Here is a 144,179-nt window from a genome sequence, read left to right on the forward strand (position 1 = left end):
ACCCAGCATCAACCTGTCCTCACTTTCACAGCTTTGCCCAACTTCCTCCTTTGGCCTGAGGGGCACGCCAGGTGGGGTGCTGCTTCACCTTTCCCACTTTGAGGCACTGCAACACCCTGTTCAGGGGGGTTGCTTTTAACAGCTTCTCAAAAGTCCCTGTTCCAAAATGCAACAGAAGCATGGGCACAGCTGCCCACCCTCGTAATCTGGTGAACTGGGTTTGCTTCCCCGCTCCTCCACATGCAGCTGCTGGGTGACCTTGGGCTAGTCACACTTCTCTGAAGTCTCTCAGCCCCACTCGCCTCACAGAGTGTTTGTTGTGGGGAAGGAAGGGAAAGGAGAATGTTAGCCGCTTTGAGACTCCTGAAGGGGAGTGATAAAGCGGGATATCAAATCCAAATCCAAACTCCTAAATCAATAAAAATACATAGCTAACAGGTTCTGCCCTCCCCAACAGAAGGCCTGCTGCCACTAACAAAAGTCCTGGCTGCTGTTTTTGTCTTCCAATATGCTTTGGGCCTGACAGGGTGCTTTGAGGCGGCTCCTACCAACTCCCAAAGAGAGAAAGTAGCCCTCACGGAGACCTTTTGTTTGAAAAGAACATGGAGGCCATGCATCGCTCGCTGATTGACTTGCAGGTAGGGATGGAAGTTTCTCATTTTTCTAATCCTAAGTTTTCCACATTTTCACACCAGTTCATTGTTGTTTTTCAGAAGGGGGAGGGGAGTCTTCATGGAAATTTATCAGCATTTGAGTACAAATTTCTCCTAAGACACCTTTTTAAGAGCAATTTCCCCAATGCAATTCATTTTTTTATTATGCTCCCACTAACATATATATTTTAATGCACACTTTACCTCAGAATATGCATTTGTATTAGACATCTCAGCTTGAGAGCTGCATTGCAAAATCCAGAGAACTGCACATTTTCAAAGATGACCATGTTTTTGTTTTGTTAGGGTGGTTCACTTTTAAATGAGAAATGAATATACAATACAAATCAGCACACATCTCACCTACCCCAAAGCCAGCAACATAAAATCAATATAAAGCTATCATAAGAATTTGCAAATGGAAAAGATATTTGGTGCAAGTCTTTTCAGAACAGCAAGAATGCATACCTGTCATAAGTTGAAAGGTTTGGGGAAGTGAAAGATGCCTTCACTGGCACCTAAAAATTCATAACATAAGTACCAGTCAAGTCTATGAGGAAGCTATTCCAGAAATTACTCCAGTCATAATATGGTTCGATGCCAAACAAATTGTCGAAGAAACAAACCTGTATTATTTAATTAGTACAAGCAATATATTGTACAAATCAAATATATAGAAGCTATAATTAGGGAAACAGTTCCATAAATAAAAGTAAAAGAATGTAGACAAAATATTAGGAAGAACTTGATGAAGTTTGAGCCATCAGTTGATAGAACAGAAGGAAATGGACACTTTTTCACTGAAGCAGAGGCTGGCGGGAAGGTTGCATTCAGCTGTTTTACTCAGAGTAGATCCACAGAAATTAATGAACATGACCAAGCTAGGTCAATTAATTTTTATAAGTCTACTCTGGATAAAATTTAGCTCCTGGATGGCAAACTTGAATGGGCGCTGTGTAGTAATGGGCTTCCTGCATTGGGAGAGGGATGGGCTCAGGACCGTTGAGGTCCTTTTCAACTCTATAATTGTAAAGGTGGTGTCTCCCCTTCGCAGTAACTCTGGCACAGTCAGCTTGGTATTTACAGTATTTATTACATATGTACAAGAAACAGCTACAGTTCAGAATTATGCATCCGAACCCATTGAGTCAGATTCAGGGAGTGGCTTCCTTCAATTCCCACGCCAATAAAGTAGGCATTGGAATCGCGCGAGACGTCTTTGATCCGTTTCATTTCCCTCCTTGTCTGTGCTGATGTGAAAGCAACCTCCCTTCCAGAGCCTCTGGGTGGTTGAAGAGCTCCACAGCATCCCCGAGCCCCTGCTCCGCCTCTTCTGTCACTTGCTCCTCCAGATTCTCCCTGACAATAATTCTCCGTAAGGGCATTGTTAGAGAGGGGCCCATGCCCCTGGTCTTTTGGACTGGGCCCCATATCTCATGTCCCATCATATATATAAATAATCTACAGACCTACACACTTGCAGAGCCAATGCATTTGTTATGCAGATTTGTTTCATAATCATGTGCCCTCTTTTAAATACATAGGAATGTCCCTGATTATATGACTGGGCTGGTCCAGCAGTGGCCCTGGCAGTCAACAATCTACTAGATTAATGGTCTTCAACAGGTGAGCCAGGACTCACTACTGAGTTGCAACATGACTTAAGGTGGGTCACAACAGCCCTAAAGTCATGGTAAAAAAGAGAAGTGGGTGTCCCAATGCACATTTGGGTTAAAGGTGGTCCTGGGTCTGCAAAGGTTGAAGACAACTTTAAACTACAACAGCAACCCAATAGGTGTGCAGGTTACATTGCAGGACTTCTGCAGATCATATACAGGTCCATTGTACAACAGTTCCTGTCAAATTCACAACCGCAAAACTACACAAAGTAATAAAGTTAAGTTAACATAAATAGTAAAGGAGGTACTTGGTGTCTTAATTCATGATAAATCACCCAGGTGGTTTCATGTTAGCTTTTCTGGATCTATGCCTACGGAGAATGATGATGTGTGCGAAGTGTGATGTCACTACTTTCCATATATGTGTATGGTGATTAATCTTCATCAGGCATGCTTTTACAGAGCTCCCAGTGAAGCAATGCTCTCAACATTACATCAGTAATTTTTAATCCTGATTGTTTCAGTTGCCCTGGAGAACTCACAAAATTAAGCCGTTACAATGCTAGCCCAATCATGTACAGAATTTGTTAATTGCCATATACATACTGTTATTGCATGCATGCATGCATACATACATATATAACATGTATGGCATGGAAATCAAGTAGCTGCATATTCACATTTATAATGTGCCCATGCATCTGACATTCACAAAAACACCCCAAATGAGCCTGCAATATACATGTGTGTGTATATTAGCAATCTGTTTGGGAGGAAAGCACTCTGATGCATGCACAGAGCTCCCCAGCCAGAGTGCTGTTCTTTCGAGAGACCACTCTGCATGCGTCCCCGTTCATTTCAGTCTAGGAACATCAGCAGACACAAACCAACGGGGATGTTATAGAGCAGTAAGAGGTGCACACTTAGATACACGCGCATCAAACTCTAGATTGTGGTGCATGTGTTCAATTTGACATCAATATTTACAAGTTTCAAGGAACAAAGATGTTGCCTTTATTATTGCTTTCTGGTTACAGGCTCTTCTTGATATCTCTGGGTACAAAAACACTTGATATGTGTTTGTTGCAACTCACCCTACTCTACAGAGCCAGGATTTATCCAGCTCTCCTAGCTTCTATCTCTGTATTGAAGCTTTGTATCAGCCTATGAGCTAATACAGAAATACGGAATAGTATTTAGGTGAGGAAAAGTGGAGTGCTGCATCTCTCCCAACATTGAAATGCAGGAATCCGCTGAAGGAAGGCAAAGGTTTCTCTCTCACACACACCTTCTCTCTTCTGCTAGCTTCCAGCAGTCTAGGATTTTTCTTTGCTGCCGGCTATAAACTTGTGTGGACTTTTATTTTATTAACAAGGCTGCAATTTTGTATTGTGGGCCCCACTGTCATCCAGGGTTTTGGTGTTTCATCATACACAAACAGCCACAGTGTCTTTTGACCTCTTGCCTTCCCTCAACTTACCAGTTGTCTTGAAGCTGGGTGCTGAAAATGTCCCATTTGTGAAAATTGCCTAATTGTGCAGTGTATTCTTCATCATGGCTTTTGAAGAAAAATGTAATGGCAGCTCCTTTAATGAACGTAAATGCTTCTACAGTCTGATTCTTATTGTACGCTGTGCATGTCATCACCAGATACACCTGTTTTTTCCTGTCAGCTTTTGATGGCTGGCACTGCACCAAAACAGCATTCTCTGAATGTGTCTGGGATCTTCTCATAAACAGCGCTGAGAAATGAATGACCCCAAAACACCTGTGCCCTACATTTTTGACTCAGGCACTTCAACTTTTTAAAAATATACATACTTACAACAGTATGCTGGTACTCTTACTACTAAAGTGCCACTTTTGAGATTTGCAGTTCATAAAGAGGAAAGGGATCAATTTCCTCCAGGAAAGGGACCTGTTCTGTTTGAGAACCACATCTGAAATGGCAAACCTGAGTAGCAGGTACAGATGGGCAAATCGGTCGGTTCTGGTTTCTCATTTTTTCCCAATCTTCAGGTCCATTCACTACATCCACATCAGTTTGAGAAAATATTTTTAATGTCCTCATGAAAATTCACTAGCATTTTAGTGTGACTTTCTCCCAATGTACACATTTTTGTGAAACATTTCCACTAATATAATATATGTTTGTGGTATATGCCTTTTTGTATACATTAGGTGGCTGGAGAACTGCATTGCAAAATTCGGAGAAGTGTGAATTTTGAACAGTGGCTGTGTTTTCGTTCATGTATTGTTTTGGACAGTGAATTAGGTAAGTAAGCTCACCTTTGAATGTAAGATGCATCAAATTTCTCTTCTATCCCCAGTTACATTTTAACATGTACAAAGATGGTAGTAATTGATGCTTAGTTGTGCAAAATGCACAGAAACATCAAATTAACCTGTAATCAATTTCCATTGGAATTACAAGAATATTTAAGTTTGTTAGGAAGAGAACATGGCTTGGCACACACATTGGCCTTTTCAGCCCTCCAAATTGGACTTTCAGGAGCATCACTAGGCATAACACATGAAGTTCCGTGTCCCGTTGTAACAGGCACAGCAATCCTATACTGGGGGAGCTACCACCGCTTTCAAAATGCTTCCAGCTTCTTTGAAGTCAGTGTGTGTGAGGTAGCTTTCCCCCACCCTGCATTTTTTTGAAACCATGTTTTCCTTTCCACTTTCATGAATGAGAGGAAATTAACTACATCAGTCCCAACTGGCATAATTGAAGGCTCTTTTGGGGGTTGTGTGTGTATGTGTTGGCATGACTGCCATCATCCAGGCCCAGTTCAAGGTGTTGATGCTGGTGCCCTAAATGACTCATGCCCCAAATATCTGAAGGACTCCCTCCTTCCCTACAAAACCTCTCAGGTGCAGAGATCAGCAGGGGGTGCCTGTTGGTAGTTCTTGTCCCTCAGAGGCTCAGGGGGTACTGGCCTGAAGGAGGGCATTATCTGTGGCAGCCCCTAATGCAGAACTCCCTGCCCATAGAGGTGTGTCTGGCACCTTCATTGTACAGCTTTCAAAGAATGCTTAAGACACACCTCAGTCTTTATCCTGGCTTTTGAAACATTGAAGTAGTTTATATTGTGTTTTAACGCTTTAACCTGCCCTGGGACCTTAGCGTGAAGTGTGGGTAATAAACAAACATATTGCCAGTGGAGCAACACCTAAGCCACCTCTCCTCAGCCTGGTTTCCAACAGCTTTTGGATTATGCCCTAAGCCTTAGGATGTATACCTGAAACAAGTGTGTATTCTCCCCCCCCCCTTTGTCCCATCTCCATTTCCATCTCTTTCCCCTTCTTGTTTTCTATCTCTGTGTCACATTTTAGAATTTTATATTGTAAGGTCTTCTGGACAGGGGCTTGCCCTCCTATACTTTGTAAAGCACTAGGTGCATTGATATATAAACAAATGGAACAACACCAAGAACTAGAACAAAAGCCCTGCTTCTCTCCCCCAACTCAGCGTGAAACCATTTTCAAGTCTTTACCACTAGAAGTGGCACTGAATCCATGTTTTTAATGGAAGGTTCAGCTCTTAGAAAGAAACAACACATTATAAGGCGGGGTTTCACATTTTATGTTATAATTGTGGGGAGTGATTCCTAGGGCTGCAAACACATGGCAGCAAACTGTCAGAGATGGACAACCACAGAACTTGCACACCAGCAATCAATCTGTTGAATCAGAGCTATTCAGGAATCCGGCTCCTGTTAACAGAATTGTACAAATGATGAGGTGTGCAAATGAAGGAAAACCTGTTCACATATATACGTACATTCTTGGGAGCCAGAAATGGTTCAAAGTCTATTCCTGGACCAGATTGTGTCTTGTAGTCCTATCTACTATTCTTGGCCCTCCAAAGTCAGTCAGAACTAATATAGAGATTCAGTCAAGCTACAACCCCGCCCCCCGCAACACACACACAAATCCTTGTTTGTGGGTCAGAGTTGGTTTTCTCTGCCTAATAACAGCAGCGAGCAGTCTTGATGTGGTCCATTTCTGAGAGATATAATGATACCACCAAACCAGCAGGACTGGATGCACATAATGAAATGTGACAATGTGCTCATTTGTGAAGAGTATAAGAGAGCCCGGGTAGTTAGAGCAACATTTGCATAATCACATTAACTTTCAGGACCCAACAATGGCTTCCATTGTCGAAAGCCACAGCTGTCCATGCTGATCCGACACGAAATTGAGTTGTGCTGTCACAGAGCAAGCATCTTCACAGCCATTCAGAATCCAAATGTGAAAATCAGAGGGCGGGAGAAAGTATGACAGCTCAAGGGAGCTTTGCTCTCCAGGAACACCTATTTCCTGCTTTGATTACTCTTATCTAATTGCCATCACTTTTAAGACTACAGCGTGCGTGAGTGGGAACACACACACTAATCATAAAATTGCTTGTTAAAATGCTTCAATGAATTAAGTATCAACTATATTAATATTGCTTGAGGTGCATTTACTTTTGGCTCTGAAGTGGTACCGAGAGGAACATTCCAAACAAATATTCTGTACATAACATATCCTGCTGACATAATTGCTACTTTAAAAAATACTTAAAGGAAGAAGGTTAGGTCACATGCATCTTAATTGTCTTTCCCCTCTTTCCACTTTGAAAGAGATAACTTATAAGTTATTTGGCAGGTAGCAGTTGAAAGGAAGAAATATTTACTTATAGGAAAATGGAAAGCCATCAAAACTGGGGTAAAATTTACACATAGACTCATTGTGGCTATGAAGAAAGAAACCAACTAATCCCTAAAGAATACAATCTGGCAGAAGCAATCTTATATATATCACACACAAAAATATTTTTCAGATCTTTGCTTAGTCCCAGAAAGTGTTTAAGGCTTAGCTCTCTGCACCAGAGACTCTTAGTTGCAGTTCTTGTTGCAATAATATGACTTCTATTTTGCATAAAGAAATACAGCCTATAATTATATTTCTTCTTTTGAAGAAATACATGTAAGCAACCAGGTAAAATAGCAATTTTTTGTTAGACCAATTCAAGTTATTGAAATGCGCAAGTTTGAAAGTTACCCAAAATTGTTCATGTAGGTGTGTGCAAGCTGTTGTATTACAATCTGTTTCATCAACAGACGTTTGCCCAGTAGAATGCAATTTCTTGCCAAAAGTATTCTACTCTTTAGTGCTAATACACCAACTGATTTCTTAAACCAGCTTTGAAAGCATGCGTAGCACTTTATTAAAGAATAAACTCACAACAAACTAAAGCCTCATTGAGATTCAGATGTAATTTTGAAGTTTCGCTAGCTGTACTCACAGAAGTATTATGATGTAGCACGTAGACTGGAAAACAAAGTGCTAGCCATATCTCCCTGGAAAGAGCATTCCACAGATGGGGGCCACCAGTGAAAAGGCCTGTACTCATGCAACCACCCTCCACACATCTCACCTTGTGTGGGACACATGGAGAAGGGTCTCTGAGGAAGACCACCAGTGTCTGGCCTGCTCCAACATAGATGTGTGCACTCTTCAGCCCATTATCTTAATGTAGGGTTAGAGATTTTACTCAGGTAGAGTTGTATTAATTGTATTGACCCTCAGTTGCATCATTTATTTTTCCTGTAACCAACTAGCCAAAATATACGGCTCTAGTGGCAGCTTCCAGTTTCAGATATGAAATCTAACAATGCAATGAAAATTATAAAATCCATTACATGCACCAAAAGAAACCAAAATAGTAGATCAAACAGCTAAAGTCTCATATGAGGCATACGTGCAAAATTCTGTGGAACCTGAGAAGGAATCCCAGTGCTTTAATATTCTGTTTTCTTCCAGTAGTGGGTAAATCATGCAAGAGTATTTATTTAAGAAACTTTGTGTTTATCCTGCTTCCTAATGATGGTTCCAACCCAATCTGTCTTTCCTGTCATTTTTTGCAAAGTGCTGAGTTGGCTGCCCTACACGGAAAAGTTTTTGCTTCTCTTTGGAGAATGGACAGGGAGATGCCATCTGCTGGCAGCCCCTCAAAAAATGTTTGTTTTGATTATTCAAAAATGTATGGCTAATTGAAAAAGGCTGTTGGAGGGAGCAGGAATGATTCTTGAAATGTGTTTTTCCAGTTCAATATGGTAATTCCCCTGCAGTGCAGGGAAGGACTTAGCCAGGCTGTGTTTTCAGTGTTTGTGCATACTGTACATTCACTGCATACACTGTCCATTCAATGTATGTGATGCCTTTGTGGGACACACCTGCAAATCCAAGTTGAAAGACACAGTGCAATATCTCCAGACCGGCTGATTTTAGTTGATTTTAATTATTTTTGAATTATTTATTGTTTATAACTTTCTTTTTTACTGATAATTTTATTGCTTTATTGTTTTTGTAAACTGATATGATATTTTATTACAACCAAGAAGTATATAAATCTTGAGAAATAAAATACAATCCCTGCAATACAATAGTAGGTGTACTTGAAATTGGGGAGGGAAGTAGCAGTGCCTCATATGACATACTTACTGGGGGGGGGAGAGGTTACAGGATTTTTTTGAAAAATATATATAGAAAATCAAGAAATCATTACCGGACAAGGAGGAATATTTTAAAATTGCTGTACAATTAAGGCTATGCCTAGTTTGACCCTAAAAGACATTCATAAAAAGGGTGCATTTATGGCTTGCTTAATTGCATTTAAATCCCACCTTTTCCTCCAAGGAATTCAAGGTGGTGTGCATGGGTCTCTCCCTCCTCATTTAAACCTCACAACAACCTTGTGAGGTAGGTTAGGCTGAGAGGCAATGACTGGCCTAGGGTCACTCAGTGAGCTTTGTGACTGAAGTGGTGTCCCAGGTCTTAATCCAACACCACACTAGGGAGGAGAGATCATTTCCTCATGCTTGTATTCCTGACCACATGCCATTCCTTATAAGGTGACTAAAAGCAAATGTACTTAACATACAATACTGTACTTTTAAAAAAAATATATCAAGAGCAGCTCTTTGGACCTTAGCCCTTCTCCATCACAACGGAACATGGTGTGATTCCCCTAATTCAAAAGACAAGGACCACAGAAACTGACTGCAGCTCTATTGCCCTTTTATAAAGCTTTACCCAGAGCCTTCCCCCGCTTGCACTCTGCCAGTGATCATGACTTCAAGTAGCAGGTGGGCCCTTTTATTTCCACATTAACAAGCAAAGAGCAAGGCATAAATTCTCAGGTTCTTTGTGAGAGCTGCTCCGCCAGCCACACTATGTTGGGCATCCCTGGTCCTGTGGAGCGATCCATCTCTTCACATTAGCATACATGAGCAAAAACAATAGCTCCCTGGTAGAACGGGTGCACCACACTCCTCCTGGGTGGAAATTAATTTATTTGAATTGGATGCCTGGCCCCTCTGTGCACTGTTGCCCCATCTAGAGAAGCTGGCTGCCTCCCCTCTCCTTGCCTTCCTTTCACCCCCAAAGATGCAAAATTCACACTGTGTACTTTCTGCCACAGAGAGGCCTCCATCTTAGAGCTAGGCACAGTGGCTCCTGCCCACCTGCCCTGTGCTGCTTTGCTGTGCTGTCTGGCATAGCAACACACGCCTAACCTTGATCCCTTGAGAGGTGAAGCGGAAGTTGGTCTTCACTATTAAACATTTTTATAGATAGCAAAGTCCACCCTTCCACCTGCATCCAAAGCACCAAGGCAGCTGGCAGAACAAAGCGGCTGAGCAAAAGGGCTGACCAGAATGTGTCTGTCTGCAAATTGCCGGCATCCAGGTGCAGCCTTGTTTTTATCATCTCACTTGAGGGAGCCCCTCCTGGTTGTCAATGTTTTACTGAGCCTCATTAACCCTTCCTTATCCAAGAGAGGTTGCTAAGGATGTGTTTTCATTTCTATAGTCACACAAAGAATAAACATAATGCTCCAATCTTCCTTGGCTAAAGTACAGCTAATAGGAGCAACATTCGTTTTCAAGACCCTCTGCTTGTTTAAGCAAAACTTTGGCAGTTGGTTGGTTTTTAGTGATTTTTTGTCAGTTATTTACACAGTACCTGTTACAGTAAGTGCCACACTTCTTCTTTTTTTAAACTCAGTAAGTGCCACACTTTTAACGGGGGGGGGGGGGAGGTGCCAGTACGACGTACCTTTGAATATCCCCAGAAAAAAAGCCCTAGTTATTTACATGTTGTTGATATTTTAACAAATCTATAGTTGTTGTTTTTTTAAAAAATGAATTTGTATGTGCAATTGTTTTAATAGTTTTTTATATATGCAACAATTTTATTGTACATGTCTTTATTATGTTGTAAATTGCTTTGGGATGCCTCATGGGAAGTGAACTAACAAAGGAACTGGAGGAGGAGGAGGAGGAGGAAGCTATAAACAGTCCAACAGTGGGTGGGAGGAACAGGAAGAGGAGGAGAGGGTATAATAGTACTAGTTGTTGCTGTTCACGCCATACTTCTACCATTCACCTCCAACTCAATGATTCTTTCACTTCATAGCCTTTTTGTGAGCTTCTGGAGACTTTGGCTTGACCATAGCTGCAAACAGGCTGATGAACTGGATGGACCTCAGAGTGATCCAGCAAGGCAATTCTTTTTACAATCTCTCAAAAATCTATTGCTTTGTTCCCCATTCTTAGACGTCATTGCTCTCCCTCTTCTTTACATTTTCAGAGTGTTGTCCTTTCTCTAAACCTTTCCTTCTCCTCCCTCCAGTCTTCACATGGCAGGCTTCCTAAATTTTTTATTTGTTCCTCATAGCTTTCCTTGGAATCTTTTCTAGACGGTGATTATCTTCCTAGAAATCTCGCATGTCATCAAATGTGTCAAATGCTATTACTCATTTGAAACAGTAATATTCCATTTGTGCTCCATTTCATTATATGGCCATCGTTAACACCAACTAGGGTGCAGCCTCACAACCTGAATCAACTGAATTCGTAGGAAGTGGTGTATAAGTGCAGTGGAAAAGAAGCCGCACTGCTAAAGTGACACACCTACTGGATCTGCCCACAGAAAGCTCCACAGGCACAAATATCCTGCTGATGGAAGTGTCCCACCAAAGGTGAGGGTATGCCGGTGGCAGCTGAGGATTTCAAACCCTCTCATTCCCTGGCACTCCCCCAAAAGAAGCTTCAACTATGCCAGCCCCTGAGTTGGCATATTTAATTATGGGAAGGGGTGACAGCATGAGGGGGAGGTAAGGAAAAGCCACCTCTTCCCCTAGCCTCAGCAAGCCAGCAGGGCTTAGGAAAGGGCAGTAGATTTGTGTGCGTACACAACACACACATCCATATTATTGGTCTTCCCGTCACTTTTATAAAAATAAAACACCAGTCAAAATGACAGTCAGCAATTTAATAGATGTAGTTTGGCACACACACTGAGAATTAAACAAAAGATGTCAATCAGATACTGCCAATTGTTGGTGCTGTGGAGTGGATAAAGTGCAAATTGTGATTTTTCCAGGAATCATAGAATTGTAGAGTTGGAAGGAAACCAACAGGTTACTTCGTGCAACCCCCTGCAATGCAAAAACGACAGCTAGAGGAGCTCTGACAAATGGCCATCCAACATCTGTTTTAAAACCTCAAATGAAGGAGAGTCCACCGTATTCCAAAGCGGTCCATTCCACTATTACATTAACATTTTGAAAACTGGTAACATCCATCAAGATGTTGAAAGTGTTAGTGATTCCTGGAATAAGAGTACATGTGGAGACATTAGAGATTCTGCTGCACCATTTAAAATACATTAGAAATAAAAATAAGCACATTTTAATTTCTGATTTTTTTTTACTTTTTAAGAGCAGTAGGAATAGAGAAAATCTGGAGATGTAAACACTTAAAACTATATTAATGAATTAACAAATCTTGGCCTTTTAAGGAACAATTGGAGTTAATCTACTGGCCTATTTCAAATTATTCTTAATTGGTATCAGATTTACCAGTTTAGTTGGGCAGAAACTATTAAAATATAATGCCTCTTTTATTTGAACTAAATTATGACTTCAAATATGCAGGCGAGTATTCCTATATATTGATAATTAATACAATAAAATGAAAAAGCAGTCAGGAAAAGGCTCATGCCAGTATGTTGCTGCCAAATGATTACCTCATGGCCTGGCCTAGTTTTCCAAGATCACTAATTCAGCCTTAGCAGCCTTGGTCAGCTTCTTCTTCCGAAAGCCAGTTGCTCAACTTGATGGTGTTTCTGCTTGACAGAAATAAGGAAGGACAGCATTGTTACAGTGGGAGGCAGGAGCCTAACTCCAGCCTTAAAAGACTTGATCTGCCTCCTATGAGCCATATTCTATATGCTGAATTATTTGAATGGAATTAATTGAGTGGTAATCCCTGTAGATGCCAGCAATGGAAACATCCCTGCTGGGATGCACAAACTCTCCTTGCCTGTGAGTTGGAGTGAGACATGCACAGCGCCATCCTTTCCCCAAAATTGTTGTACTCCACATATGTATTGGCCTACAACTTGTGTCATGACTGGAGCTGATGGGAGTTGTAGTCCAAAAGATCGGCTGGGTGTACCAGGTTGGTGAGGGCTGTGTTCTGCCACATGGTGCCTCTGCTCCTTACATTCCCATCTCCAGTCCTCTACATCCCACCCACCCCCATATGTTGTTTTCTTCCTGCTTATCCTGAGACACATTGGTATTTTAATTCTTTTCTTAAAGAGTGGAATCAAATTGTGACAATGGGATGTTTTTAAAACATAAGGGTGTGTCAGACTAACTGTGACATGATTGCCAGTCATAGTAGTACACAAACTTTGATGATCTTGGGCCACATATCATACCCTCCAACACCTCGACAGCAAAATCCAGACACAATCTCCCACAATGCCATTGTGCTGTTTTTTCTCATGAGAGAATGGCAGCCATTTTGGATGCTGTGATCTCACACGATTTCATGGCAGAATTTTCCCTCCCCCAAAAGCACTTTTTCGGACTCACATTTTGGAGCACCATGCAAGATCACGGCACTGGAAAAAGCATGTTGTGAACTGGTTGGACATGAGGGAGGAGGAAGAGGATCCCAGTGAATGGTCTAGCCAGAACTGGGACACACCAGGGCAAGCTGGGGATAGGGAAGGAGAGGTTGGTGTAGGAAGTACTCATGGGATGATGGAGGATGGCAAGGGATGGGGGTCAGTGCACAGGAAACAGAGCAGCAGGACCCATCTCCAGAGCCAGAGGAGCCCATCTCCACAAACATGGTGGGCTCTGAGATGTAGGGATCAGTGGGATGGCTGGTCTAGGAGGCTGAGGCAGGCAAGGGCCCACAGTCCAGCTCACTAGCTGGCCAGGTGGGGCTCATTAGCTTTGAGAGGGGCTGTGTGATTCCTCAGCTGGAGTAGGCTCAGAACAAATGAGGGTCACATGCCTCATCAAGCCCAGATGCTACAGTATAAATGGGCTACAACAAAGGAAATCCGCTGTGTTGCAAAACAGACAACTCTGACCAATCACAGGCAACACACGGCTAACAATGTTCTAACAAAATATTTGTAACATGTATTATTTCACAATTCTAAGTATTGTGAAATAATACATGTTACAAATATTTTGTTAGAACATTATTAGCTGCGTGTTGCATGTGATTGTTCACATTATAAAAGGGCAGCAGAGCTGAGGTGCTGTGTCTGCTCAGCTGCCCATGTTGATGGACCTCGCCTTGGGTGCTCCAGGATTTCTGCAGCACTGTCCTTCAGTTTGGACTTTGGACATGTGGATTGATCCTCAACTGGGGACTTGACATACTGACGACACTAGGTAGGCCAGGGATTCAGGACAAAGTACCTGTACTTTTGGGGGAGGGAGGGAGAAAGAGGGGGAGGAAAGATTGCACTGTGAAATTGCGTGAGCATGATGAGAAAAGTGGGGTGACCCAGTTTTTCCAGGACACTTGTGGGGTAAGACATATGCAATGGTCAATTAGTCACTCCCTGGTTATGCTGCTATTCAGCTTTATGCTGATGGCCTTAATGCCTCAGATAAGCAGTATGATGGTGGGGCGGTGGAGGCATTATTGCAACTTCTGGCCCTGCTCTGAGCCTATTGTGCTAGGATTGTGCTTGCTAGTTTTCCACAGGCCTGGGAGGGCAGGACCCTGACTGACTCCAGCTACAAAAGCTGAGGCTGCTGAACAGACTCTAGGGCTGGGATGTCGTTAGGGTTTTTTTGTTGTTGTTGCGGCAGGGAGGTTGCTATCGTTGCTGTTGGTTTTCTGCATCTTTATTTTAGATCTTGTGATTTGTATGGCAGTTGCTCAGTTTGTTCACATATTTTCAACATTCTATTGTTTATGACTATGATTTTTCCCATGCAGTAAGCCACATTGAGCACGGTTTGAACTGTGGAAAGGTGGCTTACAAATAAAATTATGTATGTGTGGTTGGCCTCTGTGAAAATTGGATGCTGGACTAGATAGGTCATTTGCTCTTATGTTCTTAACATCCACAGAATGGTGTCTTCTATAGAAACTGTGTTTCTTTGTGTAAGCTGCGTATTTGGGATGGGGAACCAAATGCAGCTCCCCACTGACCGCTCTGTCTGGCCCATTCCTAATGTATATAGTAAGTCACCTCCAAGGAATCTGGAATACTCAAGATTTTTAAGGTACAGATGACCATGCATGCAGCTTTAATGTGTACAGGGGGTCTATGTGTTGCACCTAGGTGCAGAGCTGAAAGGCCAAACTTGCTTCCTGTTGTATGTTGACTTCCCCTGGCACTCAGGCTCTTTGCACAGGTCTACCATGACTCACAGCTGATTGCTAAAAGCCATTGCTTTTCAGATGGCTGCACTGCTTGTGTCTGGGAGATTATTTAAGGCAGGCCTCTGCAATTTAAGGTAAGGATAACAAATATGGTTAGACTACAACTCTCATAAATTCTGACCACTGGCCTTGCTGGCTTTGGCTGATGGGAGTTGTAGGCCAACATCTGAAAGGTACCACATTTGTAGTAGTTCTAAATATATATTTTGTCACTGTGTGTCTGCGACTCTATCAGGCTCCTGCCCAAGTGCCAACTCTTCATGGGCAACTTCAAGGCCTCTGCTGCTCTCCCTTCTTATGGGTCTTCATCTTTAAACTGGACCTTAGGACATCTTCAAAGGCAGCTCTTAAAAGAAAGCTACCCTACTTGGTTATTTCATACTGCTGTTAACTAGTTATGACTGTGCATATGTGAAGTTCCTAGATTCTTCAGTCCAAAGATACATAATTTCCACTTATTTATGGATGAACATCAGGATTGTTGTGGCTGTTTTGTTTACTGTTGCAGGGGGTTAAAAAACATCCCTTTAATTTCTGACACTAGAGTCCTCAACAGAATCAGTTAGCAGTGTTTCCCTATTATTTCAGTAAGGTTTACTGGCAAGTAAATAGTTTTTTTCAGGATTGATTCACACTTTTTTGCCTGTAACCTATGCTGATATTTTTGCTGCACAGAGTATGTAAGTAATTTATAGTGCAATCCTATACATGTCTACTCAGAGGTATATCTTACTGTTTTCAGTGGAGCTTAGTCTCCCAGCTCAGTATGTATAGGATTGCAGGCAGTGTAATCTGGTACTGAAACAGTCCCACTCATCACAGAATTGTGATATATACTAGGGAGATCACAGGTCTTTTAAGGTGTTAAAATACTTTGAGGATACAGTATATCTCACCACAGATGTACAGAAAACATTATGACTGAGAATGGCACAGCAATCCATGATGTAATGAGTTGTCACGTTATACTCCAGAGGTCTCAGAACATGCATGGCAAGGCCTTTTAAAAAGCACAATCTGACAGACTTGTCACTTTTGGAGCATTTGGTGTTGGTGTGGGTCAGTGGAACTGCCAAATTAGATACATTGTGTGGGAGCTGTCCTCAGACGTGTGGTGATATGAAGGCTAACATATTTTTAGCCTTTTGTGGGAGCCTGTATATGTGTGTGGGGGTGAGGGAAAGGACCAGATTATAAATGTTTAGTATACCAGGGTTGGCTAACATGGAGTCCTCCACGTATTCCAACTACAATTCCCAACATCCTTGGCTATTGCCTACAAGAGGCTGGGAGTGATGAAAGTTGTAGTGCACATGAATTAATCTGTAGCCTTTTAATACTCCCTCTAGGAACCATAAACTGAGCAGGCATTTCAGAAAATAATGACAATCTCATACAGTCAGGAAAGAATATATTCACCCTGATGATGTATGTGAAGGACAGAGTATAAATCTTAGTAGCAACTGCACAGATAAAGAACAACAACAGTCTTGCTGTTACTATCCAAAGCACCCTTTTATTTGAACTATCTGGTTTTACATTTCACATTACCATAATTTCTCAGTATCTTTTCTATCTGAACAAATTGTTTTCATTACTTACATGACATTGACTATTATACAGGAAAACAGGAACTTAACATGCCATTCCCTCTTGTGATTATAAGTCAGGGTCATTTTGCATATACAGGTGTGGCCAAGCTTACATTCAGGTTAAAAAAATGCTTTGCTCCTTCATTCACAGAGATTAGATGAGAGAGACAGATAAAAGCTTCACGATGCCTTGAAGCTCCTAGATTGTGCAGGAACTGAAGCTTTAGCACCATGGTGATAATCTAATGATGCAAAGAACTTGGACACCCTTCAATTGTATCAGAACAATAGGTGCTGTCAGCCCAACATAGGTAGTTCCTAACAAATGACAAACTGGGGCTGCACATAACTCTCGTTCCTTCCCGTGTTCTCTCTTGCTGTTGAGCATTACGTCTCATTATTCAGTCAATGTTTTATATATGGGGAAGTTAACAAATAAGGACCTGTGCAACAGGAAAGCTCTGTTTTGCCCTGCATTGGCAAAACTATTGCCTGTGATTAGATCTTAAGCACCTGCTTGCTCAATATGACTTTCACTGTTAAGAAATGAACAAAAAATGTTAAGGATGCAAACTGTCAGAAGTAATCTCCCAGGGCAGCGACCACCTTTTGTTCTGTGAAGTGTCACAAGGATTGGTGGTGTCGCAACATATGGACACACTAGAGTGGTTGGATGCAAAAGTGAGCAAGGCTCCTGTGCCTTTGAAAGTTGGGGGTGGAAGGACAAGCATGACAAACTACATTTGCTGCAATGAACTCTTCCATACAGATCTTAAGGAAGCAGGAGCCCTGCCCCTCCAGATTTTGCTGACTTGCAACTCCCAGCATCCCTGGCCATCAGCTACACTTGCTGGGGATGCTGGTAGTTATGGGCCAGCAACATCTGGAGGGTCAAAGGTTCCCCACTCCTGGTGTACGGGTTTGCAGTCTGAGGAAGCTGCCTCATATTTCGTCAATGTGCTTGTCCATACGCTGAAAGACTGCAACTTGCTGACACCAACTCACACTGCAGAGCTGCAACGTTTGGTAAGGTCTTGGACCAGCATGTCTTGCTCTGTTTCATAAGTTGCCATCATGGTGCCCACAGGTGCACATGGCTCAGCCCAAGCCTTCCCTGATGCCCATAGGATCCACTTCCCCAGCTGAAATTAAGTTTGAGAGAAGCATAGCCAATAAAACAGATTGGGGTGGGTGGGTGGGTGTCCACAACAGTTTCTCTGCTTTGTTATAAACTGTTGCACTTACTATAACAACTTCATGGTGAGTACCAGCATCTATTTTTCTAGGAGAAGAAGAAAAAAGCACTGCCCAAGGTTGGTGACCCCTTCCCCAGTTCCTTGCTAGAGAGAAACCGGAGGACGGAGGAACAAACAAAACCGGGGAAATGTTTATTACTGCTTTAATGATTCATGCAAGGGAGTGGGTTATACAACTTGTGAGGCAAGTGTTTTTCCTGACTTAACTCCATCCCATCCCATAGACAAACACTCTCATTTCGTGATGACTGCGGAGGTGGGGCTGCCTTTCTTTCTTCATTCCAGTACCTCCAACATGTACCTCTTATCTCTGGATCATAATTATATCTTCATTTAAGAGTACTATAAAGCCTAGGGGGGAAGAGAGCCTTTCCCCTTTCCAAGAGAACAAAGACTCCAAGGCTTTCAGCTGTTCTGGCCATGCTCCACCTCAGCGTTAGAGCAAAGAGGGCCCAGCTATTAAAGGGAAAGACAATAGTTGCCGTGAGAAAGAGAGAGAAACAGATCCAAACAAAAAACAAAAAAAACCCTAAAAGGCAAAAGTTTCTTGACTTAAGCTAACCTGAGCGTAATTAGAGGCTGGTGTTTCCAGGGTCACCTAATGTTACCATCGAAATCCTGACTTGCAACATTTCTCTCCCTTTCTGGAATCTGTTTCAAACTAGTCACTGTGCCCAGTTAGGTACCTGGGGCAGAGTCTCCCACAAGTTATCTGTGAATGTTTACATGTGCGTAGATCCATCTGAACAGCAATTGCTGGGAATTACAAGTGGAGAGTTGTGCCCAAGTCCTGCTTCTGAGCTTCCCATGAACTTCTGGTTAGTTGTGAGAACAGTGTACAGTACTGGCCTAGGTGGGCAGGCCTCCTATGCTCTTGAGGATAAGGTCCCCAGCCTGCCATGTCAAGCCGCATCTGAGCATACCATTGCTTAGTAATTCATGGCCTGTTCTTTTGAAAACATACAGCCAAGTAAAGAAGTGTGGAAATGCTGGCGCAGAGGCAGTTGATGCTTAGCCGAGGTTGGTTGCCTGATGTTGGAAGATAAAGTCCAGCACTGCAGAACATGCTTCTTAGTATTTATTTATTTTTTAAATTTTAGGCTGCTGATGAAACAAGAATCTCTTCTACACATAGGAACCAGATTCCATCCTTTTATGAACTTCCTCAGTTTCTTTAGCACTTCCTTTCCTGAAAGTGCATGTCCTCCAAAGTTTCCAGCATAAGGTCATGATTATAGAATGCTCTTCTGCTCTTATTCACAGCCCTGCACCTATGTTGCTGCCCATAGCTCTGGAGAGAGTGTCAGAGAAAAAGGGCTAGATTTACTAGCATTGCCACCAGTGGCTACTACTAGCTCAACAGCAGCTGCAGTGTTTGCTCTGACTGAGATAGCTTAGTCCATCTTTGTAAAACTAGGATTTTTTTCCCCAGTTATGGCAGGAATTGCTTCACAGAATAGCCATGGTGGGATTTTTTTGGTTTTTTGTTTTGGTTTATCATCATTTTATTAATTTTATATGGTACTACGTAGTAGAATCAAAGCATGGCACTTTACATAGCAATATAGTTTAAATAGCAACCAGAGGAAGCGCTTTTTCAGTGTCGGCACCCTGCCTGGCCCACAGTGGCTTGCCTGCTGCCTTTTTGATCTACTCTTTTTGTGGGTGTCAAAAAGGAAGGGGCGGGGGTTTCTGATGAATATTTTCCAAATAGCAGAAGCATGAAAACAAAAATCCCCAATTACCTTCTGAAAAATCTCAGCTGAAAGGACCTAGATTGTTTGAACATACTGGTGAATGGAACAAGCAATGGGTAAAGAGAGGGAGAAGGAGGAGGAGCCAACCCCCTTGACCTCTTCAAAAATATCACATTGGATTGGAGCCATATGTGCACCCAAAATTATCTACCCCTTTGTGAAATAGCAGGGTGGAAAGTCTGCTGGATATTATCCACCCTCCTCCCCTCCAACAATTTTGAAACAGACTGAAGAAGACAATTCTCACATTTCAGCTCAGGTGTAATACAATTGGGACTACACAGAGCAACCTCAGAATAAGGGCTTAGCTAGCCATACTTAGCTTTAAAGCCTGCTCTTTGCAGGGAGAGGGCCACGCTCTAATGTTCAGTGTCAAGAGTATGGGGGGGAGGGTGTTTTTTGCCCCAATATTTCCCAGTGGAAACCCACACTTTAAAGTTAAATTGGTGCAAACACTAACTCAGGTTGTCCGCAGATTGATGTGTGCTCCGATTGAGCTTTAAAGTCTGGGTTTTCATGGGGAAAGCTCTGGAGCAAACTAAATAATAATAATAATAATAAAAGCTGCTTGAACATGGCTCTTTATTTTTTTTAAAAAAGATATTTATTGAGATTTTACAAAGACATAAGTTTACAAAATAGAAAAAAGTCACATAAAAAGAAAAAAAATACCTAAAAGAAGTCATAGAAAAATACATAAAAAAGAAAAAGGAAGAATAAAAATACAAAATATAAAAAACAAATAAGTAAAAAAGAATTAAAAACAAATCCGTTTTTAGTAACTTTAAACTCATTAGCTTGTTTCCTTGACCTCCTCACACCTCCCCTTTTTGTATTCCCATTTAAATAATCAAATCAGCAGATCCTTACCCTCTTTCGTTTATCTTAACTCTATATCTCAACATATTATAACTCTATATTTTCATCCATTATCAATTCATTTTTGCATATTCTTATTAACTTTGTTGCTAATGCCACTTATTTTCAATCCAACATCATTTTAACATTCATTAATTTTACAGTGTTTCTGCAGATAGTCTTTAAATTTCTTCCAGTCTTCTTCCACCAACTCTTCTCCCAGGTCTCGGATTCTGCCAGTCATTTCCGCCAATTCCATATAGTCCATCACCTTCATCTGCCACTGTTCCAGGGTGGGTAACTCTTGTGTCTTCCAATACTTTGCAATAAGTATTCTTGCTGCTGTTGTAGCATACATAAAGAAAGTTCTATCCTTCTTTAACACCAATTGGCCGACTATGCCCAGGAGAAAGGCCTCTGGTTTCTTCAGGAAGGTATATTTAAATACCTTTTTCATTTCATTATATATCATCTCCCAGAAAGCCTTAGTCTTTGGGCACGTCCACCAAAGGTGAAAGAATGTACCTTCATTTTCTTTACATTTCCAACATTTATTATCGGGCAAATGATATATTTTTGCAAGCTTGAGTGGTGTCATGTACCACCTGTAAATCATTTTCATGATATTCTCTCTTAAGGCATTACATGCCGTAAATTTCATACCGGTGGTCCACAACTGTTCCCAGTCAGCAAACATGATGTTATGACCAATATCTTGTGCCCATTTGATCATAGCAGATTTAACCGTTTCATCCTGCGTATTCCATTTTAACAGCAAGTTATACATTCTTGAAAGTATCTTAGTTTTGGGATCTAACAGTTCTGTTTCCAATTTTGATTTTTCCACCTGGAAGCCAATTTTTTAATCCAAGTTATAGGCCTCTCTTATTTGATAATAATGAAGCCAGTCTCGCACTTTATCTTTTAGTTTCTCAAAACTCTGCAATTTCAATTTGTCTCCTTCTTGTTCCAATATTTCCCAATATTTCGGCCATTTGGCCTCCATATTGAGCTTTTTCTGAGCCTTCGCTTCCATTGGTAACAACCACCTTGGGGTTTTATTTTCCAGTAAATCTTTGTATCTTATCCAGACATTGAACAATGCTTTCCTGACAATATGCTTTTTAAATGCTTTATGTGCTTTAACCTTGTCGTACCACAAATATGCATGCCATCCAAAAACGTTGTTAAAACCTTCTAGGTCCAAAATGTCTGTGTTCTCAAGAAGCAGCCAGTCTTTCAACCAGCAGAATGCTGCTGATTCATAGTAAAGTTTAAGGTCTGGCAGGGCAAATCCACCTCTTTCCTTTGCGTCAGTTAAAATTTTAAATTTTATTCTAGGCTTCTTGCCCTGCCAGACAAATCTAGAAATGTCTCTCTGCCACTTCTTGAAACAGTCCATCTTGTCCAAAATTTGCAATGATTGAAACAGAAATAACATTTTTGGCAATACATTCATCTTTATAGCTGCAATTCGACCCAACAGGGAAAGCTTCAAATTTGACCATATTTCCAAATCTTTTTTCACTTCTATCCAACATTTCTCATAGTTATCTTTAAAAAAATTTAAATTCTTAGCAGTCATATTAACCCCCAAATATTTTACTTTCTTAACTAATGTTAAACCTGTCTCCTTCTGAAACCTCTCTTTCTCAATTGGTGTAAAATTTTTCTCAAGCACTTTGGTTTTTAACTTGTTCAGCTTAAATCCTGCCACATGACCAAATTCTTGAATCAATTCTAATACTCTTTTCGTACTAGATTCTGGCTCCTGTAACGTCAAAACTAGGTCATCTGCAAAAGCTTTCAATTTATATTGTTTGGCTCCGACCTGAATACCTTTAATCAGACGGTCCCTTCTAATCATATTCAGCAAAACCTCCACAACCGAAATAAAAAGCAATGGGGAAATTGGGCAGCCTTGTCGTGTCCCTTTCTCTATCTTAAATTCCTCTGTCATCACATTATTAACTATTAACTTAGCCTTTTGTTCTGAGTAAATTGCACTTATACCATTTTCAAACCCTGGCCCACCCCCATTCCCTGAAGATTTTTCTTCATAAAATTCCAAGAAATATTATCAAAAGCTTTTTCCACATCTATGAAAATTAAAACTGCTTTGGTATTGATGTTCACTTGCAGCTTCTCCAAAATGTTAATTATATTCCTCATATTGTCAGACAGATGTCTACCTGGGAGAAAGCCGGCTTGATCTTTATGTATCTCTTCAACTAATACCTTTTTAAATCTATTAGCCAAGATATCAGCAAAAATTTTGTAATCCACATTAAGCAGGGATATGGGGCGGTATGAACATGGCTCTTTAAATTGCATACCGTGCCTGGAAAGAGCGGAGCAAAGGTTAAGTGTGGATAAGCCCTGAGTCAGATTCTACACAAGTACAAGCTGCAGGAAATCAGAAGACCACTGTGATGATTGGTATGCCTTTGGGCTATAGGAGCCTAAACCCTGATGCACGCTGAGGTTTCGTCATGCACCCATGTGCACAGGAGGGACTGAACAGAGAGGAACCAGCAGCTTGTGTATAGACTGGCCCAGAAACTGAGCCGCCACCAGTTAAATCCTGCAGATGACGAGGGATGCCTTCAGCATGTACTTGCTAACGAGAGAGAATTGGGAGTGACTCTTCTAGTGCCCATGGCACACTCTTGATCCATTTGTTCTTCATTGTGTGTACTTTTCAAATGTCACTTTCTCATTATGTCATATTACTAAACCATAATGAGGATTAACCCCCTGTTTCCCTTCCCCGTCTTTCATAAGCCTATTAAAGGCTTATGCACATTGCTATAACTCAGCTATAGAAAGCATTTTTAGAGGCTGATGTCATTCACAATCATCATAGGCACAATTGTGTGTTGTGACAAGACAGGTTAGAGTAACTCCTTACACACATACAAAAATAAGACCCAATACAAAATTAAAGTTTCTTTCTTTGTTGCTATTAAAATTCTCTAGACGGCACGCAGAGCAGTTTGTATGAATGGCTGAAAGTCTTCCGGTTAAATAAATGCATGACAACCAATATAATGCCCTTGTACTTATGGGATCTAATGAACCTTGCCACCTCTATGAAGATAAATATTTAAACATGGGTAGTAAGTGTTTATTGTTATTATTATTGCACCTTTCTTTTCTGCTACCGTTTCATTGGTTGTGACTCATGCTACCTCTGCAAATCCCTAAGCAGATAGATACAAATGGGGAGCATTGAGAAATCAAAACAAAATGTTTGGACATTTACAAAACTTACTCGCCCTACCTCCATGCCTTGTTTTGCTCCTCCTGTTCTATATTTATGGCATATTTTAAAGAGATTTGATCATCAAAGCCTGAACTATGCTACTTCATGGGCTGCTCTGTTTTTAGGAATGGCTTTAGAATGGTATATTCTGCCTCTAGAGGTGAAGAACTACAAGGTAAGCTATGATGTATTTCAGCTCTAGTTTCCCATTGGCGAATCCAAAACACTGCAAACAAATATAGGGAAAACATTTCTTAAATTGTATACATAACCCACCCCCCTGCTGACATTGCAGAGTAATTCTGTGTATGTATCTGAATACACCACGTGGCTCATTTTTGAGTGACAGAGGATTTTGAACACAATAGGCTTCCTATGTCAGCTGTGACATAAGCACAGCCATTTTGTTTAATGTTTTTCATAATGTTGCCAAATTACTTCTTTTGTTTTGTGTTCAAACCCTCAAAAAATGCAGTTTCATTTTCCTCATCCTGCTGAGCTGAAGGAATATTATTTGTCTGCATTTCTGGATGTTCAGATAAATAATGGAAACTCTTCATCTTCTTTACATAACATGATGTGGTATAATAACATAACTTGAAGTTGAGGGTGACAAACACTGGGGCATTGTGCAATCCATACTTAAATGCACCTTGATAGAAGAATGCACTCTTCATCAGATAGGCTTTCTTTTTTTCTAGGGTCAGAAGGACAGAGGAGGCCCTGTCGATTCTGCAGGGCCAAGGGACTTCCTTTAGGCAACACCGTGAGGGAGGGATAGATGAAGGCAGGGATAGGAAAAGTGTTGGCCCAAGTTGGGGGGCAGGTACCATTTGGGCACTGCTTCAGGCAGCAGAAAAGTGTCTTGGTAGCAGCCATCTTGGAGAAGCAACTTGTTCAGTTAATTTTACAGTCTTGCCCTTGCCACTGACTGCCACATTTGGTCAGACGTACCTGCCCTTTATGTGATTATTACAGAGTTTGAAATATCTATATCGTCGCAAGTCTGTCGCAAGTGAATTGGGTGTTTCAGTTTGCCAGACCTGTCATAATAAATTAATTACAGGATGTTGCAGAAATGGCTGGCTTCCAGCAGCTTCTCTTGCACAGTTTAATATAGCCCCATTTCCCCATTTCATTGTATTTGTGGTTAGATAAATTCTCAGAAAATTTACAGCTGCTGCAGCTAGCTTTCTGCGCTTCCAACCTGTGTAACTATAGAAGTGTAACTAAAAATTGGTCTGCTTTTTTCATGCATTCATGTATTTCTTTACTGTTAAGATACATTGTTCCATTAAAAGAAGCATTTGCAAGCTAAAGAAAAGTATTGGCATCAAGGAAATGAAAAGGGAATTGGTCAGCCCCCGAGACAATGACAGTGAAAATGCTGCTTCAGTTGAATACACTGCCGTTGTTGGTATTTTAACTTTCCTCACTCAAGAGGGGTATTCACAGCACATAAATACAGCTAGACTAGGGAAGAAGGAAAATGACTCCTTTGAGGTACAAAGCTGCAACCAACTGAGTGCCACAGGCTATCACAATGAAGGCCTGGGTAAAGTGAGCACTGGTGCTCACTGTCCTCTGTTGGTGAGACCAGGGGGCCTGACCTGGCAGTCATGTTGGGAAGCAGTAGTGCCCTGAGGAGTACTGGGTGGCTGGGTGCCACCGTTAAATTCCCCACAGTACCCTACACTCTTGTTCCTTCGGGTGCATTTGGGAAGTTACGTTGGGCAGTCATGTTGGGAAGCAGTAGTGCCCTGAGGAGTACTGGGTGGCTGGGTGCCACCGTTAAATTCCCCACAGTACCCTACACTCTTGTTCCTTCGGGTGCATTTGGGAAGTTAAAATGACAGTGAGGCTCTGCAATGAGGCTCTGCCCATAAAAAGATGAGAGTCTTTCTGGGTCAGACCAAAGGCCTATTGAGACTAGCATCTTGTTTTGCACATTCGCACCAGAAAGCAGAACAAGCAGGACACAAAGGCAATAGCCCTTTCCTGCTCTCGTTTCTCAGCAATTGCTATTTGGTGACATGCTGCCCCATGTCCTGGATGAAGCCTCATGACTAGTTGGCATTGATAGGCCAGAGTACCAGGCCAGATTTTGCTTTAGAGGAGGGTCTAGTGAACGGTGAGCCTTGCCAGTTGGCTCTGAACACTAAAAACCTGCTCAGGCACTAGGCTAAATGAGTTTGCCTCCATTCCCATTTACCCTAAGGCTGGAGCCTTTTAGCCAGGAGCAGTCATTTAGGGAAGGCAGTTCTACCCCCACCTTATATTTTAAGACCACCTGCATCATCTGTTACCGGCTAACCCTTATATCCCTGGTCAGGTTACTGGTGTTATGCAAAGAGCAACTATCAACATGCTAAACCAACACATTTTTATTTAAAGAATAAAATGAATATAAAAAGTAGCAACCTGCATTGATAGCACCAACAGGTTGTTAGCAGGTATAAAATTAGAAAAGAACCTTAAGAAATAATCTGTTCTTTTTTTGTAGTTTGAGCTTGAAAATCTCCAAAAGCTGACTGGTCTTTCAGCTAGGCCAGTATATCCAACCAAGATTTCCCAAAGCTATCTAGAGCCGCAGATATTGCTCCCTTCACCTCCACAATGGCTCTGCTTTTAACTCCTAACCACAACCTTGGCCTACAAAAGGGATAGGGAACATGTGGTAGGAGTGAACTTTGGTAAACTCTTGTAATATGGTGCCCTGTGTTAGGCCAAAATCCCCTACCCCACTGGATCTTTTAGGTTATGGGTCTTCTCAATTTTGCATCCCCTTAGCTTAATACCCTGGGTGGGTGGTGGTGGGGGACTGCCTGTACCACTCTAAATCTGACGTTGCTGTGTCCCTCCAAATGTTGCTGGACTTAAACTCCCATCAGCCCCAATCAGTACAGGGTGAGTTGTAGTCTTGGATAGGACAATTATCTCAGAATAATATGGAGGTCTGTATTGCCTCAAATGCGACCCCCAGAGAGCAGTTAATAGGAATGTTGGCTTTAGTAGATAATTAATTTATTTTATTCATATATCAAATTTCTTCCATTGGACTCAAGGCAGTGTAGTGTCCTAAACTTGTATTCCATCTCCGTTCTGACCAGACCTGTGAAATGTACCACAAATGCAATAAAATGAGTTATTAAAAATTTGAACAAATGGTGATGACATTATTTGCTCAGGTGATCAAGTCCCTGCTTAGTGTGTTTTCTTCATACACTGGAAAAGTGTTCTTAGTAAGTTTTCTCCACTTAACTGCAGGTCCTTGAAATAACAACAGTAGCAGCTGAATGGCAGTCACAAAACTTGAGTATTCCTGATCAATCTTTAGCAAAAGGAGGAATGCCCAGTCCTATTAGCGTCTGACATTATCTTGTAATAACAATGCCAAAAGAGTGCCAAAAGAAGAACCCAGATACACAATATGTATGTTAAGAAATGCAGCATATTTACCTCAGAATAAGGGAAAGAGTTGAAAAGTAAATGGGTTACCTCAAGCAGAGGACAAGGTTAAAATTTCCCTTCCTTGTGAAAGAAAGTTATACCACAAACTACCATGCTCTGGTTCCTTGTCACTTTTCTGCTTATCCCTCAAAACAGAGTGAGCTCTCTTTCTTATATAGATGTTTCTCAGTCATACTTTCTGCATGTTACATAGTTCATTTCTAAATGTATACTTTAATAGCTGAAACCCAAAGCAACTTTGAATTGATGTGGAACTTTTATAATTATCATTTTCAAATCATTGTAGATTAAATAATGAACTAGAAATGAAAGTTATTTAACCACCAGCTATTGTTTCACTTCAGAGCTACCAAAAGATATATTGTTTGACCAAAATACTTTAAGACACAGCACCCATCCATGTTTTGCCAATCTTTGTTCTAACACACAAATTCTACTTTTTTGCCTGTACAATGTTGATTCGTTCATTTATTTTTTTAAATGATGAAAGTGTATTTATTATTAGAGGTGAGCTATTCTTTTAAAGAAACAGTTCCATAGAATACACATTAGGTTTTCAGAATTATATCTGCTTACTTAAAACCATCACCTACTGAACAGTTCCCCTTCTACAAAAAGAATTTGGTTACTTACTGCACTGCAAGTGTTTCATAAATGGCACCTGCTAATGTATGCTGCAGTTACTGCAGAGCTGTGGCTACTATTTCACATATAGTAGAAAAGGTTTCTTTAAATAATATTCTCCTATTTGTGTTTACAAAACAAGTGTTCTGTCCCCCTTCTTTATCCTCTTCCCGTCTTCGATTAAGTATTTCCTATTCACCTTAGTAATTAGAGCAGAAGGATGCAGTGAATGCACTGCCTCATTATCAAGTTTGTATCCCTGGTCTCTACAGAATGGCTACCATGCCGGCTATTTTTCATAGCTGTCTGCTTTTTCTTGTGTTGGACCATTGTTAACCCTAAATGATCCTGACATTCAATTCTTTGGTAGACAATTGGGTCCAGCCGGCAGACTTAGTTCGCTAGTCAACGGAGACTCTCAATTGTCATGTTCCTCTGTGTTCTCATTAGCCCTTGTTTGATTGTGATCCCCCTTTGCCTTTTGAATTAAGTGATGCTACAAGTACACTGCTCTGATTCGTGATGTCTGTTTCTTAAAAGACTTTAAGGCAAAACCCAAATGCAACATGATGGTTGTGGGAGCTGGCAAGGGCAACTTGTGTCATCTTCTTCTTTTCCTTTTAATGGTTTGTCAGTATGCTGTTCACTGTGCCTTTGCTGAACTATTTATACATGTCAAACTAGGAGCAAACCGACTTTAAAAGCTATTTTGATTTTCCAAAAAAGATGGGCTTAATAAAAGTAAAGGAAAACAGAAAACGACAGATCATGCCCAGCCTCTAAACATCCTAAATGCACAAAAGCTTGTAGCAGGTTCTTCTAGAGCTCCACTGTTTCAATAGAACTCATGTTTTAAACTTCCTGGTGTTGTGCCCATATAGCTTAGCCTTCTTCGCTTCAAAATTAATTCTTGTAATTAACAAGTTATATGGAGACTTTTTAGGAAACCCTCTCCAGCCATGAAAATTTTGCCCAATAAATCATGCAATGCCAAATTAATATTTTTTTTTCAATTAACTTTGCAACTGCACTAAAACAACAACACAAATGCATTTGCTTTGGAATACAACATTTTTCTTTAAACAGAACCATTTTATAAAAGTATCCAAGTGAGTTTCTAATAAATAGAGCAATTTTCTTATATGTGATCCGGATGGGATATGAGGTGGCAGCCAGAAATGTGTCTTCCACATATGTAGATGTTCCTATTAAGGGTGGAGAGAGGAGAATTTTGAGTGGCAGCTAAGAAATTGTGCAGAACTGAAGTGGTACCTATTAAGATGAAGCCGAGTTTGAGAAAATACAATGACCCAGTTCTTACGAATTTAGCATGTACTTGTGCATGTGTGCGGTTGCACAGCATGTTACAGGGTGCAGATCAAGACTACATTCAGACAGGCATTTGTACTTCAAGCTTCAACAGGTGAGGGGAGAAGCAAAGTTGGAACCAAAAAGATTCTCAGATTCAGTTCCAATATCAGTCTGATCAATTGATTCCACCCTCACCACATACACACTCAAACTGATCGTTTGAGAAACCCATTCCACCAATGAACACTTTTTCAAACCCATAAATGAACATTTCTCCATATCCCTGAACAAAAGACACCTCTACTACATATAATTTTTACTGGGGAAAATCCTCTCTGAAAAGGTAACAGAAGATTTTGTATGGTTTGTTGGTTACAATTCTGCAAAGAAAAGAATGATGCAAAATAGTTTTGTGATGTGCTGATACTTATTCGTATTAAGGGAGACGAGATATTAATGCTAGGTGTTGGAAAATCACTTGTGCACCATTTTGTTGAATACATATCTGTGTACTTTGTGTAACAAAGAAAGGCGGATAGCTATTAATTCTGCACCTAAGAATGCAAAGCAGTAGAAAACTTTAACTCCCATGTGTGGAAAGGAAGGTGAATGCAAATAAAACCTATGCTTTTGTTTGTAATGACAAAAGCAACAACACTGTTTTAAAGAGAATGTTTTCAGCTCCATAAATCTTCATGTTGGGCCTTTTATCTGATTTCTCTCCTTAATTGTTATTTGGAACAGTGCCTTAGAAGAGACTGCTGCTGCATCTCCACTCTCAATTTGGAAAGTGTGGCAAAGCAGCTCTATTCAGCTTCAGAGCAGTGAACATAATTGGAGTCCCAGTTTGCTAGCATGAAAGGAGGCGCTGTGCCTTTGATTACAGCCACATCAGTGTGGTGTTTATGTGAAGTGTTATTTCTGTCTTCAGTGTCCACAATGTCAAATTAATAGTTAACAATGCCTTCCAAACGAGCATCCAGATCTTGGCTACTGCTCAGCTCTCTCCGATACATAGCATGATGTCACGCTAGACTACTTACTTTCAAAACCTGAAGATGACGAGAGATTTTGTGTAAAGGAAAAAAAGAAAGAAACGAAATGAGAACCTCACCACCAGCAGCTCTAGAATATTAAAAGAGCAGAGAGCTAGAATATTAAGCATGCAGAGGAGTCTGAAATGCAATGTTATGGTATCACAAGGGAACAAGCTATTGTGACTTCAGTTCTCTAAACTTGACTTGAACAAATGATAGCCCTCAGTCCTTTACAAACATCTGGTATTCTAGGAAATACATTTTATATGCATTCAGTGGCATCTCAATTTCATGTATTAAACTACAGATTAACAGGATGGAACCAGTTAACTAGATGCATTCCACTCTATATTCCAACCTGATTCTAAAACTGGAAAAAAAACCTGCTCACCCTAGTAGATGATCTATACCGGGGAGATAGACAGGTGGAGTGTGTGATCCCATTGTGGACCCCTAAACAGCATTCAGTACCATCAAAACCTTCCAAAGGTGGGGCTGGGAGGTATTGTTTTATGGTGGCATTGGTTCCCCAATATGGCAGAAGGTTGTTCCTTGTAGGTGGAGGACATGGCATGGCATTTGGCTTACAGGGTGTCAGAGGGTTTCACCTTGTCCCACATGCACTTCAATACCTATAACGAAACAGCTGGGAGAATTCATACAGAAGTTTATGCTGAAGTGTCACTGGTATTCCGATCACACACAGCTCTTGTTTCCATACTCTGATTCTATGGAAGCTGTGGAAACCCTGAATCAGTGTCTGGTGGCACTTATGGTGTAGATGAGGACAAATAAACTGAAAAGATGCAGATGCTGTTGGCTGATGAATCTGCTGATGTGGATAGAGATGTTCTGACCCTTTGGCTGACTCCTAAACTAAAATCCTAATTGGAGGGAGTATAGTGTATCTGGCCTTACTTATTTATAACCAACATGGAATAGCTAACATGGCACCCTCCAGATGTTGCTGGACTCAAACTCCCACAGCCAATTGTCAAGGATGATGGGAATTGTACTCCAATATTGTCTGGAAGGCACCACATTGGTACCCCTGACCTAGTTACATCCAGCCTGGGTTACTGCAATGTTCTCCTGTACAAACTACATTTTTACAAGAGTTGTTTGAAGGAGGAAACTGAGTTTTATGCAGATAAACATGTTTATGTGTTTCTGTGTCTGCTAAACATATGCAGGGATACTATATGTATATAGTATTTAATCCTTTGCATCTGGATGTTATTTTACACATCAGTGGTCAACATGGTTATTCTCACTTCTTTCTTTTTAATGGAATCAAATGCCATGACTACTAAAAAAGGGTTTTCTAATTTTATGTTATTTATTGCCTCAGAAAGGAAGGGGGCAGAATTTCCTAACATGGTATAAATAACCTGGACATCCGCAGTCAACATACACAAGAGGACCATAAATAAAGTCACCGGAAATCATCATGAATAATTCCTTCACAACTTAATGCCTTTTAATTTAAAAACAGTTACACCTGAGCATAAACATAATATGACACAAAAATATATCCCACCCACATATTGATGCAAAACAGGTTTTCAGAACAAAGTAGAAAACGAATTTGGCAATGCTTTGAGTGTAACAAAAACAGAATTCTGCAAAACCTATTGTATTACTATTGCATTGTTTTAATACTATTAACATCAATGTGCATTAATAATATACATTAAAACTTTTATTTTAAATATCAATATACAAAAAGCTATCTGTTGCATTCCGTAGTGATGGTAGCTGGCATTTACTCATATGATTATTCACTCTCATTTGCAGATGCACATCAGTATGTGAGACGGTTGCAAAGGCTATTCTTCAGTAAACAGTTCTTTTGACTTTACCCATGAAAGTGCTTTTTTAAATTTTAAACAAACTATTCTTGGACCACTTTATCTTGACATGAATAGGCCCAACAAAAACTGATTATTTCAATAGTATTGAAGATATTTCAATTGAGAAATATTGAGATATTTCAAAGTGTTTTCTATTCGCAAAAATGAAATACTGAAGTCATACTTGCTGCTTGAACTCATATGCGTTTCAGTGAACATTCAATACATGCTCTTTTCCTTGGGCTCACCACACCATGATAAACATGATATCATCATTCCACGATAAACAGTGGAATGTTTTTCCATACAATTTTTTATCCATGAAATCAGCATCCAAAAACAAAATAGAGACTATGCTTTGGGAGAGTCCAGCTGGAAAGCATCATTTGAAGTTCCACTTGAACTTGCAGTTTTGACAGCTCTTTTCTTTCTCTTCTTCACCATGCTTTTCTTAGGTTCATCCTCAACATCATTAGATGGAAAGTTGTCAGTTGCATTAGCCTTGCATTCTGTGGCTTCCGCCTGCTCCATTTGTATGCCTTTCTTCTTTGTCTTCCTCTTTCCACTCCTATGGGGAAAGTAGAATAAAAGACTGTGTTAGAAATTTGTCAGACTAAAACTATTTAGACTGTGCTTCTTCCCAATCACTAGCCTTTAGATTCCATTTCTGAGGCTACTGCGGGCTGATCTCATGGTGCTGGGACACACTAAAACTGTGTCTAAAGGAAACATGATCCTCAAGACAAGTATGCTGAAAGTGGGTGAACACTTTAAACTAACCCTTTGACAATTTGTTGATTGATCTTTCAGAAGAAATCCAGGTAGGGAGATGCTAAGAGAATAATGTTCATATTTTCAGAGGAAAAGATCAAGAATTCACAGATGCAACTCTGATTGGTAAAACCCCATAGTAGCCTAGTCAGTTATAGACAGTGCAATTTAACCTTGTTAGTATAACTACAAAGATCTGCATATCTTAGTTTGCCCAGCATTACTAACTAGCAGTGGACTAGGGGAAAATGTGGAGGGCAAGAAATCAGTGAGTATTTCAGGAAAGAAACTACCAGTGTAAGTGGATGCTGGATTGTGACTGAGTGCTCAATGATTCCTTGTCCTCAAGTTTTCCTCTTTTCCCATCTCCTTATCCTCCTGTGTAGTTTTCTTCAGCCTTCTACAACCTGAATATTGGCTCTGTTCTGCCTAGTATTCTTTTAACCTAAACTTATGAACTTTTGTTGTAATGCATATTGCGCTGATTCCTGCAGTAGCCTCCCATATTCTGGTTTCTGCATAGTGCATCTAACAAAACAGCTGAATGTGTGGATCAAATCTTTTATGAGTAGTTCATCCAAAGAAAGGAAAAGTAACATCATGGATTAATGACACAATAAATTTCTTAGGACATTTGGAATATGACTGTCAATTGTGATACAAACCACTGTTTACATTTTCTTTAACTTCTCTGAACCATTTAGTTTCTAGAGTTACATTAAAATCACCGCTTATTTTTTTTTTGCTTTTTTTTTTACTACTTCTAAGCAATGGAACAAACAAAGCAGGCTGCTTTCCACAAATGGTTGCTTACTGTGTAGCCAGGTAGTCTGTGTCATTCTCTGAAATAAATCTTTGGTCTCCTGACTTATTGAAGTATGCTGACATCTGCAAAATAGGAAAACTTTAATCAGTAAAGGAGAAAGGAGGGGGGAGAAGAAAACGGGGTCAACACGTGTACGACAAAAAACCCACGGGCTTCCTGAATGAGGGTAGAATATACCTCGCTTCAGAAAGAAGATCCCTCATGCATGAAATTCTCACCCTTTGTGGTTAAAAAGGAGGAAACAGTTCCACAGCTTTTAAACCCCCTTGAAATGTTCAGGTGTGTTTAGCAAAAACATATACATTCTCACACACAAGTTATGAATCTATGCTTGAATGAGTCTTCAACGGGGACTGCATTTGTTTTTAAATGTTATTGACAATGTAATGACTATTAACATCAGTTTTCACTCTGAGGGGAGATTTGTAAAAATCCCAAAATTACACCTGTGTGCACTGATTATTTTAAAATATCAGCTAAATGCAATGTCAGAATATTTTAAAGATATGGTAGTTAAAGCCAGAAATTAATAAGCATACAAACTGCCACATACCAATTCCAAATGCTACTGCTGTACAGTAATATTGTTTTTTTTAAAAAAACAACAGGGTATGTTCAATGTAATGCAGCACCTACCGGTACATATTCTACCTTAGTACTATGATGGAGATCAATTACAGATCACTATTGTCTAGATCCAAAATTAGATCTAGTAACATCAGAATATAGTTTGGGACTAGAATTTTTAAAGGATTGACTCCTCCATTTGAGCCTGCCCAACCATCAGAAATATGGAGGTTCAGTAGCAAGACAAAGCCTTTCTAGCTGTAGCACCCAATATCTGGTGAGTCTCTCAAGGGAGGCCCTGGTCCCCAGTGCCCCTTGGTTTCAAATAGGTAGAGCAGACAGATTTATACTCCCCCCCCCCGTGCACAGAGTACAACCTTTAAGCTGTTAAAAAAATAATCCTGCTACTTTCTTTAGCTTAAGTCCTTTTATATATTTTTGTTTGTCTTGATTGTAAATTGTCTATAATAGTTAGTTAGAAACAGAAATGCTAACAGTGCTATTATTATGATAATTTTGCTCTGTGGTAATAGGTAAGGAAGTAAATGACCCCTGGACAGTTAAGTCCAGTCAAAGGTGACTTTGGGGTGCAGCACCAAGGGAGCCAGCGTTTGTCCTCTATGACAGGCAGACAACTTGCATGGTTTCTAACTATCTCATTTCATAGAAATATAGTGGAAAATGAAGAAGTGTGGCTCACTGAATCTGATGCTGGACTTAAGAGTTTTAGGCTCAAACAAAAGTATTAATGGGATATGTATGCAGTGAATACTTTTTACTTTTACTTTGCATTTTATGAGATGTGATGGTGTGGATATTCTGAAATGGTACAACTGCAAAATTGTAATCCTCGTGCGTTCATTAGAATTCATATATATCTGTCTTTATCTGTATCTATTTATATGGAAATTTCAGAAAATAACGGCAAAACCGCTGTCCATGCTGTATCAAAATTGCCATTATGAAACACCCTTATGAAACTCTCCACAATCCAGAAAGCTCCTTTAGGTGCGGCCATGGGACTTTTGAATTTGTGTGATTTTTAATCAGCAGCTTCTCATGTGCTTCACAAACTCCTCCAGGTTTCAAGAACTCCTCCAGGTTTCAAATCACGCCCAAGTTGCCATCTGGTGTGGAGGTGGGGTTGTGGGCATGTGCAGCTCACTGTGGGATTCTATGGGCTTTGAATTATGGCTGCACACAAACTTATATATTCATTTTTAGCCATGTTAATGATTCTGCCTGATCAGTGTAAAATACAATGCTAAATATTTGATTGAACTTACTCTCAGAATTCAGGTTAGGGTAACATTTGAGACAACCTGCCAGGTGAATTCTTGAGTATAATTTTTCTTATTTTTGCTGATGTAGGATAGTTAATTAATACAAAATATTTAAGTGCATATGCACACACAAATTTAACTAGAAAAAATATGAACTCCTTTTAAGTGTGTTGACTCTAAAATAAAGTAAATGAATGAGCAACTGATGAGCACAATTATATTGTTCCATCTTTCTGAGCAGCTGATGTTTATTGAAGTTGTCCCAGTTACACCTAACTTAAATCAGTTTTCCCAGTGGAAAATGTTTATGCCCACAAAAGATTCCGGTGCACAGTCCTTGCAATAGGCACTCACTGCACAGGACTCTGGATCCCGAATGTAACATACTCTTGATTGACATAACAACCATCTATCATGACGCTGCAATTAGAAAGGAATACAAACCATTTGGAATCTTCACTTTATTAGCATTTCTGGATATGTTTACTGCTAAATCAAGCTAAACAATTTGTAGCAACAATTTAACTTAGTTAAATTTCATCTCTCCCTTTCTGCCAAATGAAATGTTTCCCAACATGTACGGATTGTATTTTGTAGGTATAAAAACCTCCAGGCTCCCACTGTTTTGAGAAATGCTGAATTCATGCAAGCCCATGCATTAAAATTAACACATGCTGGAAGCACTTGGCAATTAACCTGTTATCACAAGAAATGGTAAATGCAATCCCATCTTGCATAATTGTGCCATATGCCCTTTCCCGCAAACAGTTACCCCAGGCATAGCTGGCGATGCTGATTCTCCCAGTTCACTGAAAAGAAGAGGAGTAGAATCTTCGGCCAAACCTGAAGATAGTTGTTCTTCATATTGTGCTGAAAATGAATCATAAGTAATTAATTATGACTAACATGGCACTAAAGAGATAATCTAACTTGATCCATAGCATTTTGGGGTCAGCTTCTCCATCGTTATTCAATATACCCATTTCAGTAACTCAAGGTTATTGATTTTTATAGTAGTTCCCTGGCTGTTGCATATGATACAGAAAGAAGTGCCTGCTGTCTCTCTCCATACATCTGTACTCTCCATCTCTATACATAATCAATACTGCAACATTTGGAAGGGAGACTACAAAACACGGAGAAAATGAATAGCCAACTGCCTTTGCTCACTGCTATACGTTTACCATATGCCTCGGTTCCATCCGTTCATGAGTTCATCATATAGATACCAAACATTTAGAGGTATATGGATAGCAGTTATTGGAAATAATTAAAAATGGGGATTTAATAGATGGACTTTTGCATAGGGTGCCCTCTGGTGTGGAGACTAATTCTAACATCAGTGGGTACAGTTCTCAGTAATAAGTAATATGGACACTTTTGTAAGGAAAGAGACACTTATAGACATGTACGGATTATGCTGAGACTGTTAAGTCTGTGAATGCACTTGTGGTTATCTTCTTTGAGAACATTTGCTTAATTAAAAAAAAATCTTAATCATATGATTTTAGTTTTGAAAGTCCTGGCAGAAGGCTTCCACTGACAGGGCTCCATAGGTGACTCTCACCCATTGTATCAGACATCTCCTCCCATGTGAAAAGCCATTCCTTCCTTCACAATGCCTTTTAAAATAGTGCTTGTTATCCCTGATTTTTTTAAAAAATAAAAAGGGCATATATTCTGACCTTAATTTTTACGACAAAACCAAATGTTCAGCAGAGTGCATGCTTTAAACATTTAAGATAGCAGCTTCAACATCTTCCGTTATTATAAGGTGATGGCAGTCAGCAAGACAGGGCAACTCTCTGCCTTGAAACCTTGTTCACTCTAACAACATTCTACAACGAGGTTAGAGTGAACAATATAAGGTAGTTAGGGTAGTCTCAGTGTGTGGTAGCTCTTCACTTTCTTGTTTGTTGGTCAGACTAGTGCATGCTTGTTCAAATTTCACATTTAATCCTACTTTAATTATTTTAATATATCAGATGTATGCTGAATACATCAGCGCATCAGCACACCGGCACAGAATGACAAATCTTTGATAATCAGTTAAGGCCTCACAAGCAGAAAAATACTAGGGAGAAGCATTATACGTACTTTCACCAACCACATAATTGGCTGGAAAATAGCCTTGCTGTCCATTCGCCAGGCTGCCAAACCACCAGTTATCATTATCTTTGTATAACACTTGGATAATGTCACTGCAATGGATGGTTAGCTCATCTGATCGATGCGCTGTGTAGTCATAAAGAGCCACTACCTACGAAAGAGATAAGACCACCACAGCTTTATCACGAATGCACCACAGAGACGAAACACCAACATTCACTTCCTCTAATAGAAAAATTGCTGTAACCAAAGCTACACTTGGGTGAGAGCTGAGGCTGTCTCAGGTTTTGGGGCTGGTGGGAACACAGCAGGAGAAGGAAGATAAAGGAGTTGTGGGATTCAAGAAAGAGTTAAGAACATTCAAAGGCACCAAGATTAGCTTCAAAAAAACAACAGCTGCTGCTGGTTCTATAAGCAAATAAAGTTTGATACATTTACTTTCTCAGAATTGTTATACCACTCTCAGAGCCCACTTTATTTGTGAACTCTTCTGCCTGGAGGTACAAAATAACATATTGGAATGAACACTTGAGATATGGGGTAGTTTTGCTAGAAGGAAACTCTGTCAGAACATTTTGGGAAATGCTGCATTGATGATTTTTCTACTGCACTTTAGATGACTTTTAAAAAATCATAATTAAATGTTAAAAGTTTGATATTGCTCAGTACAACACTTCATATTATTTACTTACACAGTATACTGATCTTGCTGTAAAGATGGTTATGTTTACATAAAGCAATTACAAAAATTAGGTAAAAGACTTATTTTGGCAAAGTCGCCTATATGGTGGTGCATTCTGATGAGTTTAGCAGAGCGATCCATTTGATCTGCATTTTTAAAGGCTGCTGCACATGACAAGCTACTTTGTGCAGCTATCATGTGATGGTTCTTCATGAGTGGCTGTGGGAAGACAGAATTGTTTTTGCTCACTGATAACCCTTTGCCACTACTGAGAACATCTGTATTGTAAGAGGAAACTAGATAGCAAAAAAAGATGAAGATGGAATTTATGACATAGTACTTATGAGGATTCCCCCCCCCCAAATCTTTCCAAAAGGCAGGATGTCATTCCATTAAATAATTGCAAAATATATGATGTTACCTAATCTCTTTTGCAAATATTAATAAATCTTCAGCAATAATTAGAAAACCTTACAGGGCACCTAAGGTAAAAATAAAAATTTGATGAAAGGCTCAATGGAATGCATAATAATAAAGGAATGCTATACATGCTCTCTCTGTCACTGGAGTTATTAGAATATAATTCCTAACATCAGTTCATTATTTTGAAGGAGAGAATCCTGGAGCTTAGTGACAAGAAAAGTTTGCTCGTTTGCTTACTTGATGAATAGCTGAGCGTTAAGAATTTGTTATATCCGATGGGTGACATCCAACAATTTTGTTCCATTTGCAGGAGAATGGGATTTTTGGAAGGGGAGTTGTAGTAGAGCCTTCTACTTTTGTACACAATGGCCCCTATCCATCCAATGTAACTGATTTTAAAGAAATACTTAAAAGTGTACACCACTGTTTTCATAATTCCATTTTATATACAGTTGCTCTGAGTAATCTTGTTTTAAATAGAGGCAATGTATTCATAAAACAAGTGTTGAAGAACACTTCATTTTAGAAGCACTTGTAACAAGTGCTTCTAAGATGTACCAATTGCTAAGATGAAAAATTAACACACAATAGAGAAAATAGATTTTAAAAGTTGCCTGGCACTTACTGTTTCTTGGACAGAGACTGAACCGGAACCAGTGTCTCCTCTCATATAGGGTGCTGCTGGAAACTCAGCATTCTGGAAGAAATTACAGTGGTACCTCAGGTTACAGACGCTTCAGGTTACAGAATCTGCTAACCCAGAAATAGTACCTCAGGTTAAGAACTTTGCTTCAGGATGAGAACAGAAATCGCACGGCGGCAGCGGGAGGCCCCATTAGCTAAAGTGGTACCTCAGGTTAAGAACAGTTTCAGGTTAAGAACGGACCTCCAGAATGAATTACGTTCTTAATCCGAGGTATCACTGTATTTAACAGGAATAGATTGCATTAATGCAGGTGGGGAGTGGTGTAAAGTTGTGGCTTGTCCACCCCTTCCAAACCCTGCTGGCTTCTGCTGCCCAGGGTGAGAGGTGTGGACTAGCCACAGTTATGGCCTGCTCTGATTGTTTCCAAAGGAGGGAGGAGGAATTAGTTAGCAAGCTTCAGGCCAGCATGGAGGGGTTAGGGCAATAGTGGGGTCTCCAAGGTATTTGATGACTGGAAAATCTCAGCAACCTTGAATCTATTACCTGTGAGGGTATGTGACTGTTTTACATTTTTAAAAATCTTATTTTTAAATGTTTTAAATGGGGCTTTAATTTATTTTTAATTCCTTTGTGTTACTGCTTTGGTGTTTGCCACTCTGGGGTTCTCAGGGAGGAAGGGTAGGATATTAAAAAAATAAAAATAAATATAATTTGGGAATACTAGATCTCAGTTAGGTGAAATAGATGTGATGGTGACAAATCTGTGCTTTGACCTGCACCCATAGAAAATGCAGTGGGGATGGTTTGATCAGCAAAAGATCAGGGAGACGAGGGCTGCTGAACCCTCCCCTTGCTCATGTCTTGCCACCCTGCACCCATAAAAGCATATTACCCTCAGCTGGGCTTTAATACTAGAAAGCTAGCCTTTTTGGGAGGGGGGGAGGGAGGGAGGGAGAACACTTGTTGAAAGAAGCTGAAGGACGGTAAGCTACATTCTGCAAGGAAGAGGAAGTTTTGTGCTCCTCACCCATGCACCCCTTTTTGCTGTTCAAACCAAGCCTTTCAGTCTTTCTAATGAACTGCAGCTGATCCAGGTTTAAACACACAAATCAGGCCTGGTTTGGCTCTTATAGCAGAGAACCAGTGGATTTACCTAATTGTCATTTCTCAGTGCAGCCATCCAGAAAGGGCAAGTTTGAGCCTATTCTTGGCTCTTCATTCCTTGATATGAGCATTTGTAGAGTAGCAACACTGTCAAGGCAGTGAGTTTTACCTGAAGGGAAGGAGTGGCTCTTGTTACTCAGTGATGAGTCATGGTGATGATGATGATTACTATTCTCATTATAATTCTTTTCAAAAAGATATTTATGAGCTCTCCAAAGGCCCCATCAAACTTCCTTGAGCTGAGGTAAGCTTTAGGAAATAATAGATTAAAAACTTCAGCATGCCCAGGGATATTTTGAATGCTTCCAGATGTTGTATTAAAGCTTTATTAATATGTGGATACAAAGTGCTTCCACCTAAAGAAATAAGTGTTTTACTTTTCAATTGTTGGAATTGGGATGATACATAGCCTCCATTTAAGGACTTAACGGTGATTAGTGTATCATTTCTACTTCTTAATTTCAGAAAACCTGTCCATGGAAGGCATCTAGAGACAATTTGGTAAACTGAAATATCAGCAAATAAGGAACAATGATGACTGGATAGTAAGCATGTCATTAAATTTAGCTCAGGCTTTCCTAAGGTCTGTGGACTTAAGGCTTACAAACTTAAGGAATACTCAAATGCACAAAGGGCCATTTTAAACCCTTCTTCATAGCCGCTGTCTCCATATGGAAGGTTTACTTGCACCAGTTTGCCACACAGAGAAATGGATTCAGGGTTACCACCTTTTCATTGGCTCCTATGCCATAAAACACAGGCCAGCATGTAGAGATGGCATCAAGACTGTGCAACACAGCACCCATTATGATAGGCATATATACCCCTGTTTACAAGGTAATATAGATGTCTCCATGTCATAGGCAGTTTAGACAGAAGTTTGAGCAGATGTCATATAAAAGCTGTCTGAAAACCTGGAGAACCACTTCATCACTGTAGACCAAGAACTGGGAACCGATGGCCCTCTGGATGTTGCTAGACTGCACCTCCCATCCACCCTGATCATTGAGCAGATTGGCTGTGGCTCATGTGAGTTGGAGTTCAGCAACATTTACAACTATTATTTGTGTTGCTGAAGCCATTACAAAAAAACAGAATACATAAAACAGAATAGATTACATAGTTAAAATGATAATTTAAACCAGACATTCTGTCAGATAAATTCTTTAGGGGAGCAAACTCTTAACTTATCCCCACAAACTTTTCTCCTTTAAATTGTTGCTCTAAAAGCAAGACAGAAGTGTAGGGGGACTTGCTCCCTAATAAAAATTAATCAGCTACCCAATCAATCTCTGAACTGGGAGGTTTAAATCTTTGAACAAGGCTGCTCTTAAGTCCTCGTAGATCAGACAAATCAGTAAGTAGTGGGGTAAATCTTCAGGCACATTACTTCCACATGGGCAAGCTCTCTCTTCATAAGGAATCTGGTAGTAACACCCTTCGACTATGACAGTGCATAGACTGCAACTGCTCCATTTGACATTTGTGATGCTGGTTACATAGTGAGGGCAAGGAGTCTGAATGGGTAGTTTGGCATACCAAGGGGCACATTTGGACAGACAGGCAGAAGTGAGATTACAGTGGTGCCTCGCAAGACGAAAAGAATACGTTTCGCGATTCTCTTCGTCTAGCGGTTTTTTCGTCTTGCGAAGCAACCGTATTAGCGGATTAGAGGATTAGCGCTATTAGCGGTTTAGTGGTTTAGCGGCTATTAAAGGCTTAGCGGCTTAGCTGCTAAAAGGCTATTAGCGGCTTAGCGGCTTAGAAAAGGGGGGAAGCGGGGGAAAAATCGCAAGACTAGCAAGACGTTTCGTCTTGCGAAGCAAGCCCATAGGGAAAATCGTCTTGTGAAGCAACTAAAAAACGGAAAACCCTTTCGTCTAGCGGGTTTTCTGTCTTGCGAGGCATTCGTCTTGCGGGGCACCACTGTAGCACAAAAATCATGCTTTAAAATATGAGATTTAATGTGGCAAGATGCAATCTCAAAGTCTAATGAGCTCAGAATGCCAAAAGAGAGGTCATGCACGTCAACATCTCATTGAAAGCAGAAAGTACTAAAATGGGCCTGATCCCACTTTTTAAATTTTAGCCAATACCTAATGGCAAAGATAGGCACTCTGGTCCTTCACTGAACAGAGACCTGCCTCCAGATGGAGAATGGAAGACTCAGTTGCCTTGAGGAGCTCAAAATTTGAACAAATATATTTATTCTGGGATATTTCCAGATTCTTTTGTTGAAGAGATTCTCTGTTGTGCTATATTTTACTTATTTCACTCTTTTATAATGTCTCTGCTTTGAAGCTTGTTCTAGCTCCCTTTAGTATTACTTTTAGTCATGAAGTGCAGGTAAGAAATTGTAAACAAACAAACAAACAAACAAACATGTTGATGGTGAAGCTGCACACGGAATTTTACTTTATTGCAAATGTGTAATAGGTTATTTAATTTCCAGGACTTTATATTAAAATAATTGTCACAGCAAATTATGAATGTTGTGCAACTTTAAATCTCAAAGATAAACTTCATTAAGGATACAAGTTATTTTTTTACTGCTCTAATCCCTACCTACCGCAGGGCTTGTTTGTTTCCCATATTAGTTTAAAATATACAGAAGAGTCCGCAGACATTTTGAACTATTTGGATAGGGTCAGATTTAAATTTCAGAGCAGGCATGCCTCTGGCAGATGGCATGTTTTCCAGCTATGGAACAAGTTGAGAACTACTGAACTCTACATCTCCATCCCAATTCAGCACTTTCCTTTGGATGTGGAGCAAAAGTTTCCCATACATCCTGAGAAGCAGGGAATGGCTGTGAACATATCCTTTTGTATATTTCAAGCTTCCCCCAAAATTAAGCTGAATGAGGAAGACTGAATAGCACTGGACAAGCTGGTATACCTTTGGTTACATGCACAGGGTTCTTGAACAGCATGGTGAAAATGTAACTATGCTGTAATGTTTAGGTTCTCTCTGCTTCTTGTAGAAACTGATCAAAGACAAGAATTAAGGTACTTATAAATGGGGATGGAATGAATATACTGAATCACATATTGCCCCTACAGTGCAGACTTTCAAATGAGCCATAGCTACTCATTTGTTGCAAGTGGTTCCTTTACATTGTTTCATACTCTCTTGGAATTGGTTTTAAAAGGTTTGTTTATTTTTTAAAAATGTAATTTTTAAGTGTATTTAATGCAAGTCACTTTGTGAGGATGACGCCCTATAAAAGCAGTCCAAAGAGTATTCCTTACTTTATTAAACAGATAAGTAAGTAAAAGGAGCACAAGCAATTCAAAGCGGCTGAAGGATGGAGAACCAAAGGCAGTGTACAAACCATAATATATAAGCTCCAGCTTTTCTTGTTCCCTCTTTTCATGGGGGGAAAGTTCCCAAAATAGGGTTGATTCCAGTGGTAGGTAAATAAACTATAGCAGCCCAAACTCTGCTCTGGTGGCTTTTGGGGGAACAGGAGGGCTTTGGATCCATAGCCTAACCCAACCAACCTCCCTTTAGCCCCCTGAAATATCAGAGGAACGCCTGCTGTGGTCCTTTTCACAGCCTTACTAAGGAAGCTTACAAGGTCAGATCTCCCTCTCCAAGGACCAACCTCTCTGTCTATGCTTGGAGATCTGAAAAACCCAATGGCCCCTAAAACGCCCTTCAAGGAAAAGAAGGCTGCAGCCTTAGGAGGCAATTATTGGGTGAGATATGTCATCATATGTAATGAGAATTCACTTTTGCCCCTTATGTTCTTGCACCCTGCCAATCCACTCCAGGGAGGTCTCTTAATTCTCAGTGGAAGGTATTAGGGATGCATAGGGTCTGCAAGAAATGGGGAGGAAGGATAAGCCCTGTTTGAGGAAGCAGAGGTATGTGGCACAACTGGACACCTAATTTCACTATTAACAAATATCCTGCTTAAGATACTCAAACTGGAAACTGGTAGCTTGACATAAGTATAAAACCTACGATATGACCAGTAAAAAAAAAACACAAAGAATTTATATAGAAATAGAAAGTGCTTTTTACAATATTTTATTCATTTACCCTCACAACAGCTCTGTGAAACCAAACAGTAATATTCCTATTGTCCAGATAAATTACAGAAATAGAGTTCTGAGATGTCTAAAGCAACTAAGCTCACAGTGACAGAACTTTCATGTAACGTCAGGTTTTAGGGTGGGAAGAAAAATTCAGATTATAAACAATTGATAAGAAAAAGGAGCAACTGTGTTAAAATCTTACAGAATAAGTAACTCCTGTAAAAAGTAACTAAACTATTGTCATGTGTTGGTCTTTCTACGGCATAGATCATTAAATTACTGCTGGTGCTACTACTGTTGCTTTCCTGGGTTTTCAGAAGACTATGATCCTGATTTGATTATAGTCCTTTAAGTATTTAATGAGCATGGGAATCTATAATCTGCCTAGAGGAAAAGCTGTGCCAGGATGCACTTTACTGAGTCCTGCAATGTACAAACACAAAAAAGAAACGCAAACACAGCTGCTTCGACAAAGCCTACAGGGATTTTAAAAAAGGGATGAATTGTAAAGTAGGTGACATAATTCAACTGCTAAGATTATTCAAACACACTCCAAAACTATTTTGATCCATTTCTCTTTAATCAGAAACACTTCACTTTCAACTTTAAAGGATGTCAATTTACATACTGTTAGAAGTTTTCTACCAGCACCATAAAAAAGTTAACGAATACCATAATGAATTTCCCATCTTTACTTTTCCCTCTTTGGTTTCAGCTATTCTGGGCTGGTATATCTGAAAGTAATTCTCACTCAGGAATTTGTGAGCCAATGTAGCCAGAAAATTAGTTTCTGCACTAATTGAGAAAAAAAACAGCTTATAGATATAAATCATGCTTTTATCCAGGGGCACAAGAAGCTTGGAAAACCAGTAAACAAAAGCTTAAAAAATAAATAAATCAACATCTCCAATCCAGAGCCTCTGTTGAGCATGATGAGAGGTCCCTAGTGCACTCTGGGTGAGATGTTTGCCCACATTAGAGGAAAATATGTGCTTTAAGATGGGAATGAGCAAAGCTGTTCCCCGGGTCTGAAATGAATTGGTGGGGAGGGCACTCCGGTTATGTGATTGCTGTAATTAAGTGCTGCATTATTTATGCTACTGCATTTTGTGAAGGAGGGAACAGAAGAAGGTGAGGGACAAAGTATGATGGCTATTTTGAAAGACTCACAGCTGGAAAGGAAGCACCTTAATCTTAGTCATGATCTTTGGATACGGGTAACAAAGGAGTTAATAACCCAACACAATTTAACTCAAATCTCATACCAAAAAAATGGTCATAATGTGTGTGTGTGTGTGTGTGTGTGTGTGTGTGTGTATAAAAATAATAAATAATAATAAATTTTATTTATATCCCGCCCTCCCCAGCTGAAGCCGGGCTCAGGGCGGCTAACAACAATAAAACAGTACAAAAGTACAACACAAACAACACTCTAAAATCATTCATTATAAAATTAATTCAATGATAATAATGTGTGTGTGTGTGTGTGTGTGTGTGTGTATGTGTATGTGTATGTAGAGGTAAGTATGGGAAACTTTTGAGAGACCAACTGGTTAAAATGAGGTGATCTTGTTTAACAATAACCTTCCTGTTCACAACTCTGGTTCTTTATTATTTTAAAGTAAATAAAACCCAAAGTACAACTAAGATTTCAGTCGACACATTACACAAGTGGCAACCATGCTGCTTAATATAAGACAATCAATGAGCAAAAGTTCAATTAGAGTCAATCTCTCTCTGTCTCAATTGAAAGTACAAAGAATTAGCATACAAGTTCAGGTGCTGTTGTGTCCACTTTTCCTTATTCTCCACAACTATGTATCTAAAGACATCCTAAGGATAGAAAGTTGCGATCTAGGCATACCTAATTGCAATGAGTTTTACAAGCATAGTACACAAAGCTGATCGTGGATCTTTTGTTCAGAGAGCAACTGCGGGAGCCAGAAAGCCTACATGGACAATGATTCTGTGGAAGGCAGGTCTTTTATGACTGAACGGAAGGATAAGAAAGCTCCTGTACAATGATAACTTTTGAAGAAGGATTTTTAAAAGTTTTTTTAAAAAATGTTATATGCAAAAAGAAAAAGGAATACTGAGCTGCTTACCGTGTGTAGTCCAGCTGACGGGCTTCGGCAAAAAGGATTTCCTACTGGGATGAAGCTCCCTGTGAAAAGACAAAGCTGTGAAATTTTTGCTTGTTATCCCCTTTCAGTCTAATAAATCATTTTATTTTATATTTTTTTAAAAACATGATGATGGTAAGGCAGTTCACAAAAACTTGAATAAAAAAGCAGCAGCTGCTTTCAGTCCCAGCTATGCATCTTTCAGTCAGGAACAGTTGGAGAGTTTATCTAACTAACAGACCTGACACAAGGTTAGCTAATCCAATATTTCCATTCAAATGATTTGGAAAGATACTGCAAGCAATGACCACATACCACCTCGCACGCAGAACTGACACTATTATTTAAAACCAGCACTGTCTTTCCCAGCCATTGAATCTTTGAGTCATGCATACAAAGTTTCCCCCCCCACCAGAAGTGATCACAACACCTCTGCATTGAACTACTCATTTTATCTGAAAGAATAGATATAAGCTATTCAGTGTATTCTCTTTGATCATATGACTTCCTGGCAACACACATCTTGCTGTTTATTTTATTCCAGCTCACTACAGTATATTTTTAAAAGGGTTTATTTGTCATTTTGGGTCTTTTTGCATGTATTATTAGACTGACTACCAAGCTCACACTAATCTTTTCAATATGTATGGCTTCATCTTTTTTCTTTTCTTTTTGTAGATGGCATGTGCATAGCTCTAAGGAAGGAAACATCTTTAAAAAAACATTTTTATTTTTTTAAAAAGGAAGATAATCCCTATACCACCTCCCTTCTGCAAATTCTAGTGCAGTTTGGTGAAGAAGTTAAGAGTGCTGGCCTAGAACAGGGATGGGAAATGGGATCCAGCTGGTGGGTTGGATCCTGACATCCCCAACTTCCCTGTCAGTCATCTGACACTCACCTGTCAATCATTTGAGATCAGGTAAAGTGCTTTCATTTTTCCATGTGGTTTGAAATAAAACTGTGTGGGCAAAGGCTTTAGGGTTTGTAGGTACCAATGAGCCCTGCCCCCCATCTGATACAAGGTGGGCATGGCTTGGGGGAAGCATTTGGACTAATTCTATACGAAACCACTGGGAAGTGTCATCCAGAGATTTGGGGCATAGTGGCACCAGTCTTCTGATAAGCAGAAACAGGTGTTTCAGGACTCGCAGTGAGATGGGAGTATGTAGCCCTTCAGATATCTACAGCCCAAAGTATTTAAGGGATTTTCCCCAGTCTCATCCCTGTGTCCACAAACTGGCACATGAGGCAAATCTGCTCTTTAACTTATTCAAGGACTACTCACGGATGTTGGCACCTATCACTTCATACCCTTCTTTCATCATGTTATGGCTTTTTTCATGATGGTCATTTAATCAGAAAAGATTACCAACTTCAGCAGGAGGAAAGTTTGCATATGGTCGAACTGTTATCACATATAGGGCTTACATTAAGTTGTCATTACAGAAGGGAAAAAAATCAGATTGGATCCAAGAAGAGGTGACCAAAACTAACCCTTCTGTTAGCAACACGCGCCAGAATGACATGCTGCTCCTCATTCACCCAAATGTGTGTTATGGTGATAACCAGAAATTCAGTAACTGTCAACTTGTACACACCCACCCACACCATTTAAGTGCTCTGGGTGATACCTGCTCATCATTTCCCTGGATTCTCAACTAATGGTTGAAATTATTCAGGTGCACTGGCACATATCCATGGGAAAGCTTGCACAACCTCCACCTGCACTTTGCCAGCCCTTAAGCCAGTGGTATTAGTCACACTCATAATAAATTTCCTCACAAATATTTGAACACTGGAAGATATTTATATATGTAATTAGATGGCACCACCTCAAAGAGCTAGCTTGCCCACAATCTTGCAAACACTTCTCCTGTGAGAGAAAAAAAAACTTCATTCTTAACAGGTTTATGTGTGCTCCAGTTACCCAGTTTTCTCCCCTGTCACATCTTTGCCCTGTATAAGCCTAAATAATAAACATAAATGATGCAGAAAGGGCACAATTCTATTTTAAAGACTACTGTTGAATACTCATATTATTTGTGTCAAAGAGGTAAACTACATAAGAATATAGGAACATAAGAAGAGGCCTGCTCTTCTAATGAGGCCTATTTAGAAGAGGCCCATTTAGTCCAGCATGCTAATCTCACAGTGGCTATAGGAATCCTGCAAGCAATGCAACAATACTCTCCTGCTTTGTGATACCCAGGAACTGGTATGCAGAGACATACTGCTCTGATACTGGGGGTAGAACACAGCCATTCTGGCTAGTAGTCATTGATAACCTCCTCCTATTTGTTCTATCCTTTAAAAAATTGTCAACTTCTTTTAAAGCCATCCAGTCTCGTGGCCATCACTACATCTTGTGGGAATGAATTAGATTAACTATGCATTATGCAAAGAAGTGCTCCCTTTTGTCTGTCCTCAGTCTTCCAACATTCAGCTTTGGATGGTCTCAAGTCCTATTATCATGAGAACAGAAAACTTCCCTCTTTTCATTTTCTCCACACCATGCATAATCGTATATGCCTCCATCAAGCCCCCTTACTAGCCTTTTTTCTAAACTAAAAAGCTGTAACCTTTCTGACTCACCCTGACTGACCCTGCTTATAATGCTTACCCCCAGAGCAAGAGGCATCTGTGTAAGGAAGCACAGTGTGATGGTTACAGTGACAACAAAATAGTTATGCAGTCACTGTTTCCAAAATATGGCAGGTGGTGTATTTGCAAAAGTCTTGCTTTGACTCTTAACTTTGCCACCGAAGTTCTATGATAAAAGCTGGAGGCACAGGGCAGAATTTTTATAGCAAGGGGTCATGCACACTTTCAAATGTAGGCACAAGGGAGATAGATAGATAGATAGATAGATAGATAGATAGATAGATAGATAGATAGATTTCATAAAAGTTATATACCTCTTGGTTGTAAAAGAAACCCCAAACCCTCAAATATACAGAGGTACCTACTCTTCCTCAGTTGCTCTGTGCTAGATCAGCTAAGTAAGGGGCTTAGTGCACCATCTCTGCTCATCAATTGATTAACTTGATGATTGGGGTAGGGGACAAATTGCATTCCCATGAGGCTGCTGGGCTCCATATAACTCAGCACTGTTTCTATTTTATTTAGTTATTTGCTGCTGTTTTGTTTATTTGGTGGCGTCTTGTAGAAGGTGGAAAAATTGGCTTGAGGGTTGGGGTTGCTTATCTGGAGGTGTCACCCCTGAATTAAAATACCTGCACAGGGGTGAGGCCAGGTGAAAATAGTGAAGTTCAGATTTTAGGCACCAGAAGTTCCCCAGAGTGGAGTATGAACACTCACCCACTCATAATTAGTTTGGCGCCATTAGATTGTGTAGTAGAGTCCTGTGAAAAATAGCAAGGACCTAAGAAAGCTACTATTGCCAAAAATCCTGGCATTCAAGAGCATGCTTAGCAGAAATTTAACTGAGACCGTTCTGAATCAAGCCTGTGAAAATTCACCTGCGGTGGGCAACCTTTTTCAGCCCAATGGCCACCTCCCCATCTGGGCAGCCTTTTGAGGGCCACGTGTCAGTGGTGGGCAGGGCCGGAGGCAGAAGTGAATAGAGAAATGAATGCAAATTTTGTCTTGTACAGTAGGCTTGTTTCTAAACCCACTCAGACCTCTTTCTGAGGAGAGTGTGTGGCCTGGGGAGAATTCCAAGGGCCAGATAGAGAGGCCTGGGAGGCTAGTCTATTTAGAGTAAATGAGGCAGTGCGGGGCGCCACCTGCAACGAGCGTCCCAGGTGGGCAGGGTGGAGATGTCACCCCTATCAGGAATGACACCTGGGGTGGACCGCACCTACCGCACCCCCCTTCCACCACCAGCAGCCACCACTGGATTTGCCAACCCTGATCTGCAATGCAAGGAGCAACTGGTCAAGGAAAAACTGAAGCACACTGTTTCCTTAGCCCAAAGAACCCTTTGCCTCTAGTATCATAAGAGATCTGGCCTTGGTTCTGAAGCCCCTGGAAGAAATACTGGAACAAATAAACCACTAGCTACCCCAATTTTCCAACATCACACACATAATATAAAATACACACACCTACAATTTCAATCACAGAGGCTGGATCTTTTGGTTGCTGAATTCAGAGGTGTTTAAAAAAACAGAATACAGAGCTCCCAGCTATAATGAAGAAAGACCTGTTACATCAAATCTAAGAGCAATAAAAGCCAACATTTTAATTAGAGATTAGAATCAAATATATTTAGCATCTGACACACCCATTAAATGATTCCTTAGTAATCTCATGGAAAGGTCCTTGTATTTTCCCCTTACAGATATGAAGATCTATGTAGAATTGTAGGTGCAGAGAAGACCAGGGAATGACTTTTCAGTCCTTTCCCCACAAAGTCAGGCGGGTCGCACTGTCCCATAAGCTGGACTGCTACAGAGTCCAGTAGAATTCTCCATGCACTCCCATAGAAGAATCTCCAAGTAAATTTATTGGAAGCATATGACAAAATGCTCTCTTAGAGGAGGCCTTGCATTAGGAAAGGATGTGAGATAATGAAATTGAGCTAAGGAACATAGCAATTATTTTATGTTTTATTAAATAACAATAAAGAGGGTAATACTCTAATTTTGGGTCTAGCAGCCTCACATTTAAGCTAGACAATTTACAACGCATAATGGTGGAGGGAATTCAGGCTGTTAACAGTCACCATATTTACCAACACTAATCTGGACGTAAGGATGAATATATGATGCAAAAATTGGCAGCTGCTGTAAGAAGGATCTTGCCTCAGGGCACTGATTGGATCTGATCTCTGTTGCTCAATCTATGGCTCACATGAGGCCAGCCAAGATTTTCTTATCCACCTATCAAAGCTGTCTTTTTCCACACTAGAGGCACTGTCTTGTGCCCAAGACTGAGGGGGTCTGGTGTGTGTGGCGTGTGTGTGACATCATGTGCCTGGCACACATTTGTGACATCACACACACACACACACACACACACACACACACACACACACAATGTCACATTATCAGGAGGAGACCAAGCATGGGGCCCAGTACAATGTGGTTTCAATGGCTGGCGGCTTCTCTCTCACGCTCAAGAGGAGCCCATGCCATGCTTGGCTCCATGCTCAGCCTCCTCGGCCCCCTGCCAACAGATATTGAGGGGGCCGAAGACACCTTGGCCCTAGAGAGCTGGCACGCCTGGTCTCCACAAATTTCTCTACTGCCCTTGTTAGCTACTGCTGCTATTCCCATTTTGTGGAATGACAATTAACATACTCAGTATCAATCGAAAACAAGGTGATAAGGCTGGGATGCTGATGGCAACAGGGGCTAGGAGGTACAACACAGAATTTGAGGCAGGGTAGACAGCCCAGAGGGTATAGCTCATCTCCCTGCAATTTGAGTAAAACTACCCTAAATTATCCTTTGTTCCTTTCCCACCCTATAATTTTACTAAAGGGGATATAAGTTACACCTAAATTTTGGCACCTTGGCTGAACTTCATGATAAAAATCAAAGCCCTTCATGAAAAATTTGTAGTACAAAATATTCTCAGATACTGTCATGGAAGGCTTAGAGGACACACGTTAGGAAGATAAATGAGAACTTTATCTTCTCTCTTTCTCAAGCATGAATATAAGAAACTCCTGACTCCACCCAGATATACAGTACCTACGTCAAGAGCAATATTGTGACAAAACAATCTAATGACACTATCCACACAGATACAAGGGCCAGCCAATAGAGAAAGCAAAAAATTACCCATTTCTGCATTACTCACTTTGCTCTGTAAATTGCAAGTTGACTAAAAAGCAAGTGCAACCAAGAGAAATAGTCTAAGTGTTCATATTACATTATTCAGAGAAAAAGACTTCCAAGCAACTACTCGGGCAACATTCTGGAAAACGTAAATCAGTTTTGCTTCTGAGGTAATTACTCTGACCACAATAGTCAACACTTGCATTTCCCTCCTGATGTAGCACTTTCAGAAAGAAAAGGATATTCATTTCCAGACAAGCATTCTGAAAACCCAGATGGCCTTGCAGATTGCCTAAATATTCAGGCCGCAATTTATTCCACTTAATTATATATTTTTAGCAAACAACATTTTATTTTATGGATATAAAATATTCAGAAAAATATTCTGACATGAGAAAATCCATGTATATAATGATTTAGTATATGTTATTTGTAGTTTGACAGATTTTTAAAATGATTTTGTAGGTTATATTGGCTTAACACCAAATTAGTTATTGTGTATGTTACTATTATGGGTATTCCACATTTGGTATTTTACAGCTCCTATTTTGGAACTGTGATGTTTGTTGTTCTTACTGTTAATAAAAATCATATTAAAAAAGAAAAGAAAATGAAAGCAATAAAATATCACACACAAAAAAGCACAGCTATGAAGTGTCAGGAGGTCTTGCACACGAGTAGGGGTCTGACAGAGACACATGCCCGACTGGCATGTTCTCACCCTCCTGGTCGTTCATCCAGGAGGTTCAAAAGCTTTCTCCAGCCCGAACATCACAGCAACTGATACCAAGGGGCATCAGCACACTTCAGGATCGGCAGAGTATAGGCAGTCAGCGTACAGACTCAGTAGCACAGCTTTTGGCTATACTACGTTTATTTACATATACACACTCGGAGCATCTTGACTCAGCTCCTTCCTCTTCAGCATCAGACAGCAAAGAGAGAGAACAAAGGACAAAAATCCTACATCATGGAAACATAGTAACAGAAACATCCTGTCTCCGTCACTTCCCACAAAGTGGAATGAAAACATACACCATCATGTGATAAAAACAATCCCATCACTGCAACACAAGGAATGAATCCTAACATGAATGCATAAAAGCAAGCTAAATAGAATGCATAAAAGCAAGCTAAATAGAGAAATCCAGACCTTTATAACTAGCCCTCAGAACTCTCCACACCCTTCTCAAATGCCTTTGCCTGTCCTAAGCATGTCCTTAGAATGTGATAGTGCTGCTTATTGCCATGGCAAAGCAATATGAGGCCTCCTAGAGGGTACCTGTACATTGTACTTCATTTTCCTAAGAGGGCTAGAGATTTGCTTTTTAAAAAAAATTAAAGTTCAAAGCCTGTATGTAGTTAGTTACAAACCTGTATGTTTTAATATAGCAATCAGTTTTAATATGAATTTGAACTAGAGAACGTGATTTAAAATCAGTAATTCATAATAGATCCCTTTTCTTAATTCATGGTTTAAACCCACCCCAGTTGTAGTTCTATTTTTCTTATTTCTATTTGCTTATGGTAACTCATCATAATAAAGCTAAGTTGAATTCTACTCAATCCTTTGCTTATAGCTGCCTCCCCCCCCACCCCCGCAACCACTTTACCATATAATTAAAGAAATGGCAGGAACACATTTTGGCAAGTAATTTGCACAATACTACGTCATATCTTGATTTTGCAACCCACAATGATCAATGCCAAGTAGAGAGTAATGGTTGATTTAATCCACACCCTTGTATAATTTGGCTGACAATACTTCCTTTATCCCAAAGGCGCAGCAGTAATTATCCTAACATATACCAATTTCACATAAATATGAGTTATGTTCACTTGATAAAGCTTTGGAATCTTCAAAGTTTTGCAGCTATTGTGCTCAGTATTCTACATTTCCCCAGTTAAATATTTTAATTAACATGCCTAGAAAAAAACATGAAAAAACATGAAAAAAGAACACATAATGGAGGAATCTGTGCGGTCTTGATTTCAACGTAAACAGATTAAGTAAGCCAAAAATTTAAAAGGCATGTTATTTGACATTTGCACTATTACCTGTACTTTTAGAAAATTATCAGTCAACTAGAGGAATCTGGAAAGTCATATTTATAAAAAACAAACAAAAAAAACCCAACCAAATTGGGGGGGGGGGATAGCCAAATTGCTGTCATTACAGAAATAGCCATATAATGTTAAATAAACATTATCTTTAGCACATGCTAAAACATCTTTGTGATTAGAAGATCCCATTTAGAATTTTGTGTTTAAAAACCCAATCAGTTTTGTTAATCTTTTCATAAGGACAAACATGCCCTTTTATAACTTTCCAGTTGGTTCAGATCTCACTTTTTGCTGTACTTCTTTTCTGGAAAGCAAAATTCAGTAGTTTTCCTGGGCATTAGCTGAGTTGCCTTTAGGCAGCTCTAAATTATGCTTAGCTGAACTGAGTCTCCCCAGTCCTAAGAAAGAGGAAACATTTCTAGAGGTTAGTTGTTCTGACTGAGGAAATGATCCCATGTGGTTAACTCCTGAAGCATGTCCAGATATGGCATAGGACCTGTCCAAAAGTAATAACTTATTAAGGTTTCAATGTGCTTATTAGACCAGTTCCATTGATCAACAGCACTATTCTAGAATAAATAGTTTTAGAACTTCAAATGGGAATTCTCTAACTGTATTCAAACCTAGTAGGCAATGATGCTGCCATAGAATCCAAGTATTTTAAATGCAATTTATTTCAGGAATTATCTTTCCTATCCCTCCATTCCTTTCCCTTATCTTCCTTTCATAATATCAAAGTGGAAAGTTTGATGAAGATGTTAACCCAGCATGTGACCGCTATGAAAAAGATGAGTTTAAGTATACTTTTATCCCACCCTTATTTGTACAATCCCAGGGTAGATTGGGAAGCACAGTGAGGAATTCAATGTTGCACTCATCTGATCATACCATCAGCAACAGCATGCAGGGTGGAAGCCCCGCTGTGGAAGCGGAAGTCCTTATGCAGGGCTTCATTTCCACCAGAAACTGCCTTACAGTGAAGCAAGATCATTGGTCCATCTAGCTCAGTACTACCTACACTGACTGGCAGCGGCAGTCCAACCTGGAGAAGTTTGGCCCATTTGCCTTCAAAGCCAGGTGCTCTCCCACTGAGCTATGGCCCTTCCCTTATGTTTGAACTATGATGAAAGCACAGAGCAACCCAACAATAATGAGCAGGCAAAAAATGAATGCAGCCGAGCAATGCTCTTCATTGCAGCCACAGACTGCCGCATCTCCCTCTTCCAAAACCAGTCAGTGGGAAAGGAGGAGAAAAATATAAAACTACACAGATACAAAGGCGCCAACTCTATAGGGCTGTCTGTTGGGACGGGGCTGAGTTCCCCCACCCCCCAATCTTGAGAAGTGGAGGAGGCTGAGCTGATTCCTATGGTGAAATAATCAAATAATCAGGCAATAATAAAAAAAGTCTCAGACCCAAGTCTGCTTAACACAGATTCCTTTCTTCACAGTATATAGGTGAAAGCTATGAAAAATGAATAATTCCCCCCAACCCATCTCTATAAAAATAATGCATTGTAACAATGCAGCCCGGTGTTACAATGTCGCCGAAACTGAAGAGATTTTCTCATGGGAAAATCTAAGAACATATGCATTATTTTTTATAGTATATTTTCCTGGAATCCGGATTTTCAGGTCATGTATTTGAAAAGATCCATTAAAATAAGTTTGAGATATTGTTTATATTTCTGGAGTGTCATTCCTCTGACTTAAAGAATGCATTTTGCTTTTTAAAAGTGCTGTTAGATAGTCTTGCCAATAATGGATTATAGACACATGAATGCACAGCTGTGACACGCCAAGGGGTTATGGCTTGAAATTGAGCTGTTGTTGAGATTGCTATCTTTGGCCGCATCTGAAGGGTGTAGAGCAATATCTCATTCTAGCATGGGAAGCTATACATTATTAACATACTGCACTCTGGGCACCACAGTTTAAGAAGACTATGGACAGGTTGGAACGTGTGCAGAGGAGGAGGATGAAGATGATCAAGGGTCTGGAAACCAAGCCTTATGAGGAAGCTGGGTATGTTTAGCCTGGTAAAGAGGAGATCAAGAGGAGAAGGGCTGTCACATGAAAGATGGAGCAAGCTTGTTTTCTGCTGTTCCAGAGGGTAGGACTCGAACCAATGAATTCAAATGATAAATGAGATTATGATTAGACATCAGGAATAACTTTCTGATGGCAAGAGCTGTGTGACAGTGGAATGAAATATCTTGAAAGGTGGACTGCTTCATTGGAGTTTTAAACAGGTTGGATAGCCATCTGTCAGGGATTCCTGAATTTCTGGGAGTTGGACTAGATGACCCTTGGTGTCCCACCCACCACTACAATTCTATGAGGTTTATAGGACATAAGTGCATGTCTTAAGGGAACTTAAATGTAATGATCAGAAAGCAGTGGTAATTAGGAATTCAAGGAGAGGCAAACATTTCTCTTCAAATGTTCATGAGTAGGAGCAGTGGGCAAATATATACCATATTTTTCGCTCTATAACACGCACCCGACCATAACACGCACATAGTTTTTAGAGGAGGAAAATCCGTAGGCATGCCACCCGTAGGCATTCCCTCCATAACACGCACAGACATTTCCCCTTACTTTTTAGGAGGAAAAAAGTGAGTGTTATGGTGCAAAAAATACGGTACTTGCTTGCAGCCTGCTACTACTGCCCTGAGTCTATGAACTGCCACCACATCCACCTCTCTCTTCCCATCCTAAGACAAAGAAGATTATTCTGGAGCAGGCAGAGGCAGAGGTGATTATGAGTGCTCCCAGCCTTCAACAGTTTTTTCCCTGTCAGTGAATGGAGTGGGACTCCATTCACTTTATGTGGATGTTAATGATCTGTATAGCAGTTTAAAACCAGCAGCTTTTCCTATCTTTTATTTTTCTGACTGCTTTATAATAATAATAATCATTTATTATTTATACCCCACCCATCTGGCTGAGTTTCCCCAGCCACTCTGGGCGGCTCCCAATCAAGTGTTAAAAACAATACAGCGTTGAGCAATTGCTGCTAAACACGGACTCCAGATCTTCTAATCCATTTCTGTTGAGTCTGCATAACATATATTATTTTTTATTTAGGCTCCAGCAGCATTATATATTTAAAGCAGTATCATGCTGCTTTAAACAGCCAGAGCTTCTCCCAGAAAATTCTGGGAACTGTAGTTTGTTAAGCGTGTTGAGTATTGTCAGACCTTTCTCCTCTCATAACTACAACTCCCAGAATTCCCAGGAAGATGGCTTGATTATTAAACCACTCTGAGAATTGTAGCTCTGTGAGGGGAGTAGGGATCTCCTAGCAATCCTCAGTACCCTTAACAAACTTCAGTTCCCAGGATTCTTTGGGGGAAGCCCTGACTGTTTAAAGTGGTGTGATATAGTGCAGTATACAGTATAATCAATCAAACAAACAAACACCATAACAATAAAACCAGTTCAATACACATTTTTTGAAAGTAGATAAAAATGTGGCATTCTTAAAAGCACTTGGGGATTAGTTCAAAGTGTGCATGTTAAACATGTTAAAAATGTACACAAAAGCAAGAATTGAATATGCTCATTGAATATAATCACAGAAACCAAAATAAGAATATGATACAAAAACAGAATAAATCACCTTACCGCTTTGAGTAGGAAGAGGATACAGAGGAATTGGTGGTCTGCCCAGTGTACTTGCCAAACTTAATTTGGAGTGTGGTGAAAGGAGAGATGGACTAGGAAGCAACGGACTGGAGCTGGTCTACAAAAGGATAGGAAAGTTGTAATTTCCTCATTGGGACACAAAATTTACAGCAAAATTATTGTTAGATCAGTGCAAGAACAGAAAATTTCAATGGCTTGCTTTTCAAAAAGATGATACAGTAGATTTTAAAATAAACTTTTGCAAAGGCAATTATAAAAGATTATTGATTCCATCCTGTCTTCTAGAAAACACACACCAATATTTCCTTTGGGCACCCCGTTTTGTTTTAATTGTTATATCAACACTGTTGCCTCCATGCTGCAAAGTAATAAATATGTCCACCTATTGTGCACTGATAGTCCTATATTATGCTTGTAATATAATTCTGCTGACATATTCTCAATTAGATTTAAGATATACCTACAAGAGTTTAGTTAACATTCCTCTCAGAGTTATTAGTTTTCTAGTAAAGGCTTAGGTTTTCATTCATAAGCCACACAAGTGGGATTGAATGGCTGGATAACTGACTCAGGAAAAAAATGGACCTAACTTAAATATTTGTTTACTTCCCCAATAGCAAATTGCACTCCACTTTTTCAGAGGAAACATGGCTAATCTAGTTCTTTTCACTTTATAAACACTCAAAACCTGTGACATTGAAATATGGGGTTACTGAAAAGTTCAAGATATCAAAATTGTTCAAGCTCTCGAGATCTTTGCTTAACCTCTCATTTAATAGACATGGTCTCAGTCCTTATGGGTTGATGAATGTGCCACACTGAGGGCACTTTGGCTCAAGGGCCAAATTGACTCTCTCCAAGTCACATCCCATCCCTGTCCTTGCTTCACATACTCCTTGAAAGTTTTGTTTAGCTGGAATATGTCCATGAACTTCCATGACAACAGTTTAAGAATGCCACGTATTAAGCAATATAAAAATATAATTAATAAACCAACAAACTCTTATAATGACTCTTGCCTAGATGGAGTCTAGAAAGGGATGATTAGCCAACTGTACCAAGGTAATATTTGCACCCATTACTCTGCCCTTTTTTGCCTCTGGCCCCAGCCAACACTGGCATGTGGCCAGCAAAAGTTTGCCTAGAAGGGAAAAGGTTCTGCAGTCACCTTGTCTTATAATTTCACCTCTACTAGATTATTTACTTATTGTGACTAGATTAATTACTTGGTTCTGCAGTCAGTCTGAAGACACATGCAGGTAACACCTTGCTAAAGATTAGCAGGCCTAGCTCTGGTCAATGCCTTGATCACCTGCGAAACACATTGCACTGCCTTGGGGTCCACAGCAGAAAAAAGGTGGGATATAAATGTAATGCAGTAATGGAAATTTGTTGATTTTCTAAGCTATGCATATTAGAACAATCTTTTCAAAAACTAAGCTGTGGTTCAACCGAGTCCTTTGTCTGCCAAAGCTCAGATTAGATTTAGGGCCAGTTCATGCTGCCAAATGCCTTCACATAATAGTATACAGAGGTAAACTATAGCACGGTGTACCATGATCCTGGCTGTGCATGTGGGAAATTACCACTGTGAACAATACTTCTGGAAAGTCATCATGGTGATGACTTCAAAAGGGCTCTATCAACACTCAGTGGAAGGAGCAAGTTCACAGTTTGCAGGTGCTCCTGGATTCAACACTGTTGCTGGAGGCTCAGGTGGCCTCGGTGGCTAGGAGTCTTTTTTTCAGTTCCAGATTGTTTGCCAGCTACAAATCATTTTGGATAGAGATGACTTGGCCACTGTACTCTATGTTCTGATAACTTCCAGACTGGATTATTGCAACATACTCTACGTGTGGCTGACCTTAAAGACGACTCAGAAACTTGTTGCTCCAAAATGCAGCAGCCAGATTCTGGCTGGGGTTCCATTTAGATCTCAAATAACTCGTTTTTTAAAAGCTGCACTTGTTGCCAGTTGGTTTCTGGGCCAAATTCAAGGTTAGGATTTAAAGCCCCAAATGACTCAGGTCCCAAGTATCCAAAAGACTGCCTCCTTCCCTACAGAACCTCTCAGGTGCTGAGATTGGCATACGGCCCTATTAATAATTCCACCACCCTCAGAGGGGGTGGCAGCCTGGGAGAGGGCATTCTCTGTGGCAGCCTCTAAACTGTGGAACTCCCTACCCACAGAGGTGGGTCTGGCACCTTCATTATGCACATTCTTACCTTGGCTTTTGAATCTTGCTGTGTATGCTTTTAAAGGTAAAGTTAAAGGGACCCCTGGCCATTAGGTCCAGTCGTGACCGACTCTGGGGTTGCGGTGCTCATCTCGCTTTATTAGCCGAGGGAGCTGGCGTACAGCTTCCGGGTCATGTGGCCAGCATGACTAAGCCGCTTCTGGTGAACCAGAGCAGCGCATGGAAACACCGTTTACTTTCCCGCCGAAGCGGTACCTATTTATCTACTTGCACTTTGACGTGCTTTCAAACTGCTAAGTTGGCAGGAGCAGGGACTGAGCAACGGGAGCTCACCCCATCACAGGGATTCGAACTGCTGACCTTCTGGTGGGCAAGTCCTAGGCTCTGTGGTTTAACCCACAGCGTCACCCGCATCCCCTACCGCCACCCGCGTCCCCTATGCTTTTAGGGCCCACCTTATTTTTTATAGTTGTAAGCTACTCTGAATTGTTTTTAATAATGTGTTTTATTGCTGTAACCCACCTTGGGGTGAAGGACAGGTAATAAATTAACATGGATAATGATGATTAGTTATTATTCAGAAAACTAATGTTTACAAGAAACAAATATACCAGTAATTCCTTACCCTCTTATATGTCTCTGCCTATGATTATCTGGTAGCAGCAGCAGCAGTAATGTAAAATATGCCATAACAGTGGTGCAATTTGGACTCCATAGAGAACAGAGGACTACAGATAAAATTAAATAAGAAGCTCCCTTGTGCACACCCACATGAAATGAATTAGTTCCATGAGAATTCTTTAGAGCCAATCATATTCCCAACATAAATTTTAAACATTGACTTCGCCAAACATTCCACTGCCTAAAGGGAAGAATCTTCTGTTCTCATGAATGGGGTATGCATGTTCCTGATTCTCTCTGCTCCTGAGTCAATGCTCAGGCTCTTCTCTCCTGAAAATGCACTCAAACTACTTTTCTATGGGAACAAGCAGGTTGCAGAAAAAGGAGGCGGAGATACATCTGTTCACAACACCCGTCTCCCCAAAGTGAACAGCAAAAATACCTGACACTTACCAAATACAACCTGAGGAGCCAAGCACTTATTAGAGCTGCTACTGAGCTAGTATCAGTTTGTGAGGCACATGAGCCAAATGGAAATATTTTACAGTATATTTTACGGTAAACAGGTTAAGTAGACACGTGCTGCCTGGCTTTTACTTTCCCCCTCTCCTTCCTTTTAATCGGCCAGCATGTAAAAACATCTATGGGACAATCACAGTGAAGCAATCCACATTTCTGAAATGCAGGCTGTGGGAAGGGATTGCTAAACACCTTTTCAACAACAAGAAAAGGTTGGCTAAGATAGTTAACACCAATCAACTCATTTTTTCACAATGCACTGGGCTTGCTTCACCTATAAACCACAGTTTTATCACAGACAGTTTACTACAAAGTCTGAGTTGAGTAAAACTGCAAGTACAAAAATGTCAGGGATGGGTTTGTGTGTGTGTGCTTTTAAAGAGAAGGCCACATACTTTCTGCCAAGTTTAAACAAAGCTGCTTTGCATTCTCTCTTTGTATTATGGCAGTTCTATGTAAATTATGCAAATATTCATTTTCCATGGGTCTAATTTTCATGTAAAAAAAGTGAATTGTACACAGAAATAAAGAGAATTGAAGCAAGTTCAAGACCGGACAAGTGAATAACTATTTCTCTGGCATTTCTTTGATAATTCAGTGCTGTGACCTTTTCAACTAATAGAATCAAAATTTTCATATATGCTTGCAAGTCAAATTAGGCTGGCAAAGTCAGTACTATGCCTTGTCTTTTTGTTTTTAAGATTCCTTTTTGAAGTTTTGTGCCTTTGGGACATGCTGTTCTTGAACAAACAGTAGTTCTTAAATCATGATTTCCTCAGACTAGGAAGCTGACAATAGTCAGCTACTAGAAAAACTGCACTCTTTTGTTCAATACTGGAGCAGCCCCACATGCAAAACCACTCTAATACAAAAAATACAGTTTTGCAATATAATCTATGCAAACCTGAACTTTGATCCTACATATAAATATATTACTTGCTGCTATTTATATGTCACTTATTGCTCACAGAATAACGACAAGGAAGGCAAAGCCAATTAGTATTAGAAAAGAATTTACTGGAAAATATATTTTCCTATATTGAAATTTTCCTAATGCAATTTGAGTATTTACAGTTCTCCTATGGGCAAATCATACATCATTTCTAGAAAAGTAAGCCATCATAGAAAAAGCTGCTATCTAGCTATTGCCAAAGCAAGTGAGGATTTACTTGCATGTGGAAGATATCCACCGGACTCTAAAATTAGAGTCTCGTTTCTCTGTGCAGTTTGCAGGCAGACGGCACCTCCCATACCCCTATCTAGTCTTACTTTTGTGCACAATGCAAGTTGCTTGTACTCTGAAACATCCTGCACAACTGGCTTTGAGCAAACTTCTCGAAAGCTGTAGCAAAGAATCAACTACACTGCAGCACCATACTGGTGCCATCAGAGTTGGAGCCAAATTTGCCCTCAGCAAACAGAAGGGTTCCTCCCATTAATAGATGAGGCTGCGATCTCATAAACCTCAGAAACCTCATCAGGAGGGCTTTAAACTGACTAATGTGGGGGAGGGAGACAGTGCTCCTGAAGGTAAGAGTCTATCAATTGATGAAGATGATCATCCAAATGTCATAGACCGAATGGAGCAAACAGCACACAGACCTAGTGGTGGGAGGAAAAAATCCTTAAATAAGAGACACGGGGGAATGATTAATGGACTTCAATGTCTGTACACTAATGCGCAAAGTATGGGAAATAAACAAGATGAGCTTGAGCTCTTGGTACAGCAAACTAAATATGACATAATAGGCATCACTGAAACCTGGTGGGATAAGTCCCACGATTGGAATGTAATAATGGAGGGATACAATCTATTTCAGAGAAACAGACCAGACAAGAAAGGAGGAGGAGTGGCGTTATATGTCAGGGATGTGTATACCTGTGAAGAGATCCAAGATTTAGAACCTCAAAGCCAAAGTGAGAGCATTTGGGTCAAAATTAAGGGAGAGAAGAATAACAGTGACCTCATTGTGGGAGTTTACTATAGATCCCCAAGCCAAACGGAGGACATAGATGATGCCTTCCTGGAACAGATGGCCAAGCATGCAAAAGGAAGGGAGATAGTAGTAATGGGGGACTTCAATTACCCGGATATTTGTTGGATGTCAAACTCAGCCAAGAGCATAAGGTCAAACAGATTCCTCACTGGCCTTGCAGACAACTTCATTGTCCAGAAAGTGGGAGAAGCTACAAGAGGAACAGCCATTTTAGATCTGGTCCTAACCAATGTTGATGACCTGGTTAGTGGGGTAGAAGTGGAAGGATCATTAGGCGCGAGTGATCATGCTCTTCTGAAGTTTACTATACAGCGGAAAGGAGCAGCCAAGCATACTAGGACTCAATTTCTCGACTTTAAGAAAGCCGACTTCATAAAACTTAGGGAAGTGCTGGGTGAGATCCCATGGACAGTAATACTAAAAGGAAAGGGAGTTCATGATGGCTGGGAGTTTGTTAAGAGGGAGATAGTAAAAGCACAACTTCAGGCAATACCAATGAGACGGAAACATGGAAGGTGCCTAAAGAAGCCAGGGTGGCTATCTAAAGAACTTTTAACTGAGTTAAGATTAAAAAAGGATGTGTACAAAAAATGGAAAAGGGGGGAAACCACCAAAGAGGAATTCAAACAAATAGCCAGCACGTGTAGACACAAAGTCAGAAAAGCTAAAGCACAGAATGAACTCAGGCTTGCTAGAGAGGTTAAAAGCAACAAAAAAGGCTTTTATGGGTATGTTCGTAGCAAAAGGAAGAACAAAGAAACAGTGGGGTCACTCAGAGGAGAAGATGGTGAAATGCAAACAGGGGACACAGAAAGGGCTGAACTCCTCAATGCCTTCTTTGCCTCAGTCTTCTCCGATAAAAAAAACAATGCCCGACCTGAAGAATTTGGAGCAAATGATTCAGCAGAGGAAACACAGCCCAGAATAACTAAGGAGATAGTACAAGAATACTTGGCTAGTCTAGATGTATTCAAGTCTCCAGGGCCAGATGAACTGCATCCAAGAGTATTAAAAGAACTGGCAGATGTGATTTCAGAACCACTGGCAGTCATCTTTGAGAATTCCTGGAGAACAGGCGAAGTCCCGGCAGACTGGAGGAGGGCAAATGTTGTCCCTATTTTCAAAAAGGGGAAAAGAGAGGACCCAAATAATTACCGCCCAGTCAGTCTGACATCAATACCAGGGAAGATTCTGGAGCAGATCATTAAGCAAACAGTCTGTGAGCACCTGGAAAGGAATGCTGTGATCACCAATAGTCAGCATGGATTTCTGAAAAATAAGTCATGTCAGACTAACCTGATCTCGTTTTTTGACAGAATTACAAGCCTGGTAGATGAAGGGAACGCAGTGGATGTAGCCTACCTTGATTTCAGCAAGGCATTTGACAAGGTGCCCCATGATATTCTTGTAAAGAAGCTGGTAAAATGCGGTCTTGACTATGCTACCACTCAGTGGATTTGTAACTGGCTGACTGACCGAACCCAAAGGGTGCTCATCAATGGTTCCTCTTCATCCTGGAGAAGAGTGACTAGTGGGGTGCCACAGGGTTCTGTCTTGGGCCCGGTCTTATTCAACATCTTTATCAACGACTTGGATGATGGACTCAAGGGCATCCTGATCAAATTTGCAGATGACACCAAACTGGGAGGGGTGGCTAACACCCCAGAGGACAGGAACACACTTCAAAACGACCTTGACAGATTAGAGAACTGGGCCAAAACAAACAAGATGAATTTTAACAGGGAGAAATGTAAAGTATTGCACTTGGGCAAAAAAAATGAGAGGCACAAATACAAGATGGGTGACACCTGGCTTGAGAGCACTACATGTGAAAAGGATCTAGGAGTCTTGGTTGACCACAAACTTGACATGAGCCAACAGTGTGACGCGGCAGCTAAAAAAGCCAATGCAATTCTGGGCTGCATCAATAGGAGTATAGCATCTAGATCAAGGGAAGTAATAGTGCCACTGTATTCTGCTCTGGTCAGACCTCACCTGGAGTACTGTGTCCAGTTCTGGGCACCACAGTTCAAGAAGGACATTGACAAACTGGAACGTGTCCAGAGGAGGGCAACCAAAATGGTCAAAGGCCTGGAAACGATGCCTTATGAGGAACGGCTAAGGGAGCTGGGCATGTTTAGCCTGGAGAAGAGGAGGTTAAGGGGTGATATGATAGCCATGTTCAAATATATAAAAGGATGTCACATAGAGGAGGGAGAAAGGTTGTTTTCTGCTGCTCCAGAGAAGCGGACACGGAGCAATGGATCCAAACTACAAGAAAGAAGATTCCACCTAAACATTAGGAAGAACTTCCTGACAGTAAGAGCTGTTCGACAGTGGAATTTGCTGCCAAGGAGTGTGGTGGAGTCTCCTTCTTTGGAGGTCTTTAAGCAGAGGCTTGACAACCATATGTCAGGAGTGCTCTGATGGTGTTTCCTGCTTGGCAGGGGGTTGGACTCGATGGCCCTTGTGGTCTCTTCCAACTCTATGATTCTATGATTCTATGATTCTATGATTCATAGATGTTCCTTCTGGATTGAGGGGGAAGGTCTTTTCACTGATTCCCCTTCCCTCTGTAGGCACCACCTTCCATGCTGTTCAGAAGGGTCCCTCAACTACCATGAACTTAGTAGCACTTAAATGAACTCTGGATCCAACCCAAAACTAGTTGCAAATGAGACATGCACTGGGCCTGGTTCATTCCAGTCCTCTCCCTTCCTCTCCCTTCTGGTTTCCTTTCTGTCCACCCCCATTACTTGGTCAGCATTCTGTGGATGCTGAGCATGCAAAGTCTCTACTGGGCTGGTTTGAAGAGATGCTGAGGCTTCCATAAGTCTGCTGATACCTTTCCTCTTGCGTGAGGATAGTGTTGTTTTGCCTATCCAAGGACCCAAGTGCTTCAGATAAGTGGGACTGCTCTGGCTATACACAAGTGAGACTGCTACAAAGCATTGCAATATGGCGTATTCCTCTTTGGGCTCGCTCTCCAGGATACTCAGTTGCATTGCTACCCCCCCCCCATTTTCTGCTTCTCCTCCAAGTCAGGCAGAGGGCCTTCTCGGTAGTGGCACCCTCCCTGTGGAACACCCTCCCTTCAGATGTCAATAAAGAACTATACAACTTTTAGGAGACATCTGAAAGCAGCCCTGTATCGGGAAGCTTTTAATTTTTGATGCTTTATTATGTTTTATATATTCTGTAAGCTGCCTAGAGTGGCTGGGGAAACCCAACCAGATGGACAGGGTATTAAATGATGATAATAATAATAATAATAATAATAATAATAATAATAATAATAATACTGAGCATGCTCAGTTCTCACCGCCGATTTTGGGTCCCAGCCTGAACTTAGGCTCCCCACCACCACTGAAAGTGTTGTATTTTGGCAAAACGTGCCCTCCCCCAAATATTGATACTTCCAACCAGAGGCTCCAGATTGAGGGGGTCCAGCATGCGCCTGCAATATTAAGTGAGCTAGGTAGCAGTTCAGCAGAGATGCTGGGGAATCAAACTAGCAAGTATTTGATCATTCCAAAATGGGCTGCTAGTATTTGAACAGTGTTTGTTTGTGTGTGTGTGTGTCACATTTCCAAGCCTCCATGACGTGCAAGTGCTTGCCTCATCCTTGTCAGTGAGTGACTACATAAAGCCTATACATCAAAGCCCTGGCTTTGCTTTTTCTTGAATTTCAATAATGGAATCCATACTAGAAAACCTGGGAAAAATTAAGAAGAATCAAATAAATTGAATGAAAGCTTTAAAACTGAATTTTATCACTGCTAAGGGAAAGACAAAGAGAGAGAGAAATTCTTAAAAGGTAGTTTGTATTTTGAAATTAGTAAAAATTATTAATGCCAAAAAAGAATGGGTACAAATGGAAGAGAGGAGGGAAAGCAAAAGTGGAGGTCATTTATTAAACTTATTGAGATGAATATAAAAAAACCTGCAACTATGTCAAATGAAGGCAAATGTAAAATACTATGACTATTTTATAAATACAATGATACAACTACATTTGAATAAGCCACACCTTTTCTCAGATAACACATAATTATACATACTTTTGGGAGGTACAATATAAACATTTGTCACTTATAAGACATGCCAAAAATTGTAATTATGTTCGCTTCAATCAAGATTCAGAGAGGTCTTTCATTTAGTTCTGAAGCATTTACGGCATTTGCTTCTGGCAGCTATAAAAGTGTACAATGTGTGTGTGCCTATTTTGCCTTAAGTAATAACAATATATTTACAGCTTTTTCATACTTAATTATATTGATCTCAGACAATAAATCCCTGAATTGTTGTGTCATGCATGTAAATCTTTTGACCACCTTGTAGCAACTTTTCTTGCACCTACTGGGATGCATAAGGCTATTGTGACCCACCACTTGGAAATGGGACAGAAATAGGAAGCGTTGGAGGTAAACTACTGAGAGACAGCAAAGTGCATGCTATCTAGGAAATACCACACTTATCCCTACAGAGCAAGGTTATTGCTGCAAACCTGTCTGAAATGCAGCTAGAGAAGAGATAGTGTTACTGAACCCTGGCTGGTGCACCTTGTAACAACATGCTTTCAAGTTGCTATACATCTATTTGTGGGCTGTTGTTTTTATTATTATAAAATATTGTGCTTTTTTAAACAAGAACAATAATTTTAATCTGGAGAAACTGTCTTTCTTTTTGACTGGGTGGGTGTTTTATTATTGCTGGTTCATTAAGTGCTGAGAGCGTATTTTGGCCATTATATTTTTGATTTTCTATTGTGGGGTAGAACAATCCAAACTCGCTCTTCCACAGTGAGGTGAGTGTTTTGCACCAAATGGAGGTGCTGGTCCACTCAGCTCCCCCAGCTAAGCTGGCCTTCTGTTAGCTAGCTGTGGCCCACTGGTGTTATCCCTGCTGACAAGGGCCAGCAGAAAGCCATGAAATGAGGCATTTCTTAGGGCAGGAGGGGCAAAGTTTGCTGGATCCTGACCAATCTCGCTGCTGTCATATAACAGCATCGGGCCCAGTTGTCTTCCCCCTACTTTCTGCTGCAAGTGGCCAGGCTATGGATATGGTGGTGGTTCCTTCTGGCAAAGTTGCCTGCAGAGAATTCTGCTCAGAAAGGCAGCCTATAAATATTTTAAAGATGATAAAATGAATAATAAATAGTATGATGAGATGTGTGCTGAAAAGCAGTAAACCTTAGTTAAGCTTCATTTCCCAATACTTAATGTTATAACAGTATTGGATAGTGGTTAATTCGGTCCATTTAAAAGTCACATTAAAGCAGAAGAGCATGGTGCTGGGGGTATATCTGAGGTTACTCTTTCCATTTTTAAAGGTACCTGTAGAAAGATAAGAAGACAGTGACTCAAGATGCTAGGGCCTGTATCATTAGAATGGCCGTGCTTCTTTGGCATATGCAAACTAGTGGACCAGCACTAGTGGACCAGTAATAGCTGAGCCTAGCTGATATTTATATGTATATTTTGAATAAGCACAACAGAAATGAAGACAGAGAGGAGACATTATTTTTGTCAGATACACTCAAGCTGGATCTAATACAACAGAGCAGATGAAGTAGGACATCCTCAAATAGCAGAAAGATTCCTTGCAAGGAGAAGCCCTCCCCAAGATGCAAAGAGATTGAGGTACTGAAGCAGCCAACCTAAATCCCTCCCCTCTCACCTTACCCACTACAGATGAACAGTTAGTGGGAAATAATAAAGAAATGTAACCATACCATAACAGAATCCAGTTTTTGTTTCACTTTCTGCATCCTCAGAGACATTCTTGCAGCACTGGCAAACTGGTCAGCAGGAGACATTGAGTCCTTTTGTCCAGAAATATCAGCAGAATTACTAAAAATCTGTGGACCTCTAGATGATGTGGATAGATTCAATCCTCTAAAATCTTTTACTAATTCAGCTTCTTGCTGGGCAACTGCAGATGAAAAACATTGGAACGGCACTAAGTTCATCTTTTCATAAAAGATTGTTTAACTTCATACAGTGGTACCTCGGGTTAAGAACTTAATTCGTTCTGGAGGTCCATTCTTAACATGAAACTGTTCTTAACCTGAAGCACCACTTTAGCTAATGGGGCCTCCTGCTGCCGCCACACGATTTCTGTTCTCATCCTGAAGCAAAATTCTTAACCCAAGGTACTATTTCTGGGTTAGCGGAGTCTGTAACCTGAAGCGTCTGTAACCTGAAGTACCACTGTATACTATTGGATCAGAGAAGCCACAAAAAACTGACTAGTCTAAAAATCTGTACAGTGACACCTCGGGTTACAGATGCTTCAGGTTACAGACTCCGCTAACCCAGAAACAGTACCTTGGGTTAAGAACTTTGCTTCAGGATGAGAACAGAAATTGTGTGGCGGCACAGCAGCGGGAGGCCCAATTAGCTAAAGTGGTACCTCAGGTTAAGAACAGTTTCAGGTTAAAAACAGATGTCCAGAACGAATTAAGTTCTTAACCTGAGGTACCACTGTAGTCATAATTAATTCCCTATGCCTGGATAGTATGTATACCACAGATCAAGAAAGATACTATCAGGTTTGAAAGGATACTAACTGGCTGGTCCCTGGAAGCTTTTTATCTTTTGGGTAGGCACTCTGGCAATTCAGAGAAACACGCCAAAGCGGGCCTCATGGAGGGGAAATAGTTGACCTCAGCCTCACAGAAGTGGCGGCAAATAAAGGTAAGGTGGCAGGCGGGCAGAGGATGGCAGGCTGAGTTGGTGTGATGGCCTGGGAATCCGATTCAGAGACTGAACCGGAGGAATCCCAGCCTGCACAGGATTCCCGCCTCCAGGGCCGGCTGAACTGGGGCAGGGCCTTGATTCTGAAGCGCCTGCACCTGTGCCAGATCCTCAGGAGCAGGCACCAGGTGATTCCACTCTGGCTCCGGAGGTGGTTGAGGACTCAGTGCCTACAGGTGCGCCTCTCCCAGCCCTGTTAGGGGAAGGTGAGTCTCGCCCTGGGTCCAGTAACCCTCCAGCCTCTCCTGAGCTGCAGAGGCTCAGGGCAGAGAGGCGAAGGGAACTGGTTTCTCCCAGGAGGAGTGCTCGCCTTGAGGCCAGGGGAGGCAGGTCTCCTGGGGGCCGGGACCGCCCCTGGCCTCAGAGAAGATAAAGGCCAGTCAGCCCGGTCCCAGGTTGCAGGAGCAACGTCGTTGAAGAGCTGTTTCAGCCAGCACCCAGTCCTGTTCCTCCAGAGTTCCTGTCCTTGCCTGGCTCCTCGCTCTGGACCCCGCTTCGCCCATGGAGGACTGTCTGCTGACCCTCAACTCAGGTCCTGGACCTCGCCCCACGGTAACCTCCCCCCAGGACCAGCACAGTTGGCCTGGCTGGGCTGTGGGGTCACACACACTCAACGCGCCCCCCCCCCAATGTTGGGCACAACTTGGCACCTCTGTCTAGAACACTTGGACGTCAGCAAGTTGGGAAGGCCAACATAGACTGGATACTTTATATGACTTCACTGAACTGCCTCAAAGCTGAAAGCAGAAAGATAGCATATGAATACTTGAAACAAACTTGCTCTACTATATGTGATTTGAGAGGGGGAGACAACTGAAAATCTTGCCTGTAAAGAGTAAAGAGTTTAGAAGCACTACAGAGAAAACCATTTATCTCTGAATAACGAAAGGCCCAAAGCCATTTGTTCTCCTGTTCACTGCCTTTATAATTTTTTTAAAAAATGAAAATCATTGTGAAAAAGGTCTTATAAAATAGCTAAGGTAGAGGGCTTCTTTCCTGCATTGCAAAAGATGCTCCATAAGAGCATGTCCACATCAGAAATTCCTCCCCCTTCCACTGCAAACAATTGAGCTGTAGCAGGAGCATAAAAAACACAAACGAAAAAGCTTTTCTCTTCATGCAGGGATGTAGCTCAGGGGACACTGAGACTGCTACCCCATCCTGGCACCCTGAAATGCCTATGTCTGTAATATACCTAAGAGTGAGATTATCTTGTAGTACAGGTTTCGATAGAGAAGCTCGGCATTCTTGGCGATGAAGACATGCCCTTGCCTAGCAATCTGGGCTGGTAAACTCCTGTCCTCAAAGTACGTTTTTGGCGTTTTCATTGCAATAATCTTTCTTTACCGCTAGGGGATGCTGGGGCAGGTCTAACAATAACCTCCTTTATCCTTTCTCTGGCTTTCATCATCGCTAAAAGCTAGCTTTGATATTTTACTGGCATTACATTTATTTGGGCTATCCTCAAGATTTTTGAAAACCTGTTTCTGAAACAACTGGCAAGGCAATGCACTCCAAAAGCATAGATGCAGCCATAGTCTTGGCAAATAACATTTAAGCACAACAAGAGTAAATTTCTTTGGCAAGAGCTTTGTGCCAGTATATTAGGCTTTAACTATGTCCAAGCTATACATTATGCTAAATGTGTAGTGTGCAGCTATGCCCATGTTTTTTATTTAATTAGAAGCACAGGAATGGGGATTAGGGGGGATTAAGGGGACTCAGGGGTGCAGCAGAGAACGTCTAGCTCTAACACAGCTGCTCTCTGGGTGAAAAATCTCCCTCTCACATGCAGCTAAGAAGCTTGGCAAGAGGGAATTTCCATATGCATTGCAGTCCTGATCACAATCTCTTTCCCCACACCCAGATATTACAGGAAGAAATATCCCCACTTTGGAACTGAGGAGGGGAGCAGAGATCCCTGCAAGGCTGGTAGAATGATAGCTGCCCACCACTTTGGCTTCAAAGTCGGGAGAATGGCCTGTCACAGTCGCTGCAGATTAGGAAATGCTAGATAGACCTATACAGTCACACACAAATTACCTTTGTAATCATAAATGTACACGAGTATAGGCTGGTTTTGACCAAAGGCACAAAATGATACCATATGCTCATGTGGATGGAAGGCAACATCACGAACTGGAGATGTGAAGGAAAGATCAGAGTACATGGCTACCTGATCACCTACAAAAAGAAAGTTAAAATTAAAAAGAAACGGTTAGACAGAGCTTTATTCAAATGGCTATGCATTTCTTCATTAGTAGAGTTAGTTTGACTTTAATGAGTCCAATGACCAAAGAATGATCTCATACTTGCCATCTGAGAATTATAGGCAAATATCCTGCTCATAACATGTTTAGCTTCTCATCTTTTCCTTTTGTACAGGTACAAAATACTTATCTGCTGCTCTATTTTGTTGCTATGGTGTTTTTTATGCTGTGTCTACATTAATGAAAAACTTTATTTGTTGGTGTGTGTGTCAACTATATCAGTAAAAGTATTGAGGAAAGCCCATATAAACGACCACCAGTTAGAAAAATAATCGAAGTGGGAAAGATAAGAAAACCTGAAACTAGCACTGTGCACCAACTACAAAATTCAGTTTGGAACCCAATTCATTCTTTCAGAAAATAGCACACCTCATTCTGAGGTGCTTCATGTTGTGCCAGATGTGGCTTAGAGTCTGTCTGAATCAGCACTATTTCTACCCCAAGACCATTTACTATTGAACATCTGGAGGGTTGAGTGACCCCCCACCTCCCAAACACATTTGAGGGGCACATGAGTGGAGAAGTTTCATGCACAAACAGAAGTCCTTGCCCAAACAGGATGAAATTGTTGGATACAAGCTACAGTGATTATTCACACCCAATGAAACCCTGGATTTGAGGGCTATGTATGGTTTGAGTTAATCACAGTTTGCCCAGTTCAGACAAAGCAGTAAACTATAGATCACCAAGAACCAGAATGTAGGTGAAGAAACTGTGGCGCACAGTGGGTAGGGAAAGAGAGCAGCGATTGCTAAAGCCTTTTGTATGTGATTTAACTCAGATACTCCCTCTCACACACAAACAAACACCTCTACCAAATTAAGTAGAAAGGGGCAAAAAGATCAGTCACTTAAATCAGCATACAGGAAGCAATGGATAGAAGGCAAACAGATCTGCATTTTTGATTCTATGCCAAAGTTACATGAAAAGCCTCATTTAAAATATGTTAACCTGGAAATGAAAAAAATATATAGTTCTTTTCTAACAGCTTAAAATAATGAATGTCCATACCTGTTTCTGGATTCCAGACATAGGCTATACCATCTTCACTTCCAGAAAAAAGGAATGTTCCACATGGTGTTAAAGTACTGCGGATTTTTTCTCGATAGTTTGTTGCACCAATATATTTCTTTGTGGCAAGGCTAGAAAAAAATTCAAAAAGATGTTATAAAAGCTGAATTTCACTTTACTGTGAGTTTTCGCTCCAGGATGTGGTAGACAAACATCCTCAGACCACAGAATGACCCTCCCTCAGAGTCATTTGATAGAGACAGAGTCAATCTAGATGCATCATCCAAAGGAATAGGAGGCTCTCAGTACCAAGACTTTTGATCATCATAATTCCAATTAAGCCCTTGAAATTTAACTGATATACAGTCAAACAGAAATAAGGTATAGCTCTCAGTTAGTAGAAATAGCAACAGGTCAGAATTCAAACTGTCTCATTTGAAGCCAAAACTGAAGGTGAAAAAAATGCCACATCCTGAAATGAATCTTCATCCTAAATTGAATTCTGCTTCCAAAGAAAGTGGCACAAGGGCTTTCTTGTGCATCCATGAGGTCCAAGAGTAGTACCTCTACTGGTAGGGTCACTCCTACCCACCATCATCCCCCATAGCTGAGTTTAGGTCTTTATTTTGAGGTAAGGGTTTCTCAATCCTTGCACTGCTATAGGGACAGAATGATGAATGAGATAGGCATTATGTCTGATAAGGCAGGAATCTTATGCTGGTTGTAATTCTGCATCTCTCTTCCTCTAACATGAATACCAAATCCCTCTGTGTATCTACAATAACTCTCAGGTACTGGATTATCTGTGAGGGTACAACAGAACATTTTCAAGGCATTCATAAGGCCTTGTGCAAGCATGCAGAACTTCTTGAGGAATCAGTGAAGGTATCTTACTTTTAGAAGGTTCTAGGGGATTTTCTGAGGATTTTCTTTTAGTGATACTTTCCTACTTCCAATCTCCCACCTACTAACTAAAATGCACAAAGGAAAGACTGCTAATGATTGAAAATTAAAAATACGGGCTCAGGCCCCACATATGAGTAGGATCCAGGGGAAACCCTACCTACCCCACTCACAATGCAGAATTAATTCAGGAGCCCTTTTCTCCCTTTTAGATTCATACTGCTTTGTGGCCCCCGGAAGGAATAACTTTTTGGAGGTCTAAGGTCCTCCTACTATCCCTGGAAATAATAGGTCAATTTAGGTTATTTTTAAGTGTGTGGAAAGAAAAGAGAACCCAAATATCATTTTAACGCTTTAAAACAAAGTAAGTCACTTTTAGATACTTACATTCGGAGATCCATAATTCTCACAGTACTGTCTTTAGTATGGATCAATAAACGCCTTCCATTTGGATGTACCTCTAAATGATTGATTGCAGTCCCTTTAAAATCATCATCATTTATCTCCTACAAAAAACACCGACAGAGCTAAAAAACATGGATGCAATACAGTATACTCATAAGCAGAAGCCCCCTCCCAGGTCAAAGCAAAGGCCTATCTAGTCTAGCAACCCATTGTGGAGATCAGATACCTCTGCAAAGTCCATTTCCCATGGTTGATTCTGAGCAAAGGCTATTCAGAGGCATAGTGTCTATGCTCCTATAGTAACTACAAAGTTATCATTGCTAGCAACCTTATCATCCATGAGTTTGTCTAATCCCCCCTGAAAGTCATTTACATTGGCAGCCAACACTACTTCTTATGGAGAAGAATCTCAACACAAAAGAGCCTTGTTGGACTAGGACTCATATAGTCCAGAATTATGTTCTTAAAGTACCCAACCAGATGACAATAGGAAGCACACAAGCAGTACCTGAGCTCAACATACTGTCTCTACTTTTGATTCCCAGCAACTGGTATTTAGAGGCATACCTCTGAATGTGGAGGTGGAGCATAGCCAACATGGCTAGTAGCCACTAATAGTCCTATCCCCCATAAACTGGTCTAATTCTCCTTTAAAGTCATCCAAGTTGATTACCATAACTGCATTCTGTGCCAGCAAATTCCATAGTTTAACTATGTGCTGAGTGGAGAAGTACGCTCTTTCATCTGTCCTGAATCTTTCAAAATGCAGTTTCGGTGGATGGCCCCGGGTTCTAGAATTATACCAGAGGGAGAAAAACTCCATCCACTTTCTCTGCACCATACATAATCTTACACACCTCCATCGTATTTCTCCTTAATTGCCTTTCCTCTGAGCTAAAAGGCTCCAAATGATGTAACATTTTCTCATAGGGAAGTTGCTCTATTCTAAGTGACTGCACCACTTTTATTTTCAAAATTTCAGTCCCTTTCTCAAGGGGGTTCAAGGAGGGGGCAAGGGCAGGGAATCCCACTTGCAGGACTGGTTTGGTGAATCCTGTCTACGTACCACTTACCTACTGCTAACAGGAACAAAACTCTAAGCTTTCCTGTATATGGCTACAAACCTACTTGTTTCCAGCATCTTTCCATAAAATTACATGTCTTAAATGCTTCAACCTGCACAGAAGTTATTTTATTACTTTAAAATATCTATATACCTTATCAATACCCCAGTTTTGGATTGGTGATTGAGAATTGCCTTTTACCAAAGTATTCCAGATGATGATCAGCCCTGTGCTGTCTCCAGAAAACATATGAAATCCTAGAAAATAGTAATTTGTTTACTTAATGTCATACAGTATTCAGATAACACAAGTCAGAAAATATTTTCTAGTCAAATCTCTTTTCCCTTTGGCATCTCTTTCTTTTGCTCCAAATGCCTGTTTCCTGTTTCTTTTGTGACTCTTGTTTCCCCCGGTCCCCCAGTTGTCTCCAGAGCTGAGTCTTTAGCACCCAGTTTTTCTCACCTTACATAGGTGTGAGAAAAGCTGTGGGAGAGCTGCAAGCAGTACGCAAGTACAAAGTTTACAAGTTTGCCATGGGGAAATACCAGTATGTTCGGGGAAACTTTCATGGCGCACACAATGGTCACATAAATTGTAGAACGACTGCTAGTCTCGTGGTTTTAGGGCCCAATTACATTTTTAAAAAAATTTAAAAATTGATATCCCACTTTTCACCACGTAGGCCTCAAAGTGGCTCACTGTAATAAATATACAGCATTTAAAATGTTAATGAAAGCTCAAAATTTTAAACCACACCAATTTAAAGTTACATGTGACATGGGAGATCACTGGCCAGATGCCACATATGATATGCAACCCTGAATGTGATCAAATTTTTTCCCATCCTAGTCATCTCACATTCTGTCTAATCACATGAATTTTCACAATCATTTATTTATTTATTTCTATTTAATGAGCACTTCGCTCCCATTTGCATCGAACAATGCACATAATATGCTTTTCTCGTGCTGTGCTTTGATTAAAGGGACCTTGTCTTTTTTTTTAAAAAAGGGCATGAATGGGAAGAAGATTCTGCAGGTGGCACAGGCCCTTCTGATCAGCCACACCCCTTTCCCCTCTGTGCTTAGCCATGTTCTATTATCAACAAGGCTGTCACAATCTCTCAGCTGCCGTCTACAAAATGATAACAGTCACGCCACACCTGGGAAGAGTTATTATAAAGATGAATGAGCTAAATTGTTGCATACAGCATTATCAGAGTGAAATGATTCAAAACTTGCCTTCTGCATCAAAGCACAATGTATTGATAAAACTTTTGTGACCATCAAACTCTTGTAGAAGCTGCCCATAAATGTCCTTCACTTTTGCATTCCATACTCTAATCACAGAGTCGTAACATCCTGTCACTATGATATATTCAGCTACTGGATGGTACTTAGCAGTGTAGACAAAGGAAGGATGAGGGAAAACTCTCACGGCTGATGTAGCCTGGGCTTCAATTTTCCACATTCTAGAAGGAAACAATATTTAGGAAACTATTAACTTAATGTCTTTTAGAAAATGCAGTATGTGATTTAATTACCGAGTCATATGCTAGCCAGATATCTAGAATGGATATCATTTCTTCACTGAATTATTACAAAGAATCCAAATTACATTCATTTGCTTTTTGTGCTGTCCTCTATCTTAAGAAGTAATTTGTGCTTTGTTTTGTTTTAACTTTAAATGCCTTAAGTATTTCCCCCCATGCAAATGCCATTTTGAAGTGCCAGTTTATCCAGTATAACCTAGCAGAGTGTCACTGCTGTAACTGGAGGTTTGCATTAAACAGAAATAAAATCCTCATCTCTTCTTTAGTGCAAGAGTGAAAGGGCAACAATAAAAAGTAAAAATTTATATGAAGTGAGGGTAAAGAGAACAGGATACAGTCAAAAAGATGTCTGTAGAATATGGTTGAGTGGAGGGTTTTGTTTTATTTTCTCCTCAAGAGATTGCCTTTGCCAAAAAGTGATCCTATGAGGATGATATTTATTAAATAACCAGAACACCCTTACACATACTAAGGCCCTAAAGGTAGGGAGCAGTTGCAAAAAAACCCACAAAAACAACTTCCACTCTCCTTGCAGTGGAACTGTAGTGGTTCTGTCATGGAATTCTCCCACACCCTGTCTGTGAAAAAGAAGGGAAAGAGGCAGACATATAATATGTTAATTCACTTTATGTTACCATTGAAATAAGATGAACTCACTTATACTAACCTTGCCGTACCATCTGAGGATGCGGTAAGGAGATGCTGGTTATCTTTTGACCAGCAAAGATCATATACAATGTTCAGGTGTCCATAAAATTCCACCAGGTTTTGCCCAGAAGGAATCTCATATACTGATGAAAACACAAAAAAGCTTTTTAAGGGGTTAGGAATAGGTAAAATTAAGAAATCATGAACATCAAGGAAGCATCCAAACGGAAACTATTTGGTTTCAAAAAGTACTTCACACAAACACAAGCACACTGTCCTAGGATGTTGTAATAGTCACCAGATTAGATGGCTTTAAGAGGAAATTAAACGAATGCAGAGAGAATAAGCTACCAGCAGCTACTGGACATGATAGTTATATCCGGCCTCCACCAACATCTGATTTTCAGAAGTGGCTGCCAGATGTATGTTAAGAGTCTAAATTTAAAATAAGCATGCAAGTATCTATTTCCATCTAGTGGCTGAATGAGAATTATGTATGTGTGGTAAACTTTTAAATAAAGTGTTTTCGCAAAATAGCATTATAAAGCACTCCAATTCAAGAACAATAATACTATTTCAGTGTCCTTTTCTCCTGCTACGTAACTGCTCATCGATAGGGAAGCTTGGTGAGAAACCACAAATACTGCAAAAGTCATTACTGGCTACACTATCATTTGCTGTAAGCCACATTCATTTTCTACACATATTTTTATCTGCAAACTTTCTTCTATGTCACTTCTTTTGCTTGTAGCAGTTTGCTGCTTTTTTCGAGCCATGCTCCCTCACGTTCATCGTTCAAATACCTCAACACTTACTTCTTTCTAAAACCCTTCTGGAACCATCTCAGAGTACCTAATATCTATATGTTTCTCTCTCCCCCCTCCATATTTATATCTCATCTTTTCTTTGTTGCCCAGAGCTCCTTTGGCAGTATGGGCTAGATATAATCATAATCATCATTTCTTCAATCATGGAGCCTAAGGAGGCTTGACAAGTGGTTCAAACTTAACTGCTTGTTATATCAGTTGTTACTGTTGTTGTTGCATTTTTTATTATCATTATTATTTATTTGATTTCTTACCCCACCCTTCACCATAAGGTCCAGGGCAGGTTATTTATTTTTATTTATTTATAAAATGTTTAAATGTTGTATTTTAAAATGACTAAATAAATAAACAATACAATATTAAAGATTTTTTTTAACAAATTAAATACAGTTTTAAATAAATTACAGCCACAAGAACAGGATGGATTGTAAAATATATTTCTCATGTGTCAAAGGCCAGGGTAAAGAGGTGTGTCTTCAGCATCTGACACAGCTACATAACGAAGGTGCCAAATGAATCAATGTGGGGAAGGAATTCCATAAGTTAGGGGCTGTCACAAAGGATGCCCTCTCCTAGGCTACCTCAGGACTGTGGAATTACCAAGAGAGCCCCCTCTGCCAGTCTTAAACTGAAAACCGCCTTCCTCAGCTGTCCCACTGACCAATTTCTTCTGCCTGAGAGAGGATGCAGCAAAAGTACTGTAACACTTGTGTCTTAGGGTAATCTTTTCAAAAACATGAAACTAGGAGACAAAAACACTTATTATTTTGAGGCTCTGTATTAAAAGTGAAACACGCCGTAAGGCTGTGACTTACAAATAATAGGATAAGCATCTCTTCCTGCACAACCTGCTGCTAAGGTTCGTCCGTCTTCGGAAAAGCGAATACAGAAACATCCCATATCTCCCGCTCGTAGGGAAAACAGATGTTTATTTGGTATACGGCAAACCTGCATTTCCAAAGCAAGCCGTTATTTCCACAGTGGTATTTTCATCATCAACTAATTGTAACTATTTCCAGGAAGGTATCAGTGATAGACTGTTACAGCAAACTTTTGATAAAAAAACGCGCTGTTAACATAGGAAAAATGGAACGGTGGCAGATGTGTGTTCACCGGCATGGGAGAATGGGGTGCTGATCTGGGCCCTGAGCCAGTTACTTGCTTAACCCTAGTGGGGTAGAGATGGAGTAATCAATGAGAAACTGGTGCAAGACCCCTGTTCTGGTATACAGAACATTCTGTATTAGAGCCTCAGGTCTGCTTTTCCGTCAAAATAAAAGTGGTCAATTTAAGTATGATTCTTTTAAAAGCATGAATAAGGTAACAGACCGTTTTGCCATAAGAGAACCTATGCTTAAATGTAGGATCTCCATGACTCTGTAAGGTAGATCTTGCAATCAGCATGGCAAATTCTGAAAGCACGCATCACTTTCTCTCTAAAGTGAGGGAAGCAGGGAGAGAAATGCATGAGCTTGAGGAACAAGCTTTTTCTCCCATTCAACCAGCTAAGTAGAATTATGGTATGTAATTGTTGGCTTGCTTGTTTTGCTTTTTAAAGATATATACCCATTCAATTAAAAATAATTAAAAGAAAAAGAATCCTGTGGACAAAAGTACTGCCTGAACAGGTCCAAAGAAATCTGGGGGACACTGATAATAGTGCTAACACACTAATTTTCATGCTTTTTATTAAGCTGTTTTCTTAATTTGACTATCTACACTTCACTGCTAAATTCTAACGCATGCCTCTACTGCAACACTGCAAAACCTTCACAGTTGACATGGAAATTATTAGTGGTTGGGACTTTTCACATACACTGGGGCGGGGGGGGGGCGGGGGGGGAATTAAACCATTTGTTTTGTGCTTACACCTGAAAACAAGAAAGTGCTGCTATACAATTATAGATTGCACCCTAGAAAAACAATCCTTATGTACAAAGGTATGAAAACTCTTGCCTGTCCAGGAAATCGTGACCACTTATGTAGTTCTTCTTTTTTCACATGTGGTCCAGAACTATTTGCTTTTTTAGATACTTCACTTTGCAGGTCCAAGAATGATGGAGAATGATATTCCTGCTGAACAGCCATCATAGACCGTAAAGAAGGATCTACCTACAAATAGATTAAAAGTGTAATAGGACAAATTTCTTTTGGCAGATGTAAACTATCAGGGTGATATCCAAGAAAGCCATACCCCAATTACGTAGACCCATTGAAAGGGACTTCTGTTACTTAAGTCAATTGCTTACAGTGGGTCTGCTCTAAATATGACTAATGCTACATATCAATCCAAAAGAACTGCATAATTTAACATGGAAATGAACTTGTATTTCAGAAGAACTGGAACGAAGTCTGACCAATATTTCTGAAATCTTGAAAGAGTCATCTTAAAAATTGTACATTTAAAAATAAAATAAATGTAACACAGATATATTTTAGGTTCCTTGACAGATCTCTATTATTGCAAGTCTATTCATTTCAGCAGATTTTCACCAGACTGAATGAAAGAAGCGGCTGAAAATGCTTCATGGATCTCTCTCCCTTCCCTTTAAATACAAAATTCAGCACCTGGCCGGCAGAAAAGTAGCCAAAGTTCCAGCGATGACTGTACAGGAAGAACCAGATGTGAAATGTTCAAGTATTTAATGGAACATGCCAATTGTTTCCGTTCTATAGCTTGTTATAAAAGGCCAACAAAAAAACAACTTTTCTCAGATTCACGCCCACAGATATATCTCTGCTGAAGTTTAGTTGGTAGACATAACTGAACTCTGCTGAAGTTAAGTTGGTAGCAACTTAAACTTACATGTTCTGGAAGTTTAATGCCCTTTATAGTTACATACAGTGTTGAGGGGTAATGGTTTCTGGGACATTTTGCCCACCAATCATAAATTTCCACAATATTTAGTTGCGATCTGGACCTTGGAGGAGGGCAATATAGTTGGAGACGTAATTTTCCACCAACATTCAGAACTCCATTTGCACCCACAAGCTGAAAAGACAAAATTCTTGAAGTGAAAAAATGTGTGATTACTAGTTGTGGGTGACGATGATGTAGTTTTTACAAGCTAAATGCTAGTAGAACTTTGGAGAAGTCGATTTTTGATGTTCTGTTGCTGTAAGAGGTACATCATGCTATGATATAGGGCCTTCTTATTCCTGTTCATGGAATGATCTTCCCTCTGAAGCAGAGTTGACACCAGCTTATTTACTTGGGATTTTGTGAAATATTAATCTAGTCAGCCTTAGATTAAGAAGGAGGGAAGTGCTTTGCAGTTTGACAATTATTGTTGTATTTAGTATTTTTTTCTGTTTCTTCTGGGTTCTTTTAATTGATAAACAATTAGCATTATTGTTTTATTTGTAAATATATAAACTTCCCCAGGATTGGTTATGATGCAGGCTGTAAATACAGAATAAACAAATTTTAAATAAAGAAAGACGAAACCCTGTTTGTGATGTCACAATTTAAAACCACAACATTATAGTTTGGCAACCGCAGATAGTGGGCACAGGTTTCCTATGGGAGGATGTAGTACACACAGTTAGGTATCAGCAGATCATCTGATTATAACTTCATCTGTATGGATGAATTGACACTGAGAACCCACTCAGAACAGAATTAGGGCTCATCTTTGGCGCAGGAGTACAGGCCTTTGTGCACTTGCTGGTGAACCTTGGTAACTGGATTCTTTGTTTTCAGTCACCCTATGCTGTGACCATCTCTACCATAAGATGCAGCAGAGATGCACACAGAGATTCTCAAATTCAGTTCCGAAAGGATACCACAATACACACAGGGGAAACATGGGGCTTTATGAAACGCAATAGCACTAAACTCCACCTTCATACAAAACACCTTCATGGGATTTTTTTTTTGGTACCTCATCTAAATTTTGTACATTTATTGGACAAATGTGCTTGCAGTTCATCTATTACCACAACCAAGATTGAAATATAGTTTCACCACTGAACATAGAAGGTTATGTTCACTTCTGCTTAGATTTAATTTGGATACTTTAGGGGGAAAGTTCCCATTTTAAAAAATAAATAAAATACCTTTAGAAATGCCCAAGAGATTTTCCGAAAGCCACTTTCCTTAGCTTGTACATCAAAGTTGGTCCTTACATCATTCATGCTCAGAAAATCAAGTATCTGACCAAATTGGGGAAAAAGTTTTATTTAGTTAAAATCAATCAACAATTATGATAAGGAATATTTTTAGTCTAAGTTATTTTCTTTTGGCTCTGAATGCTATTTGCAGGGACAGAGTGGGGCCTATGAAAGAACCTCCATGCCACCCCCACACTGAGCTCTGCTTTTGTGTGTGTGTATGCGCAGAATGGGAGAATTCCAGAGTTCTCCTGCATTTGGCACATCTCAGCTCTCAAAACGTGGGAGCTCACTTAGAATAAACAAGTAGAAACCCCTCAAATATGGTGGATACGGGTTTTCTTAGCAGGAAAACATGTAGAGCTGGCATGTTCAGGAAGATGATGATGATGATGATGATGATGATGATTTTGCATTTGTTAGATTTAAATACCCCCCCTTCATCTGTAGATAGCAAAGTAGTTCACAGCATAAAAATATAAGCTAAAAAAGCACAAAATACATAATAAAAACAAGAACAAAAACAAAATGATTTAGGATATTCATTAAGGATCAATGAAAAATCTCAAATAATGCATTTGGCAGCTTCTTTGTTGCATACTTTGTCTCCTTCCCCAGCTCCCAGGCATCCCCTACAAAGCTGTTAGGAGGCCTAAGAAGAAATTTTGAGAGAACCTTGCACCTGCTATTGTCAGCTGGCTTGTCTACAGGAGCAATGACTTCTGCTTAGGAACACAGAAACTGCCTTAGCAGTTCAGTATTGTCTACACTGACTGGCAGCAGTTCTTCAGAGTTGGAGGCAGGGAGTCTTTCCCAACTGTATCTGGAGACACCAGGGATTGAATTGGGACCTGCTGCATGCAAAGCTGATGCTCTAGTACCGAGTCATGTCCCTGCACTCCTCCTCCCTGGCCAAAACAACAGAAATTGGCTCTACAGTATTGGAGGAACCCCCAAGAGAGATTTTGGGATGCATGGTGAAAGAGAAATTCTGTTGTGCGAGTGGGAGTCCTTACGTGAATGGGCACAATCCATAATTCCTAGGCCACCTACCTTTCAAATAATCTATTAATTAAAATATTAAAAGATACTTGCCAAAATTAAAGGTAGCATGATGAAATGGAAATTCATTTTGTACCTCAAAAAACAGGATTATTCTTGGACTTTCTTCAGTATCTTGAAGGAAATAGTTAAAGCGTTCATTGAAAATGATTAGCTCCTCCCATTCTGGAAGTGTTGACTTAAACTGCTTAAAATCATACGGCTGAGTCATAATGGGAAGAATATGTCCCACTTTTTCTTGTTCATAAAAAGATGAAACAGATCGGCTGCTGTATAAAAACAATAAACTCTGTTCAGTCCAACTGTGCTAGACTTTTGCTTAAAAGGGAAGTATGGGGAATGTACAGTCTAGCATTAATGCCACCAGGGTGTGTATGTGAAATGTTCAACAGCCACGTGTCAGATGGCTTTAAACTTATTCCAACTCAGACTATTCTAGGCACAATATCCACAGCCCTGTGAAGTGCAAGGACAGCTTCAATAACTTTGGCTCAAAGCAAATGTAGTCTAACATTAATGAAAGGCACAGTTAAAAGAAATAATCCAAACGGTTGTAAATTCATGTCTATATTCTTACAAAAAAATGTACTTTTTGTGCTTTGTGCTTAACCATTTTAACCCAGTCTTTTTGCTGGTTAAAACTTGATGTTTACTTGACATGCTATGCTTGGAGTGTGCTCCCTATGACACTTAAGAGATTTCGCATATGAGAGGCATAGCTTAATCCTATGCATATTTATTTGAAAGTTAAGTTCCACTTAGTTTAAGGGGACTGCCAAGGAAATCTTGCATAGGACTGCAGTTTTAAATCTTATTCGAGTACAGAGTTGAGTAATGTTTTCTTTGCTGTCATCTTTCTGGCCTTTACATGTATTAGAAGCTACTCTGGGGTTTGATGCAACCCTTATTCCATGTTGGCCTCTCATTCAGTCCACCTTCTGGCATTATCTGATGAACACTCTGCCCTGCCCTCTATAGATGGGCAACATTACATAAGCAGAAAAGTCTCTTGAGGATGAACTTTGAAAAGTAACTGAATTTCAGTTTTTTTGGTAGTCTTTCATTTCTCCTGCAATTGACTACATATATTTCCAGAGTGCTCAACTGCAACTCAAGAGAATAAGCGCACATATCTATGAAAACAAACTAAAATCCTGAACATGCAAGTTAAGCAGGAAAGAGATTCCAGGGACACCAATACTCAACTGAGAAGTCTTTACAGTAAATCACATTTGATGTGGGAATATTGGAGAGATAAGAGAAAGGAAACTTTAAAAGTGAATGACATCACCTATTTTCTTTCTTGGCGTATAGACCAGTTTTCTGATCAATCACATGAACCTTAACCATAGGATGCGATACCATGAGATCAGTTTTAAGTCGATCTGTTCTATGGATGTAAACCCCTAAAACCAGGCTATCATCATAAACAGGTTTTGATTCCGGTGACACACTTCCATCAGTCACATGTGATGTATTTTCATCAGCATTCGGGGTATTTTCTTCTAGTACTAGGAGCAGAAGGAAGATTGTCTCAAGTGAAAATTAAATATTATCAAAATTAAATTGAAAACACCTATTGTAGTTACCAAGCCCCGCTAGTTCTACAATGCATTATGAAAAACCAGTTAGTATATTCAACAGCATGTTTGCTTATATCTAGGCATGTGTCATTGGACAAAAACTGGTTAGGTGAATAGAAATTCTGGCTATTAGTATGTGCAACTTTACTCTTTATGTGTGATCTATTAACATGAACAGCAGTTTAACACACACACACACACACACACACACACACACACACACACACACATAGCAGATACAGCTGAAACTTTCCAATTACATGTTCCAACGTGTTCCAAGTGGTCAAACGAATAGACCACTTCCAAAAATTGTTATTCATACATAGCAGGACTGTTCTTGAACAAATAAATGAGTCCTTATTTCAATATTTATTTGAAATAAATGTGAGGTAAGGGCAACTCATTCATCTTCTATGCTCACAGTACAATTTTCACTCTAATTGGACTGCACAAGGCTTATAGTCAGCAGATAATCAGCCATCATGAGCACAAACTAGTATTTTACATGCTACCACTCAACCTAGGTTTGGAAAGTTCACTTGTGCAAAATCACAGTGGGTCACATGTGACAAACTTCAGACAACTTTTTTGCCATAAGGATGGTGCAGTCTAGGTCGCTAACAGCACACAATAAAAAGGTAAAGATACCCCTGCCCCTACGGGCCAGTCGTGTCCGACTCTAGGGTTGTGCGCCCATCTCACTTAAGAGGCTGGGGGCCAGCGCTGTCCGGAGACACTTCCGGGTCACGTGGCCAGCGTGACAAAGCTGCTCTGGCAAGCCGGCACCAGTGCAGCACATGGAAACGCCGTTTACCTTCCCGCTATAAAGCGGTACCTATTTATCTACTTGCACTTAAGAGTGCTTTCGAACTGCTAGGTGGGCAGGAGCTGGGACCAAACGACGGGAGCTCACCCCGCCGCGGGGATTCGAACCGCCGACCATGCGATCGGCAAGCCCTAGGCGCTGAGGTTTTACCCACAGCGCCACCCGCGTCCCAGAACAGCACACAATGCAGCCACATAAATGAGCTCTGTAGTCATGTGCACATTTGTGGAGGTTCAAATTGTAGCCACACAAACCTTTTTTGGGTTTTCTTTTCGGTTTCTTTCCTTTAGATTTTTGTTTTTCAATATCCTCCTCCAGTTCCTGTTCCTTTGTTAGCACATCATCCTCTTTAGATTCTGACATGAACGGTTTTCCCAATGATCTCTTTTTGCGGGTATTTTCTTCCTCTGGGTCATTCTGTAGTTCAGAGAGGGACATTGCACTGCAATGAAGTAAGTCTCGCTGTTAAACAAGGGAATGTATACATACACCCAGCCCTGCCCAAACCTGCCAAAATAATGATTGCTGTCTGCCAGAGGGATGCAAGTAAGGAACACTCCAACCATCAGCCAAAGTGGTTAGTTGAGGTCAGCCATGCCAGGGGGGTGGGGTCCACTGGCTCATGAGCCTTAATTATGCCTGACATGGGTCCCACAAAGCCATTAAACCAAAGTCATGGCCATCTGCCTCGCACCAGATGTCAGATCAAGTGTGAAGCAGGCAGAATGTGCTCCTGATTTTTCATTGGCAAAGAAGGCTTGCTTTCACCAATGATCAGATGACTGGTAGTGAGAACAAACCAGCTGGTATTGGCTGCACTACTGATTTCCCCATGGTGAGCTCTATAGCACAGTTGACACCATAGAAAGTCAGCACCTATCCCTTTCTGCTGGGATTAGCTGTGGCACAGTGATTGCCACAGGGAACTCAAACAGTGACTTGAAGCTCCACTTTCCCCATTGGGAATTTGATACTTCCAGCAGAAGGCAGCTTGATGTTGGCGCACCTATGAGCTCAAGGGGAAGGGAGTGGGGCAGCAACTTCAGGCTCACTGGCATCACCGCCAACCAGCAGAAAGCAGACCCATCAGCTGACCAGCAGTAACTTAAAACTTGCTGGGATCAGCTTGGATTTTCCTTTGTAGCACGGCCCACTGACTGGATCCAGTTCCCTTCCCCTGGCTTTGATGGAGGAAAAGGAGGCCATGTAAACTTAAGGCAGGGTCAATGTATTGCAAATGCATTCCTACCATCCCTAGACTTAGCTGCCCCCCGAAGTGAGATCTAGAGATGAGCAAGGAAAGTGATACCAATGAATCATCTCTTCCCACCAAGCTGGGTTCGTGCAAAGAGTAGTTCCAGAACAGAGGCTGTCAACAAGCTGAGAAGAGATGATGTGGTGGGAACCATTCACCCAGTCACCAAGGCAACAGACAACAGGGGCACAGCCCCACTCAACCCAGATGATAATATTTCTTTTGCCAAGCGACACAAAGGGGAAAGGGGATGGCCCTAGCTCAGAGGGAGAGCATCTTCTGTGCATGCAGAAGGATCCCAGTTCAGCCTCCAGCATCTCCAGGTTTGGTTGGGAGATACTTTTGTCAAAAAGCCAAGAGAGCCATTACCAGTCAGCAGGGACAATAGTGAAATCCATGGATCAACAGCCTGACTTGGTATAAGGCAGTTTCCTAGGATTCTGTTCTCTCCTCTCTAAAGATAGGAAACAGATAGTGTGTTTCTAGGAGGAAGACCTTAAGAGAGAAAGGCAATGAAACCAATAAAGATTCTCCCCAAGTTTGGTCTGATGCCTGGAAGCTGAGCTGGGAAATAGAAATAAAGCCAAATGCGATTTTGCCCACCTTTCTCTACCTTGCACTCCTTCCTGAGTCCCGCCTTCACCTCCCACAGGAGCAACAACTCATGGCTTCCCAGCAACTCAGAAAGTAACTTTGCGAGGAGGGAGAACAACTGGTATACCATACATGCTTTTTCAGATAAGTTAACACCATGACTGTAAAATGGTATGTCCAGGTTGGGGAGGGGGGAAGAGCCATACAACTCTTTCCATTTCAACAACAGCAATGAAAATCAAACAGTTGTTAAAGATTTAAATCCACACCAATTTGCTTTTTGCCACTATACCTTGTTTGAGCTTCAGATACAACAGATACTTCTTTTTTCTTTTTCTTCTTTTTGCTCACTTCATTATTCAGTGCCATTTCCTGGCTTTGAACATTGGGGGTGAATTCAGACATCTGTTCTTTAAGTTTCTTTTTTATTTTCTTCTTAATTGCATTTGCTTCTTCCTCAGCCACTTGCTGCTCATAGGCTTGAATTAGCTGCTCTTCCTCATCTAATTCAGATCTCCCTCTCATTCCATTCAAGGCACTTTTTATGTGGCCGTCCCCCTTTTGATGAAATGCATCTGCCTCTAACACACTTTTTGTTTTTTTCTTTGAAAAAACATGAATCTGTTTTTCAAAACTGTCCAACTTAGTTTCACATAGGTTTTCTTCCTCATTAAGTTGTTCGTGTAACACTGTCTTTTTCTTCTTCTTATTAGACGTTGTTTGCACGCTTTCCTCTCCACTAACAACATTATTATTTATTTTTTCTGCAACTGAGGCTTTGTGTCTGAGCTTGCTTTTTGTAATCCGTGGACTCCTTTCCTCTGGGTTATAAGTATCATTTATAATTACCTCATCATTTTCACTTTCTTGGGTAATGCCAAGATGATTTTTAAATGTTTCAAGCTACAATCAAGACAAAAACACTGAAAAGTCAGTCACCTCTTATATAATTATAAGCATTTGTATTATAATATTAATATTAATATTTTGGTACATTATTAGTTTTACTGCATGCACTGAAGTTTTAAATGAGTCTTAATTGTTTTATGTTGCAACCAACAGATGGAATTCATATGAAACATGAAAAGATTCTAGATTTGACCAAGCTTTTAATATATTCTTCAAAGCTTATTTTAAGAAAAAATCCCTCAAATGTATTCAAGAGTATTTGGAAAATTGACCTACCAGTATGGCGTTATACGTTGTTAAAATAAACGTTACTGAGAGGAGGAGGGTGTACAGATCTAGTGTAACTGAAATAATATTTAACAAAATGTCCTCATGATAAAAATGATTGTAACTAAGATCTTTTAAAAATTCTGCCTAACAAACCATTTAAAGAGATATTTCCAAATTGTAATTTGGCCATTAAATTAGTATAATTGTATGTGTAGTAACTTACTGCTGTTTCTTGAACCAAATTTACAGAGTGTGGATGAGACACACAGAACTTAGATACCTGCATAAAGTACTAGTGCCCTTTTTTTCTCAATATAAGCATCAATAAAACAACATATATTAAAATGATAATTAAAGTGCTTTTCTTTTCACATTCACAGAACCTCCTTCATGTATGGAAAAGGACAAATTAGTATAGTGAGCCACTTCCACTACCAACAGCGTAATAGTAAAAGAAACAGCCGTCATTAATCTGAAGGCCGTGCTTTTCTAAATCATGAGATTGAAGTGCTGGTATTTGTAACCCCAAGGCTACAATAATTTCTGCTTTCCGAAAGAAATTAACTGCAAAGAACAGTCCACTTTTCTTCATACTTCTTAAGGAATTGAGCATGAGACACTAAGTTTTGCTCTTTTTAAACCTTTTTGCCAAGACAGGCAAACAAAGTTTCAAAGAGTAGCCAACTCACCACAATGTTCTCTGGTGTGCCTAATGCTTTCTTCTTCAATTTCTTTTTATCTGCTAGGTCAGCATGGCTCTTGAATATTTCTTCAAAACGAACCTTGGTTTTTGCCTTGGCTTCACTCTCCACTGAAAAGGTCAAACGGCAGTTTCATCACTTTCATTAGCTTATTAGCTCAAAATGGCTGTCACAGCCCAGTTATCATCTTCCATTCATGCTAAAGGTGAGCCCAAGGTCTCTGCAGATGTTCTTCCTTCCCCTGCTGAAATTAGGTCTGAAAAAGGCTTTCTTAGAACCACAGAGGTTTCATCACAATCCACAATCCATTTATTTATTAATAAATATATAATTCTATCGTCATCAATAGAAAAGCTTGCAGTGTGTGCTTGGTCGCTGTGTGTGGTGCTGACAATATTGTTTCCTGTTGGAAACAGGCCCCAAAAAGTTGGTGATCCCAGATAATATGAGGCCATGACTCCTGCTAGCCATAGAAAACAAGAACAAATACCCTGTTTCCACTCTGCCAAACCTCATTGTAAAAAGCCTAAGTGCTGATTGGCAGGGTGGATCTGCAATTCCATTTCTGCTAAGAGTTAAAGAAGCAGACACTGTGGTGATAATACTGCCGATTCTTTCCTTGCGAACTAGCTACTGCATCACAATGCAGACATGAACGCATATCAACATGCACTACTATTTGTTGTCAGGGTCTTTGGGCATACAGTTATCATCTCTGGAACAGGACCCAGGTCTGCAATGCTGTAAATGCTAATCAGTAATAAGAACCCTTCTTTACACAGATAAAATTTAACAGTAAATGGTTCATACAACGCAAAAGGTAAAAATACTATAGCACGTATACTACATACCTGCTGGCATTTTCATGACCCTCAAAGGCAACTCAACACATTTCACTTTTCTTCATTCTGCAAAGAAAACCAGAATATGTTATAGGACAGTAACACTGAGAAAGACAACTATCAGTGAACAATCTAACACAAACTATCAGACACAACATGAAAAGGTGTTGCAGGCTTATTAACTTTGGGTAATATGCAATGGTGACTATCATCTTATGGGAAAAGGGGAGACTTAATCGCCCTCCCGACATCATTTTACTACACCTTCTAAATCTACTCCAAAGAGCCATTTCTGGAAGAGATTTAAGGGGAGCACAGGGTGCTGAAGGGTGGGGAGACAGGAGAACGGCTGAAAACTGCCTGCCTCCCTGTTCAGCTAACAAATTCTCTTCCATCAGTGGACACTCATACTTGAACATCACCCTTTGTTCATAATGTTTGAACTATCAGCCATCCAATATTTTTATTGTATTTTATCACTTTACATTAAGGATGAAGCAAGTACTTAATTTTATCAACTGTTTAATGAATTCTTCAACAGACTCAAGTTTGAAAGGGACATGAGTCTCTTCAACTACAGACCCCCATGCTACTTGCCAAAGACTTCTAAAACATGAGAATTGCAAAAGCTCCATCAGGAGGAAGAGTGGGAGATAAAATTTAAAAATAAAATAGAAGAAGTTTGGTATTACAGCATGGGTTGACAGGAATATCTTGTTGAAAATCCTAATCTCCCTCAATGGACAATAGCCCTAGCTCACCTAAGTTAGCTCTCTGGATCCTAAATTGTGTAAAATTTTCTTCTTTTAATTAAACAACTCACTGTTTAGAGCTTGATTTACAAGACAGTCCTATAGTCTAAAGCATAGTTCATTGTGCTTTACTCTCAGGAAATGGGTATAGAGTTGTAGACTTATTCTATGTAAACTAAATATCTAAAAGCAGAACCCATGGAAGCAAAAATGTGTTTTAAGGTTTATTCTCTGTGAATTGGTCCATAAGAAGGCCCACAGAAATCACCATCAAGAAAAAATATATAGGGCTGGAGGGAAGCCAGTAAGACAGATATAAATCAAAAGAAAAAACCAGTAAGCAAAATTCTCAGACCTAATGCAGCAGCAACTGGTTAAACCTAATCAACCAGGCCCCCTTAATGACTTCTAAAATAATGCCTTAACTAATCAGCCAGCAACATTTTGATGCACTAACAGATACATCAGTGCAGTGCACCACACTAAGTCTGAATTAAAGTGCAGAATAATATAATGAATAGTGTTACAAAACTTCAGTGATGCCATATACACACTACTGCAAACGTTTAAAATTGTAGTGGCAGGTAGAGCGCCTATGCTAGTTTCAGTGCCTTCGGTGATTGCCCAAAATTCTTATTTGCTTCAAATACATTTCTAGGTCATTGTGCCTGGGGTTATGCACACTTTGCCTCAGATTAATTAACTGGCATAATAAGTACAAGAAGACAGGGAGAGGACAGCTAGACATGAATTCTCTGAATTCGATTTCATGTTTGGTTTTCCAATGGTTCTAGCCCCACCTGCTGAAGATTTGGTGCAATAATTTATAGTTTATATAAATGAGTTCACTGCATCTGACAAATGTTGAACATGGCACCCCACTATAACCAGCTGATCTTCAAGCACCAAAAAACCCAGCCTGCATACAAATTCTACATGCTCACATGTAGGATGGGAGAGCTCTCAACAGAAAGAAAACACTACACCTGTAGCTTAGCCACCAGGAATGCTCCCTTGCTGTAGCTTAACCATTTGCTCTACAGAAGTGCTTGCTGTGATGTAATCCTATACTATGCCCATCCTAAAATCCTGCCTAGCATGTGCAACCAAATAATTATGACTTAGCACCATTTATCATGTAATTTGATTAATGCATTGGCCAAAAAGGGCTTCAGAAACATGCGCAGTCGTTTACACTTCTGCTTGCTTCACTCCTCCTGGCTACCCTCGCTGCGCATTTATGTGCTATGTAGTGTTTGTAGTCAGTATACATGTCATGGCCACTGCACAGAAGCTGCTTTGTGCAAGTCCTCATGGTAGCTGTTACCAGTGGTAGGTTGTTCAGATGAAGCAGTCTATCATGTGATTACAGTTGTTACTTTCACAACAGTGAAAATGATTGTTCCTGTGTGCTATTTGGGTGTGGGGAGTCTGCATAGGTGTGAAAACCCAACTCAGATGTCTCCTGAGCTCATTCACTTCAAACAGCTATGCCTTAGAACAGTGAACCACTCCACATGAATAGCTTTTCGTGTAAAAAGTTGTTAAAGAATGAAAGAATAACTCTAGTGCACTAGCAACATTCACAAGGGACAGATGGGACTTAACTGTTGACCGGCACAGGCCAGCCTGTGACACTACACCTGCCGTATGGAAGCTGCATTTAATTCTGTGGAGACAGGCCAGTGCAACTGTCAGAGTTGACTACGACACCAGTGCAGTGCCACAAACTAACACAGGCTACATTAAAACCCAGCTTAATAAAATAGCCCACCACTTGCAAGGTTAACCATTGCCCTTCCCGGCTTAGTGAATCCAGCAGGGAGGACCGACAAACTCGGTCCAAAGTTTTAAACGCCTCTTTGGCACGCAGGGGTAGTCTCGGCCACCTTAAATGAAACAACTGTTAGGATCATTCCTGAAGAATGCTTCCTTCAACTCTGTGAAGAAATCTTGCTTATTTGAATTCAGTTTTAATGTGGATTGGATTCTGTCATTTGTATGGTAATGTGCACTGTAATGTTTAATGCGGGGAGTCCTGTCTGGTCAGGTGGAAGTTGGTTCAACTGTCACTGGGGGACTTCAACTGACAGCTCAGGAGTGGTTAGAGAGAGAATTCTCAATATGCAAAAGAAGCAGTGTTCTGGTTGGTGGCTGCAGGGTTAGAATTTTCCATTAGACCATGTGATTGGCTGGGGCTGGACTGGAGGGCCAGAAGAAGTGTATATATGGCTGGGTGCTAGTCAGCTAGAAGTCAGTCTGTGCTGGTCAGTGAAGGAGTTCATGGCGTTTGTGGTGCACTGCCCAAAGAGAGCAGAGGAAGAGGCTTGAGAAAGAATACCTACAAGAAAGGCAAAGTGTCTTGGTGCCAAAAGACTTGTTGGGTCAGGCATAAGAGATGAGGAGAGAACAGCGTGGAGCAATAAGTAGTGAGAGGCAGTTGCACTGCCAGGCTCTGAGATCTGGTAAGGTAAAGGTAAAGGGACCCCTGACAGTTAGGTCCAGTCATGGCCGACTCTGGGGTTGCGACGCTCATCTCGCTTTATTGGCCGAGGGAGCGGCATACAGCTTCTGGGTCATATGGCCAGCATGACTAAGCTGCTTCTGACGAACCAGAGCTGTGCACAGAAACACCGTTTACCTTCCCGCCGGAGCGGTACCTATTTATCTACTTGCACTTTGATGTGCTTTCGAACTGCTAGGTTGGCAGCAGGAGGGACCAAGCAATGGGAGCTCACCCTGTCGTGGGGATTCGAACCACCGACCTCCTGCTCGGCAAGTCCTAGGCTCTGTGGTTTAACCCATAGCGCCACCCGCATCCCTCTGAGATCTGGTAGGCTTCAGCAAAAGTCCTCACTTATAGTGTTGGTAAGGCTTAACTGTGGTGGAGTAAATACAAAGGCAATTGGGCAAAAAGTTTTAATAAGGTTCTCCAAGCTGTCTTGCTTTAGTAACAGAGTATATAACAAGCTACAGTTAATTAACAAGGAAAGTGTATGTCAATTTAAAGAGACAGTACTATGTTAAAGTAACCACATAAGCTTGTACGCTACATAATGTTGTAATAAACAAACAATATATTTCCTAAATATAGTACATATATCTGTCTGGCTTTATATCACAGTTAGCAGGTTATTGGCAAGTTAAGGGTGAAAAGGGTCCAAGTTATATTAAATGGTGGGAGCGGAACAGATTTAGGAAAACCATTGAAGTTGGATTTTGTTAATAAAATAAGGAAATATCCTGTTCTCTTGCCACAGATTCAAAGGATCCTCACTGGACCCAACCAGCCAGTTGCAAAGATCCTTTTCTTTGGCAAGTTGTTCAGAGGTCACCTGCATATATGGAGTTGGGTGTCATTGATCTGATGATGACAGCCAGGTCTAGTCAGAAAAAGTGTGAACCAGTGTTTGGGAACAGCAGTGGACCAGAACAGGGTCCATAAACTTGTCTAACAAGTGTGATGGTGTTCGGCAACTATGAAAGGGAATGTATACTCCTTAAAAGGATTAGATGTGCATTCTGGGAGTGCTACTAGATTCACCTTTACCTCTTAAGGGTCAGAAAGCCTTAGTAGCACAAAGAGGCTTCTGTGGGCAGAGGCTGATATACCAACTATAACTCTCCTAGAAAGAGATGGCCTGGCCACAGTTATCTATGTTCTGTTAACCTCACCACTGGACTATTACAAGATGTTTTACCTGGGGCTGCTTCAGGTTGGAAATCGCAGCTATTCTAGAAAACTTTTAGGTTTGAAACTGTAGCCTTTCTAGAAGACTTTTAGCCCAACCACTGCCAACTCTGCCTTGGCCCACTGCCAATATAAGGCACCCAAAAGATTATTTCAGAGGAATGTGGCCCTCAGTATAAGGTTCCACCCCCTGCCATAAAGGAAGGAGGGGAATCCATATAAAGCTGCCCTTGGATATCAAGATTTAGAACTTATGTCTTGCATCTTGATGTAAAACTGCCAACGTTTCCTAACAAAAACTAATTAGTATATATGTCATCAGGATCAACACAATATATAAGCAATGATCTAAACACTGCATATCTACATTGTTTGTATTCAAAACCAATGATGTGCAAGGAAAAATTGTTGTGGAAAATTTTCCATTTGAAACAAAACATTTTTATTTAACAATTTTTTATTTAACAAATCAGTGACATAAAGAATGTGTATACAAAGAATGGAAGCTCAATTAGCTTCAAAGTTGATCTTAACTTTTTTTCAGGCATCTTTGGGCATGATAAAATCATGTTCTTAACAGTTTGCAATATCTTCACTTTGTTCTTCAAATTAAAACAATATAATGAAAATGTATGCTTGTGAGTTATACTGTCTTAACAGTAAAAAAAAGTATAAAATATAAATAAGTATTCCAATGAAAATAATTTCTAAATAAAGTTTTGATTGTTTTTCAATATAATATAATATAATATACCAGTAATATAATCCACATTCAGAATACTTTTTAAATTTTCCCTCTAATTAAATATTTCTGTTCAAATACTTCTAGGTGTTAAAAATTTTACAGTATTTTAGATTTACACATGACTTTTTTTTACTTAAAAAGGTATCATGGTTAATACAATTAGTCCTTTCCATCACAAAGATATCATGCAGCGTTAAGCCATCATCTTCCTGAATACCATGTGCAGACTGTTATTGTTGTCTTTTGCCTTAAGGCATTTTAACAATTATATGGTTACCTACAGTATGGATTACTCTTCCCTACATTTTAAATTAATGTCAACAAAAGCAATTAAGGATGGAATACTATATTGCACTTACCTCTGAACTGAACCGGACTTATTTCTGAATAAAGGATAGGATTACACAGTGTGCTTTATATGTATTAGCAATGCAGTTGGATTAAGCAACAAACAAGACAAACGTCAATGGAGAGGGAAAGAGTGTAAATATAGTCCTTTAAGCAACCTGAATAAGATAAGGATGTTCACTACTTGTAATCCCATCTCTAAATAGAAATGATTTCATCATTCAACTCAAATAGGCAGAAGAAAGTGAGGTTTCCGGTGCAGGAATTTGCCTAATCCAGATTGTATTATAAAAACACAAATAAAAATGACATACATATTTCCCCTAATAGTGGAAAAGCTGCCTTTAGAATAATTTGTCATTCCACATAATGTATACAGTATAGTAAAGAAGGAATGGATGCACATATGCCCATCTTTTATAGATTTTCATTTTGATATATTTTCTGACATCTAGATAACATTGAAATATGTTATAGTTCTTCTTGTCTGATTCCATGCACTGTCATTTGCATCTTTAACAAGACACAGAGAAGCATCATATTTCATGTGATTCTTAAGTAATTATACTTAAATATACTTGAAATATATTGTATCCTTATTTGTAATTATTCTCGATTATCTCACTATTCCCTTTAGTCTAACTAGACATGAAGCAGATTAGAACTGGCTAATTTCAAAGGCCACAGCTCCCCCCATCAAATGAGTTTCAGAACTAAGCAAGGATTTAAAGCTAATCTTCCTTGCTACACCCAACCCCAACAGTCAACTACGTAGCACATCGTGGAATCATTATTGTCACTGGTGCGGTTTGGGATTGCCGGTAGACTATGGACATGAAGAAGTGAGTTCACAGCCCTATGGCTGTGAGAGAGATAATGACACTCATTATTTCCCACACTCTTCGATGGAAGTTACCCTTCCGCATAGGATTGCTATTAAGGAGGAGAACTGACATTCCTAGGCATCTGTTAAAGCTCTTTCTTGCGTAGGATCAAGCCCTACTGGATCCCAAAGGGACTTACAGTACTTCCGAGTAAATATGCGCAGCCTGGGGACCACCCACGAGAAGAGGTGATCCTAAAGTGGGAAGCACTACGGATTCAAACACCAAAGAAAAAAGGAGCTTCATGGGGCATCGTCGCTTTTCGATTCTTAAGTTTCTCTAGCCCACTCCATATTTAAGAGCGCAGCCCTTAATAACGGCCACAACCGAAATCACCGGGTTTGATTCATATTTTGAGCTCCCTTCTTTCTCGAGCCAAAGCGAAGCTACTGTAGTCCCGCCCTCGCACTCCGCCTCAGCCAATCGGTGCTGCTTTCGGAAGAGGCGCGCACGCCCACCTCCCTCCTCTTCTTCAAAATACATGCTCCGTCTCCTAACAAGACCTCATTCTGTCATAGGTGAACCACGGGAGATGTAGTGCTGGCCGGGGCTGCTGGGACTCGTAGTCTTCTTGAATTCCTTGCTTACTCTGTTCTCCCCCGTCACACACACCCCCAGGTTTCTCCGTTAGGAACAACCTGGGCGCTGGCTGCCGTTCCTCTAACGGAAAAGAACGCAGAGACCACCGGTAGCTTTGTGGGAGGAACCGCTGGCGCTGTGAGGCGTGGATGCGTGGAAGCTGCGTGCTATGAAGGCCTCCCGCTCAGCGCCCGACAAAGCGCCGCCGACTGTGAAGTCTCTTGGGCATAAGCGCCTCCCTCCGCCCCTCGCCTATTCGCCACAGTTCTGGATTGGAAATAACCGCCCTCAGGAGTCCCCTCCCGCTTAGAATGTCGGCCGCGCTTTGGCCGCCCTCAGGAGGGACGAAGCACCCGCACAGAGGCCGCCTACGTTTCTTTTTTTCGGGTGGGGGTAGGGTGGCTTTGCGCCGCCATCTCCCCCCTCCCAACCAGACACGTAGCGGGTCCTGGTGGGAACCCAGTAAAAAGGGGGAGGGGGTTAGAAACTCACTTCCAACCCTCGATTGCTCCGCGCTGTATTCAACGGCAGCTGCCTACGCCGCCTCCGACTCTGCTGGCTACGTTCGATGCCGCCGACGGCTTCTTCACCCTGCCGGCCAATTGGCCTTCCCTTTCATTCCGTTCCTCGCCTCTTCCGTCACCCCCCTTTGCCCCAAATGGTTTCGCCTCAAACAAGCTGACGGCTGCCAAGGAAACAAGGGCGTCCACGGCCTGCGCGCATGCGCAAACGACGTGGCAAGGCAAGCGAAACGTGCGAAGTTGCGTCTCGTTCTGTCTGCTACTAATATGGTTGTTTTGGTAGGTTGTTCGGTATCGGGGTACTGCTCACATGGCGTTGTTGGCATGAAAATGCCAGCCCATACTCACCCCCCAAATGGGATTTTTTTAACCCTTTTCCGGGGAAAATACAGCAAACGTGTTGCCTGGGAGTACCCTTGCCCTTACTAAAAAAACAGAAAGGTGGGACGCTTTGAAAACCACAATAAAAAAGTTTAAAAGTAAATATGGGGGAAATTTTATCCCACTTTTCCTGTCCACAGTATCTAGGAGACATAACAGTATAGGGTTGCCATGTAACGATTAAAATGCTAACTCGGGACTAAGGGAGAAACGTGCTAAGAGGAAGGCTGGCTTGGCAAATCCACACCATGAATAACTCCCGCCCGGGAACCAATGTCCCCACTGTGGAAGGACGTGTGGATCCAGAATTGGCCTCCACAGTCACTTACGGACTCATTGTTAAAACCATGTTTATGCAAGACAATCTTGCTTGGCTATGAGTGATTGCCAAAGAAGAAGAAGCCTCTTTGTATATTGAAACATGGTTTTAATAAATAGGCAAACCTAGTAAATACTCAAGCCAACATGCATTTGGCAACCTAGAAAATTAATGTTCATTAGAGACATTTATTCATATATAATGCTGTGGCGTTTTCCCTCCTAGGTGTGTGACATCATACTGGGTTCATAAGGAGAGGGTTAACTAATTGTAAAATGACTAACCAGTGTAAAATGACTAACCTCCCCAAGGGGAGGTGTTAGAGTTAGGGTGGTTGAGAAGACAGTCTGGAGTTAGAAGAGACAGAGAAGATAAGTCTGGGTTGGGCTAGTCTGGGGTGAGAAAGTGAGAGAATTTGTTAAGAGGAGTTAAACAGTTGAGATAATCAGTCAGAAGGTATTAGGAAGGTATAGGCCAGTAAAGAAACTAAAGTTAAGACACTGACAGGAATATTATCTGAGAAACCATAAACTTGTTAATGTTTATAAAATAAACTTGTTTATTTGGTTCACTTTTAACAACTGTCTGGACTCAGTGTTTTACCTGAGAGTAACTGGTTGGTGGCAACGGGGAAGCGAGCACAGTGGTGGCACAGGGATCAATAGACCGCTAACCATCCGGGGACCCTGTGTGATCACCACAAATGCTTTTATGTATTTACCTGTACATAAAATTGTCAAATGTTATCAGAAGTCTCAAATGTTATACTACTCTTTTGTTATGAGTCAAAGTTGTGTTTGTAAGTTAGGAATTTAACTTTGGCAAAAAGATATTCAGCCTTGAAGTTTAGTTACTTTTCGAGAACAACAGAGAAGCTCTAAGAAATAATTCAGTGACTGCCTAGCAACCAGGAGAGAACCATTATGTGTGTATGTTTGTGTATGTTTTTGTGCAAATGTGTTTGTTTGCAGAGGGATAAGAAGCAAAGAAGCAGGTTTGGCCTGGCAGATGAGCAATGTCAGCAGTCTAGACTGTTACTATTTTATTTTGCTACAGACTTGGGCCTAACAAATGGAAGATGTTCCCATGGATGTGGAGAGAACAACATTGAGACAACTCAAACCTGGATCTTGGCAGGGAAGAATGCTGTTTTCACAAGCCAATTGGATTTCTGGTTTCTACGTGAAAGAATAGTATACTATAATAGACTATTACTATAAAAGCATAATATTACTGTAACAGGCTATGGCTATTACCGTACTTGCAAGAAAGTAAATGTAAAAACTTAGTTTTAGTCTTACACTGTCCTCTAGGTGGTGATGAAGTTACACTCATGTATAGCTTCCCAATCTCTGTCTGGAAAATTATTTCAGAGGCACATTTTTACTTACCATTTTTAGGGTCAGTTCATCCATTATGTTTGTGCTAATTTTTGCAAAAATAGTGCTCTAATATACACATGCAGAGAAACATCATAAATGTGGGACATGACTGACAGTGGTCTAAGCTACAAAAGAAAATGATATTTTGTACATAATAGGTAATATACATATATTTGTGAAAGAAGGTTTGTGCTTTTAGTGCACAAAAAATTACACCAGGGACTGAGTAACTTGATGCCTTAATAGATGTGTATTCAGTGAATGGGTTGTTTAGTGTCAAAAATTGTGCTTCCTTACAGCTTCCAATCACAAGGTTGAATGCAAGAGAGATTCAGAGAAGACTAACCCAAGGTCATACAGATTCAGGTAATGTTGCCGTGTTGGTCTGTCATAATAAATAACAATGATGAAAGATTTTTTAAAAAAATATTGAAAGTTGTTCCAGTAGCACCTTAAAGACCAGCTAAGTGTAAGCTTTCTAGGTATGAGCTTTCGTGTGTATACACACTTATTCAGATACTCTGAAGCAGAGATCACTACAACCTTAAAACTGTTGATGACTGTTAATGATGGCAGTTTGTTCCACAGGGAAGGGCAAGGGATTTTTAAAGGGATAGATGTCCAAAATTAGCTTTAGCGTGTATAATGGGACATGAATCCAATATCTCTGTTCAGACCAGGTCTCTCCATCGTTTTTAGTTTGGTAATGAGTTGTAATTCAGCAACTTCTCTTTCAAGTGTATTTCTAAAATTCTTTTGCAATAAGACAGCTACTTTTAAGTTCTTGTATAGAATGTCCTGGGAGACTGAAGTGTTCTCCTATGGTTTCTCTGTTTTATGATTCCTGATGTCAGATTTATGTCCATTTATTCTTTGGCGTAAGTTTTGTCCTGTTTGTCCAATATAGAGAGCTGAAGGGCACTATTGGCCTTTGATAGCATATATAACGTTGGAAGATGAACAATTAAATAGGCCTGAGATGGTATGTTTGATGGTATTGGGGCCAATAATGATGTTGTCCGGGTGTATGTGGCAGCAAAGTTGGCATCTAGATTTATTGCAGGCTCTTGTGCCAGTGTCCAGGAATTTGAACTATGATGTCAACTGTTCATAAGAAGGTAAGAACAGCCTGCTGCATCAGGAAATGGCCTATCTAGTCCAGCATCCTGTTCTCCCAGTAGCCAACCTGTGGCCTGCCTTTGGGAAACCTGCAAACAGGACCCAAGCACAAGATCTAACCAGCCTATATTTGGCTTGTGTTTTGTGTACCCCAGATAGAAATTCAGCCATCGTACCCAACAGCTGGTCAGGGGCGGTGGTAGGTGTATGTCTAGAATATGTAGTCATTTTTTCTTCTTCCTTTGCATGGAACAGCAGATTGCTGATATTCTGGCAGGGCTATCGCATGCAGCTACAACTTCTTTGTGCTTATAGAGCTGCATCAGGGTAACTGAATATTAAAGTATTTTTAGAAAAATCAGTGCTTGGAAATTAGACTTCATTTTCTTGATCATATTAAACATGTGAGCTATTGATCAGGTTTTCATCCCCCTCGGTTTGGGAAACTAGGATAAATGAACTCTTCAACACTGCTCTGTTTAATCTCCTGCGTTAAGGAAAATGATTGTATTGTTTCCACACCCCTTCCCTTAGGTGGAAAGGTGCATTAGACACTGCCCAAGATTAAGAAGCACTGGTTCTGGGAACTGACTCCATCCTTCCTGTTAGATTTATCACATCAGCTGTGTCACTTCATATTTGCACAGGTCACATGCAAGCTTGTTTGAAAATGCTGAGTTATTACATTTTGTATATGTCAACATTTCAGCTTTAAAAAATGGAACACATTTTTAGTTTTTTAAAATCATTTATAAATCTGAAATATATTTTATTTTAGGAAACATTAATTGTATTAAGCTTTTAGAACAAGGAAGGGAAAATATAAATCAAAGCATATAATGCTAGATAGTGGATCTGTGGATTTTCTCTTGCGTTTCAAATGAGAAATGAATCACAAACACACCTGCTAGTTACAGTGTAAGAAAACCCCTATTACATCTTCTTAGATATTGGTCAGGAGAAAATCTGTATTTACTCCTTTAGAAAATAACCAGCTTATTTGTGAAAAAGAATTTATCCTTATATCAGGTTGTCTTCATAGCACATTTCAGTTGCTTCAACAATTTAAATTTTTTTTTCCAAAAAATCAAATCTTATTCTTTGTACTGATGTGTAGAACTGAGCAATCTTCAGCCTTTTTGTAGTTCATATTGTTTAACCAAAGGCCATGACAAACTTGTATCAATCAATAGTGTTAATAAAATAATACAAAACATACATCCACAATACAAAAATCTGCAAAGACTTTGCCTGTACATTAAAACATAGTTTCCCTTGTGCATCTCTGGCAGCTCCAATCCTAATATTATTTTGTTTTTTAAAAATCAATTTTTGTTGCTCTAAGTACATATATTGAATGTGGCACATTTGTGCACCTGACCCTTTTAGACCTCTTCACATTGACCTGGGAGTAGACATTATTGAATGTGGTGGGACTTGATTCTGAGTAGGGATGGCCATTTTTGGTTCTCTCAATTTCTCCTTTTTCCAATCTTAAATTCAGTTCTCCATATTTCTGCAGCAAGTTGTGATTTAAAAAAAAATCTTCAAAAAAAATCAGCATTTCAGTTCAAATTTCATCTAAGAAACACATGCTTGTATGCAGTTTTGAATAATGCAAGCCATTTCCCTAACAATGAATTTTTTTGTTATTTTCATGAATATGTTCACTTTTATTCACACTTTCCCCCAATATTTTTGGAGACATTGGTTGGAGAATGCATTGCAGAATTCAGATATGTACAAATTTCAAAGGATGACTATGTTTCAGTTCTCACAGGGTTTTGGAATGTGTACATTTGATAGATTCACCTTTAAATGTGAATGGAATCAAATTTCTTCCCCATCCCTAATTCCGAGTATACAGGTTTGCACAGGAAGATGCTTAGATTCGTCTACCATTCCATTTGCAAATGTCACATTTTGGAGTAGTGTACCCTTGCTATGCAATCTTAACTCCTACTGATTAATCTCCTGCCTTAGGGCCAAACCTGATGCTACACCCAGATGTGTGTAGATTTACTACAGTGAAAAGCAGCCTTGGGATCCCCCAACAAAGAACAGAAAAAATGGCATGGGGGAAACACATTTAACTCTTTCCCTTTTGGTTGTTTTTTCCTGCTTAAAATAAGCCACCCTTCCTCTTTTCCCTAAGCTAGGGAAGAAATAGCTTGGGTGGGTAGTTGAGGTGAGCAGGCAAATGACAAGAGGAGTCAGTGTTAAGGACTTCTCCTTGACATTCTTCCACCCTTGCATTACAGCCATGAAAGGCTACTTTTAATTTTAAAAACTCATGAGAAATCTACATGATCTTTTGCACAAGATCTAGTTTGGCCCTCATCTTTTCAAATCATCTAGCAGTCCATTGCACAGTTCCTACTTAAACTGCCATTGTTTTTATGCCACCCCTCGTATTATATGTAAATGCTAATTATATAATGCAGCAACATATCTGAATTGCTTGTCCAGGTCCTACTGACTAGAAGCCTTTGATCATTTATATATTAGTTGTGTAAGGGCACCAGATGGAAATCATGCATGTCATTGTTCTTTTAAAAAAAGAAGTAAACACTAACGCTTTCTCTAAGGTTATATTATTGTATGTGAACTTTACAGATGATGAGAAAACTATTTCATAGATTACATTACAGTATTAGGCTTATTCCATCAATTATCCCTCGGCTTTTTGTGGAACTGGCATTTTCTTTCCGTCGAACTCTTTTAGGACAGCAGGACTCTCAGATGTTTATCAGTTCCTCCATGTGGAGCATAACACAGCACATGTGTGACTACTCTGGTGCTGACATGATAAAACATATTGCAGAAGAAGAGAGACAGCTGTGGACAGAAAGTTTCCAGTATTGTTATAAGATACTTTCCAAGAATCATCTTGCAGCCTAAGAAGAAGTCTAGTGTCACTTTGTACAAAGTTCATTTTACTTACCTTGTCAGACTGGAGAAGGTTGAGCAGAACTTGCAAAATAAGGGCATTGACTTTGCAAACTATAAACATCATAGAAATTTCAAATTTGTAAAGAAGTTAAAGGTAAGAATTACTTGAATTCTCAAGAAGAGAGAGGTTTAAATTTGAATCATGATGTAGTCTCTACTAAAGCTATATAAATATAATAAATAAGAGAAAACCGATTCATGTAATGGGCGGAATCAAGGCACAACTGCTTTTGGCTCACAGATAGGCTCTTTGAATCCCAGCTGATAAGTATAAAATTACACTTATCTGTGTAGAACCATGAATATGTTTCTTGTTTGCATAAGCCACACATAGGCTTGTCTGCAAGAGGCGGCTCTGTGCCATATATCACGGTTTTTAGAATGGTTTCGTTTGTTCCTTACAGCTGCTTATTCCCACCACACAAATGACAGGAATTCTATTTCTCAAATCTTTGAAGAAAGATAAAGATCTTGACCTCTCTTATGCCGAATGGATGAATGAGTTTTCCACCACAGATCTGATGGAAAAATCTGATATTGTTTAAACAGGAAGTACTAATTGAAAGTGGATGGGATGAAATGAGAAACATAAAAGAACAGCGTAAGCTCCCAAAGGGGTGGGACGGTTATTTTCTCTTCAGTGTTTACATTTTCCACAGATTGCTTCTAAGTCAGCTACTTTGCTTTACAACTCTGATTAAGAAGTAGATAGTAATAAAGACATGTTTTTAAGAAGGGTGGTAAAGGGTAGTTCAAGCCTCAGATAATCACTCCCCAAATTAGGATGCTGGCATCTCCCCAAAGCGGAACCACTTCTTCTTCCAAATACCCATCTTGTTGGCATTAGGGGGAAATAAGGTAGTGTGTTCCAGAGGGTTGGATTTAGCTCTGATGCTAATCCTTACTTGGCCATGGTCCCTTGGAACATGTCCACTGCATTTGGGAAGGTATATTGCCGTTCACAATTTACATATTTTCTCCAGGAAGCACCAGCTGATATAACTTCAGTTTAGACGAGTAAGCATGATTGCTAGGTAAAATACAAAGTGGCCCTGGGATTTAGGAATGAGGAGAATCATCAATTCCTCTCAAAGGTTTTATGTAGTACAGTTACTCAGATTTAATTGTGCAAATCAACAGAATACATGCAGATCTGCATATCCTAGACATGTTAATATGAATGCCTTTCCTTTAACATGACACACACACACACACACAGCATTTTTCCCTGACAGGAATCAAGGCAGTTTATGTATAAAAACATGAATCTTTTTTTAAAAAAAAACCAACCTATTAAACATTGGTAGAACTAAAACTATGAGCATATATAAAATCTGTTTGAAACATACAAACAATTGCAATAAAAACAGCATGGCACCAGCCCTTTCATAAAAAGTCAATTCCCAAAAGGCTGTTGGAACAAGAAGGTCTTCACCTGCTAGCAGAAGGACAAGGAGGAAGCCCGTCTAGCTTCTTGAGGGAGGGAGTTCCAGAGTCTGGGAGCAGCCACATGTAGGCAATGTTATCTTCTTTGCAGTGTCCGCTCCCAATACTATAACCATTTAAGGTGGATCAAAAGCGACTGAAAGCAGCAGAGAGGGGCAGGTAGGTAAACAGAACCCAAAGGCTCCACACGCACAGCCACCAGAACCTTCATCCTCAACATGCTGTTTTCAGTCTAGATTTATTCTAGATCCTGCCATCCAGAAAGGTAGGTGTGGTTACTTGATACACTGCTCTGCTTGATTAAGTTGTCTATGCCTTTTATGCTTTGCCCCCCTACAGGAATTGGGATTGGGGGGAATCTTATCCCTCCCAGTAAATTTTGAATAGGAACAAAGTGTTATGGCCAAATTATCTTTCTATATCAGTCCTTCACTCTTCTCTCCACTCTCCAAAACCTTCCCGTATGAATTCTTTAGTGTTCTGGATATCATAAAAGTTCAGAAGAGCAGCTAGCTGTTGATTTATTTTTTATTGTGCAGGGTTATAAAGTTAAAATTGGCTTAATCTATAAACAAAAGTGGGATAATTGTGAATATAACAAAGTAATTACTAAATATAAGCACATTCTTCGTTGCTCTGAGTTATTTTAGTATACCTCTTTTAACTGCTTACTATCATCCATAATAATGCACCCAGTCTGTTTCCCCAAGGGCTGACAAATTATCTGAGACCCAGTACTGAAGGCTGTGTTGCCTTGCTATGTGGGTGGGGAAAACGAAGCCTACTAGGAAAGACTGGAATGATATTTACATTCTGTGGCTGCCATTGTGACATATATAGGTGGAAATACATACATCAGCTGTTATTGTACAGATGCTCTTTCTTTTAGTTACAAGGGAGTTGGTAGTCTGGGGAAGAATGCAATAAAACATACATCCATGTTTTGACCTTTTTTCTTTTTCATTGCTTTTTCTTATTTTAATTTTTTGGGGAGGAATAAAGCATAACAAACCATCAAATGTGGTATTTACTGAAGGGCCTTATCCAAACATCATAAACCATTTCCAAACTTCAGGTAAATCTGTTCTCTTCTCATGTGACATGTTGTAATATCTCCATCTGTCTTGTAATAAGGCTTCTGTTGAAATTGTACAGTTCTGTTAGCATAGCTTTTGTTCTCAATATCAGTAACCTTACAATCCTTTTCCCTCCACAAATACATCCCATCACACAAAGCCTGGCAACTCTGACACTGTGGACTTTGTTTCCGCTTCCTGCCTTCCTGTGGGGTCGCCTGTTTTTACTAGTGATGATGGGTGATATCTCCTTGGCTTGAAAAATATTTGGGGGTTTTCAAGCTTCCTTAAGTAAACTTTAAAAAAAATTAAGTTTCAGTATTCTTGAGAAAAGTTCAAACAAACAATTCCCAAATAGGTGAAACACATATAGTCCAGGCCCACCAGACAAAGGACATGACTGCCAAGGAGTCTGCCCAGTGGGCACCTGGGACTTAGTATATCGGGTATCCATTGGCATATGGGTGACACCACACCAGCGATGTCCATATCATAACTGGTGATGTGCCATACTTCCTCTTCCACCCCTATGCCATTTTTTGGTGGGATAACCAGCCTCAGATAACCAACATGCTTAAGTCTAATTAATGCATGAAGGGGTTAATACCATAGAGTTAGCTGTCCTCCCAGGCTTAGCTGAATCCACTTCCCCTCACCATGAGAGGAACAAGGTAATCAAGCCTTTGTTCTCTCCTCACTTTACCTGAGAAGCTCAACATGAGGAGAGGTTTGAGCTGGTTGTTCTGGCTCAGCTGCATGGTTCTCACAAGCTATTCTTGAGTTCCTATGCCAATAATTTAGGAACTTTTACCACTTTGTAACTACTGGTAAGTTAAGTTTTAATGCCTGTGTTCTGAAATACATGAACTTGACCTTTGAAGAGTTTGTAAGTAAACAATTTTTAATTTATCAAACATGGTTTCTTCCTGTGCTGGTAGAAGAGAGAAACTTTAGGAAGAAGCTTTTTAAGGGGACATTTTGCAACCCACTTAGAAGGGCATATTTTAAAGGTCCAACAGCCTATATTTCTGTGCTTTACTTCGCTGCATATTTTGAGATTTTAAATCTCTGCTGAAGTTCTCTCACCAGAGTTCTTGACCCAAACTTGGATTCTAGCATCCGGGAATCCTTTCTATATTTTTCTTTTGCACCAACAGTTCTGAAATCTTATTTTCTTATTTATTGCATTTTTTTAAAATGCATTAAAATGTTTCAGGAATCTTTTTCATTTCAGGGAGTGAGGGAGTACAGGTCTCTTGCTCGAAAATAATCACATATCACATATTTTAAACAGACATTTCTCTGCACAATTGAAACAGACATTTCTCTGCACAATTGAAAGCTATTTAAGATAGCTGCTTTACAATTGGGTAAAACTAGTTTCTGTTGCATCTATTTAAAAATATTTACAATGTTTATGAGCTGTAGCCAAGCAGTACTCACTAAGTGACATGAGCTGCTGCTTATATAAAAGTGATATCAGCAGCTGCTTATATAAAAGTTAAGTGACAGGCTTTGGGGGTGGGTGTTTTTCCTATGTTTAAGAGAACACAAAAACACAGCACAGCAATCTGTCTTCCCACCCCAACCCTCAAGCAAGGCTATTCCCTTATTTGTTGTGTAGAGACAGTTGACAAATAATAAAACTGGATATTTCCAGCTTTAAGGGCAGATCTTCCAAAGAACATTGCAGTTACGCCAAGAAGTCTCACCTGAAGTTGTTCTTTACCCTTCTGTGCATCTAGTTCTGTGTACCCGGGGTTCTGACATTGTCACAAAGTGTTTCTCTGATTTTTGTTATTAGCTGTGGCTGGCAAAGGAAATATACCTTGTTATCCTAAACATATAAGAAAAGCCTGCTGCATCAGGCAAGTGGCCCACCTAGTCCACCATTTTGTTATTACAAGACACCTATGGAAGCCCACAAACTAGGATCTGGGCTCAGCCGTACTCTCCCCTGGTATTCAGAATCATACCTCCAGCAGTGAAGGTAGAACATAATCACTAGGCTGGGGTACCAACTTGAATAATATATTGGGGGAGAAGGGACAGGTAAGGCCCGTCCCACATAACTGATCATGAGATGTGCACATGCACACCATTTGAATGGCAGTCCCATCAACTTCGAGGTGGCAGCCCCCTCAATTATTTTAGGGGGAGAGCAGAGGGACGTTGGCCCCAGGAGTTGGCTCCTATGCCACCAGGGTTAGTAATGTTGTTGCATTGACCCAGGCTATGGCCTGAAGGCACATGAGGCAGTGGCCTTAATGACGCTAATCAGGTCTGTATCTAGTTAGTGCTATGCATGGGTATGCCACCTGGGGTTCCATGACGGGAGGAAGGGTGGGGTAGAAATGCAAGAAAATACATACATACATACATACATACATACATACATAAGCAAGCAAGCAAGCAAGCTGCAAGGCACATTAAACTAGATACTATGGAAAGGTGACACTCAAAAGTGGGGCTGCCCTAATTGGAAGCAGTGCCATGTTTTTGGTAACGTGTAGCTGCACACTAAAGGTATGTAGAGCGAGAATCAGTGAAGATAGATTGTCTTATATTGACAGGGGGAATTGTGTTTGCTCCTGTTCTGCACAACCAGTGAAAGATACAGGAGCTCTATTTGTCATATGTTATAGCTAGAGATGGACAGACATGCCCATTTTTGTTTCTTTCAGTTTCTTAATTTCCCTGTCTTAAGTTCCATCCAACACATTTCTGCATCAGTTCACAGAGGCATAGTGTGTGGGGTGCCAGGGGGCTGTTAGCCCCATGTGCACGATTTTTGAGGGGTGCAAACCAGGCACTGCCACGCCGGCACTCCCATGATGGCCCGGTGCTCCTCTCTGCCACCAAGGGCCACATTGGCCAGCCAAGCTTTCCCCTGCGCAGGTGAGCAGGCAGCTCAGCATGGCCCCACTTTGCTCCAATGAGGGTGGGGTTGCTCTGGTGGCATCGGTAACGGGACTGGGCTGGTGCCCCCCACCTGGCACAGCGGCAACCAACGCTATGCCACTGTCAGTTTGTGAATATCTTTTAAGCCCTTATGAAAAATTAACAGCACTTTAGTATGCAATGCTCCTAATATAAACATTATTTCCCTGCATTTCCCTGTAATATGCACCTTTTTTGCAAGCAGTACCTTTAATATAATGCATTTTGGGGTACAATTTTCACTAATGCGTGCATTGTTATGCATACTTTGTCCTAATGCATGCATCCTCATAGACATTACTTGGTTGAAGAGCTGTATGAATTAGGTGCATATTAAAATGTGAACCCTACTTATGGCAACCCAAATTGGTGCCTCCATGACATGCCAGTTGCAAAGAGTTCTTGAAGCCACTAAGAGCACTGGCAGTGAGATACAAGAATCTTGGTGTTCTGGCTGTGTTCTTGTTCTTCCAAGTGCAGTTTCTCTGGAGCTATTTGAAAAAGTAATGAATGTATTATCATACATGTGTCGGTGTAAGAAGACCCAAATACATCAAGATCCCCTGAAGCGGCCCTGGAGTCTACAGATGTTCTCTCAGAAAGAGACATGTATATTTTAGATCTTGCATTAATTTTTACTGCATCTTCAGACACACACTTGGCCCAGGAGAGTGCACCTGTGCCTTTAGAAAAGATAAGAACAAGACTGACAACCTAAGACATGTGATACAGGATACAGGGAGAATGAGAATGTGCTTGGGAGCCTTAACTTCTTCCAGACATCACAGCCAGACATCACAGCCAGTTAAGTAACTTTAGGATCACATTAAAGATACCTGCCTTACAAGTCAAACCTGTTTTTGTTGTTGAATCTATTCCATGGTGTATTCTAAATAGTTTTGGTGGTCATGTGTTATATCTTAGACCCTCCACTCCAGTCCTGAAGCTGCCTTTGTGGTTGCACAATAGGCCTTAATGCCTATATCCATGAACACACTTGCTCTTTCAGCGGCTTGCCTCCATCTTTTCCCTGCAAACTGCCCTGCAAAGAGTCCTTAAAGCTTCCCAATCCTATAACAGTACTTTTGCTTAGATCAGAAAGGTCACACTCATAATACAATGCTGCATTATTCTATCTGTACTGTGCAGCAGTTTCTTACATTTAGCCATTTGTTGCACTTCTATGTGGCATGTTTTGAAAAAGGGACACTAGGTCATGTTAGCTGATTTTAACATGCTGAACTATTGTGGTGACTCCATTCTTGCACCAGGGTGTTCAGTGGGCCACAGACACAACCACAAAACTAACCCAATGACGCAGATTGGCATGTGACATAAACAAGCTGAGAGAGACCAGAAAGTCAGCAATGAACTTTCAGGAACTGCTCTTTTTGTTTTGTTAAGACAAACATTTCATATTCCATAACCGTGTAAAATGCATGGGAATTCAGCGTGTCCAGTTTCATTGTTTTCAAAGGAGCATGGCAACATTTGTGTTTGCAGTATATTTTATATATGAGAATATTTCGCCTTTATTTGTGTGGGTGGGTGTACTTTCTTTTATGTGTTGGCCAGTCCTATGAATGTTTATTCAGTTGTAAAGTTTCACTGTATTCCAGTGGGCCCTACTCTGAAGTAAGTTCTAATGAAACAGATATATAGTATGTGATATAACTAGAGAGGTGGATAGATAATGTGATAATTGGGCATAAATCATGGATTGTGTATATAACCATGTACCTGTGCATAAATAGATTTAGCTTCAGATCCCAGACTCGAGGTCTGCCTTTTGCAGACTTGAGGTCTGTCATAGCACACATCCAGCTTTGGCATATTCTTAAGTTGGGAATGTTCAATATTTATTTATTTAGTACCCCATCTTTCCCTGAGAACCTTCCCTAAGCAGCTAACAGAAGTAAAATCATTCTGAACTATCAAGTCAAGATAAAATATCACACCCCATGAAACCAGAGCCAATGAAATAACAAAAATAGCAGTCAGTTAAAACCGGCATGATCAGAAATGCACACAGCAGCAAAGAAAAATGAATTTTGTCTGAATTAGGAAGTTTTCATCTGCCGACAGAAGGTGATTGGAGAGGGGTCTAGACAGGCCTCCCTCAGAAAGGGCTCCAGAGTCTGTCTCTCCAGCCCCTGCCAAAAGTGCCTTGTATGTTTATTGGGCTGAAATGAGCTTCTCTTGAAGATTTTATAACCATGTCAACTTACATGGGAGAGGGTGATCTTTCAAGTAACATGGCCCCAAGTTGTTTAGGGTTTGATGGGTCATAACCAGCATTAATAACCCTGACCCAGTTTAGCAGCCAGTGAAGCTGCTGTAACCATAGGGTCACATATTTGCTGTACCTGGCTCTGGTCAAGAATCTGGCTGCAACACCCTGAACCAGCTTCAGAGGCAGCCCCATAAAGAGAACATTACATAGCCCAAACAATCAAAACTAAGGAGTGTGTTAGTAATAGTGGCAAACCTGACATCTCCAAGAATGAACCCAGTTAATGCACTGTTCTTAGCTGTGTAAAGATGCTCCTGGCCACCACCAAAACCTGGCCTGAGGGATGCATCTGTGATAATACCCAAATTGAAAATTGGAATCTTCAAGGGGCGTACAGTTGAATCCTAGACAAGCTGAAACCACATTCCCTCATCTGAAGTATGTTATGACCTCAGAGTCTTGATTCCCCATCTTTAAGGGATGAAGCCATGGATTTGAAGGAAGTGGGAGAGAATTGCCACCAGAGCCATCCCTACTATCTTGGAAGCATTCACACACGAGGAGCGCATTTTACCTCTTCCGATCCAGCCCCAAAGCCTGACTGGAGCTATGGCATCCTTTGTTCTGTGTGAGGCAACAGTTGCCAGGCCCCTTTAATGGAAGAGGCCAGTGGTGGAGTGTTTCTGGCTGACGCCTGGGGCAGGGTGCACAGTTGACTGACTGCTTTGAAGGGTGCACTCATGGCGCCCTACGACCCCAGCGCTGCTTGGGCTGGCAGGGCACATGCCTGTTGTGTCCTTCTCAAGCCCTATGTGTTCCCTTCCCTGTGGCATCCTTTTCACACAGCCCTTCACCTGGCCTGCAGGCTGGCAGGGCATTGTGAGGAATGCCCTCCCAAAAAACCTATGCCCAATACCCTACCCCCTCCCCTGCCCAAGCTATGCCTCTGGAAGAGGCTCCTCTTACTGAAGGCAGATCTAGCCCCCCAGAAGGAGATGCAGCGCTATTGTAATGCTCAGGCTGAGTTTGATCTGCCTTGCTTTCCTTTGCAGATCCAGAAATTTTGCCTTGAACTCTCCTACTTCTGGGGCCATTGCTTGAAACAGAACAAAGGATTGGAACCACCACAAAACAGGGCCTTCGAGTCCCATGTTATCCAGGTAATCTGGGGGAAAAAACCTGCCTTGTTGTTTATTGATTCCTGATTTTGCCAACAAGCTGAGTAATAAAAGTAATAAGCATTACTTTTAACCATATAGTGTGATTTAAAAGGAGCCCCTTAGAATATGTTCCTGAAATCTGGATGCTGCCCAACGGTTCCACGAAGAGGATTCGTGGTGATTGCAAAATACATTTATAGCATGGGCCTGGAAATGCACCCACTTATTATGCCCCAAGTACTGAGGCAAATTTACTGGTGCTGGAATGTCATATCCTGCTGAGCAACCGCGCTTGTAATCATAACACAATATGCTCCCTATTTATACAGCTAGAGCCTACGGTGTTGGTTACATTCACGCTAGCAATGGGCACACTGGCAAAGGTTTCTGAGGTTTAGCTGCACGAGATTTCTGTCATTTCCTGTTTTTGATCAGCCAGAAATTCAGTACTGGAGGAAGTCTTTTTCTTGAAGCTGTATAATGTTGCATCATATATATTCAGTTTTGTTTCATATCAGTTTATCTAAGACAGTTCACCATCCCTTGATTGCTATTAAAAGATCAAGTGGCCCTTGCCATATGTGTTTCTCTCTCTCTGTGTGTGTGCACATACACATATAAAATGTTGATTTGTAGAATTTCTTACCAAAATATCTTGGCTATTTTCTAACATAATAGTAAATAATCAAGCACCTCTTGAATATAAAATAAAAGAGGCAACTTTCATTGAACTTAAAATGTTCTCTTGCAAACTGACAGAAACCAATGTTAGAAATTACAATTACATAACTATCGCATGCCTGTTTAACATTCGCTGGAAAGCCACTTTTTAAATTTTGAAAACAAGAGATTCCATCGGGTGCCGTTTGAGAAAATAATTATCTCATTCTCCAAGACTTTCATCAAAACCTTTACTAAATTGTTTATAAGTAGTGTTTTCCAGCTATTTATGTAATATGAGTATTTTAGAAGCCTGTTATTTCCACCTTGCTGCATACGTGGTTTGCTGTGGTGAATTTGTACGTAAATGAGGTTTCTTCTGTGGCTTCTATGCAAAGATTGGAGAACTAGATTATGCAAAAGGTAGCAGGAGCTTTCCCCGTACTGGATAAAGAAAGAAATGCAGTTGTGAGTCATACATCACTTACAGTTTGTTCCATTGCCTCCCATTTAGGATAAAATGTAGGAATCACTTTTTGATCCCTTAATTTGCAGCTACTAAGCACAGAGAAAATAATTAACTATGGCTCAAATAACAACTTATTCATTCATTCAGTATTCATACATGCATACTGTAGTCACAACTGCTGGAGCAACCCAGCCTCTTATACATTTATCCTGATAGTCTACTAGTTTTTGTACTGTTGGTTTTATTGTATTTTTAAACTTTACTGTGCCTGTGTTTTCCTTCCTTCCTTCTTATACATTTTATTAAAATTTGGGGAAAGGAATACAAAAAATAATATCAAATATCTTTTTATCAAAGTTAAAAAGCTAATCTGAATAAAAATACTGAAAAGGAGAGAAAGATATAGAGAAATAGAAAAAGTATAAAGGATAAAGGGAAAAGAAAAAGAAAGAGGGGGCAGAAAAAAAGAGAACTTCCAATTCTTCATCTGTTAGCTATATATAACAATTATTCAGTACATCCACTCCAAGGTAACACCCAACAAATCCACATTCTATAAACCAACACTATATTCAGTCTGTGTGTGAAGTGTGACTGTGTTTTCTAAGTCAGACATGTGGAGGCCTCCTTAGGGCAGAAAGGCATCTTTCTCAATAAATAATATTATCAATAATATTATCAATAAATGCATAAATAGATAGATAGAATCATAGCATTGTAAAGTTGGAAGGGATCTCAAAGGCCATCTAGTCCAACCCCCTGCAATGTAGGAATCTCAACTAAAGCATCCATGATAGATGGTTGTTCAACCTCTGCTTAAAAACCTCCAAGGAAGGAGAGGCCACCACCATCCACTGCTGGAGTTTAAGCTCTGTTTAGCATTTAGGGCTGTTTCTGCTTTAATCTAAAAGCACCACTTATTAGATGCACAGCAGCAGAAAGTTCAAAACAAGCACTTTCTCCCAATACTCTTATCAGAAGAAGCCTATGTATACCCGAGGATGGAGTGAGAGGTTACATGCAGCACAACTCTGATGTTACAAGATTGGCCAGCAGAAATTGCATGTTCAGACCCAGAAACCTCCCCCCTAAATAAATTCATACTTGACTCAAATTTTTGGTTCGGTTTTTGGCAGAATTTAGGTCACAACTTTATTGATTACAGAAAGTGACTGGTTGCATAGGCTCTGGTTCGACTAGCTTCCTGCCATGCAGGAAGCATTGACCCAGGGCACCAGCATAGGTCAGCCAAGGGTGAACACCTGGATAAGCGGAAAGCCAGGAACAGCCTATGTCCGCCACCCAGATGTCCCCCTGGACTCAGGCACAGGCACAACCCCCTCACAGGGGTTGACCAAACCATCGAGTCCCTGGATTCCTTTAACGGAGTACCCTTCACATAGGGATGGCAAGACCATTCTCCCATCCCTATCACCTGAACCAGAGCCTATCAGGAACCTTACAAATTGTGATGATTTGCTACGCGGCAGGCAAAACCTAAATGGCACCAGCCAATCAGCCAAGTGGGGAAAATTCTTGCTGTGCCCCTGTCCCAACGACGGACGACACACGACGGCATAGCAAGGTCAAGCGCAACAAGCCCTAAAGGTAGGGAGAGGTGGGCAGGTGTTCCAAATGCACGCGCCAAAAGAGGAAGCTCTGGGTCACATGCATGGGCATAAATAGGTCCCTCAAACCATTTGGACTATGTCCCATTGGCCAGATTGCACCCAACTTCGAGGGACCTACCAATTGGGTGTTGTGGCTTACCAATTGTACCCACCCACAACACAGGGTGTTGGTTGTCCAGGTCTCACCCCAATACTTGCCCTCTTTAAGGGAGGACCCAATTAACTAGGAAGGATATTTCTTCTTCTTTTTAAAATATATATACAAAATGCTTGCAAAGTGCTTCTCAAAAGATGGTTAAGATAATCATTTCTCTCAAGGAGGCGTTTATTTTCTACCTCGTGCATCCAACTAGTCAATCCACTCCTGTCTGCTGCCCCTTGCCCATATCCTCAGGCTGGAATACCTAGAAGTCATCCCACACATCACAGCTTATATTCTTCCATGCTAAGTCAAACTGGGTGAAAGTAGAACTCGGACCAAACAGAGATCCCACGAAAAACAAGAGATTCCTTCACGCCTCAGTTTTAAAATGAAGAAGCCAGATTTTGGCTCCCAGTTTTTGATGTCTCATGTGACCAGAAAAGCAAATGAAGAGGTTGATGAGAAGAGGACAATGGAAGAAATTCACTGGCCTAGAATCATAGAATCATAGAGTTGGAAGAGACCACAAGGGCCATCGAGTCCAACCCCCTGCCAAGCAGGAAACACCATCAGAGCACTCCTGACATATGGTTGTCAAGCCTCTGCTTAAAGACCTCCAAAGAAGGAGACTCCACCACACTCCTTGGCAGCAAATTCCACTGTCGAACAGCTCTTACTGTCAGGAAGTTCTTCCTAATGTTTAGGTGGAATCTTTTTTCTTGTAGTTTGGATCCATTGCTTCATGTCCGCTTCTCTGGAGCAGCAGAAAACAACCTTTCTCCCTCCTCTATATGACATCCTTTTATATATTTGAACATGGCTATCATATCACCCCTTAACCTCCTCTTCTCCAGGCTAAACATGCCCAGCTCCCTTAGCCGTTCCTCATAAGGCATCATTTCCAGGCCTTTGACCATTTTGGTTGCCCTCCTCTGGACACGTTCCAGTTTGTCAGTGTCCTTCTTGAACTGTGGTGCCCAGAACTGGACACAGTACTCCAGGTGAGGTCTGACCAGAGCAGAATACAGTGGCACTATTACTTCCCTTGATCTAGATGCTATATTCCTATTGATGCAGCCCAGAATTGCATTGGCTTTTTTAGCTGCCGCGTCACACTGTTGGCTCATGTCAAGTTTGTGGTCAACCAAGACTCCTAGACCCTTTTCACATGTACTGCTCTCAAGCCAGGTGTCACCCATCTTGTATTTGTGCCTCTCATTTTTTTTGCCCAAGTGCAATACTTTACATTTCTCCCTGTTAAAGTTCATCCTGTTTGTTTTGGCCCAGTTCTCTAATCTGTCAAGGTCGTTTTGAAGTGTGATCCTGTCCTCTGGGGTGTTAGCCACCCCTCCCAGTTTGGTGTCATCTGCAAATTTGATCAGGATGCCCTTGAGTCCATCACCCAAGTCGTTGATAAAGATGTTGAATAAGACCAGGCCCAAGACAGAACCCTGAGCACCCCACTAGTCACTCTTCTCCAGGATGAAGAGGAACCATTGATGAGCACCCTTTGGGTTCGGTCAGTCAGCCAGTTACAAATCCACTGAGTGGTAGCATAGTCAAGACCGCATTTTACCAGCTTCTTTACAAGAATATCATGGGGCACCTTGTTGAATACCTTGCTGAAATCAAGGTAGGCTACATCAACTGCGTTACCTTCATCTACCAGGCTTGTAATTCTGTCAAAAAACGAGATCAGGTTAGTCTGACATGACTTATTTTTCAGAAATCCATGCTGACTATTGGTGATCACAGCATTCCTTTTTAGGTGCTCACAGACTGTTTGCTTAATGATCTGCTCCAGAATCTTCCCTGGTATTGATGTCAGACTGACTGGGCGGTAATTATTTGGGTCCTCTCTTTTCCCCTTTTTGAAAATAGGGACAACATTTGCCCTCCTCCAGTCTGCCGGGACTTCGCCTGTTCTCCAGGAATTCTCAAAGATGACTGCCTAAGATCAGCTGTTTTGTATCTTTAATGGAAAAGTGGTGTGTATGTCAGGGAAAGAGATCAGAGTAATAGCCTTGCAAGGTGTGAATATTTGGTTTTCTTGGAATTTGCAAAATACTCTTAGTGGATTCAAAATGAAAAAAGAAGATATTCAGCAATCTTATTAGGATGCTGCCTTATGCCACCTCTGGCTATTTGTCCTCATAGCCCCGTGTCGTCAAACTGGCGACAGCTCTGTAGGATTGGGCAAAGGAATTCCCATTATCTGCTACTTGATTCTTTTAACAGGAGATGCCAGGGATTGAACCTAAGACCCTCTGTATGCAAAGCATGCCCTGTGCTGTATCGCTGAGCTACGGTCTCTTTGCTCTCAATGTATTATAAAAGAAGCTCCCCTAAACCATATATATTAGTTACTGTTAACATGAATGAGGTCCTTTCAATCTCTTCATACTTTTTTTCTTTACATTTTTTTGTCTATTAATTCTCACTACAGTCCTCTAGCGTAAGTCGTCATAACCACTCTGAAATGTCATAACTTTGCAAAGGCTGCCTTAGTTTCCTAGACTGAAGCCAAATGGTCAGATGTGAATAACATACACTGCTCTTTCTCGGTCTCTTGCCTTATTCTCTGCTTTGTGTTCCTTGAGCTTGTGTAAGATAAACCAACCAAAGAGCATGCCAAGCTCACATAATCTCTTTGGGAGATCCACACAAAGAAAGGGATGCTGCTGGTGAATCAGAAGTGAATACTCAGAATACAGTGGTATTTTTAGAATGCCCAAAAATGGTTGTTGCGTGAGCATTGACTTGAAGAGTACAGAAAATCTTTCCAAGATCAGTTAGCTCTTACCCACACCCAATTTTGTCCATCTCTGGAGATTGTGTCTGAATAGAAGGATTTCCTGGAATGAATGAACTGGATAAGCATATATTTTAATGTTAACGAATGACTTCCAGGCAGCCACGCAACATATATCAGTTGTCAAAAAAATCATCAGGAAAACCTATCCATTGTACTTAAGGTGAATTTTAAAAGGTTAGGTTATATCAGTGAGCTTTTTTCTAAGGGAGGAGACAGCAACACAAGAGGCAAGGACAAAGTGTCAGAGTCAGGCTAGAGACAGACAATAGTTTCAGACAGAGAGAGGCATTGCTCATATCTACCCTCCCCTGCAATATTCCATTTTTGGGCTAGTATTTTTTGTATATTTTTGAAAAGAGGTGAAAGTGGGATGGGTAAACACACCATGAACAATGATCCATCTTTCAAACCACCATCAACTCTATGAAAAAAATAGTTGCCAGTATCAGGTGCTGTGTTCAAGGAATGTATTACTAGCTCTGGGGTTTACCTGTTTCTGCTTAATAATGTTTTACATCTGTTTGTGCCTATCTTCATATAGTATAAACACTCTTCTCATATCAAGTGCATGGGGTGCAGCCTTATACTACACTGCATACCAGCCACATCACACTGCTGGCTTGTCTTCAGCTTATGATCAACTAAGACACTTCAATTTTTTCCTCACATACTGTTGGCTGGTCAGCTTTCCCCCATCCTATATTTTCGAGTTTGACTTCCAGCAGGCATCAGGATAGCTGAAATGCCCCATTATTAAATATGTCTCTGCTCTGTGAATGTTTTCTCATCTTTCCAGGAAAACATAGTCCATGTCTTCAGGTTGGCTGGGCAATCAGAATGCTTGACTCAGCAAGATCATTAGTTTTTCTCTCCTACCCTGAAGCTTTCAATGGGGCTTCCAGTCTCAGATTCAGGCTGGGCCTTCACCCCAATCTTATCAGGAGATGTCAGAGATTGAACATGGGTCTTTCAGAAAACAAAGCCTGTGCCCTACCACTTAGCTAAGTCCCTTTGCCTGTTGCGCCTAAATACCAGGAGGATACCTCATTTGGGCATCCCAAATTGTTTATGAATAAACAATAGGCTTTTGGCCTTGATTTTAGTGGGCAAGCCTGCTATAAAATCTGGAGATGAAGGCAGAAAAAAACCACATTGGTCTGAGAATGTTTTCACTGTCCTCATATCGAGGGCATCTCCTTAACTTCCTGAGCCATCCTACAGGCTTGTCTGAACGGAATCCTTCACTGGCCTATTAAAAGCTTCTATGCTCAAAATAGTTTCCAGAATCATTGTGTGATGCCATCACTTGGAAGTCAGCAGGGGGAAAGGACGGGTTATGTATGCATACATATAACCATGAGATCTGCAACTGCCAAGCAGGTGTTGGGCCAGTTCCCAGTTGATTAATCTGGTCAGCAGCTGATGGATTCCTATTTTAAGGACACTATGCCCTCTGATCTTTTCAGAAAGTCCCCCTCGTATCATACCTTCTGAGGAAGGTTGATTAAAGAGATTTGCAAGATAATGAGGAACCTGCGTTGGGATTCCATTTTCACTGCTTCCAAGAGTAGCCTCAGCTAATCAGCTTTCTCTGATCACATCTTGGGGGCAGCTTTGAATGTGAGTTTTTAAAGCAGAGAATTTGGCAGGGGGATGTTGCAACACTAAAAGCTGTCTAGCCACATTGCCGGTTTTGTATGTTCACAGAAGTGCACATACCAGAGGTAGGCAACACCCTGCCTTCCAGATGTTGTTGAACTACAGCCCAACATCCCTGACCATTGACCCTGCTGGATGGGGCTGATGGGAGTTGGAGTCCAACAACATCTGAAAGGCAGGACATTGGCTGCCCCTGGCATAGACCTTTCGCCCAATCTCCGCCAGTCATTACTAGGGATGTTGGAAAATTCTAACAGGTACAGAAGCAGAAATTCCTGGTGTTTGCTTATTTGTCCCATGTCAAGAACAGGAATCAATCCAGCAAATATTATTGGTATTTGCTGTTGCTGTTGCTTTTAGTCTCCAAATGTTACATAACTGATTACATACTCTGCCCCCCTTTACATTTCATTTGCACTGAAATGAATGGGATGGAGTAGGGCAATAATGCAATTGATGCAATTAATTATGTAAATTACATAAGTTATGTAATTTTTCTGTGGTGGACAGTGAGTCCAATAATGCAGCCTTGGGCAGAATATTTGTTTACCACTCTTCATCCATAGATCTCAGAGTGGTTCACAAAAAAGGGGAAAGAAGAAGATGAACTGTAGAGGAAGGATAGCAATGTTGGATGTAACGAACACAGCCTTCAGTTATAAATCCTCACGATACACACTATACATTTAAAGTGCATTTGAAGCACATTCTTTCCCTCAAAGAATTCAGGGCACTGTGGTTTATTCCTCTCAGAGTTACAATTATCAGCAGCCCTTAACTAGCTACAGTGTCCAGAATTATTTGAAGGGGAAAATGTGTTTCAAATGTGCTTTAAAGGTATAATGCGTATGCAGCGCTAGTCATCACTGCCTCAGGGCATGGCTTGTGAAAAGTTAGAAAGTGCATTGTTTTTCTCTTTCATAGTATCCCTGCTCAGTATGAAACCACTGAAGCAAAGCAGATCTGGGTTTAGTTAGTATCTAGATGTGGGACTGTGTGAGAACCACAGGTGTGCTACCTTGACTTCTGTGATGGAAGAAAGGTGGGGTTGAAATGTGACAAAATGAAAATGAAATAGAGTAGTGCTTGGAATAGCCTTGGGGAAAGCAAAAGTGGCATTTTGATGCAGAGCACAGCCAGTCTATGCGTGACTCCAATGTTTGCTGCACAAACGAGAGGACGGTTTTTATTGGTATTACAAGAACGACTAGAGTACACCAACAGGTTCCTGCAATAGCTTCTGGATGATATGATACCAGAGGAATGCATGATGAGAGGGACTCCCTTGCTAATATACTTTTATGCTAGGTATTAATAGTTTAATCAACTTTCCTTGAGTGCTTTAGCAGAAAGGCAGTATATAAATGCAGTAAATTAATAGAAGAATAAATATATTCCATCATTATTTATATGTTAGTTAGTCTGGCATATTATACATTTTAGAGACAGAAAAAGTAGGTCTTCGAGTGTCAACATCATGGTAAATTGATAATCCCAGAATTTGTTTCAACTTTGCATCCTAAACTAAAAGTTTTTCCATTTATTTTAAATCCCCCCTCCCCCCGCTATGTTTTGACTGCAATTGGAAGAAGTCATCATTGTTTCTTTTCTGGGATAGGATTATTGAAGAACACAGAATATTTCTGGAAATGCAAGTGTTTGCTAATGCTGTAAATAAGAGGCATTACAAAAGAAAATACTCGCAAATTAAAGAGCAATTTCTTGCAAACAACCATCTCATTCAACACCTACTGAATTTTATTCCAAAAGGTGCTTACATAACACCATGCCTTGTGCTATTGCAGTCTTTCTTGGTGCCCTAACCAGTTCTGCACTCCATACATAAACTTTTCTTGAATTTTGTTTGTATACAAACAAAAATGCACAGCATGGGTGCAAAGAATACTTGTTTCAAATACATCTTATATATGTTCTTATCTGGGAGCCAGAATTGGATCTGACTCCTTATTTTGGTCTGCTAGGACCTAAACCAACCAAAGCATTGGCATAATAACAGCAGTTGGCCATTTTTGCATCATTCTTAGTTCTGTTGGGTCATAGCCAGGCATGGCAAGAATCATTGCACCACCACAACTTCATGCCTGTTTTACTCCATTTGCATGACTACACAGGTAGCATGGCAAAACACAATAAAGTACAATCACAGTGAAGCTTTTTCCAGAGTTGTATTTCTATATGAGAAAAGGCTTAACCTGCTGAATTGCTGCCTAGAAAATAAGAATCAGGAAAAGTGCATTAAAGTGGAGGGGGAAACGGCAGCAGTTCAGAACTTCAGAGATTCCTCATTTATTAATTGGAGCTCTGACTTCACTCATTTAACAGAAATTGCTTAGAAGGGTACCTGAACATTTTGCTTCATAACTTTATTTCTAGGAGGACTAGATTATTATTTTTTAAAAAGAAAACCATGAAAGCTCAGAATCTGGGGTCTGTGCCTGATACCACTAGTGAAGGTCTTCATGGATGCCATGACACCTGCAGCTGCCAGGTTGGCGACTCCTGGAATATATGTTTGTAAGAAAGGGGATGAGATAGGTGGCTGCTTGAAGGACACAGGAATGAGGCATGCAGGGTGCTTAAAATTGGGGACTCAATTAGGGTGGTTGGTGGAGGGACAGAGATGAAGGAAAGGGAGATGTGAGGATGTTCACTGAAAGAACAACTGGTATAAGAAAGATAATACAGTACTAGAATTATCTGGTATTCTGGTAGATAAATATATAGGGGGCTAAACTGTGTGTTGTCTGGAGAACCACGGAGCTTTGGAAAATGGGGAATTCTTGGTTAGAGAAGATACATACAGTGGTGCCCCGCAAGACGAATGCCTCGCAAGACGAAAAACTCGCTAGACGAAAGAGTTTTCCGTTTTTTGAGGCGCTTCGCAAGACGAATTTCCCTATGGGCTTGCTTCACAAGACGAAACGTCTTGCGAGTTTGTTTTTTTCTTAAAGCCGCTAAGCCGTTAATAGCCGCTAAGCCGCTAATAGCCGTGCTTCGCAAGACGAAAAAACCGCAAGATGAAGAGACTCGCGGAACGGATTAATTTTGTCTTGCGAGGCACCACTGTACAAAAAAGATGAGTGAATGGATTTCACATATTAATGTGAACGAATGAGCTGGGGCTTTGGCTGTAGATCTGCAGCATCATTTATATTCACCATTTCTTATTTATAAAACAGGTAAAATTTTCTAGTCACTGTACAGACTCAGATGTCTGCAGGCTAACAATCTTTCTTTTTTTAAGGAGACCAAAACAGAGAGGAGGAGGCTCTGTCTGCACTATGCATTTCATTCAGCATCAAACCACTTTAAAGATCCATTAAAGGTAAAGGTAAAGGTACCCCTGCCCGTACGGGCCAGTCGTGTCCGACTCTAGGGTTGTGCGCCCATCTCAAGAGGCCGGGGGCCAGCGCTGTCCGGAGACACTTCCGGGTCATGTGGCCAGCGTGACATCGCTGCTCTAGCGAGCAAGAGCCGCACACGGAAACGCCGTTTACCTTCCCGCCAGTAAGCGGTCCCTATTTATCTACTTGCACCCGGGGGTGCTTTTGAACTGCTAGGTTGGCAGGCGCTGGGACCGAACAACGGGAGCGCACCCCGCCGCGGGGATTCGAACCGCCGACGTTTCGATCGGCAAGCCCTTTAAAGATCAAACCACTTTAAAGATCCATTATTGTTTATTAAATTTGTATACCGCGCTTCACCTGAAGATCACAGGGCAGTTCACAACATAAAAATACAAAATGAGAACACAAAATACATAATAAAACAAAGACAAAGCAATAACCCCTCAGCCATGGCTCCCCACAAAGAATCCTGGAAGATGTAGTTTATTAAGGGTGTTGAGAGTTCTTAGGAGACCCCTATTCACTTCACAGAACTACCATTCCCAGATTTCCTTGGGAACAGGGATTGACTGTTAAATTACACTGAAAATTGTAGCTCTGTGAGGGGAATAGGGGTCTCCTGAGAAGTCTGTTCACAAACAGCAGTTCCCCATATTCTTTGTGTGAAAGTCATGACAGTTCAAAGTGGTGTGATACTGCTTGAAAAACAAAGCGCAGATGAGACCAGGAATAGAAATGAAGTGGCCATACATTTAAAAATTCTTCTTCACTTCCACTCTCCCATCTTTTAGTGCTCTAGATGCCTTTGTGCCTTTTCTTCAAAACACTGACCACAACTTTGGAAAGTTTTCTGGCTGATGTTTAGATTTTAAAAAAGAATGCCTAATAATAAAATGGTGAGACAAAAATGAAAAGAAGATTTCAACTAAGTACACATTCTTTGGAAATAATGCTATCTAGAGTAATTTTCTGTCAAATATTATCTACCCAATTCCCACGCACATGTCTTTTTGAAATCTTCCACTGCATCTTGTATATGCATTTCCCCTTTTTTAAAAAAGCCTTGTTGCAGCTGTATGTCCTTGATTTATTTGTTTTGTGGAGCATTTTAGACAAGGCCTAACAAAATGGATTTCATTGCTCTGAGCCAGTTATCTGTTTTGCATTCCACTCCAGTTTTTTAAAAAAATGGAACGGAAAAGAAAAAGCAGGGAAGAATCCAGAATAGGCAGAAATCTGTTTGTTCTCAACCTTCTGTATTATTTAAATGCTTCTCCCCGGAGCACAAAATGGATGACCTACTGAACAGTCTCTTGTCCAATTGTGATGTATGGCTGTGAAATTTGCACCCAAACTAAAACAAAAGCAGAAAATCCTGAAGAAAATATAAAAGGTACTGAATATTCTCCATATATGGTTCTGTTATTGTTTCCATGGTTATGTATTAATTTGTACATGTTTATGATAAATCTATTATTATTATTATTTATTGAACTAAAGGCATTTTATTAGCAAGCCATCCAGAAACAGTGAGCAAAGCTAGTGCGCAGAAACTTTGCCTTAATCAAACAGCCCTAAACTTTGTTAGGTCTCCTTAAGAGGCCTTTGATGTTGGCTCTTAAAGTGGGGTTGCTCTGCATAACATAAAAAGTAAATAACGTAACAATAAAAATTCCACAACATCACTGAAATCAACTTCACTCTGTGGGCAGATGAAGTGGCTTTTCACCTGTTGCCTAACCTGCTGCTCCAAGTGAACATCTCTGGAGAGAGGGTTGCAGTGTCGGAGAACGGCCACAGAAAAAATCTCTCTCTGCTTGAAACACTTGAATTCTTCTCTTCCTGCAAATACTGTTGCTCCATCTCTTCCACATCACAGGCTTCTAAATAGTTAAGATACTTGCAGTCTTTCTTGAACTAGAGCTGTAATTTCTTCCCCTGCCTCACAAACACAGCGCCATTGAAAGGAACAGTTAAATGGTTATGGGAAACGGCTTTTCCTCAAGGAAGGTTTTTAGGAGTTCATTGATGCATCTGATATTGCTTATAATCGCAACACTTTACAAATGTGTTGCTCGACTGGACTGCTGATACCTCCCATGATGGTTGCCAAGGCTCCACCTCCCCTTTTGTAGAAGATTTGGGGGGTCCACATTTTCACCCTCCCCCCTTTTCAAGTAGGCAGAGCTAAGACACGAGAGAATGTAGCAACTGTGGTTGACACAGTCTGTTGCTTTATTTATTTACTTATATAGCTGTGGTTTCACTCAAATAACCTCAAATAGGTTCTTAATTTTGACTGCAGGTAGTCTGATCTTCTAATGGAACAGGCAAATACATTTGTGAAAGGTCACCCTAACTTTCTGTGGAAGTTCATCTTAAAAGTATTTGAACAATGCCCATTTTCCATCATTGAGGCCCAGCTGGAGACATTTCCCCCTGTTTGCAGTCACTTACTAAATAGCCAAAAACAAAAACAGATAGCCTCAAGTCTGAAATGGTTTTGAAGTGCAGTTCTTAAAATGACTCTTTTCCCAAAGTGATTGCCTGAATCCTGTCTCCAATTATCTCAGTATTGCTGCCGCCTGTAGCACATCCCCTTACTGAGACATCTGATTACCTGGAGGTTTTTAATGTCAGCTGACTCTATGCTGAGTAAAAATAAAAAAAAATCTGGTTTTATCTGTATTTTATCTTGTTAGTCGCTTTGAGACTTTTTTGTGTAAAGCAACTAACAAATGAAAATAATACTAATATATGTTAAAAGCATGGTTTTCCCAATCCCTAGAAGAAGCTCATAAACAGTCACCAGAGGTGGATAGGACACATGCTGGAATAAATAGAGCACTAGCTGAGCATGAAATACAGTGAGGAAGCTCTCTCCAAGCAGATTTCAACACTGATTTCTATATAAAAAAAGGTGGGGGAAGGAAGGGCAGCCATGATGGATGAAGCCATCAAGACAAACCCAGTGAATGTGTGGGTTCATTTGCCTTTCAACCAAAGCTTCCATGTGGTTCACGATTCTAACGTTTCCTGTTCAGTAGTCAGATGGAAAGGAAATTCCATGTGCTTCCTGGATTTGGACGTGACATGGTAAAAAGGGCAGCCAGCATAAGCAATATTCACAGCGTTACAAAAATATGGTTACTTCAACCATATGCAGCTTTGTTTCATCCCATTAAAAAACCATTGTTGTTTCTGTAAATTTAATTCAATTCCTGACTAAAGAAAGAATATTTGAAAGGCAATGAGACCCCCGCCTCCTCTTGGCCTATAACATGCATTTTACGATCCATTTTGAGACTGAAAGGCCAGTCAAAATATTTTTCTCCCTTCCTTACTTCTGTCCAAACATTGAAGCACTCTATTCAAGTGTCTGGGTGAGTGCATGTGAGCTTAAAGTGGGGAGGGGGGGGTGCCTGCAATCTCATCCTCAGCATCCCTGTTCACCCACTTCCAGCCTTTACATACCAAACACAAAAATCCACAGGAAGAGTCTCAGTGTGTTTACCTAAACGTGGTTAGAGGCCTGCTCGTGATCAGGAACCCTGCATTATTGTGTATCCGGCAGGCTATAAGAAGAGACCCAATATATATATGAAATGTAGATAAATAGTATTGATTCAGGAACTCTGTTTTTTCAGGGCTTGTAACTGCAGTGACAGAGCCTAAGGACATGTAGTTTGTATGTACATGGAATCCATTCTGATGGCCTAGTGCATGCATATAGCTCCCTTATCTATGCATGCTCAGTATACACATAAACACACGCAGCTTTTCTAAATCACAAGTATTTCTAAGATGATTTGAAGTTAAGCCATGTTTTCTGTTTCTAGCTCTGTTGCTGTCTTCCTTGTCTTTGGGGAAGATGTTATTTGCACCCGTTTCCCTTTCTCTGCTGATAAAACGTTTGCAACTCTGAAATAACAGAATGCATTTTGTTACTAAAGTAGACTCTCTTTAAAGAACAAGTCATCTAAAAAATTTTTTAGTTGAATAGTAAATTAGCTGGCTAGGAAATTAGCTTTCCCCAAACCCAACCCACCCACTCATCAGCTGATGCCAGTGGTGAAATCAGTTTACTGGAGGGAGGACAGGATTTAATCCTGCCTTGGCTGCAGAAGCCAAGACAGAAGGTTTTAACCCCTGCTCATCAGTTGGTGACTGGTGATCAAAGTGCTTCTCAAAAATGCTGTTTGAAGCAGCACATGCATGTCTTGGGGAGGTGGCAGTGGCAGTGGTAGTGGCAGCAGCAGCAGTCGAGTGGGGGTGAAGAGACCCTCCACTCTCCATCCAGCCACCTGCTCTCAGGAGAAGCACACAAGCTGCTTCAAACAGCACTTTTGAAAAGCAATGTCAAGTGACTCCCATGCTCCCTAAAATACTTCTCAAAAGTGCTGCTTGAAATATCAACCCTCTCCATCTACAGACAAAGGGGGTGGCAGCTTCAAATAGAACTTTTCCTTTAAGCCAGTGGGTGGGAGTGGTGAAGTCTACCCCACCCTCCCCATTACTGCCCACCTACTTTATGGTAGATGCCTGCTTTTGAGAATAGTGCTTTTGAGAAGTGCTTTCAGGCAGCTCTTGTATGCTACCCATTCAGCTGGTCCAAAGTGTGGGTAATAAGCCTGGCAGAAAATTAATTGGTTTGAAGTGAAAGACTTGTTTATTAGCAGCTTTTGTGTGTTAAGCTTTTAGGTGTGTATTATTGGGCTTTCCTTTCCTTTTTAAGCAGCCCTGCCTCTATATAACATACGTCTATATAATAAAAATGTAAGAATGTCATCACTCAGCTCCCATTGGAGATTTTGTAGTTCCCCTCCATAATCCTGGATTTGCCTGAAGTCAGAGCATAGCTGCTCCTGGAGGATTTGTAGTCTCTCATTAAAGTCTTTGATTTGTACAAAGTCAGGGCAGGATAGGCGAGCAAAAATGAAGGCACATCGCACAACATGACATGGGAGGAAGATGGGGGTTGAAGAGGTTGGGTTAAAATAATGGCAGGGGTTTGCACAAAGTACCTTCATTGTCTGAAAACACAACATAATATTTGTATGCGCTGCATCCTTTATGTCTTCCACATGAGGCAGCTGAGGAATGGAAGAGGGCGAAGTTTAAGAAAGTGGCTACTTTAAGCAATGGCATATGTTGGAGTGAAGTGGGGATGGAGTCCTAGGTTTGCCACACACAGTTGTCGAGCTAATTTTCTGAAGTTTTGGAGCTGTTTTTAAGGAAAATTGGCAAAATCCAGACTTCTGACATGAGCTGCCATACACAGATTTCCAGTATTCCAGCTATGACCAGGAAATTCCTGATTTATGGCAACCCTATGGTGGTTTAAACAATCTGAATAAGGACAGGTTGCTTGTTACACATGCCTTTAGTAATTTACCTTTTATTTCACTCTATAACTAAAACTCCTCTTTTTGACTTTGACTTTTATTCCCTCCCAGATCTGTTAGGAAGGCACTCTACTACCTAGACTAAAGTTCCCTAGACTGTGTGCTCTTGCATATTTTGGTAAACATGTTAGTCTCTGGGCCAGTTCTGTTGGGCTGACAGCAGCCAGAGCCACAGAGGGAGATGTTCCCCTAGAGCTAGAGTAATTTCCTCCAGTCATTTGTGTTCTAGAAGGGCTTATTGCCGGCACACAGTGTAGTAGGTTTCAGACACACATAGGGAGCTGCATGACCTGAACAAGAGCAGTAACAACGCTTAACCACTTTGGCAGCTGAAATTGTTTGTAGTGTTAATGTTCTTCCAAATGGAATACCTCCCTGTCTAACGTAAGGAAGCATAAAACTGTACATATTTACATTGAGGAAGAGTTTAAACCACACATTAATTTAATTTGCAAGCAAATACTAATATAGCAGGTCATAAATACAGCAACCAGTTTTTCTCCAAAGCTGTCAAATCAGCACATTTCAAATATAATTTGGTATGCACAGTTTCAGCAACCTCTTCCAAGGTGTAAATACCGTGAAAGTATCTGCTTTTTTAAATGAAAAGTTTTTTGTTTTGTTTTTAAGTGAGTGAAACCATTATTGAGGAAAGCAAAGAAACATAGCTGTATCGGCCATTTTGCAGCAGTAGTAGCTGCAATGGAACTGAGAGATGGTAACTTTATTGATCCTTTCCAAGTGGGCTGACTTGTCTATGGAATCCCCTCTACCTGACAGGAGAGATCTTGGTAACCAACGTTAATTTTAGCAGGGCACATTCAAATATACACAAGATCTATATAGCTTATAAAAGATTCCTTCTTTTTCTGATACTGTGTTGCAGAGTAATCCACAGAACCTCAGCCGTACTCCTATCTCAGTGTGATGTTGGGGTCTAGACGGCTGGGCCTCAGGATTGAAGAAGAGTTGGCACAAGGCTTCCTTGAAACTTCAGGCTCCAGTTAGCCTTTGGTCTAAAAGCAAACTTTGCTTGCTGCCAATAAGCTTTCCCCAAATATTTATTGAGGTTTCAGAACTAATTTATTCTGATCAGCTGAATTATGTATGAGTGCAACAAAAATGCTTTCTCCCAAAGTCAGATTTCTTTGTTTCTTCTGTGGCCAAACTTCTTTCAGAAATGCGTGCCTCTCAGTTCCCCCTGCATATCCTTATTATGGCCATTCTCTTGTTGTTTGGCTCATTCCTGGTCTAACTGACATTTGGCACAAATGCAATTGTAAGAACCTTACCTGAACCTGTGGTCGGAATGCCACTGTTTCTTTTCTAACTTACATATGTTGAAATGTTCATTTTCTTGTGCTCAAGAGTTGAAATGCTTTTCACTCGAGGAGCCAAGAATTTCTTTGCCTCAGGGGTTGACATTGACCACCATTTCAAATATTTTCAGATTGGTAAGTGTGTTTGATATGTCAGTGTGTTTTTCTTTTTCTCCTCCTCCTCCTCCTCTCAGAAGTTAACTTTCTCGAGCAAATTGATGCATTTTGTTGAACGCTGCCTGGAAATGAAATGTATAGAAGTAGCATAAAATTAATGTATGCTCTTTTCCACAAGGCTCATGGTGGAAAATGAATTCTTATGCTGACGGTAAACAAGAAAGTATACAATGAAATAGATTTTTTTTTTTACCTTTAACACACCCAAAGCATCTTGGGATCTGAGGACCTAAAAGGAACACCTCTTACAGTAGGAGCCCTTTTCATGCACTGAGCTCAATATCCACAGTGGCAGTGTGGTCAATGAGGTGGGATTGCAGCGCTCACCTGACCTCTGGTCACTTGCATTGTTGCTGCATACTAGGATGGAAAGAAGCAGGTGGCAGTGAATTGGGTGCACTACACAAGCATTGACAGAGCCAATCTGGTGCTACAGGTGGTTTGTTGTCACCATGCTGTCCTCACAGCCTCCTTCCCCCTCCTCCCCTCTTTCCCGCTGTGCAGCAGTGATACCGTCAACCAAAAGTCAGGTGAGCACTGCTGCTCCACCTACTACAGCTGATCAAAGACCCTGCTCTTTGTGCCACCACCAGTTGAATTTCATCAGATGCCTACGTGTAGCAGGGGCTTTTCAGTTGTAGCAGCAATTGCATAGCATGCCTCTCAAAAGAGGCCTGCCCAACCTCAGCACTTGGGTCCCTTAGGGGCCAAGTTCAGGTTCAGATTTGTCTAGTTCAAATAATGTCATCATGATGGAAACCCCTGCCATGTCTGCAGCAGCCAATGGAAGAGATTGGTAGGGGTGGGTAAATAATGCGGAATGGCACGAGTACATGGAATGGGGAGGGAAATGCCACACACTCTGGACAATCTCCCCCCCCCAAAAAAAGCTCAACAACTTTGATGAAGCTTCCCCCAAAAAGCTCCAATGGGTAGATCACTGCCAGTTGTTTTTTTATAGTGGGAGTAGATTGCGGTCTCTTGGAAATATTACTGCATCCCAACAGCACAAGGATTCCCTTGAGCGCAACAGGATCTCTCCCCCTTCTCTTTCTCCCTGACCCTGTGCCGTCCCCAAATGTGATTCAGGGTGTTGGGAGAACAGATATAAGGGGGAGAGAGTTCAAGTTCCATTGCACAAGCAAAAACCCTTTCACTCACAGAGCTGCTTTATTAGCACATGCAACCCAAAAACTGCAATCCTAACCACATTTACTAGGGAATAACCCCCACTTACTTTTCAGCAGGCATGCACTGATTGCACAGGGCACATATTAAGGAGTAGATCTACTTCTAAGGAATGGTGCATTTTTATTTATTTTTTAAAGGAAACCAATTGTCTCCTTTGTTTTAATAGGGCCCTTGGCTACCTTTACCGTCCCTAAAAGCAAAACATGGAATTAATACACCTAATCTAAGTTGGAAAGAGTGGCTACAATTTAAGTGGTGAGTTGTCTGTGCCCTTGTGAACAGCCTGCTCTCCTTTCCTGCCTGCTTTATCACTGCAATCGTAAGTGCTTGAATATGACTACTCCCGCTTAGAACATCCTGCGCTTGGCAGGTTGCCCAAGGTTAAAGGTCTCTCTTGCATGTTGGTTGCTCAACCCAAAGCATTTCCCCTCTTCTTTCTCTTCTAGGAGATCTTAAAAATCTAGAAATCCATATAATCCAGTACTTCTAGTAGAGCAACATATTCTTAGGCCCTTTTCTGATGATAGCTGAAAAGACCCTTTAGTGTTGTACTAGGGTTAGGGATGCTGGAGGGGTGAGAAAAGGTGCCCCAAACATAGTCTACCTCCCTTTTTCCCTGACTGGATTACTGCGCCCAGTGGGGTCACTACCTAGTGGTCATAAAAGACAATTGAATTTTGGAACATGGAATATACGGACTTTGTCAGATAACACAGACAGCGAGCGTCCTGAACACAGAACTGCCATCATTGCAAGAGAGCTGTGACGTTTTAACATCAATATTGCAGTGCTTCAAGAGACTTGAAGAGCAGACGAGGGACAACTAAAGGGGGGGAAAAGGGGGCTACACATTCTTCTGGAAAGGTCTATATGAACAAGAACGTCAAATACATGGGGTAGTCTTCGCTATCAAAAATGACCTTGTGAAGCTCCTGTCAGAAGTCCCTACCGGCATTAATGAGTGACTCTCAACCCTTCGAATAAAGCTCACCAAAAACCAACAGGCTACTATTATAAGCACTTATGCACCAACACTGGATGCCGATGAAGACATTAAAGAAAAATTTTACTCTCAGCTGGATACCGTCCTATCAGAGATGCCCAAGGAAGATAAAATTATCCTCCTGGGTGATTTTAATGCAAGAGTTGGGCAAGATTTCGATCTGTGGCTTGGGACTATTGGGAAAGAAGGAGTTGGCAACAGCAACCAGAACGGAATCTTACTTTTGACAATATGTGCAGCTCACAACCTTGTTATTACCAACACACTTTTTCAACAGAAAAATAAATTTAAAACTTCATGGAGGCACCCTTGGTCAAACCACTGGCACCTCTTAGACTATGTTATTGTCTGTGCTAAAGATCACCATGATGTGCTCCTTACCAGAGCTATGACAAGCGCCGACGACTGCTGGACAGATCACCGACTAATACGCTCCATGATGGCTATCAAGATTATACCTCAACGCAGGTTTCAAGGAAGGAAACCAAGGTGCAAAATGAACACTTGAGCCCTTCAAGATCCCATTAAGCAGGATTGCTTCCAAACGATTCTTAAGGGCCATCTGCTTTCAGAATTCCCAGATAACATCGAGGAACATTGGACCAAGCTAAAAACATCCATTATTGCAGCCTGTGAACAAACTATTGGATACCAAACCAAGAAACACCAGGACTGTTTTGATGAGAATGACAGTGAGATTGAACACATGATTGACAAGAAAAGGAAGGCTTTCAGATCTGGCAAAGAGATAGAAACTGTGCCACTAAGAAAGAAACCTATGCCAATGCTAAGGCTGAGGTCCAAAGAAGAACCAGAGAACTAAAAAACACCTGGTGGATAAAAAAAGCTCAAGAGATCCAGCACTTAGCCGACACTCATGATGCACAGAGTTTTTTTAAAGCCACAAAGAAGAGTTTGGATTTTATATCCCACTTTATCACTACCCGAAGGAGTCTCAAAGCGGCTAACATTCTCCTTTCCTTTCCTCCCCCACAACAAACACTCTGTGAGGTGAGTGGGGCTGAGAGACTTCAGAGAAGTGTGACTGGCCCAAGGTCACCCAGCAGCTGCATGTGGAGGAGCGGAGACGCGAACCCGGTTCCCCAGATTACGAGACTACCGCTCTTAACCACTACACCACACTGGCTCTCACACAAAGACCATCAATTGGCCAATAACTCATGGCATGTGCCCCCTATGCTCAGGAGACAGTATCACACTTCTAAAAGATAAAGAAGCTATTGCACTGCGCTGAAAAGAACATTACCAATATCTTCTTAACCACAACTCCCCCGTAGCTGCTGAGGTCCTCTCACAAATTCCGCAAAAACAAGTTAGAGATGAGCTTGCAGTATCTCCAAATCTGGGAAAATTGTGTACAGCTATTAACCAAATAAAAAACAACTGAGTCAGTGGACCTGATGGGATACCTGCTGAAATCTTCAAGGTGGGTGGAATTAAACTTACACAACAACTTCACAAGCTCTTTGAAAAAATCTGGGAAAGAGAAGAAATCCCAGCAGACTTTAGGGATGCCAAAATTATCAATCTCTTTAAAAAAGGTGACAAAACTGATTGTGGAAGACATCTCTCTATTAGCTGTGGTCAGAAAAATTCTTGCAAGGATTTTAGCAAACCATCTCGTAACAATATCCAACATGACTCTTCCTGAATCCCAAAATGGTTTTTGGCCCTCTAGGGGGACAGTGGACATGATTTTCACTGCACAGCAGCTTCAAGAAAAATGCAGAGAGCAAAACCAACCCCTGTATATAGCGTTTATTGACCTCACTAAGGCTTTCTACACTGTAAATCGTAATGCCCTGTGGACTGTCCTTCTGAAAATTGGCTGCCCAGATAAATTTGTAAACATCATTCAGCTCCTCCATGATAATATGACAGCAACAATTGCAGATAACAATGGCTCTCAAAGTGAACCATTCACAGTAGGATCAGGTGTTAAACAGGGCTGTGTTATTGCCCCAACTCTATTCATTATTTTCATTGCCATGATCCTAACACTTTGTTGAAGGGAAACTCCCCACCAGAGTAGAAATCATATATTGAACAGATGGAAAGCTCTTCATTCTGAGCAGGCTGAAAGCAAAGAGTAAGGTTACCATAACTTCCGTCATAGAGCTTCAGTATGCTGATGACAATGTAGTGTGTGCATGCTCAGAGGATGACCTCCAAACCATCCTAAATATCTTTGCAGAAGCTTACATTCAACATCCAAAACACCAAAGTGCTGCACCAACACGCACAAAATAACCCCTCTGCAGCACCACAAATCCAACACAATGGTGTAATGTTGGAAAATGTCGATCACTTCTCCTACCTAGGCAGTTATCTTTCCACAAGGGCCAACATTGATGCTGAAATCCAGCATCGCCTGAGCTCTGCGAGTGTGGTTTTCTCCCGATTGAAGCGCAGAGTGTTTGAGGACCGGGACATTCACAGGGAAACCAAAATGCTTGTTTACAAAGCTATTGTACTACCAACCTTACTATATGCTTGTGAAACATGGACCACTTATAAACGCCATCTCCAACTCCTCGAAAGATTCCATCAACAGTGTCTCCGAAAAATTTTACACATCACTTGGGAAGACAGGCGAACTAATATCAGTGTACTGGAAGAAGCAAAGATCACCAGTGTCAAAGCAATGATTCTTCAACATCAACTTTGTTGGACTGGTCATGTTGTGCGTATGCCTTATGATCATCTTCCAAAGCAACTACTCTATTCCGAACTTAAAAATGGAAAGCGTAATGCTGGTGGTCAACAAAAGACTGTCTCAAGGCAAATCTAAAAAAATGTAGTATAAACACTGACAACTGGGAAACACTGGCCTGCGAGCGCTCCAGTTGGAGAACAGCCTTTACCAAAGGTGTCATGGGCTTTGAAGACACTCGAACTCAGGACGTAAGGGAGAAACATGCTAGGAGGAAGGCACGCTTGGCAAATCCACACCGTGATCAACTCCCGCCAATGTCCCCACTGTGGAAGGACATGTGGATCCAAAATTGGTCTCCACAGTCACTTACGGACTCATTGTTAAAACCATGTTTGCGTGGACAGGCGGAGTCCCCAGATCCCGCGCAGTCCCCCCGTCATGTGGAATAACGACTCAAGACAACGTGCTATGGGATTAAATTGGCCACAACTTTATTAAATTTCAAATGTGGGTAGACCTTGGCTCAGGCATTGGGCGTTCTCCCTCCCCAGTCCCCAGCCGGGGACCTAGGGAGCATCAGGGTTATTCAGTGTGTGTGGGGGGGGATGGGCCAGCTCTGGAGAACATATGTTCAAGCAGAGATAGCCGCCCCCATTACGCCGCCGCCGCAGGGGAGAGCAATGACGACCTTTCGGCGTACGGTCAAAGCCTCCCTTCAGAAACCCCTTTAACGGGGAACCCTGGTATCGCCGCCGCAAAGAGGAAGATGGACTAAAGGATTCCGCCCAAGGCCTGATACCGCCAAAGTTGTGACGTTTTGCTACGGGAAAGGCGAAACCTGCCAATGCAGGGAAATTCCTTTCTGGCCCTTTAACAGCGACCTTAACGAAGCATCGCCCGCATACCTGTGAAGAAAAGTTAACCTGCAAAACCTGTGAAGAAAAGTTAACCTGCAAAAGAAGACATTAACTGAGGGTGGGTAGGGTGGGAGAAGCTCTGGAGCCAAGTGAGGATTCCCAGGTAAGATCCTCCCTCTATTGTGTGGGCAGGTAATCCCTCCCCTACCTGGCCTGGTCTCCTTGGCAACGCTTCCCCCAGGTGGGATTGGACAACTGACTGAGGTAGGCGGAGACCTCCAGGTATCCCACCTGAGGGAAGGCAAAGCCAAGCCTATGCTGTTGGAGCCGCTCCAGATCTAGGGGCTGCGCGCGTCCACGCAAAGGGCGCCCCCCGTTTTAAGCGGGGAGCGGTCATTATGGAAGACAATCTTACTCGGCTATGAGTGATTGCCAAAGAGATCTGTCCAGTAAATTTGGTTCTTACGATTTATTTTTTTGCCCTGGATGTGAATAAATACCCAAGAATGAAATACATAAGCAGCATGAGCTGGCACCTGATAAAAATGGATCTTCTTCCATTGATTATATGAGTTTTAGTTCATGGATTAAATTTGCACAAGGCTGTATTCAGTGGTGGCTTTTGCGCCAGCAAGCGGTCCTTTTGCTCATGCAAGGCATGATACCTCGTCTACCCAACCTACTGAACTTCTCTGCAGCATAACCCTCTGCAGCATTCTGTTCTGGAAGGTCCCCCAACCCTCAGGAGCAGGATTGATTTTCTTTGGAAGGGTGGAGTAGCTAAGGGTGATTGGCGAAACATGTTGTGCTTTGCCTTGCATGAGCAGAAGTGCTTTCTTGCCAGCACAAAGCCGCCACTGGATACAACCCATATATATCATGTGTGCTTTGAGGAGGAAGGGAGCCAAGAATAATCACAAACGAACAGTTCGTATTTGTTGCACTGCTTGTATACAGTATTTTGAAATTGGTATACAAAAAGAAAGAACTCTCTTGACAAAATTGCTACTGCTGTGCTGTGAGAAGTTGCTGCACCTTAATATCCACCCATCTCAGTCACATTCTGACTTTGTTGAGATCTTCTCTGAGTTCCTCCACATGACCTGTCTATTGAGCATTTGTCTTTATTTGCTCGCCCAAAGCTTATGCAAAGATTTGGTGATGTTGAGTCTTCTTTTAAACAGTTGCTCTGATTTGTTTCCTATGAGGTTATATGACCATGAACATTCATCCTGATTGCATTCTGATTTGCCTGCATGGTGGTTATACAAATTTCCACTAGCCAAATGTTTATCCCACGCTTCTAAGTGCATTTTTCTGACACTTTCCTAACTGCAAAAATGTTCATATCTCTTAGGAAAATGGATTCGTTGTGCTAGGGCAATAGAGCACTTTTATCCATTCTAATTGCACAAATCCAAATCTCTGGTATGCAGTTGAATCTCACAAAATACTGACAGTCTGGAGGCAGTCTCCGTTTTCCTCTAAGCTCCTTTCCAGATCAATGTCACTGAAGTCACCTCATGGAGTAATAACAGTAGTGAATTTACTGTTGTCTCCCAGCCGGCGGAGAAGAGTGGAGTCCTTGTTCTATCATGAGCTCTTGTCAAATTCTAATGCCAGTGATGTTTTCCAGTACCTGCTCATGGCAGGTAGTCTTTGGGTTCTAATTCTTGTTCTCTTCAGTGGTGTTTATGACAGGGAAGTTTTGCCCTTATTGATGAGTGCAGCTTGTATATGATAGGAAGATATCAAAGAGAGGAAGCACTTTATGATCTATGCAACTGGCCATAGAATTGCCTTATTGCATGAATCCATATAAATAGGAATGCAGTGAGAGAATTTAGCCAGACTGAATGAGTATCCTCATCAGTTTATCTTATTTTGTTGTCCCTCAGGCTTTGTATGGTTCATATGCATGTTCAAAGCTTACTTCAGTTCTGTTTGGTTTACTGTCTAGCCTAGTTCAGCCAAATCACTTTTCTGAAGAATTTTTTCCCTTGTGCTTGCTCCTCACCCCTCCTTCAGCTATTCTTTCTTCCCTGGAAGGGACACCTGCATATTCCTGAATTGCAGGGGGTTGGACTAGATGATCCTCATGGTCCCTTCCGACTATGATTCTATGAGACATTGCAATCTTCCTGATACCCATTCTGCAAACTTCAGTCTGCAAATTGTTTCAACCCCATTACACATTTGAACAATTCATTCATGGCTTCTCTCTCTCTCTCTCTCTCTCAGCTTGCTGTATAACAGGTGTTTGAGTCTGAGCCACTTAGCCCATTGTATAATTCATGCTACACATTTTACTGCTTGTTTCCCCCTTCACTTTGTTGTCGCCTTTCTCTTGTCTGAACAAGGCATTGTGTGCATGCTGTCCAATTGTGAGCAAAGTGACTCCCTGATGAACGCAACATCATGCATGTTTAAATGGATGTGGAGTGGAAATTAAGTGCTTCTAATCTTTCATACACCAGTAATTTATTCTCCAGAGTCCACGGCCAGGCTTGTCGGCTTCTCAAATGTATTTCATTCAAGGCTCGGCAGGATTCCAAAAAAACAGACGGCAGCTTCTCTTTTGCTTATGCCAACTTTGAGGGCCTTTCCAGGCGCTTCATAGGGAAGATTTTGCTTCTCTCTACTAGGGTTGCACTCACATTCACCATATGATACTATATATCCTCTGCCCTCATGTACTGAAAAAGTCAAAGTTCCTGCAGGGGGTGGGGTGGGGGGACTTGAAAAAGAATGACAGACCACTGCTTCACTGATATGAGCAAGCACACAACTTCCAAGGGAACAACAGTAAAGAAACAGGGGGAACTGTAGGATCCTGTCTGTGCTCCCTTGTTGCCTCCACTGGGGGTACACAGTTGGCATCTGAGATTTTGGGACCACAGGACTATCCTTTCTGCTACATGCAACAACACACAGAGTAACAAAAAGTGAAATTACTACTTTGTTTCCATGTGTCTAAGGAGTCAAGGGAGAAACTCAGGGCCCATCTGGACATCTGGGATCAGGGATTAAGAGGAGGATGCAGGGAGAGGAGAAAAATGGATTAGCCAGGAAGGAGAAGGTAGGGATGCTACAGGAATCAGAAGTGAAAGATAATGGAGTACTATGAAAGGAAGGTGGGAGAAGATGCATGTAAACACACAAATCTAGATTTAGTAAAACTGATCTTTTTGAAATTGCATGGTTTTTTCCCACAGACTCTCCCTTTAACCACCATCAAATCATAGATCACATCTGTCTGCATTAGGGATGGGCTAATCTGTCAATTTTGGCTTCTCTGGTTTTCTCAGTTTCCAGTCTTATGTTCAGTTCTTCCTGTTTCCACAGCAGTTTGATCAAATTTATCTCCCATTCCTAGTCTCCATTGGCTGAATCATAAAAATCCAGTGCTTTTCACTGCCGCCATGATGCAAAACTATGCATCGGAGGAACATTTTTTATGAGGATTCCCTCAAAACAGCCATCAAATCATAAGCCATATCTGTGTCCACATGTGTGTTTTGTGATTTGTAGGTAGTTTTATTGACATCCTATGTTAAAGGGGGAGGGGGACACCCATGAAAACCCCTGCCTTGGATCAATGTTTTTGAGGAACTGACAAGCACCAGATCTGGTAAAAATAACAGATCATGTAAGCTTTTATTGATGGTAAATTTGATGCAAATTCAAGAGGAATTTTAATTCTGCTGTGTCAGAATTTTATCCAACCTTTGTTTGTGTTTGACTGTCTGGGAGAGTGACCCAAGGGAGTGGGGAGTTAAGCAACCAGAGGGAAAGGTGCCCACAGGAGTCACCCAAATTTCCAAATGAGCCCAAAGGTTCTAAAAGGTTGGTGACCCCTGTCCTAGAAATACTCCAGAATACTATTTTTCCTGATAATGTTGTATGTACATTTATTAAACTTGATATATTTCAAGTAGACTCAGTGAGTGATACAAATTTCGTTGTCAACGTTAATTGCCATTCATTAATTTCAGTTGTTGTCATTTAGACGGGGTTAAATTCTGTAACAATTTATGGGCTGGATAATATTGCACACTGCCAAATATTTTATCCTTATTATAACAAAGGACAGTTTACAAGGCATTTTTGACAAGGCAACCTAAGTCCCAGTACTAAAAATTGCACAAAGTAGCATTTAGGATTTTACATCCTACCGTATATGAGAAATATCCATTTAGGTTTTCCTTTTAGATCTATTTTATAAGCGTTTGCAGGCTTAGCCCATGCAAAGCCCAAGCAATCTTAGTAAGTCTTACTCATGCTACCCACAAAACTTTCATGTGGTTCCCTTAATTAAAAGACCGGGGAAAGTACAGTATGTTCTATGGTGATGCAGTCCAACATGGTGATGTGAGCAAACGAAAGCATATTGATTACAAAACCTGAGTCAAAGCCCTTAAAACTGTAATGGAAAGGAAAAAGCGGTTTCCTCTCATTCTTTTCCACTTTCCTTGAAACGAACAAACAAATGAACAAACAAACAAACAAACCTATAAATTGTTAAATCATGAGGTGTAAAATGCATGCTTAAATTAAACAGTGTGACAGTAGTCACAGGTTAAGAATCCTCCTCTGTACAGTATGTAGCACTAAGAGAATGACGTGGAGAAGAGAATTTGAATTCGGGAAGAATGGGTTACATCCTGAATAGTATCTCCTAAGTTACATCAGGACAAAGACAGACGTAATGAAAACATAGATCCACAATAGTAGCTCTATTTGCAGATTGAACAGTGATTCCGTTTGGGCCACCAATCTTGTCCCCTCCTTCTGCTCTCTCTTTCACTTTTTAATTTTATTTAGAAGAGCATTTATAAACCACCGACTCACAAAAATATATCGCGATTATACAATAAAAGCACATTGATCCCACAGTTGCCTCTACCAGGGAGAGAAAGGTTGCTTCCAGATGCCATTGTTTATTGAATATCCATCCTGTTTCCCCCCCACAAAGTTTGGAGGAAGGTTAGATGTTATCAGCTATTTACTGAATGATCATTCTGATTTGTTTGTGGGGAGGTTGGGTGATGTTGGCTATGTACTGGGTACAGCAGGGGTATGGAACTTTTTTGGCTTTGCAGGTTAGATTTTTATCAGGATCAGACTCAGGGTCCAGTTTGACAGGTGGGTGGAGCCAGCCACCTATTAATCATCGCATGGTGTCATTATGATTCAGCACAGGGCTCATGGTTAACTTTTTCCAACTAAAAAAGAAAAGTCAGCAATGGCAGTAAGGGAGGAAGCAGGCAGGCTGGAAGAGACAAGACTGATATGCTGGTACAATCATCTATAGTTTTTGCAGAGCCAGGCAGGAACCATGGTTAGTTCTCTTCTTATTTTATGTCTGTCATCAATTTGCACATGCGCACTTGTGGACGGGGTGGGGAGAAGAGGCCCAAAGGAAACAATGGAACTGAAAGCTGTGGCCAACTGTGCATTCACAGCACTTTGGAAAACATTCAGACCTAAAAAAAAGTTTGTCATGCATGTCAACAAGACCAGGCAATTTGGAACTCTGGGCTCCAGATGGCACTCAGTTAATAGGTCATCTGGAAGGGTCCTGAATCAGACCAAGAATAAAAATTCTCACTGGAGAGAGAGCTCAGTTGGTAGAGCATAAGACTCCTGATCTCAGGGTTGTGGGTTTGAGTTCCACATTAGGCAAAAAGATTGGATCCTCATGCTCCCTTCCAACTCTATGATTCTAAAGTGGCTCACTGAGGCTTATTTTATTTCACTTCAACAATTTGCACTAATCTGCTTAATCTACCTTCTCTAAGAGGTATACAGGAGACCTAGTACAATAAGACTAAAAATGAGTTAACTATGAAATCAGAATTCATTTGAGAAGTCTGGTGGATTTTTTTTTTAAAGTCTTCAGTAAGCACTGGAAGCATAACAAGGAGGTGGCCTGTTTGACCTCTGCTGGAAGAGAGTTGCATAGAATTAAACAGTATTTGTTGATACTGTTCAAAAGACCTTGGCTGAAGTATACCAAACAATTCAGGTTTCACCCTGAAGCTCCTGCACAGATCTCCTACACTGGTGCTGATGCTCTGAATATCATTCAGTAGTCAAGTGTATGCCAGTGGCAGGCTAAAAGTTTGGAGGCTTTACAGTTGTAAATATGAAGTAAAGGAGAAAGGAGCAAAAAATCTCCAGTGATAAAAAGCTTTGAAACTGGGAGATTATCAGTATAATCCTAACTACTCAGATTTAAGTCTTACTTCAATAATTCAGTGGATCTTACTCCCAAGGAAGTGGGATATTAGGATTGCATCCATAAGGTATACAATCTTTTCCAACTATGAATTTTACTCATTGGCTATGGACATGTCAGTCTTTTCCCTTACAATCTATTGGGCCTCTAGTAGAGTGTGTGATTTACATGCAGAGGACTCCAAATTTAGTCCCGAGCATCTCATTTGCCTGGGACCCTGGATAGCCACTGTCAGTCAGAGTCAACAACTCTGGACTTAAATGGTCAAGAAATCTGATTTAGTAGAAAGCATCTTTTTATATATGTCTATCTGACTCGGCTGCTCTGAAGTTTATTACTAAACCTAGGACTATGCCACATTTTTGTGGAGTGTGTTTTTTATTTTGAAATGGAGGCATTCAAAGTGCACTATTTTATTTTATTTTGCCAAATACAGTGCTTATTTTGGCAAACAATTCATATTGGTTTCAAACTGGTTTGGTTTTGCTTTCTGCTTGGCTGTTTTTGCCTCCATGGGTGGCAAAGTAGTTTATGTGTAATTGAACAAATCATCATCATCATCATCCATCTAGGCAACCAATCAGCAAAAACATGCACATAATGCTTTATATTATGCTATGTCTGGCATTGTTTTTGTATTGTTGTTGTAAGCTGCTCTGGTGCCATTCAAGAATGAAGGTGGGATGTGAACCCCACAAACAAATCTAATGACACATCTTCTACCTGGAGATGCTAGAGATTCAGTTTGGGACCTTCAGCATGCAAAGCAGATAGTGTACAGCTCTACCCCTTCCTGCTTCCATTGGAAAGCAGAGCTCAAAAGCTCCTGAGCTTTCATAGAAGCAGCTAACTCTAACTTCAGAGTGGACTCAGAAGTCAGGGCTGGCCAGCTGTGCTACAATGGGTTAGCAAGGTGACTAAAGGGCTTGTTGAGGAACCCCAA

The 144,179-nt window shown here is 40.8% G+C and overlaps 1 protein-coding gene across 9 annotated transcripts; it reads right to left on the minus strand.

The window, feature by feature from the left end:
* Positions 1-31,666: 31,666 nt before the first annotated feature.
* AHI1 (Abelson helper integration site 1) lies at positions 31,667-98,813 on the minus strand. Of its 9 annotated transcripts, none has more exons than XM_053381987.1 (25): positions 98,586-98,812; positions 91,104-91,160; positions 90,241-90,362; positions 88,665-89,275; positions 86,778-86,965; positions 85,406-85,625; positions 84,191-84,380; positions 82,999-83,094; positions 81,746-81,931; positions 80,896-81,051; positions 79,755-79,887; positions 78,132-78,255; positions 77,154-77,383; positions 76,066-76,169; positions 74,831-74,949; positions 73,541-73,671; positions 72,303-72,443; positions 69,236-69,435; positions 58,146-58,263; positions 46,686-46,744; positions 39,353-39,424; positions 37,611-37,773; positions 36,286-36,383; positions 33,652-33,725; positions 31,667-32,634 (listed from the first exon to the last, which is right to left on the minus strand). In XM_053381987.1, the coding sequence occupies exons 2-25, from the start codon at positions 91,117-91,119 to the stop codon at positions 32,418-32,420; spliced, it is 3,768 nt and encodes a 1,255-aa protein (XP_053237962.1). In that variant the 5' UTR covers positions 91,120-91,160; positions 98,586-98,812; the 3' UTR covers positions 31,667-32,417. The 9 variants fall into 9 exon arrangements, 8 of the variants coding, with proteins under 8 accessions (XP_053237962.1, XP_053237957.1, XP_053237959.1 ...); XM_053381982.1 differs by having other exon boundaries at positions 84,191-84,383; XM_053381984.1 differs by lacking the exon at positions 98,586-98,812 and adding an exon at positions 97,659-97,808 and having other exon boundaries at positions 84,191-84,383.
* Positions 98,814-144,179: the final 45,366 nt, after the last annotated feature.

This window comes from Podarcis raffonei, chromosome 3 (assembly GCF_027172205.1).
Source record: "Podarcis raffonei isolate rPodRaf1 chromosome 3, rPodRaf1.pri, whole genome shotgun sequence".
NCBI lineage: Eukaryota > Metazoa > Chordata > Lepidosauria > Squamata > Lacertidae > Podarcis > Podarcis raffonei.

What these genes read in the sequence shown, in the direction of transcription:
- AHI1 (XM_053381982.1), bottom strand. An exon ending in TCCTCTTCCTACTCAAAGCG is followed by an intron (nt 46,745 to 58,145) that starts GTAAGGTGATTT and finishes GTCTTTTCACAG; the next exon opens with GGAGCTTCATCCCAGTAGGA. An exon ending in CGTCAGCTGGACTACACACG is followed by an intron (nt 39,425 to 46,685) that starts GTAAGCAGCTCA and finishes AATTTCTTCCAG; the next exon opens with AATGCTGAGTTTCCAGCAGC.